Here is a 121,896-nt window from a genome sequence, read left to right on the forward strand (position 1 = left end):
AAGCGCTCTGAAATGCAAACCTGCAGACATCTTTCTGAGGAAACGAGAAGGGAGTGATGGCCACTATAGAGGGCAAATGGGGTTGTGGTACGCAAAGAAGGTCTTGGGACACGCAGTGACTGGGAACAAAGCTGTCACAAAAGGCTCGTAGGAATAAGAGACATTGGAACACAGGCAAAATGCTACCAAAATTCCATGAAGCACAAGCAAGATCTAGAGAGGCATTCTAGATGACATACACAAGAAAAACAATGCTCCTCTTCAGGAATGGAGATATTAGGAGCAGTGCAACTGCGACAAAAAGAGTCCACAGGGGGCTTAGGGTGCTAACAGCATGCTGCGGTGAATACCCAAGACTGCGTGAGGCGTTGTGACATTATCAAAAGGATTCTGACAAGCAGCACGACCCAAATAATTCTCAAGGACGTGATCCGGTCATACAGAAGGGATCTAATCAAATTACAGATGTGCTCAGGGGACCAGGAACTAAACAGCGGGATCCTAGCTAGCATAGAGAACAAGATGACTGTTCTGGAGATTAAAGGTGACATAGGAAAGGTTATCTGAGAGTGAAAAGGGTTCAAAAATGCACAAGAGAGACAAAAGATGGCTGCAGAGCATGAGGATGGCCCTGGGAGGCATCATCACAACTAGACCAGGATGCTGGGAGTGAAACAGACACAGGAGGCAGCTCTAAGATGCAATTTACAACTCAAGAAGGGGTCCCAACAATGCACAGATCTCTACAGGGAACAAACAACTACATCTAGAGACTTGAGATGGCATTAAATACCGTGACTGTTCTGGGACACATACAAACCCTGAGAGTGAGGGTTCAGCCTGAGTACAAGGGATGGAAAGAGCGCTGCAAAGTGTGCTGTGGCACACAGACAGCCTCAGGGAGGGGGAGGGGGTGGGGTGAGGGGTAAAAGACGTCTCTGGGATTTATCAGAAATTTAGACATAGACACAAACAGAGGAATACTGACATAATGAGTAATGTGGAAGGAGATATGAACAGGATACATACACCCTCAGTTGACCAGGAAGTAAACAGAGGCACCGTACATGACAGAGGTAAAAATAAGACTGTTCTGACCACAGTGGAAGTCTAGGGAAGAGTTGACTCAAAACAAAGATAGAAACACTTCTAAAACAAGAGTCTAGAAAGGAAATACAGGCCAGAAAAACTTGTAATCCAAAAAGTGGTGGAAGGCAGAGAAGAGGTGGGAGGCCAGGGCCAGTAGAGGCCAGAAAAAATTGGAGGTCGAAAAAAGGGGGAGACTGAAATAGGGTGGGAGATGCCATAAAAAAAATGAGGCCAGAAAAAAGATGGGAGGCTGAGATAAGGTGGGAGACTGCAGGTCAGTAGAGGGTAGAAAAAATTGGATGCTGAAAGAAGGTTGGAGGCTGAAACTGGGCGGGAGTATGGAGAGCAGTAGAGGGCATAAAAAAATCAAGGTCGAAAAAAGGTGGGAGTCTGAAACAGGGTGGGAGGCTGCAGGGCAGTAGAGGTCAGAAAATATTGGAAGAACAAAAAAAGCACAAGGCTGAAATCGCATGGGAGGCTGCAGGACAGTAGAAGGTAGGAAATATTGGAGACCGAAAAAAGGTGGTAGGCTGAACCAGGGTGTGAAGCCAGGAAAGTAGAGGCAAGAAAAAAGCAGAGGCTGCAAGAGGGAGGAAGGCATGAATACCACAAGAAAGAGAGAGGTAGGGAGGCTGCAAGTTGGAGAGAGTTAGGGAGCCAAGCTGCAAAAGAGAGGGAGGCAGGCTGCAAGATGATGCAGGAGGGAGGGAGAGGAAAGCAGGAAAGGTGAAGGGGCTGCAAGAGGGAGGGAGAGAGGCAGTCAGGCTGCAAGAGGTTGCAAGTAGGAGGGAGGCAGGCAGGCAGGCTCCAAGAAAGAGGGACGGAGGCAGGCTGCAAGAGGCTGCAAGTGGGAGAGAGGGAGGCAGGCAGGCAAGCTGCAAGAGACTGCGAGACTGAGGGGGGGAGGCAGGCATGCAAGCAGCAAGAGGCTGCATGAGTGAGGGAAACAGTCTGCAAGAGGAAGAGAGTCAGGCAGGCTGCAAGAGGGTGCAAGTGAGAGGGAGTCACGCAAGCAGAATGTAAGAAGCTGCAAGAGGCAGGTAGGCAGGCAGACTTCAAGAGGCTACAAGACGGAGAGAGGCAGGCAGGTAAACTGCAAGTGGGAGGGAGGCAGGTAGGCTGCAAGAGGATGCAGAAGGACGGGAGGCAGGCAGGCAGGCTGCAAGAAGGAGGGAGGCTTGGCGTAAGCGAAGGTCGGGAAAAAGTGGAGACCCAAAAGGAGTGGCAGGAGCAAAATGACTGGCAGGCTGCAGGAAAGTGGAGGCCTAGACGCCACAGGGCAAATTTCTGCCAGGAAAGCGGAGATGCCGGAAGGAGGTGCACGCTCTGATGGGCATTAGTGTTTGAAAAGGGCTGGATAGCCAAAAAGGGATGAGAGGCCCTGGTGGAATTAGAGACGGTGAAATCACTTAGAAAAGGAAGGGGGGGGGGGATCTACAGGCATATGTTGGAAGCAAAACAGGATCACGGAGCAAGACAGAGTAAGAGAGGTAATGATGGGTCGAGACTAGAAAGACAGAGAGAAATCACCTGTGGGGGGAAAGGAAGGTGGGAAGGAGGGAGAGCAAGGGACGGTCAAGAAGACAGAGGGATTGAAGGCATGAGAGAGCAAGAGATTGAGAAAGGGAGAGGGATCGGGACGGGCTACAAGCTGAAAGGGAAAGGCCCACGGAGCGGAAGGGAAGGGCACGGGAGCTGGGCACGAGTTTGTACTAGGAAAGAACACCACCGAGAGGGGTATGGATCTCTACAGGCAAAATGCTTGGCAGAGGATGGAGGACCGAGAGAAGAAGGGAAAAGGGGAAAAGGAAGAGGCAGTGAGGAAGTGATGGAGAAAGAAACAGTAGCAACTGAGAGATGAGAAGAGGGACAGGTCCGAGGCAGAGAGGTGGAGAAAGAGCATCAAGCCAGGGATGGGAGCAGGCCAGATGGATCAGGAAAAAGAGGAGGCAGCACTGAGGCATCCAGAAGACAGGTGAGCAACAGGGAGACAGAGAGCAGGAGACGACTGCCGAAGAAATAGAGACGGGGAGTGGGATGCTGGCCTAGAACCAACAAGAGCAACAGAGAGAAAGACAGACGGGTGGAGAACGAGAAAAGACAGAAGAGAGAACAAGAGAGAGAGATGAAGCAATCAGTAGATTCAAATTCTTCCATCGATTCAATTCTTCAAAGAGCACGTCAAGGCAGGAACGCAGGCAGTGCAGAAAAGCTGCAAGAGACCTAAAAGAGAGGCTGGAAGGGAAATACAGGCCAGAAAAATGTTGTATCCCAAATGGGGTCTGAGGCTGGAGGGCTGTAGAGGCCAGAAAAAATTGGATGCCGACAAAAGGTGGGAGGCTGAAATGGGGTGGGTGGCCAGCGGGAGATAAAGGCCAAAAAAATGTGGGAGGCTGAAACATGGTGGGAGGCCGCCCGGGGGGGGGGGGGGGGGGGGGGGGGTGTAGAGACCAAAAAAAGTGGTGGCTGCAAGGGGGAGGGAGGCTTAGGGGAAGTTGAGGGCAGGAAAACATGGAGGCCAAACAGTGTGGAAGGACCAAAATGGGTGGGAGGCCCCGGGAAAGTAGGCCTTAGAATAAAGGGGAGTGTATTATGTGGAAACTATTTGGGGGCGGACAGTTTCAGTGGGACTGTTTTGGGGCCTAAATATTTCAGGGGGCATCGTTTCAGGGGAATTGATACGGAGGGTCTATTTCAGGGAGGCTATTTGGAGACTCCTTTGGGGGAGTATTTTGGTGGGTGTATTTAGGAGGGATATTTAACGGACGACTATTTGACGGGGGAGTATTTTAAGAGCAGAGCATTACAGGGGGATTATTTCCAGGGGGATGTCTTTCGAGGGATCTATTTCAGAGGGAGTGCTTCAGGGGAGAGCATTTGAGGGGAGACTATTCCAGGAGAAAGGATTTGGGGAGGACCGTTTCTGGGGAGAACATTTTGGGGGGGGAGTACTGGTGGAGGTAGATTTTCCAGGGAGAGTGTTTTGTGGCAGGAGAGTTATGGCAGGTACTGTTTCAGGGGGACTATTTATTGGGGAAAACTATTTCAGGGGTACTGTGGAGGACTCTTCCTGAGGAAGTGTTATGGGAGGGACGGTTTCAGGGAGACTATTTCAGGGGGACGTATTTTGGGGAGGACTCTTTGGTTGCAGTCCTATTTTGAGGCGGGAGTGTTACAGGACAGACTATTTCAGGAGTGCTACTTTGAGGGTGTTTTGCCAATTATCAGGCCTAGCATAAAGGACACAGCCAGCCTCAAGATGAACCAATAACCAAATTAAATTTGACACTAAAGGGTTGCTACACGGGTGATCACTGGGGGTACAAGTCAATCGGGTTACACATAATTGACATCAATCACAACGATCCCAACAACGACACCGCACGACCAGCAATGGCTGCAATAAACACTGAAATACAGTCTCCCATAGAAGGGATGGGAGACAACCAGGTCAACAAGCCAAATACATAAGACCAAGACAGCCAGATACTGAATCTCTACAAAGCCCACATTGACAAAAGCCAGACCTGAAGAGCCCAGTTCCAGGGAGTCGAGAGATCCTTCCCCAACAGAAAATTCTTCAGAATGCATCCACCACACAGACAGCCAGTCCACACTTCCTGCAAGTGGTCCCAGCTTTTATCCTCTCGATGGGACACCTGACCTGGCTTTACTTAATGCAGAACACCTGGGGCACATTTACCTAATGGCTCTCCCTGCAAAGCCAGAGGGAAGTTTAAAGGGAAACTCACCACCACTTTGTGAAGGACTGTGGAAATCGCCCCTATGTCAACCTTAATTTGGGGCTTGTGGTTGAAACCCCAGCATTTCAGAGGGGCACGAGTTTAAGGGGGAATATTTTGGGGGGATTATTTCAGAGAGTGAGTTATTGCGGGAGGGACTACTTCAGGGAGACTCTTTTGAAGGCACTATTGCAGGGGGGAATATTGCAGGGGGGACAATTTGGGGAGGAACTGTTTCAGGCGGGGCTATTTCAAGGCAGGGGAGTGTTACTGGACAGACTATTTCGGAAGACTCTTCAGGGGCAGTATTTTCAGGGGTCCCAAAATGTGATGGGAGGCCACAGGAAAGAAGAGTCCACAGGATAAACATAGGCCAGAAACAAGTAGGTGCCGGTAGGGGGTGCACGTTCTGATGGGCATTAGAGTCTGAAAAGGGCTGGGAAGACAAAAAAAGAGTGGGAGGCCATGTGGGAATTACAAATGGAGAAATCACGAGGAAAAAAAAAAAAAAAAAAAAGAGGAGAAGTCCTGCGGGCACATGTTGGAGGAAAAACAGGTTGAGGGAGCAAGACAGAGGAAGAGAGATAATGATGGGCCGAGACTAGAAAGGCAGAGAGAGGGAGAGAAATCAAATGTGGGGGGAAAGGAAGGTGGAAAGGAGGGAGAGCAAGAGAAGGTTAAAAAGGCAGAGAGCATAAGGGGAAGAGAGAGCAAGAGAGAGAGAAAGGGAGAGGGAGCGGGACGGGCTACAAATTGAAAGGGAAAAGGCCACGGAGCAGAAGAGAATGGAACAGGGATCTGGGCACAGGGTTATAGCAGGAAAGAGCACCACCGAGACGGGTATGGATCTCTACAGGCAAAATGCTTGGCAGAGGATGGAGGACCGAGAGAAGAAGGGAAAAGGGGAAAAGGAAGAGGCAGTGAGGAAGTGATGGAGAAAGAAACAGTAGCAACTGAGAGATGAGAAGAGGGACAGGTCCGAGGCAGAGAGGTGGAGAAAGAGCATCAAGCCAGGGATGGGAACAGGCCAGACGGATCAGGAGAGAGGAGGCAGCACTGAGGCATCCAGAAGACAGGTGAGCAACAGGGAGACAGAGAGCAGGAGACGACTGCGGAAGAAATAGAGACGGGGGGTGGGATGCTGGCCTAGAACCAACAAGAGCAACAGAGAGAAAGACAGACGGGTGGAGAACGAGAAAAGACAGAAGAGAGAACAAGAGAGAGAGATGAAGCAATCAACAGATTCAAAGTCTTCCATCGATTCAATTCTTCAAAGAGCACGTCAAGGCAGGAACGCAGGCAATGCAGAAAAGCTGCAAGAGACCTAAAAGAGAGGCTGGAAGAGAAATAAAGACCAGAAAAATGTGGTATCCAAAACGGGGTGGGAGGCTGAAACAGGGTGGGAGGCTGGAGGGCAGTAGAGGCCAGGAAAAAAATGGAGGCCGAAAATAGGTGGGAGGCTGAAACAGGGTGGGAGGCTGGAGGGCAGTAGAGGCCAGGAAAAAAAATGGAGGCCGAAAATAGGTGGGAGGCTGAAATGGGGTGGGAGGCTGGAGGGCAGTAGAGGCCAGGAAATAATGGAGGCCGAAAAGAGGTGGGAGACTGAAATGGGGTGGGAGGCTGGAGGGCAGTAGAGGCCAGAAAAAATGGAGGCCGAAAAGTGGTGGGAGGCTGGAGGGCAGTAGAGGCCAGAAAAAATTGGAGGCCGTGATAAAGTGGGAGGCTGGAGAGCAGTGGAGGCCAGGAAAAAAATGGAGACAAAAAAAAGAAAAAAGGTGGGAGACTGAAACAGAGTGAAAGCCTGCAGGGCAGTAGAGAGTAGAAAAAATTGGAGACCAATAAAAGGTGGGGTGTTGAAATGGAGTGTGAAGCCAGGGGCAGGTAGAGGCAAGAAAAATCACAGATGGCAAGAGGGAGGAATGGAGGGAGGCAGGGTGGGAACGAGGAAGGCAGGCTGCAAAAGGCTGCAAAATAAAGAGAGGAAGTTATATAGGGAGGGAGTCAGGCTTCAAGAGAGAGGGAGGGAGGCAGGCAGGCAGTCTACAAGAGGCTGCAAGACGGAGGGAGGGAGGGAGGGAGGGAGGGAGGGAGGGAGGGAGGGAAGCAGTCTGTGAGATGGAGGGAGGGAGGGAGGCAAGCTGGCAGGGTGCAAGAGGCTGCAAGAGAGAGGGAGGCAGGCAGGCAGACTGAAAGAGGCTGCAAGACGGAGGAAAGAAGGTATATATGGAGGGAGGGAAAAAGGTAGGCTGCAAGAAGGAGGGAGGCATGCAAGTTAAAGAGGCTGAAAGAGGGAGGCATGAAGACAGTCTGCAAGAGGCTGCAAGAGGGCGGGAGGCAGGGAGCCAGGTTGCAAGATCAAGGGAGGCATGCAGGCAGGCATTGTGCAAGAGGCTGGAAGAGGGAGGCAGGCAGGCAGTCTACAAGAGGCTGCAAGATGGAGGGAGGGAGGGAGGGAGGGAGGGAAGCAGTCTGTGAGATGTAGGGAGGGAGGGAGGGAGGCAAGCTGGCAGGGTGCAAGAGGCTGCAAGAGAGAGGGAGGCAGGCAGGCAGACTGAAAGAGGCTGCAAGACGGAGGAAAGAAGGTATATATGGAGGGAGGGAAAAAGGTAGGCTGCAAGAAGGAGGGAGGCATGCAAGTTAAAGAGGCTGAAAGAGGGAGGCATGAAGACAGTCTGCAAGAGGCTGCAAGAGGGCGGGAGGCAGGGAGCCAGGTTGCAAGATCAAGGGAGGCATGCAGGCAGGCATTGTGCAAGAGGATGCAAGAGGGAGGGAGGCAGACAGGCACGCTGAAAATGACTGCACGAGGGAGGGAAGGACGCAGCCAGGAAGCCTGCAAGAGGATGCCAGAGGCATGGAGGCAGGCAGGCCAGCAGGGTGCAAGAGGCTGCAAGAGGGAGGGAGCAGGCAAGAGTAAGGGAGAGAGACAGGCAGGCTGCAAGAGTTTGAAAGAGAGTACGAGGCAGTCAGGCAGGCTGCAAGAAGCTACAAGTCAGGGGGAGGCAGGCAGGCCGGCAGGGTGCAAGAGGCTGCAAGAGGGAAGGAGGCAGGCAGGCTGGCAGGGTGCAAGAGGATGCAAGAGGGAGGGATGCAGGCAGGCAGGCAAGCTGAAAGAGGCAGCAAGAGGAAGGCAGGAAGGAAAGAGTAAGGGAGGGAGGCAGACAGGCTGCAAGACGCTGAAAGCGGGTAGGAGGCAGTCAGGCAGGCTGCAAGAGGCTACAAGAGGGCGGGAGGCAGGGAGCCAGGTTGCAAGATCAAGGGAGGCACGCAGGCAGGCATTGTGCAAGAGGATGCAAGAGGGATGGAAGCAGGCAGGCTGGCAGGCTGCAAGAGTCTGCAAGAGGGGGGGAGGCAGGCAGGCAAGCGGCAAGAGGCTGCAAGAGGGAGGGAGCAGGCAAGAGTAAGGGAGGGAGGCAGACAGGCTGCAAGAGTTTGAAAGAGGGTAGGAGGCAGTCAGGCAGGCTGCAAGATGCTACAGGAGGGGGGGAGGCAGGCAGGCAGGCTGCAAGAGGGAGGGAGGCTTGGCGTAAGCGAAGGGCGGGAAAAAGTGGAGGCGCACATGGAGTGGCAGGAGCAAAATGACTGGCAGGCTGCAGGAAAGTGGAGGCCTAGACGCCACAGGGCAAATTTCTGCCAGGAAAGCGGAGATGCCGGAAGGAGGTGCACGCTCTGATGGGCATTAGTGTTTGAAAAGGGCTGGATAGCCAAAAAGGGATGAGAGGTCCTGGTGGAATTAGAGACGGTGAAATCACTTAGAAAAGGAAGGGGGGGGGGGGATCTACAGGCATATGTTGGAAGCAAAACAGGATCACGGAGCAAGACAGAGGAAGAGAGGTAATGATGGGTCGAGACTAGAAAGACAGAGAGAAATCACCTGTGGGGGGAAAGGAAGGTGGGAAGGAGGGAGAGCAAGGGACGGTCAAGAAGACAGAGGGATTGAAGGCATGAGAGAGCAAGAGATTGAGAAAGGGAGAGGGATCGGGACGGGCTACAAGCTGAAAGGGAAAGGCCCACGGAGCGGAAGGGAAGGGCACGGGAGCTGGGCACGAGTTTGTACTAGGAAAGAACACCACCGAGAGGGGTATGGATCTCTACAGGCAAAATGCTTGGCAGAGGATGGAGGACCGAGAGAAGAAGGGAAAAGGGGAAAAGGAAGAGGCAGTGAGGAAGTGATGGAGAAAGAAACAGTAGCAACTGAGAGATGAGAAGAGGGACAGGTCCGAGGCAGAGAGGTGGAGAAAGAGCATCAAGCCAGGGATGGGAGCAGGCCAGATGGATCAGGAAAAAGAGGAGGCAGCACTGAGGCATCCAGAAGACAGGTGAGCAACAGGGAGACAGAGAGCAGGAGACGACTGCCGAAGAAATAGAGACGGGGAGTGGGATGCTGGCCTAGAACCAACAAGAGCAACAGAGAGAAAGACAGACGGGTGGAGAACGAGAAAAGACAGAAGAGAGAACAAGAGAGAGAGATGAAGCAATCAGTAGATTCAAATTCTTCCATCGATTCAATTCTTCAAAGAGCACGTCAAGGCAGGAACGCAGGCAGTGCAGAAAAGCTGCAAGAGACCTAAAAGAGAGGCTGGAAGGGAAATACAGGCCAGAAAAATGTTGTATCCCAAATGGGGTCTGAGGCTGGAGGGCTGTAGAGGCCAGAAAAAATTGGATGCCGACAAAAGGTGGGAGGCTGAAATGGGGTGGGTGGCCAGCGGGAGATAAAGGCCAAAAAAATGTGGGAGGCTGAAACATGGTGGGAGGCCGCCCGGGGGGGGGGGGGGGGGGGGGTGTAGAGACCAAAAAAAGTGGTGGCTGCAAGGGGGAGGGAGGCTTAGGGGAAGTTGAGGGCAGGAAAACATGGAGGCCAAACAGTGTGGAAGGACCAAAATGGGTGGGAGGCCCCGGGAAAGTAGGCCTTAGAATAAAGGGGAGTGTATTATGTGGAAACTATTTGGGGGCGGACAGTTTCAGTGGGACTGTTTTGGGGCCTAAATATTTCAGGGGGCATCGTTTCAGGGGAATTGATACGGAGGGTCTATTTCAGGGAGGCTATTTGGAGACTCCTTTGGGGGAGTATTTTGGTGGGTGTATTTAGGAGGGATATTTAACGGACGACTATTTGACGGGGGAGTATTTTAAGAGCAGAGCATTACAGGGGGATTATTTCCAGGGGGATGTCTTTCGAGGGATCTATTTCAGAGGGAGTGCTTCAGGGGAGAGCATTTGAGGGGAGACTATTCCAGGAGAAAGGATTTGGGGAGGACCGTTTCTGGGGAGAACATTTTGGGGGGGGAGTACTGGTGGAGGTAGATTTTCCAGGGAGAGTGTTTTGTGGCAGGAGAGTTATGGCAGGTACTGTTTCAGGGGGACTATTTATTGGGGAAAACTATTTCAGGGGTACTGTGGAGGACTCTTCCTGAGGAAGTGTTATGGGAGGGACGGTTTCAGGGAGACTATTTCAGGGGGACGTATTTTGGGGAGGACTCTTTGGTTGCAGTCCTATTTTGAGGCGGGAGTGTTACAGGACAGACTATTTCAGGAGTGCTACTTTGAGGGTGTTTTGCCAATTATCAGGCCTAGCATAAAGGACACAGCCAGCCTCAAGATGAACCAATAACCAAATTAAATTTGACACTAAAGGGTTGCTACACGGGTGATCACTGGGGGTACAAGTCAATCGGGTTACACATAATTGACATCAATCACAACGATCCCAACAACGACACCGCACGACCAGCAATGGCTGCAATAAACACTGAAATACAGTCTCCCATAGAAGGGATGGGAGACAACCAGGTCAACAAGCCAAATACATAAGACCAAGACAGCCAGATACTGAATCTCTACAAAGCCCACATTGACAAAAGCCAGACCTGAAGAGCCCAGTTCCAGGGAGTCGAGAGATCCTTCCCCAACAGAAAATTCTTCAGAATGCATCCACCACACAGACAGCCAGTCCACACTTCCTGCAAGTGGTCCCAGCTTTTATCCTCTCGATGGGACACCTGACCTGGCTTTACTTAATGCAGAACACCTGGGGCACATTTACCTAATGGCTCTCCCTGCAAAGCCAGAGGGAAGTTTAAAGGGAAACTCACCACCACTTTGTGAAGGACTGTGGAAATCGCCCCTATGTCAACCTTAATTTGGGGCTTGTGGTTGAAACCCCAGCATTTCAGAGGGGCACGAGTTTAAGGGGGAATATTTTGGGGGGATTATTTCAGAGAGTGAGTTATTGCGGGAGGGACTACTTCAGGGAGACTCTTTTGAAGGCACTATTGCAGGGGGGAATATTGCAGGGGGGACAATTTGGGGAGGAACTGTTTCAGGCGGGGCTATTTCAAGGCAGGGGAGTGTTACTGGACAGACTATTTCGGAAGACTCTTCAGGGGCAGTATTTTCAGGGGTCCCAAAATGTGATGGGAGGCCACAGGAAAGAAGAGTCCACAGGATAAACATAGGCCAGAAACAAGTAGGTGCCGGTAGGGGGTGCACGTTCTGATGGGCATTAGAGTCTGAAAAGGGCTGGGAAGACAAAAAAAGAGTGGGAGGCCATGTGGGAATTACAAATGGAGAAATCACGAGGGAAAAAAAAAAAAAAAAAAAGAGGAGAAGTCCTGCGGGCACATGTTGGAGGAAAAACAGGTTGAGGGAGCAAGACAGAGGAAGAGAGATAATGATGGGCCGAGACTAGAAAGGCAGAGAGAGGGAGAGAAATCAAATGTGGGGGGAAAGGAAGGTGGAAAGGAGGGAGAGCAAGAGAAGGTTAAAAAGGCAGAGAGCATAAGGGGAAGAGAGAGCAAGAGAGAGAGAAAGGGAGAGGGAGCGGGACGGGCTACAAATTGAAAGGGAAAAGGCCACGGAGCAGAAGAGAATGGAACAGGGATCTGGGCACAGGGTTATAGCAGGAAAGAGCACCACCGAGACGGGTATGGATCTCTACAGGCAAAATGCTTGGCAGAGGATGGAGGACCGAGAGAAGAAGGGAAAAGGGGAAAAGGAAGAGGCAGTGAGGAAGTGATGGAGAAAGAAACAGTAGCAACTGAGAGATGAGAAGAGGGACAGGTCCGAGGCAGAGAGGTGGAGAAAGAGCATCAAGCCAGGGATGGGAACAGGCCAGACGGATCAGGAGAGAGGAGGCAGCACTGAGGCATCCAGAAGACAGGTGAGCAACAGGGAGACAGAGAGCAGGAGACGACTGCGGAAGAAATAGAGACGGGGGGTGGGATGCTGGCCTAGAACCAACAAGAGCAACAGAGAGAAAGACAGACGGGTGGAGAACGAGAAAAGACAGAAGAGAGAACAAGAGAGAGAGATGAAGCAACCAACAGATTCAAAGTCTTCCATCGATTCAATTCTTCAAAGAGCACGTCAAGGCAGGAACGCAGGCAATGCAGAAAAGCTGCAAGAGACCTAAAAGAGAGGCTGGAAGAGAAATAAAGACCAGAAAAATGTGGTATCCAAAACGGGGTGGGAGGCTGAAACAGGGTGGGAGGCTGGAGGGCAGTAGAGGCCAGGAAAAAAATGGAGGCCGAAAATAGGTGGGAGGCTGAAACAGGGTGGGAGGCTGGAGGGCAGTAGAGGCCAGGAAAAAAATGGAGGCCGAAAATAGGTGGGAGGCTGAAATGGGGTGGGAGGCTGGAGGGCAGTAGAGGCCAGGAAATAATGGAGGCCGAAAAGAGGTGGGAGACTGAAATGGGGTGGGAGGCTGGAGGGCAGTAGAGGCCAGAAAAAATGGAGGCCGAAAAGAGGTGGGAGGCTGAAATGGGGTGGGAGGCTGGAGGGCAGTAGAGGCCAGAAAAAATTGGAGGCCGTGATAAAGTGGGAGGCTGGAGAGCAGTGGAGGCCAGGAAAAAAATGGAGACAAAAAAAAGAAAAAAGGTGGGAGACTGAAACAGAGTGAAAGCCTGCAGGGCAGTAGAGAGTAGAAAAAATTGGAGACCAATAAAAGGTGGGGTGTTGAAATGGAGTGTGAAGCCAGGGGCAGGTAGAGGCAAGAAAAATCACAGATGGCAAGAGGGAGGAATGGAGGGAGGCAGGGTGGGAACGAGGAAGGCAGGCTGCAAAAGGCTGCAAAATAAAGAGAGGAAGTTATATAGGGAGGGAGTCAGGCTTCAAGAGAGAGGGAGGGAGGCAGGCCTCAAGAGGCTGGAAGAGGGAGGCAGGCAGGCAGTCTACAAGAGGCTGCAAGACGGAGGGAGGGAGGGAGGGAGGGAGGGAGGGAGGGAGGGAGGGAAGCAGTCTGTGAGATGTAGGGAGGGAGGGAGGGAGGCAAGCTGGCAGGGTGCAAGAGGCTGCAAGAGAGAGGGAGGCAGGCAGGCAGACTGAAAGAGGCTGCAAGACGGAGGAAAGAAGGTATATATGGAGGGAGGGAAAAAGGTAGGCTGCAAGAAGGAGGGAGGCATGCAAGTTAAAGAGGCTGAAAGAGGGAGGCATGAAGACAGTCTGCAAGAGGCTGCAAGAGGGCGGGAGGCAGGGAGCCAGGTTGCAAGATCAAGGGAGGCATGCAGGCAGGCATTGTGCAAGAGGATGCAAGAGGGAGGCAGGCAGGCAGTCTACAAGAGGCTGCAAGACGGAGGGAGGGAGGGAGGGAGGGACGGAGCGAGGGAGGGAGGGAGGGAGGGAGGGAGGGAGGGAAGCAGTCTGTGAGATGTAGGGAGGGAGGCAAGCTGGCAGGGTGCAAGAGGCTGCAAGAGAGAGGGAGGCAGGCAGTCAGACTGAAAGAGGCTGCAAGACGGAGGAAAGAAGGTATATATGGAGGGAGGGAAAAAGGTAGGCTGCAAGAAGGAAGGAGGCATGCAAGTTAAAGAGGCTGAAAGAGGGAGGCATGAAGACAGTCTGCAAGAGGCTGCAAGAGGGCGGGAGGCAGGGAGCCAGGTTGCAAGATCAAGGGAGGCACGCAGGCAGGCATTGTGCAAGAGGATGCAAGAGGGATGGAAGCAGGCAGGCTGGCAGGCTGCAAGAGTCTGCAAGAGGGGGGGAGGCAGGCAGGCAAGCGGCAAGAGGCTGCAAGAGGGAGGGAGCAGGCAAGAGTAAGGGAGGGAGGCAGACAGGCTGCAAGAGTTTGAAAGAGGGTAGGAGGCAGTCAGGCAGGCTGCAAGATGCTACAGGAGGGGGGGAGGCAGGCAGGCAGGCTGCAAGAGGGAGGGAGGCTTGGCGTAAGCGAAGGGCGGGAAAAAGTGGAGGCGCACATGGAGTGGCAGGAGCAAAATGACTGGCAGGCTGCAGGAAAGTGGAGGCCTAGACGCCACAGGGCAAATTTCTGCCAGGAAAGCGGAGATGCCGGAAGGAGGTGCACGCTCTGATGGGCATTAGTGTTTGAAAAGGGCTGGATAGCCAAAAAGGGATGAGAGGCCCTGGTGGAATTAGCGACGGTGAAATCACTTAGAAAAGGAAGGGGGGGGGGGATCTACAGGCATATGTTGGAAGCAAAACAGGATCACGGAGCAAGACAGAGGAAGAGAGGTAATGATGGGTCGAGACTAGAAAGACAGAGAGAAATCACCTGTGGGGGGAAAGGAAGGTGGGAAGGAGGGAGAGCAAGGGACGGTCAAGAAGACAGAGGGATTGAAGGCATGAGAGAGCAAGAGATTGAGAAAGGGAGAGGGATCGGGACGGGCTACAAGCTGAAAGGGAAAGGCCCACGGAGCGGAAGGGAAGGGCACGGGAGCTGGGCACGAGTTTGTACTAGGAAAGAACACCACCGAGAGGGGTATGGATCTCTACAGGCAAAATGCTTGGCAGAGGATGGAGGACCGAGAGAAGAAGGGAAAAGGGGAAAAGGAAGAGGCAGTGAGGAAGTGATGGAGAAAGAAACAGTAGCAACTGAGAGATGAGAAGAGGGACAGGTCCGAGGCAGAGAGGTGGAGAAAGAGCATCAAGCCAGGGATGGGAGCAGGCCAGATGGATCAGGAAAAAGAGGAGGCAGCACTGAGGCATCCAGAAGACAGGTGAGCAACAGGGAGACAGAGAGCAGGAGATGACTGCCGAAGAAATAGAGACGGGGAGTGGGATGCTGGCCTAGAACCAACAAGAGCAACAGAGAGAAAGACAGACGGGTGGAGAACGAGAAAAGACAGAAGAGAGAACAAGAGAGAGAGATGAAGCAATCAGTAGATTCAAATTCTTCCATCGATTCAATTCTTCAAAGAGCACGTCAAGGCAGGAACGCAGGCAGTGCAGAAAAGCTGCAAGAGACCTAAAAGAGAGGCTGGAAGGGAAATACAGGCCAGAAAAATGTTGTATCCCAAATGGGGTCTGAGGCTGGAGGGCTGTAGAGGCCAGAAAAAATTGGATGCCGACAAAAGGTGGGAGGCTGAAACATGGTGGGAGGCCGCCCGGGGGGGGGGGGGGGGTGTAGAGACCAAAAAAAGTGGTGGCTGCAAGGGGGAGGGAGGCTTAGGGGAAGTTGAGGGCAGGAAAACATGGAGGCCAAACAGTGTGGAAGGACCAAAATGGGTGGGAGGCCCCGGGAAAGTAGGCCTTAGAATAAAGGGGAGTGTATTATGTGGAAACTATTTGGGGGCGGACAGTTTCAGTGGGACTGTTTTGGGGCCTAAATATTTCAGGGGGCATCGTTTCAGGGGAATTGATACGGAGGGTCTATTTCAGGGAGGCTATTTGGAGACTCCTTTGGGGGAGTATTTTGGTGGGTGTATTTAGGAGGGATATTTAACGGACGACTATTTGACGGGGGAGTATTTTAAGAGCAGAGCATTACAGGGGGATTATTTCCAGGGGGATGTCTTTCGAGGGATCTATTTCAGAGGGAGTGCTTCAGGGGAGAGCATTTGAGGGGAGACTATTCCAGGAGAAAGGATTTGGGGAGGACCGTTTCTGGGGAGAACATTTTGGGGGGGGAGTACTGGTGGAGGTAGATTTTCCAGGGAGAGTGTTTTGTGGCAGGAGAGTTATGGCAGGTACTGTTTCAGGGGGACTATTTATTGGGGAAAACTATTTCAGGGGTACTGTGGAGGACTCTTCCTGAGGAAGTGTTATGGGAGGGACGGTTTCAGGGAGACTATTTCAGGGGGACGTATTTTGGGGAGGACTCTTTGGTTGCAGTCCTATTTTGAGGCGGGAGTGTTACAGGACAGACTATTTCAGGAGTGCTACTTTGAGGGTGTTTTGCCAATTATCAGGCCTAGCATAAAGGACACAGCCAGCCTCAAGATGAACCAATAACCAAATTAAATTTGACACTAAAGGGTTGCTACACGGGTGATCACTGGGGGTACAAGTCAATCGGGTTACACATAATTGACATCAATCACAACGATCCCAACAACGACACCGCACGACCAGCAATGGCTGCAATAAACACTGAAATACAGTCTCCCATAGAAGGGATGGGAGACAACCAGGTCAACAAGCCAAATACATAAGACCAAGACAGCCAGATACTGAATCTCTACAAAGCCCACATTGACAAAAGCCAGACCTGAAGAGCCCAGTTCCAGGGAGTCGAGAGATCCTTCCCCAACAGAAAATTCTTCAGAATGCATCCACCACACAGACAGCCAGTCCACACTTCCTGCAAGTGGTCCCAGCTTTTATCCTCTCGATGGGACACCTGACCTGGCTTTACTTAATGCAGAACACCTGGGGCACATTTACCTAATGGCTCTCCCTGCAAAGCCAGAGGGAAGTTTAAAGGGAAACTCACCACCACTTTGTGAAGGACTGTGGAAATCGCCCCTATGTCAACCTTAATTTGGGGCTTGTGGTTGAAACCCCAGCATTTCAGAGGGGCACGAGTTTAAGGGGGAATATTTTGGGGGGATTATTTCAGAGAGTGAGTTATTGCGGGAGGGACTACTTCAGGGAGACTCTTTTGAAGGCACTATTGCAGGGGGGAATATTGCAGGGGGGACAATTTGGGGAGGAACTGTTTCAGGCGGGGCTATTTCAAGGCAGGGGAGTGTTACTGGACAGACTATTTCGGAAGACTCTTCAGGGGCAGTATTTTCAGGGGTCCCAAAATGTGATGGGAGGCCACAGGAAAGAAGAGTCCACAGGATAAACATAGGCCAGAAACAAGTAGGTGCCGGTAGGGGGTGCACGTTCTGATGGGCATTAGAGTCTGAAAAGGGCTGGGAAGACAAAAAAAGAGTGGGAGGCCATGTGGGAATTACAAATGGAGAAATCACGAGGGAAAAAAAAAAAAAAAAAAAGAGGAGAAGTCCTGCGGGCACATGTTGGAGGAAAAACAGGTTGAGGGAGCAAGACAGAGGAAGAGAGATAATGATGGGCCGAGACTAGAAAGGCAGAGAGAGGGAGAGAAATCAAATGTGGGGGGAAAGGAAGGTGGAAAGGAGGGAGAGCAAGAGAAGGTTAAAAAGGCAGAGAGCATAAGGGGAAGAGAGAGCAAGAGAGAGAGAAAGGGAGAGGGAGCGGGACGGGCTACAAATTGAAAGGGAAAAGGCCACGGAGCAGAAGAGAATGGAACAGGGATCTGGGCACAGGGTTATAGCAGGAAAGAGCACCACCGAGACGGGTATGGATCTCTACAGGCAAAATGCTTGGCAGAGGATGGAGGACCGAGAGAAGAAGGGAAAAGGGGAAAAGGAAGAGGCAGTGAGGAAGTGATGGAGAAAGAAACAGTAGCAACTGAGAGATGAGAAGAGGGACAGGTCCGAGGCAGAGAGGTGGAGAAAGAGCAACAAGCCAGGGATGGGAACAGGCCAGACGGATCAGGAGAGAGGAGGCAGCACTGAGGCATCCAGAAGACAGGTGAGCAACAGGGAGACAGAGAGCAGGAGACGACTGCGGAAGAAATAGAGACGGGGGGTGGGATGCTGGCCTAGAACCAACAAGAGCAACAGAGAGAAAGACAGACGGGTGGAGAACGAGAAAAGACAGAAGAGAGAACAAGAGAGAGAGATGAAGCAACCAACAGATTCAAAGTCTTCCATCGATTCAATTCTTCAAAGAGCACGTCAAGGCAGGAACGCAGGCAGTGCAGAAAAGCTGAAAGAGACCTAAAAGAGAGGCTGGAAGAGAAATAAAGACCAGAAAAATGTGGTATCCAAAACGGGGTGGGAGGCTGAAACAGGGTGGGAGGCTGGAGGGCAGTAGAGGCCAGGAAAAAAATGGAGGCCGAAAATAGGTGGGAGGCTGAAACAGGGTGGGAGGCTGGAGGGCAGTAGAGGCCAGGAAAAAAATGGAGGCCGAAAATAGGTGGGAGGCTGAAATGGGGTGGGAGGCTGGAGGGCAGTAGAGGCCAGGAAATAATGGAGGCCGAAAAGAGGTGGGAGACTGAAATGGGGTGGGAGGCTGGAGGGCAGTAGAGGCCAGAAAAAATGGAGGCCGAAAAGAGGTGGGAGGCTGAAATGGGGTGGGAGGCTGGAGGGCAGTAGAGGCCAGAAAAAATTGGAGGCCGTGATAAAGTGGGAGGCTGGAGAGCAGTGGAGGCCAGGAAAAAAATGGAGACAAAAAAAAGAAAAAAGGTGGGAGACTGAAACAGAGTGAAAGCCTGCAGGGCAGTAGAGAGTAGAAAAAATTGGAGACCAATAAAAGGTGGGGTGTTGAAATGGAGTGTGAAGCCAGGGGCAGGTAGAGGCAAGAAAAATCACAGATGGCAAGAGGGAGGAATGGAGGGAGGCAGGGTGGGAACGAGGAAGGCAGGCTGCAAAAGGCTGCAAAATAAAGAGAGGAAGTTATATAGGGAGGGAGTCAGGCTTCAAGAGAGAGGGAGGGAGGCAGGCCTCAAGAGGCTGGAAGAGGGAGGCAGGCAGGGAGGGAGGGAGGGAGGGAGGGAGGGAGGGAGGGAGGGAGGGAGGGAGGCAAGCTGGCAGGGTGCAAGAGGCTGCAAGAGAGAGGGAGGCAGGCAGGCAGACTGAAAGAGGCTGCAAGACGGAGGAAAGAAGGTATATATGGAGGGAGGGAAAAAGGTAGGCTGCAAGAAGGAGGGAGGCATGCAAGTTAAAGAGGCTGAAAGAGGGAGGCATGAAGACAGTCTGCAAGAGGCTGCAAGAGGGCGGGAGGCAGGGAGCCAGGTTGCAAGATCAAGGGAGGCATGCAGGCAGGCATTGTGCAAGAGGCTGGAAGAGGGAGGCAGGCAGGCAGTCTACAAGAGGCTGCAAGACGGAGGGAGGGAGGGAGGGAGGGAGGGAGGGAGGGAGGGAGGGAGGGAGGGAGGGAGGGAGGGAGGGAAGCAGTCTGTGAGATGTAGGGAGGGAGGGAGGGAGGCAAGCTGGCAGGGTGCAAGAGGCTGCAAGAGAGAGGGAGGCAGGCAGTCAGACTGAAAGAGGCTGCAAGACGGAGGAAAGAAGGTATATATGGAGGGAGGGAAAAAGGTAGGCTGCAAGAAGGAAGGAGGCATGCAAGTTAAAGAGGCTGAAAGAGGGAGGCATTAAGACAGTCTGCAAGAGGCTGCAAGAGGGCAGGAGGCAGGGAGCCAGGTTGCAAGATCAAGGGAGGCACGCAGGCAGGCATTGTGCAAGAGGATGCAAGAGGGATGGAAGCAGGCAGGCTGGCAGGCTGCAAGAGTCTGCAAGAGGGGGGGAGGCAGGCAGGCAAGCGGCAAGAGGCTGCAAGAGGGAGGGAGCAGGCAAGAGTAAGGGAGGGAGGCAGACAGGCTGCAAGAGTTTGAAAGAGGGTAGGAGGCAGTCAGGCAGGCTGCAAGATGCTACAGGAGGGGGGGAGGCAGGCAGGCAGGCTGCAAGAGGGAGGGAGGCTTGGCGTAAGCGAAGGGCGGGAAAAAGTGGAGGCGCACATGGAGTGGCAGGAGCAAAATGACTGGCAGGCTGCAGGAAAGTGGAGGCCTAGACGCCACAGGGCAAATTTCTGCCAGGAAAGCGGAGATGCCGGAAGGAGGTGCACGCTCTGATGGGCATTAGTGTTTGAAAAGGGCTGGATAGCCAAAAAGGGATGAGAGGCCCTGGTGGAATTAGAGACGGTGAAATCACTTAGAAAAGGAAGGGGGGGGGGGGATCTACAGGCATATGTTGGAAGCAAAACAGGATCACGGAGCAAGACAGAGGAAGAGAGGTAATGATGGGTCGAGACTAGAAAGACAGAGAGAAATCACCTGTGGGGGGAAAGGAAGGTGGGAAGGAGGGAGAGCAAGGGACGGTCAAGAAGACAGAGGGATTGAAGGCATGAGAGAGCAAGAGATTGAGAAAGGGAGAGGGATCGGGACGGGCTACAAGCTGAAAGGGAAAGGCCCACGGAGCGGAAGGGAAGGGCACGGGAGCTGGGCACGAGTTTGTACTAGGAAAGAACACCACCGAGAGGGGTATGGATCTCTACAGGCAAAATGCTTGGCAGAGGATGGAGGACCGAGAGAAGAAGGGAAAAGGGGAAAAGGAAGAGGCAGTGAGGAAGTGATGGAGAAAGAAACAGTAGCAACTGAGAGATGAGAAGAGGGACAGGTCCGAGGCAGAGAGGTGGAGAAAGAGCATCAAGCCAGGGATGGGAGCAGGCCAGATGGATCAGGAAAAAGAGGAGGCAGCACTGAGGCATCCAGAAGACAGGTGAGCAACAGGGAGACAGAGAGCAGGAGACGACTGCCGAAGAAATAGAGACGGGGAGTGGGATGCTGGCCTAGAACCAACAAGAGCAACAGAGAGAAAGACAGACGGGTGGAGAACGAGAAAAGACAGAAGAGAGAACAAGAGAGAGAGATGAAGCAATCAGTAGATTCAAATTCTTCCATCGATTCAATTCTTCAAAGAGCACGTCAAGGCAGGAACGCAGGCAGTGCAGAAAAGCTGCAAGAGACCTAAAAGAGAGGCTGGAAGGGAAATACAGGCCAGAAAAATGTTGTATCCCAAATGGGGTCTGAGGCTGGAGGGCTGTAGAGGCCAGAAAAAATTGGATGCCGACAAAAGGTGGGAGGCTGAAATGGGGTGGGTGGCCAGCGGGAGATAAAGGCCAAAAAAATGTGGGAGGCTGAAACATGGTGGGAGGCCGCCCGGGGGGGGGGGGGGGGGGGGGGTGTAGAGACCAAAAAAAGTGGTGGCTGCAAGGGGGAGGGAGGCTTAGGGGAAGTTGAGGGCAGGAAAACATGGAGGCCAAACAGTGTGGAAGGACCAAAATGGGTGGGAGGCCCCGGGAAAGTAGGCCTTAGAATAAAGGGGAGTGTATTATGTGGAAACTATTTGGGGGCGGACAGTTTCAGTGGGACTGTTTTGGGGCCTAAATATTTCAGGGGGCATCGTTTCAGGGGAATTGATACGGAGGGTCTATTTCAGGGAGGCTATTTGGAGACTCCTTTGGGGGAGTATTTTGGTGGGTGTATTTAGGAGGGATATTTAACGGACGACTATTTGACGGGGGAGTATTTTAAGAGCAGAGCATTACAGGGGGATTATTTCCAGGGGGATGTCTTTCGAGGGATCTATTTCAGAGGGAGTGCTTCAGGGGAGAGCATTTGAGGGGAGACTATTCCAGGAGAAAGGATTTGGGGAGGACCGTTTCTGGGGAGAACATTTTGGGGGGGGAGTACTGGTGGAGGTAGATTTTCCAGGGAGAGTGTTTTGTGGCAGGAGAGTTATGGCAGGTACTGTTTCAGGGGGACTATTTATTGGGGAAAACTATTTCAGGGGTACTGTGGAGGACTCTTCCTGAGGAAGTGTTATGGGAGGGACGGTTTCAGGGAGACTATTTCAGGGGGACGTATTTTGGGGAGGACTCTTTGGTTGCAGTCCTATTTTGAGGCGGGAGTGTTACAGGACAGACTATTTCAGGAGTGCTACTTTGAGGGTGTTTTGCCAATTATCAGGCCTAGCATAAAGGACACAGCCAGCCTCAAGATGAACCAATAACCAAATTAAATTTGACACTAAAGGGTTGCTACACGGGTGATCACTGGGGGTACAAGTCAATCGGGTTACACATAATTGACATCAATCACAACGATCCCAACAACGACACCGCACGACCAGCAATGGCTGCAATAAACACTGAAATACAGTCTCCCATAGAAGGGATGGGAGACAACCAGGTCAACAAGCCAAATACATAAGACCAAGACAGCCAGATACTGAATCTCTACAAAGCCCACATTGACAAAAGCCAGACCTGAAGAGCCCAGTTCCAGGGAGTCGAGAGATCCTTCCCCAACAGAAAATTCTTCAGAATGCATCCACCACACAGACAGCCAGTCCACACTTCCTGCAAGTGGTCCCAGCTTTTATCCTCTCGATGGGACACCTGACCTGGCTTTACTTAATGCAGAACACCTGGGGCACATTTACCTAATGGCTCTCCCTGCAAAGCCAGAGGGAAGTTTAAAGGGAAACTCACCACCACTTTGTGAAGGACTGTGGAAATCGCCCCTATGTCAACCTTAATTTGGGGCTTGTGGTTGAAACCCCAGCATTTCAGAGGGGCACGAGTTTAAGGGGGAATATTTTGGGGGGATTATTTCAGAGAGTGAGTTATTGCGGGAGGGACTACTTCAGGGAGACTCTTTTGAAGGCACTATTGCAGGGGGGAATATTGCAGGGGGGACAATTTGGGGAGGAACTGTTTCAGGCGGGGCTATTTCAAGGCAGGGGAGTGTTACTGGACAGACTATTTCGGAAGACTCTTCAGGGGCAGTATTTTCAGGGGTCCCAAAATGTGATGGGAGGCCACAGGAAAGAAGAGTCCACAGGATAAACATAGGCCAGAAACAAGTAGGTGCCGGTAGGGGGTGCACGTTCTGATGGGCATTAGAGTCTGAAAAGGGCTGGGAAGACAAAAAAAGAGTGGGAGGCCATGTGGGAATTACAAATGGAGAAATCACGAGGAAAAAAAAAAAAAAAAAAGAGGAGAAGTCCTGCGGGCACATGTTGGAGGAAAAACAGGTTGAGGGAGCAAGACAGAGGAAGAGAGATAATGATGGGCCGAGACTAGAAAGGCAGAGAGAGGGAGAGAAATCAAATGTGGGGGGAAAGGAAGGTGGAAAGGAGGGAGAGCAAGAGAAGGTTAAAAAGGCAGAGAGCATAAGGGGAAGAGAGAGCAAGAGAGAGAGAAAGGGAGAGGGAGCGGGATGGGCTACAAATTGAAAGGGAAAAGGCCACGGAGCAGAAGAGAATGGAACAGGGATCTGGGCACAGGGTTATAGCAGGAAAGAGCACCACCGAGACGGGTATGGATCTCTACAGGCAAAATGCTTGGCAGAGGATGGAGGACCGAGAGAAGAAGGGAAAAGGGGAAAAGGAAGAGGCAGTGAGGAAGTGATGGAGAAAGAAACAGTAGCAACTGAGAGATGAGAAGAGGGACAGGTCCGAGGCAGAGAGGTGGAGAAAGAGCATCAAGCCAGGGATGGGAACAGGCCAGACGGATCAGGAGAGAGGAGGCAGCACTGAGGCATCCAGAAGACAGGTGAGCAACAGGGAGACAGAGAGCAGGAGACGACTGCGGAAGAAATAGAGACGGGGGGTGGGATGCTGGCCTAGAACCAACAAGAGCAACAGAGAGAAAGACAGACGGGTGGAGAACGAGAAAAGACAGAAGAGAGAACAAGAGAGAGAGATGAAGCAACCAACAGATTCAAAGTCTTCCATCGATTCAATTCTTCAAAGAGCACGTCAAGGCAGGAACGCAGGCAGTGCAGAAAAGCTGCAAGAGACCTAAAAGAGAGGCTGGAAGAGAAATAAAGACCAGAAAAATGTGGTATCCAAAACGGGGTGGGAGGCTGAAACGGGGTGGGAGGCTGGAGGGCAGTAGAGGCCAGGAAGAAATGGAGGCCGAAAATAGGTAGGAGGCTGAAACAGGGTGGGAGGCTGGAGGGCAGTAGAGGCCAGGAAAAAAATGGAGGCCGAAAATAGGTGGGAGGCTGAAACAGGGTGGGAGGCTGGAGGGCAGTAGAGGCCAGGAAATAATGGAGGCCGAAAAGAGGTGGGAGGCTGAAATGGGGTGGGAGGCTGGAGGGCAGTAGAGGCCAGAAAAAATTGGAGGCCGTGATAAAGTGGGAGGCTGGAGAGCAGTGGAGGCCAGGAAAAAAATGGAGACAAAAAAAAGAAAAAAGGTGGGAGACTGAAACAGAGTGAAAGCCTGCAGGGCAGTAGAGAGTAGAAAAAATTGGAGACCAATAAAAGGTGGGGTGTTGAAATGGAGTGTGAAGCCAGGGGCAGGTAGAGGCAAGAAAAATCACAGATGGCAAGAGGGAGGAATGGAGGGAGGCAGGGTGGGAACGAGGAAGGCAGGCTGCAAAAGGCTGCAAAATAAAGAGAGGAAGTTATATAGGGAGGGAGTCAGGCTTCAAGAGAGAGGGAGGGAGGCAGGCCTCAAGAGGCTGGAAGAGGGAGGCAGGCAGGCAGTCTACAAGAGGCTGCAAGACGGAGGGAGGGAGGGAGGGAGGGAGGGAGGGAGGGAGGGAAGCAGTCTGTGAGATGTAGGGAGGGAGGGAGGGAGGCAAGCTGGCAGGGTGCAAGAGGCTGCAAGAGAGAGGGAGGCAGGCAGGCAGACTGAAAGAGGCTGCAAGACGGAGGAAAGAAGGTATATATGGAGGGAGGGAAAAAGGTAGGCTGCAAGAAGGAGGGAGGCATGCAAGTTAAAGAGGCTGAAAGAGGGAGGCATGAAGACAGTCTGCAAGAGGCTGCAAGAGGGCGGGAGGCAGGGAGCCAGGTTGCAAGATCAAGGGAGGCATGCAGGCAGGCATTGTGCAAGAGGATGCAAGAGGGAGGCAGGCAGGCAGTCTACAAGAGGCTGCAAGACGGAGGGAGGGAGGGAGGGAGGGACGGAGCGAGGGAGGGAGGGAGGGAGGGAGGGAGGGAGGGAGGGAAGCAGTCTGTGAGATGTAGGGAGGGAGGCAAGCTGGCAGGGTGCAAGAGGCTGCAAGAGAGAGGGAGGCAGGCAGTCAGACTGAAAGAGGCTGCAAGACGGAGGAAAGAAGGTATATATGGAGGGAGGGAAAAAGGTAGGCTGCAAGAAGGAAGGAGGCATGCAAGTTAAAGAGGCTGAAAGAGGGAGGCATGAAGACAGTCTGCAAGAGGCTGCAAGAGGGCGGGAGGCAGGGAGCCAGGTTGCAAGATCAAGGGAGGCACGCAGGCAGGCATTGTGCAAGAGGATGCAAGAGGGATGGAAGCAGGCAGGCTGGCAGGCTGCAAGAGTCTGCAAGAGGGGGGGAGGCAGGCAGGCAAGCGGCAAGAGGCTGCAAGAGGGAGGGAGCAGGCAAGAGTAAGGGAGGGAGGCAGACAGGCTGCAAGAGTTTGAAAGAGGGTAGGAGGCAGTCAGGCAGGCTGCAAGATGCTACAGGAGGGGGGGAGGCAGGCAGGCAGGCTGCAAGAGGGAGGGAGGCTTGGCGTAAGCGAAGGGCGGGAAAAAGTGGAGGCGCACATGGAGTGGCAGGAGCAAAATGACTGGCAGGCTGCAGGAAAGTGGAGGCCTAGACGCCACAGGGCAAATTTCTGCCAGGAAAGCGGAGATGCCGGAAGGAGGTGCACGCTCTGATGGGCATTAGTGTTTGAAAAGGGCTGGATAGCCAAAAAGGGATGAGAGGCCCTGGTGGAATTAGCGACGGTGAAATCACTTAGAAAAGGAAGGGGGGGGGGGATCTACAGGCATATGTTGGAAGCAAAACAGGATCACGGAGCAAGACAGAGGAAGAGAGGTAATGATGGGTCGAGACTAGAAAGACAGAGAGAAATCACCTGTGGGGGGAAAGGAAGGTGGGAAGGAGGGAGAGCAAGGGACGGTCAAGAAGACAGAGGGATTGAAGGCATGAGAGAGCAAGAGATTGAGAAAGGGAGAGGGATCGGGACGGGCTACAAGCTGAAAGGGAAAGGCCCACGGAGCGGAAGGGAAGGGCACGGGAGCTGGGCACGAGTTTGTACTAGGAAAGAACACCACCGAGAGGGGTATGGATCTCTACAGGCAAAATGCTTGGCAGAGGATGGAGGACCGAGAGAAGAAGGGAAAAGGGGAAAAGGAAGAGGCAGTGAGGAAGTGATGGAGAAAGAAACAGTAGCAACTGAGAGATGAGAAGAGGGACAGGTCCGAGGCAGAGAGGTGGAGAAAGAGCATCAAGCCAGGGATGGGAGCAGGCCAGATGGATCAGGAAAAAGAGGAGGCAGCACTGAGGCATCCAGAAGACAGGTGAGCAACAGGGAGACAGAGAGCAGGAGATGACTGCCGAAGAAATAGAGACGGGGAGTGGGATGCTGGCCTAGAACCAACAAGAGCAACAGAGAGAAAGACAGACGGGTGGAGAACGAGAAAAGACAGAAGAGAGAACAAGAGAGAGAGATGAAGCAATCAGTAGATTCAAATTCTTCCATCGATTCAATTCTTCAAAGAGCACGTCAAGGCAGGAACGCAGGCAGTGCAGAAAAGCTGCAAGAGACCTAAAAGAGAGGCTGGAAGGGAAATACAGGCCAGAAAAATGTTGTATCCCAAATGGGGTCTGAGGCTGGAGGGCTGTAGAGGCCAGAAAAAATTGGATGCCGACAAAAGGTGGGAGGCTGAAACATGGTGGGAGGCCGCCCGGGGGGGGGGGGGGGGGGTGTAGAGACCAAAAAAAGTGGTGGCTGCAAGGGGGAGGGAGGCTTAGGGGAAGTTGAGGGCAGGAAAACATGGAGGCCAAACAGTGTGGAAGGACCAAAATGGGTGGGAGGCCCCGGGAAAGTAGGCCTTAGAATAAAGGGGAGTGTATTATGTGGAAACTATTTGGGGGCGGACAGTTTCAGTGGGACTGTTTTGGGGCCTAAATATTTCAGGGGGCATCGTTTCAGGGGAATTGATACGGAGGGTCTATTTCAGGGAGGCTATTTGGAGACTCCTTTGGGGGAGTATTTTGGTGGGTGTATTTAGGAGGGATATTTAACGGACGACTATTTGACGGGGGAGTATTTTAAGAGCAGAGCATTACAGGGGGATTATTTCCAGGGGGATGTCTTTCGAGGGATCTATTTCAGAGGGAGTGCTTCAGGGGAGAGCATTTGAGGGGAGACTATTCCAGGAGAAAGGATTTGGGGAGGACCGTTTCTGGGGAGAACATTTTGGGGGGGGAGTACTGGTGGAGGTAGATTTTCCAGGGAGAGTGTTTTGTGGCAGGAGAGTTATGGCAGGTACTGTTTCAGGGGGACTATTTATTGGGGAAAACTATTTCAGGGGTACTGTGGAGGACTCTTCCTGAGGAAGTGTTATGGGAGGGACGGTTTCAGGGAGACTATTTCAGGGGGACGTATTTTGGGGAGGACTCTTTGGTTGCAGTCCTATTTTGAGGCGGGAGTGTTACAGGACAGACTATTTCAGGAGTGCTACTTTGAGGGTGTTTTGCCAATTATCAGGCCTAGCATAAAGGACACAGCCAGCCTCAAGATGAACCAATAACCAAATTAAATTTGACACTAAAGGGTTGCTACACGGGTGATCACTGGGGGTACAAGTCAATCGGGTTACACATAATTGACATCAATCACAACGATCCCAACAACGACACCGCACGACCAGCAATGGCTGCAATAAACACTGAAATACAGTCTCCCATAGAAGGGATGGGAGACAACCAGGTCAACAAGCCAAATACATAAGACCAAGACAGCCAGATACTGAATCTCTACAAAGCCCACATTGACAAAAGCCAGACCTGAAGAGCCCAGTTCCAGGGAGTCGAGAGATCCTTCCCCAACAGAAAATTCTTCAGAATGCATCCACCACACAGACAGCCAGTCCACACTTCCTGCAAGTGGTCCCAGCTTTTATCCTCTCGATGGGACACCTGACCTGGCTTTACTTAATGCAGAACACCTGGGGCACATTTACCTAATGGCTCTCCCTGCAAAGCCAGAGGGAAGTTTAAAGGGAAACTCACCACCACTTTGTGAAGGACTGTGGAAATCGCCCCTATGTCAACCTTAATTTGGGGCTTGTGGTTGAAACCCCAGCATTTCAGAGGGGCACGAGTTTAAGGGGGAATATTTTGGGGGGATTATTTCAGAGAGTGAGTTATTGCGGGAGGGACTACTTCAGGGAGACTCTTTTGAAGGCACTATTGCAGGGGGGAATATTGCAGGGGGGACAATTTGGGGAGGAACTGTTTCAGGCGGGGCTATTTCAAGGCAGGGGAGTGTTACTGGACAGACTATTTCGGAAGACTCTTCAGGGGCAGTATTTTCAGGGGTCCCAAAATGTGATGGGAGGCCACAGGAAAGAAGAGTCCACAGGATAAACATAGGCCAGAAACAAGTAGGTGCCGGTAGGGGGTGCACGTTCTGATGGGCATTAGAGTCTGAAAAGGGCTGGGAAGACAAAAAAAGAGTGGGAGGCCATGTGGGAATTACAAATGGAGAAATCACGAGGGAAAAAAAAAAAAAAAAAAAGAGGAGAAGTCCTGCGGGCACATGTTGGAGGAAAAACAGGTTGAGGGAGCAAGACAGAGGAAGAGAGATAATGATGGGCCGAGACTAGAAAGGCAGAGAGAGGGAGAGAAATCAAATGTGGGGGGAAAGGAAGGTGGAAAGGAGGGAGAGCAAGAGAAGGTTAAAAAGGCAGAGAGCATAAGGGGAAGAGAGAGCAAGAGAGAGAGAAAGGGAGAGGGAGCGGGACGGGCTACAAATTGAAAGGGAAAAGGCCACGGAGCAGAAGAGAATGGAACAGGGATCTGGGCACAGGGTTATAGCAGGAAAGAGCACCACCGAGACGGGTATGGATCTCTACAGGCAAAATGCTTGGCAGAGGATGGAGGACCGAGAGAAGAAGGGAAAAGGGGAAAAGGAAGAGGCAGTGAGGAAGTGATGGAGAAAGAAACAGTAGCAACTGAGAGATGAGAAGAGGGACAGGTCCGAGGCAGAGAGGTGGAGAAAGAGCAACAAGCCAGGGATGGGAACAGGCCAGACGGATCAGGAGAGAGGAGGCAGCACTGAGGCATCCAGAAGACAGGTGAGCAACAGGGAGACAGAGAGCAGGAGACGACTGCGGAAGAAATAGAGACGGGGGGTGGGATGCTGGCCTAGAACCAACAAGAGCAACAGAGAGAAAGACAGACGGGTGGAGAACGAGAAAAGACAGAAGAGAGAACAAGAGAGAGAGATGAAGCAACCAACAGATTCAAAGTCTTCCATCGATTCAATTCTTCAAAGAGCACGTCAAGGCAGGAACGCAGGCAGTGCAGAAAAGCTGAAAGAGACCTAAAAGAGAGGCTGGAAGAGAAATAAAGACCAGAAAAATGTGGTATCCAAAACGGGGTGGGAGGCTGAAACAGGGTGGGAGGCTGGAGGGCAGTAGAGGCCAGGAAAAAAATGGAGGCCGAAAATAGGTGGGAGGCTGAAACAGGGTGGGAGGCTGGAGGGCAGTAGAGGCCAGGAAAAAAATGGAGGCCGAAAATAGGTGGGAGGCTGAAATGGGGTGGGAGGCTGGAGGGCAGTAGAGGCCAGGAAATAATGGAGGCCGAAAAGAGGTGGGAGACTGAAATGGGGTGGGAGGCTGGAGGGCAGTAGAGGCCAGAAAAAATGGAGGCCGAAAAGAGGTGGGAGGCTGAAATGGGGTGGGAGGCTGGAGGGCAGTAGAGGCCAGAAAAAATTGGAGGCCGTGATAAAGTGGGAGGCTGGAGAGCAGTGGAGGCCAGGAAAAAAATGGAGACAAAAAAAAGAAAAAAGGTGGGAGACTGAAACAGAGTGAAAGCCTGCAGGGCAGTAGAGAGTAGAAAAAATTGGAGACCAATAAAAGGTGGGGTGTTGAAATGGAGTGTGAAGCCAGGGGCAGGTAGAGGCAAGAAAAATCACAGATGGCAAGAGGGAGGAATGGAGGGAGGCAGGGTGGGAACGAGGAAGGCAGGCTGCAAAAGGCTGCAAAATAAAGAGAGGAAGTTATATAGGGAGGGAGTCAGGCTTCAAGAGAGAGGGAGGGAGGCAGGCCTCAAGAGGCTGGAAGAGGGAGGCAGGCAGGGAGGGAGGGAGGGAGGGAGGGAGGGAGGGAGGGAGGGAGGGAGGCAAGCTGGCAGGGTGCAAGAGGCTGCAAGAGAGAGGGAGGCAGGCAGGCAGACTGAAAGAGGCTGCAAGACGGAGGAAAGAAGGTATATATGGAGGGAGGGAAAAAGGTAGGCTGCAAGAAGGAGGGAGGCATGCAAGTTAAAGAGGCTGAAAGAGGGAGGCATGAAGACAGTCTGCAAGAGGCTGCAAGAGGGCGGGAGGCAGGGAGCCAGGTTGCAAGATCAAGGGAGGCATGCAGGCAGGCATTGTGCAAGAGGCTGGAAGAGGGAGGCAGGCAGGCAGTCTACAAGAGGCTGCAAGACGGAGGGAGGGAGGGAGGGAGGGAGGGAGGGAGGGAGGGAGGGAGGGAGGGAGGGAGGGAGGGAGGGAGGGAGGGAGGGAGGGAGGGAGGGAAGCAGTCTGTGAGATGTAGGGAGGGAGGGAGGGAGGCAAGCTGGCAGGGTGCAAGAGGCTGCAAGAGAGAGGGAGGCAGGCAGTCAGACTGAAAGAGGCTGCAAGACGGAGGAAAGAAGGTATATATGGAGGGAGGGAAAAAGGTAGGCTGCAAGAAGGAAGGAGGCATGCAAGTTAAAGAGGCTGAAAGAGGGAGGCATTAAGACAGTCTGCAAGAGGCTGCAAGAGGGCAGGAGGCAGGGAGCCAGGTTGCAAGATCAAGGGAGGCACGCAGGCAGGCATTGTGCAAGAGGATGCAAGAGGGATGGAAGCAGGCAGGCTGGCAGGCTGCAAGAGTCTGCAAGAGGGGGGGAGGCAGGCAGGCAAGCGGCAAGAGGCTGCAAGAGGGAGGGAGCAGGCAAGAGTAAGGGAGGGAGGCAGACAGGCTGCAAGAGTTTGAAAGAGGGTAGGAGGCAGTCAGGCAGGCTGCAAGATGCTACAGGAGGGGGGGAGGCAGGCAGGCAGGCTGCAAGAGGGAGGGAGGCTTGGCGTAAGCGAAGGGCGGGAAAAAGTGGAGGCGCACATGGAGTGGCAGGAGCAAAATGACTGGCAGGCTGCAGGAAAGTGGAGGCCTAGACGCCACAGGGCAAATTTCTGCCAGGAAAGCGGAGATGCCGGAAGGAGGTGCACGCTCTGATGGGCATTAGTGTTTGAAAAGGGCTGGATAGCCAAAAAGGGATGAGAGGCCCTGGTGGAATTAGAGACGGTGAAATCACTTAGAAAAGGAAGGGGGGGGGGGGATCTACAGGCATATGTTGGAAGCAAAACAGGATCACGGAGCAAGACAGAGGAAGAGAGGTAATGATGGGTCGAGACTAGAAAGACAGAGAGAAATCACCTGTGGGGGGAAAGGAAGGTGGGAAGGAGGGAGAGCAAGGGACGGTCAAGAAGACAGAGGGATTGAAGGCATGAGAGAGCAAGAGATTGAGAAAGGGAGAGGGATCGGGACGGGCTACAAGCTGAAAGGGAAAGGCCCACGGAGCGGAAGGGAAGGGCACGGGAGCTGGGCACGAGTTTGTACTAGGAAAGAACACCACCGAGAGGGGTATGGATCTCTACAGGCAAAATGCTTGGCAGAGGATGGAGGACCGAGAGAAGAAGGGAAAAGGGGAAAAGGAAGAGGCAGTGAGGAAGTGATGGAGAAAGAAACAGTAGCAACTGAGAGATGAGAAGAGGGACAGGTCCGAGGCAGAGAGGTGGAGAAAGAGCATCAAGCCAGGGATGGGAGCAGGCCAGATGGATCAGGAAAAAGAGGAGGCAGCACTGAGGCATCCAGAAGACAGGTGAGCAACAGGGAGACAGAGAGCAGGAGACGACTGCCGAAGAAATAGAGACGGGGAGTGGGATGCTGGCCTAGAACCAACAAGAGCAACAGAGAGAAAGACAGACGGGTGGAGAACGAGAAAAGACAGAAGAGAGAACAAGAGAGAGAGATGAAGCAATCAGTAGATTCAAATTCTTCCATCGATTCAATTCTTCAAAGAGCACGTCAAGGCAGGAACGCAGGCAGTGCAGAAAAGCTGCAAGAGACCTAAAAGAGAGGCTGGAAGGGAAATACAGGCCAGAAAAATGTTGTATCCCAAATGGGGTCTGAGGCTGGAGGGCTGTAGAGGCCAGAAAAAATTGGATGCCGACAAAAGGTGGGAGGCTGAAATGGGGTGGGTGGCCAGCGGGAGATAAAGGCCAAAAAAATGTGGGAGGCTGAAACATGGTGGGAGGCCGCCCGGGGGGGGGGGGGGGGGGGGGGGTGTAGAGACCAAAAAAAGTGGTGGCTGCAAGGGGGAGGGAGGCTTAGGGGAAGTTGAGGGCAGGAAAACATGGAGGCCAAACAGTGTGGAAGGACCAAAATGGGTGGGAGGCCCCGGGAAAGTAGGCCTTAGAATAAAGGGGAGTGTATTATGTGGAAACTATTTGGGGGCGGACAGTTTCAGTGGGACTGTTTTGGGGCCTAAATATTTCAGGGGGCATCGTTTCAGGGGAATTGATACGGAGGGTCTATTTCAGGGAGGCTATTTGGAGACTCCTTTGGGGGAGTATTTTGGTGGGTGTATTTAGGAGGGATATTTAACGGACGACTATTTGACGGGGGAGTATTTTAAGAGCAGAGCATTACAGGGGGATTATTTCCAGGGGGATGTCTTTCGAGGGATCTATTTCAGAGGGAGTGCTTCAGGGGAGAGCATTTGAGGGGAGACTATTCCAGGAGAAAGGATTTGGGGAGGACCGTTTCTGGGGAGAACATTTTGGGGGGGGAGTACTGGTGGAGGTAGATTTTCCAGGGAGAGTGTTTTGTGGCAGGAGAGTTATGGCAGGTACTGTTTCAGGGGGACTATTTATTGGGGAAAACTATTTCAGGGGTACTGTGGAGGACTCTTCCTGAGGAAGTGTTATGGGAGGGACGGTTTCAGGGAGACTATTTCAGGGGGACGTATTTTGGGGAGGACTCTTTGGTTGCAGTCCTATTTTGAGGCGGGAGTGTTACAGGACAGACTATTTCAGGAGTGCTACTTTGAGGGTGTTTTGCCAATTATCAGGCCTAGCATAAAGGACACAGCCAGCCTCAAGATGAACCAATAACCAAATTAAATTTGACACTAAAGGGTTGCTACACGGGTGATCACTGGGGGTACAAGTCAATCGGGTTACACATAATTGACATCAATCACAACGATCCCAACAACGACACCGCACGACCAGCAATGGCTGCAATAAACACTGAAATACAGTCTCCCATAGAAGGGATGGGAGACAACCAGGTCAACAAGCCAAATACATAAGACCAAGACAGCCAGATACTGAATCTCTACAAAGCCCACATTGACAAAAGCCAGACCTGAAGAGCCCAGTTCCAGGGAGTCGAGAGATCCTTCCCCAACAGAAAATTCTTCAGAATGCATCCACCACACAGACAGCCAGTCCACACTTCCTGCAAGTGGTCCCAGCTTTTATCCTCTCGATGGGACACCTGACCTGGCTTTACTTAATGCAGAACACCTGGGGCACATTTACCTAATGGCTCTCCCTGCAAAGCCAGAGGGAAGTTTAAAGGGAAACTCACCACCACTTTGTGAAGGACTGTGGAAATCGCCCCTATGTCAACCTTAATTTGGGGCTTGTGGTTGAAACCCCAGCATTTCAGAGGGGCACGAGTTTAAGGGGGAATATTTTGGGGGGATTATTTCAGAGAGTGAGTTATTGCGGGAGGGACTACTTCAGGGAGACTCTTTTGAAGGCACTATTGCAGGGGGGAATATTGCAGGGGGGACAATTTGGGGAGGAACTGTTTCAGGCGGGGCTATTTCAAGGCAGGGGAGTGTTACTGGACAGACTATTTCGGAAGACTCTTCAGGGGCAGTATTTTCAGGGGTCCCAAAATGTGATGGGAGGCCACAGGAAAGAAGAGTCCACAGGATAAACATAGGCCAGAAACAAGTAGGTGCCGGTAGGGGGTGCACGTTCTGATGGGCATTAGAGTCTGAAAAGGGCTGGGAAGACAAAAAAAGAGTGGGAGGCCATGTGGGAATTACAAATGGAGAAATCACGAGGAAAAAAAAAAAAAAAAAAGAGGAGAAGTCCTGCGGGCACATGTTGGAGGAAAAACAGGTTGAGGGAGCAAGACAGAGGAAGAGAGATAATGATGGGCCGAGACTAGAAAGGCAGAGAGAGGGAGAGAAATCAAATGTGGGGGGAAAGGAAGGTGGAAAGGAGGGAGAGCAAGAGAAGGTTAAAAAGGCAGAGAGCATAAGGGGAAGAGAGAGCAAGAGAGAGAGAAAGGGAGAGGGAGCGGGATGGGCTACAAATTGAAAGGGAAAAGGCCACGGAGCAGAAGAGAATGGAACAGGGATCTGGGCACAGGGTTATAGCAGGAAAGAGCACCACCGAGACGGGTATGGATCTCTACAGGCAAAATGCTTGGCAGAGGATGGAGGACCGAGAGAAGAAGGGAAAAGGGGAAAAGGAAGAGGCAGTGAGGAAGTGATGGAGAAAGAAACAGTAGCAACTGAGAGATGAGAAGAGGGACAGGTCCGAGGCAGAGAGGTGGAGAAAGAGCATCAAGCCAGGGATGGGAACAGGCCAGACGGATCAGGAGAGAGGAGGCAGCACTGAGGCATCCAGAAGACAGGTGAGCAACAGGGAGACAGAGAGCAGGAGACGACTGCGGAAGAAATAGAGACGGGGGGTGGGATGCTGGCCTAGAACCAACAAGAGCAACAGAGAGAAAGACAGACGGGTGGAGAACGAGAAAAGACAGAAGAGAGAACAAGAGAGAGAGATGAAGCAACCAACAGATTCAAAGTCTTCCATCGATTCAATTCTTCAAAGAGCACGTCAAGGCAGGAACGCAGGCAGTGCAGAAAAGCTGCAAGAGACCTAAAAGAGAGGCTGGAAGAGAAATAAAGACCAGAAAAATGTGGTATCCAAAACGGGGTGGGAGGCTGAAACGGGGTGGGAGGCTGGAGGGCAGTAGAGGCCAGGAAGAAATGGAGGCCGAAAATAGGTAGGAGGCTGAAACAGGGTGGGAGGCTGGAGGGCAGTAGAGGCCAGGAAAAAAATGGAGGCCGAAAATAGGTGGGAGGCTGAAACAGGGTGGGAGGCTGGAGGGCAGTAGAGGCCAGGAAATAATGGAGGCCGAAAAGAGGTGGGAGACTGAAATGGGGTGGGAGGCTGGAGGGCAGTAGAGGCCAGAAAAAATTGAAGGCCGTGATAAAGTGGGAGGCTGGAGAGCAGTGGAGGCCAGGAAAAAAATGGAGACAAAAAAAAGAAAAAAGGTGGGAGACTGAAACAGAGTGAAAGCCTGCAGGGCAGTAGAGAGTAGAAAAAATTGGAGACCAATAAAAGGTGGGGTGTTGAAATGGAGTGTGAAGCCAGGGGCAGGTAGAGGCAAGAAAAATCACAGATGGCAAGAGGGAGGAATGGAGGGAGGCAGGGTGGGAACGAGGAAGGCAGGCTGCAAAAGGCTGCAAAATAAAGAGAGGAAGTTATATAGGGAGGGAGTCAGGCTTCAAGAGAGAGGGAGGGAGGCAGGCCTCAAGAGGCTGGAAGAGGGAGGCAGGCAGGCAGTCTACAAGAGGCTGCAAGACGGAGGGAGGGAGGGAGGGAGGGAGGGAGGGAGGGAGGGAAGCAGTCTGTGAGATGTAGGGAGGGAGGGAGGGAGGCAAGCTGGCAGGGTGCAAGAGGCTGCAAGAGAGAGGGAGGCAGGCAGGCAGACTGAAAGAGGCTGCAAGACGGAGGAAAGAAGGTATATATGGAGGGAGGGAAAAAGGTAGGCTGCAAGAAGGAGGGAGGCATGCAAGTTAAAGAGGCTGAAAGAGGGAGGCATGAAGACAGTCTGCAAGAGGCTGCAAGAGGGCGGGAGGCAGGGAGCCAGGTTGCAAGATCAAGGGAGGCATGCAGGCAGGCATTGTGCAAGAGGATGCAAGAGGGAGGGAGGCAGACAGGCACGCTGAAAATGACTGCACGAGGGAGGGAAGGACGCAGCCAGGAAGCCTGCAAGAGGATGCCAGAGGCATGGAGGCAGGCAGGCCAGCAGGGTGCAAGAGGCTGCAAGAGGGAGGGAGCAGGCAAGAGTAAGGGAGGGAGACAGGCAGGCTGCAAGAGTTTGAAAGAGAGTACGAGGCAGTCAGGCAGGCTGCAAGAGGCTACAAGTCAGGGGGAGGCAGGCAGGCCGGCAGGGTGCAAGAGGCTGCAAGAGGGAAGGAGGCAGGCAGGCTGGCAGGGTGCAAGAGGATGCAAGAGGGAGGGATGCAGGCAGGCAGGCAGGGTGCAAGAGGATGCAAGAGGGAGGGATGCAGGCAGGCAGGCAAGCTGAAAGAGGCTGCAAGAGGAAGGCAGGAAGGAAAGAGTAAGGGAGGGAGGCAGACAGGCTGCAAGACGCTGAAAGCGGGTAGGAGGCAGTCAGGCAGGCTGCAAGAGGCTACAAGAGGGCGGGAGGCACGGAGCCAGGTTGCAAGATCAAGGGAGGCACGCAGGCAGGCATTGTGCAAGAGGATGCAAGAGGGATGGAAGCAGGCAGGCTGGCAGGCTGCAAGAGTCTGCAAGAGGGGGGGAGGCAGGCAGGCAAGCGGCAAGAGGCTGCAAGAGGGAGGGAGCAGGCAAGAGTAAGGGAGGGAGGCAGACAGGCTGCAAGAGTTTGAAAGAGGGTAGGAGGCAGTCAGGCAGGCTGCAAGATGCTACAGGAGGGGGGGAGGCAGGCAGGCAGGCTGCAAGAGGGAGGGAGGCTTGGCGTAAGCGAAGGGCGGGAAAAAGTGGAGGCGCACATGGAGTGGCAGGAGCAAAATGACTGGCAGGCTGCAGGAAAGTGGAGGCCTAGACGCCACAGGGCAAATTTCTGCCAGGAAAGCGGAGATGCCGGAAGGAGGTGCACGCTCTGATGGGCATTAGTGTTTGAAAAGGGCTGGATAGCCAAAAAGGGATGAGAGGCCCTGGTGGAATTAGAGACGGTGAAATCACTTAGAAAAGGAAGGGGGGGGGGGATCTACAGGCATATGTTGGAAGCAAAACAGGATCACGGAGCAAGACAGAGGAAGAGAGGTAATGATGGGTCGAGACTAGAAAGACAGAGAGAAATCACCTGTGGGGGGAAAGGAAGGTGGGAAGGAGGGAGAGCAAGGGACGGTCAAGAAGACAGAGGGATTGAAGGCATGAGACAGCAAGAGATTGAGAAAGGGAGAGGGATCGGGACGGGCTACAAGCTGAAAGGGAAAGGCCCACGGAGCAGAAGGGAAGGGCACGGGAGCTGGGCACGAGTTTGTACTAGGAAAGAACACCACCGAGAGGGGTATGGATCTCTACAGGCAAAATGCTTGGCAGAGGATGGAGGACCAAGAGAAGAAGGGAAAAGGGGAAAAGGAAGAGGCAGTGAGGAAGTGATGGAGAAAGAAACAGTAGCAACTGAGAGATGAGAAGAGGGACAGGTCCGAGGCAGAGAGGTGGAGAAAGAGCATCAAGCCAGGGATGGGAGCAGGCCAGATGGATCAGGAAAAAGAGGAGGCAGCACTGAGGCATCCAGAAGACAGGTGAGCAACAGGGAGACAGAGAGCAGGAGACGACTGCGGAAGAAATAGAGACGGGGAGTGGGATGCTGGCCTAGAACCAACAAGAGCAACAGAGAGAAAGACAGACGGGTGGAGAACGAGAAAAGACAGAAGAGAGAACAAGAGAGAGAGATGAAGCAATCAGTAGATTCAAATTCTTCCATCGATTCAAATTCTTCAAAGAGCACATCTAGGCAGGAACGCAGGCAGTGCAGAAAAGCTGCAAGAGACCTAAAAGAGAGGCTGGAAGAGAAATAAAGACCAGAAAAATGTGGTATCCAAAATGGGGTGGAAGGCTGAAACGGGGTGGGAGGCTGGAGGGCAGTAGAGGCCAGAAAATATTGGAGGCCATAAAAAAGGTGGGAGCCTGAAAGGGGGTGGGAGGCTGGAGGGCAGTACAGGCCAGAAAAAATTGTAGGCTGAAGAAAGGTGGTCAGCTGAAACAGGGTGGGAGGCTAAAAACATAAGTAGAGGCCAGAAAATACTGGAGGCTGAAAGCAGGAGGGGATTGGAGAAAATAGAGTTCAAGTGTAATTGGAGGCCAAATAGAGGTGGAAGGACCAAAATGTGTGAGAGACTGCAAGGAAGCAGACATTAGAATTATCTTATTTCGTGAGGTGGGGGGAAGAAGTATTTAGCAGGCAGTGGTGGAGTGGTATTTCACAGGAGCGCAGCAGTATCTTGTTTGATATCAAAGGTAAGTTTTATATTGAGGGGGAGTGTTATATCTCCGGTGGGGCAGAGAGTTTTATAATGGGGGGTAGGGTGGAGTATGGGAGGAGTAATATTATTGGAGGTAGTATTATATCCGGGGTGGGGGGGTGGAGTGCTGAGTGAGTGTTCTTTCTCAGGGCCATAGCAACATTTCACACGGGGGGGGGGGGGGTCATCTCACATGGGGGGGCGAGCCTTACTTCAGCAGGGGTCAGGGAGAGCATTATTTGGGGGGGGGGGGGGGGTCGGGGAGGAGTGCATTATTTCACTGGGAGGCATAGTAGTATTCCAAGGGGAGTGGGTATAATATTTCCAGGGGTATTATTGGGCAAGTATTATTTGGAAGGGTGTATTATTCTACCGGCTGGGTGGGGGAAGGAAGGGCGGCGTGAGGGGCAGGGATTTTTTCCTAGCAGTATCATTTCGGTGGCGGAGCCATATTTCACGGGCAGAAGCATTGTTATTTTGGGGGCAGGGGGGGGGACTATTTTTGGGGACCATTACTTCGGGGGGTGGGGGGGAATTCTTATTTCAGGGGGGGACTATTATTTCACGGGGGGTCCAGGGGTGGCAGGAGTATTATTTCGCAGGGATATATTTTGAAGTTGGAGCATTTCCACGTGATTATTTGCTGGGGGACTTTTTAGAGGGGACTATTTTACAGGAAGTGTTTCAGGGTAGGGTATTTGAGGGGATCGTTTCTGTGGGGAGCCTGGGGGGGGGCAGTATTGGTGGGGTCGGCATTTACAGGGGGAGTATTTTAGGGCAGGAGTGGTGTGGTGAAAGAGCGCCAAGGCAGTGATGGGGAGCAGGGCGGGGGGATCAGCAAGGAGAGGAGGCAGCACGGAGGCATCTAGAAGAGAGGTGAGCCACAGGGAGCTGGACAGCAGGAGACGACTGCGGAAGAGAGAGACAGGCAGTAGGATGCTGGCCTGGAACCAACAAGAGTAACACAGAGAAGGACAGACTTGGAGCATGAGAGAAGGCAGGAAGAGAGAACAAAAGAGAGAGATGAAGCCATCAACAGTCGAGACAGGGAGCAGCACAGAAGGTCTGAGAGAGGGCGAGATGAACAGGGTGGAGGACGGGGACAGGGAGATACAGGAGCAGGGGAGGCATGAGCGAGGTCACAGCATAGAGGCAGGAAGACTAGGAAGGAGGGAAATGGGCAGGCAGGCACATGGAGCGGCAGACAGGCTCGCAGAGGATAACAATGCCCGGCAACAGGCCAGAGAAAGCTGTGGGCAAAAAGAGACCCCAAAGCCGATCTGAAACAAGAACTGAAAATGGAAAATAAAAGCGCGAGGTTACAGGAGAGAAAGGGAGGATGAAACAAAGGAAGGAGAGAGAGCAGGACCAAGCATCTATAAAAAAGGAAGAGCTAGACAAAAACCACAACAGGGAGCAGGATCAGGAAAGAAGGAGAGCACAGATATAGGGAAGCAAAAACAACAACAACAAAAAAAAAAATCACAGCAGCATGGGATAGAGAGGGGGCCAGGGGACAGCCCAAAACGTCCAAGAGGGGCAACAGGGCCCGAGGGTCCGCGACTCACCGCAGCTGTCGCTCTCAGCGCTGCCAGGAAAAATTTGCCAATTCAGACCCTTCTTTCTCCTTCTCTCCTCCCTTCCTTTTCTGGAGGTGCAGTCGCTCAGCTGCCCTCCACCTCAAAGAACACGCGGGTGTCTCTCGGCTCTTACAAAACGCAGCTTCCTGCACGTGTGGCCTCGCTCGCACGCTGCGCGGCCGTACCGCGCTCTGGGTGACGTGCACGGACCCTGATCGCACGCTGGCGGTCCGGCCAGCTGCGGACTGTACAGAGGGCTCCTGCCTCGCCCAGAGAGGCAGGCTCTCTCTTCCTGCAGTGGAAGGCAGCTGCTGCCCACATGCCCTTGATTTTCTTCTTTCCCTTTCTCAGGCCTCTCCAGCTTCAGCTGTGACAGCTCCTGTCCACAGCCAGAAAACGTCCCAGGGGCCTGTCCCTTCTCACCTCTCTGCTGCGAGGAGCACAAGGGCAGGCAGAGAACCCCACACAGTTCTGAAGTGGGTCGGGTCAACAGCATCCCCAGGGAAGGAACAGGCAAGCGAGGCCCTGCAGCAGGTGGAGGAAGCAAGCAGCCGATTCAACGTGAATGATAGAGCAAGCTTCAGCTTTATTGAAAAAAATCACCCCTTACATAAGCACTCTACAATAATCATGCATACTACTCACAAATCTATTGGATACATGTAAAAGGCTACATTATAATATCCCAGCCCCTTGTGGCATTTCAGATATGTCCCAACATCTTCCCTCTTCTGGCCTGCCTTTTTTCCCAAGGTTGTCCACCATCACACTCAAGGCCACGGTGTACCTCAGTTTCTCTCTTTGTTAACATAACAGTCCGTTGTAAGCATAACTGTACCCTGGGTTGTTTCCTTTGTTTACCTCAGATGGCTGCAATCAGCTCCTGCAGAGACCCACGGCCTTGCTCTCTGCAAGCTGTTCTCCAACAATTCCCCCTTTTTCTTTTTGTGCAGGCTGCACAAGCATAAATTTACTAATATTTCTCATTATACAACTATATGCTATTTTAATAATTACTACAATCAATAATACTATTCCTAATCACCACAATAAACTGTTAAAGGTACCCTATCAAGCACAAAGCATCCCATACTACCCACATGCAAGGGATATGACTAAATACTACAAAATAAACAGTAAGGAAAGTACGGTACTAACATTCAGATCCACAATTGCTAGGGAACCCTGGATACAGCGAGAATTTAGAGTGCCCTTCCTCACAAACTGGAAACCCTACGTGATGCGTCCATCCATAGGTGAGGCATCCAAAGTCACTGCAAGCAGGTCCAGCCTCTAAATCAACAGGCCAAAATAACCGGCAACTTCCTTTGAGCGGAAACATCTGATTTCATTCTCCTGTTGGGTTCCACCTGGAGCCTGGCCAGTACTCCAAGGGGAAACCCAAGGGAGTTTCTAAATAAGGTTCAACACTTGAGCTCTTAATTCTTAATATTACTAAACAAATAAAGTGGAATACATACATTCTTCCAGCATCTTATCCTTATTAATAACTATATTTTATCTAAAGTACATCTTGCACAAGTGACTAGTAAGCCTATATATTTCATTAAGGAGTTGCAGTTACTGTTAGCATTTTCTCTTAAAAGAATTGGCAACTGTAGTGTAGTTTGTCCTGTTGCAGTAGCAAACATTACTCAGACCTTCTGCTTAAAACATCAGTCGAAGAGACCGCGGACTGTCCGCACAGGGGCACTCACAGCACCCACAGCTGGATCCTGAGTGCTGGCTGCCTCTCACGCCTCAGATGTGGTTGCACACACCTTGTCGGTGACCATTGGAGACTGAGACCTGTGGAGACACAAGCATAACCTCTTCCCCAGGTTATTAAAAAAAAATTGTCTTTCCCAGTTACTACTTTCTAAGTCTTTGTTAACACTTGAGCTTTGCTGTGGACTTCTTGTCGATCTGGTATCTGTGATGAAAGACGACACAATACTGGTGACACCTGTAACACAGGGGAGATGTTTAAAAGGTTTGAAGAGATGGAGTCTTTCTGGTATTCAGGGCAAGTTGCAGTGATGTTTTTAGCTGGATGCCTTGATAAAGAAAACTGGTTTTGTGTTGTTCTGGCATTCTGGTGGAAAAAATGCATGCGTTTTACAGCAGAGCAAACGGTTGACCTGGAGCCAAGATCTCTCCCCCCTTTTGTTTTTGCAAACGCACTTTCAAGGTCAGGTGCGCTCTTTCTACCATGGTTTGCCCTGTGGGGGAATGAAGTATGCTTGCGATGGTTGTTAGCTATACGGGGAAGATCTTGTTTTGCTTTCTCTGTAAGTACTTTGGGTGATGTCAGTGAAGGATCTTTTCGTAAAATATCAAACAAGCTATGCAGATCAACATCAGTTAGGTCCACAACGGCTGTAAGCAATTCATGGTTCCTAACAGTTTCAGTAAATCTTTTAAAGTCTTAATAACAGTTTTAAGTTGTTGCAGGACAATACACACAGGTGATTCGGTTTACAAGGTGAGTGTCAGGGTGGGTTTCAGGGTGGGTTGTGCTACAGTGGTGATTAAGACAGATTTGATCCAATTTGAGTTCCTCACTGAGTCATACAGTTATGACCCCAAAATGCAATAGGGGTTTTCCAATATAAATGGATAAATATTTGCTACCCAATTTTCTGGGCCTCTTACATGAATGAGATCCTTGCTTTAAATTGTTACAGCATGACACCAACCCTGAAAAGCATTTGAGTTACCAGAGCTAACAGCCAATCTGCTCACAGATATTATGGTTACATCTGCACTAGTATCTAAAATGCCTGTTAGCCCAACAGATTTTTCAGTTTTAACGAGAGTACATTTTACCAGAAGTTAACCTTGTGTTACTGTTTTAGTCCAAAAATATTTAAGGGGTATCTGCTGATCTAAATCCTGAGTCATTGTGGCTTCTTGGTATACTGTTAGGGGGAGCCGCAGCAAAATAAGCAAGCTGAACAATTTTTGACCCTTTTGTTACAGAACACAGGGGTACAGACCATAATTTTTATTTTCTCTTCATAATCAGCATCTACAACCCCTGGTAAAACAAACAACCCCTGTAAGGTTGCAGATGATTTTTTAACAATATTTCCATTAGGCAGATGGTTCAGAGGTGCACTCTCCCCGCAGAGTATGCGCCTAAATTCAAAACAACAATCAACACAGAATGACTGCCTCCTGCTAGAGGAGGTATTTCACCTGTGACACTGAGAGCACTGAGCCCAAACCAACCGCAGCACCGATGCCCCAGCGGGCGGGCACTAGGACCCTGCAGTTCCTCGCCGGCCGCTTCCCTGGCCGGAGAACTCCGCGGCTGCAGCGGCCGCGGCACACTCACACACACACACACTCACACAACTACACAGAGGAGCTCCTGACACTTATTACTCACAACGTAAAATGACAAATATTACCAATACGAGGACTCCGTTAAGCACATCTAAAGCCTGCGCTGCATAACCCTGCCGGACGGGGGGGCGGTGTGCCGAGCGCGCAGTGCCGGCTCAGCTGCAGGTGGCCGCTCCGCGGCAGGGGGGCTCGGGGAGGCCCCGGGCCGCCGCCGCCAGCTCCAAATGTTAAGCTACACGCTCGGTTTTCCAGATAGAGTGCTGTGCCGGCGTGAATGACGGGTTTTTTTCTTAAAAGTGCTAGCCAATTTTTATGGGGCCAATCGATATCCCTGAGCCGTCGCCTCCAGTACAGCTGTTGTAATCTGAGGTTTTGCAGCCCGTTCTCATTAATGCTTTCCTCTAAATCTTTCAAAAACAGAAAAAAGCCGTTTTTCCCAACGTGGCTGATGAGCCAGCTCATAGCTTACAGGAGTAAGAATTTTTCTTGCCATGTCCATCGTCCTCAGTTAAGGGAGGACACAAGCCAGACAGTTTAGATTCTTTTTCAGGATTTACAGCATCAGGGTCTAAAAGATTATCACACCATTCTGATTCTTTAAGCAATAAATTTGGCTCTTTAAAGTGTCCCCTAGCCTTGCCCAGACCAATCAGCACAGCTAAGTCTTTTATTGGACTTACTCCCCGCTTTTCTAAAAAGCAAAAAGTTTTAGGACTACCTCTCGTTGAAAATATTCCTGCCTGGGCGAAAATTCCTTAAATTCCTTAAAATGCTGGATCGTGTACCTTGACGATCTTCTTCCACATCCGATCAAGTAGCCAGTGACCAGGTTCCTTAATTCCTTGGCCTTTCCTGGGTAAGTCCCCTATTGCAGCCTTTCCGGGGTAGCCCTTCTCGGAGTGAACACCTGCACCTGGCGCTGAGGAGGTGGCAGCGTTGCCTTCCTACTCCGAGTCCATCCTGCCGCTTCCTCGGTTCCGTTAGGTGGAAAAGCAGAGTTCGGGTAACCCTGTTCGGTGCGCCACTTGTGGCAGTTGGAGGAAGCAAGCGGCCGATTCAACGTGAATGATAGAGCAAGCTTCAGCTTTACTGAAAAAAATCACCCCTTACATTAAGCACTCTACAATAATCATGCATACTACTCACAAATCTATTGGATACATGTAAAAGGCTACATTATAATATCCCAGCCCCTTGTGACATTTCAGATATGTCCCAACATCTTCCCTCTTCTGGCCTGCCTTTTTTCCCAAGGTTGTTCACCATCATACTCAAGGCCATGGTGTACCTCAGTTTCTCTCTTTGTTAACATAACAGTCCATTGTAAGCATAACTGTACCCTGGGTTGTTTCCTTTGTTTACCTCAGATGGCTGCAATCAGCTCCTGCAGAGACCCACGGCCTTGCTCTCTGCAAGCCATTCTCCAACACGGCCCCGGTGAGGCCTCTGGGAGAAGGTGAAGCGACTGCCGTTATTACCGTAGATCGCCCCTGGCCGGAGCCCCCCTTCCACAGGGGCTCCTGCGGAGGCGCCAAGGGCCGGCTTGCCGCCATCCCCGCGGGGCTTGGGGGTGACCTGGGGCTACGGGACGGGCTTCAGGGTGAGGTGCGAGACCTGGGGCCAGGACACAGTGCGGGCGAGTCCAGTGCCAGCTCAAGGGGAGCTCTGGCAAGCTGGGGAGGCACCCGGCACCAACCCCCGGGGGACACCCATCTTCTTCCCCTCTGCCTTTGTCCCAGCTCTCGGGTAACTCCCTGGGGCTCCCCCGGCCCGGATCACCTCCAGCAGAGCGGAGGCCTGACACAGCAGGCGGTGTGAAGCTTCCTGCCCCACCGCTGCCATGTGGCCAGCGGGCAGGAGGGGCCCCCACACCTGCCAAAGGGGCGGGCTGGCCTCACCGGCGGCCTCGGCCCTCGCCCACCACCAGGAATCACGCCCAGCAAGCCTCACGCTGCGGCAGCAGGAAGGCGGCTCTGGCGGTGCCGCACACCTGTGCGGGGCCGGCGCTGCAGTCCTGCCCTTTGCGCACCGAGCGCCCGCCGGCAGCGTGACGTGGGGCGGCGGCAGCATTTCCTTACCAGGAGGGGGCAACGAGCGTGGCCGCACCCCCCCACAGGCATCGGAGCATCGCACTGACATTGCTGGCGGGTGGCAGCGTGGGGCACGGGGGCACCTCTGCGTCGCCCACCGACAGCACCGTGTGGCGTTTGCCAGGCAGCGGTTAGCGCAGGCGAGCGCCACCCCCCGCGCGAGCGGCGGCCGAGCGGCACGTCACTGCGCACACGCTCTCGAGGAACGGGCACAACGCTTGGTGGGGAGCAGCTGGAAGCCCCCAGGAATCCACGTGAAAGCGGCAACAAAACTATCCCTCGTGCTGCGCCACAGGGGCCGCGGCGGTAGCGAGGACTGCGCCGCGCTACGGGCGCCCATGAGCGGTGCGGCTGCCTGGCAGCCGAGTCTGCAGAACCTACAGCTCCTGGCACGCGCTGGCCAACGCGGCACGGCCGCCTGCACGCCAAGCGCTGTAAGACCCCGCATCCCAGCGTGACCCAGGGAACCAACGCGGCTGGCCAGAAACCCCACAGGCCAGGACTACAGCTCCCGCTGGGTTGCGAGAGGCAGTTTTCTCTGCTTTCTGACCCTGCAGCAACACTGTTGCTCACCCCTCCGAACCCCCACCAATGCACCCAGAAGCCTCACCACCGGCTCGGGGCAGCCCCTGCCACCACCTCCAACACTGCCACCCTGCAGGCACCGCCATCCTCCCCACGAGCTGCCAGCTGATTGCACGGCTCCACTCACCTTCTCCCTCGGTGCAGCCAGGGCCCAGCAATGCTCAGCGACTGCTCTGCTCCTCCCTTGGTTGACACCGACCCCTCCGACAGCTGCCTTGCTCTTAACAGCAGCAACCGCCCCTCCACCCGGAGCAAGCCCTTTACAGGGAGGGGCCGCTGCCATCAGCCTCACTGCCCACACCTGGGGCCCCTCCAGCCCCAGCCCACAGCTGGAGGCCATCACCCACCCCCACAGAGCATCATCACCCCTCCCAGCCCCTCACCTGAGGCAAAGGAAGCACAAAAGGCAGCCGGCAGCCAGCAAGTGTTTATTCAGTTCTGTGTGTGACAGAAGCAGGGAGCTAGACCAAGCAAGATGGAAGAAAGACAAAAAAGCTACAAAGAACAGGGCACAGAGGGAGGAAAAAGCAACAGCGATGGGGAGTCAGGACAGCAAACCATGGGAAGGAACACAAAACAAATCACATCACTACATGTGACAGGGCAGAGAAGGAAGAATTAGGAAACAGGGACAGAGACACAGAAAAAAAGAGACCTGGAGCCAAAAACTAATCCTGATGCATACAGAAAGAAGGGGGGTGGGGGTGGGGGGGTGTATTCTAAAACAGGGGAAACGGAGACAGAGAGATGGAGAAAAGACAAAAGCAACAGACTACAAGGCATCAAGAGAGGAATTACTGAATAGTAACAGAGCGCCAGCCAGAAACAGGCCACAAAGCAGCAAAGATCACAGGGGGTACGGGGCACAGAGGAAGGAATTCACAGACCTGGCACAAGGAGCCAGACAGAGAGAGAGCGAGGCAAAAATTAAATGGTGAAAAGAGACAGACCGCAGGGCAGAGGGAGGAACTGATAAACAGGGACAGGGCACCCGACAGAGCATGATGGAGAACAGGGAAAAAAAAAATAGCAGCAAGCTACAGGGAAGAGGGAGGAATTAAAGACCAGTGACTGGAAGACAGACAGCGACACATGGAGAGAGAGAAGACAAAAGAGCGATGGGCAACAAGATGGATAGGGAGGAAATGAAAAACAGCAGAAGGGAGTCAGCCAGAGAGAAAGACACTGAGGAAAAAGGCCAGACAGTCTATGAGGGACGGAGGTAGGAATGAAAAACGGGGGACAGGGAGCAGGAAAGAGAGAGATGGAGATCGCAGGGAATAGCAGCGGGTGCAGGAAGAAGAAAGGGGCATCAATAGGAACAGGGAGCTGGACAGAGAGGGATGGAGAAAGGCAACAAGAGCGGCTGGGTACAGAGCAGAGAAAGGGAAGACCTACAAGATGGGGACAGGGAGATGCTCCAAGCAAGACGGAAGATACAGGTGAGCAAAAAAAGTTGAGCAGCACCAGAAAGAGAGGAGTCTAGGAGAAAGACAGGGAGGGACCAGGACACACAAGAGGGATGAGAGGGGCCCAAGAGCTCGGGACTTACTGCAGTTCTCCGTGCTGCCAGGAGAATTTGACAGGTCAGACTCTTCCTTCTGTTTGCCTTCTCCCTTCCTCTTCTACAGCTCCAGGTGCCTGGCTGTCCTCCACTTATGAGAAGATGTAGGTGTCTCACAGCTCTTACGAGATGAGGCCTGCTAGACACAGAACCTCATTCAATCACACACTACGTGCAGGAGTAAGACAGAGGAAAGAGAGAGAAACTGAGAAGTGAGGAGCAGAACAGAAGGATCGAGAGAGAAATGGACTGAGGAGTGATGCAAAAGGTACAGAACAAGCAGTCAGAAGTGCAGACAGAAAAAGAAAAGGAAGCAGCAAGACAAGAGAAAGTGAGAGAGGAAGGGGGAGCAAGGCAGAAGAATAGAAAGAAAACGTATAGAGAAGAAAAAAAAAATCACAGCATGGGAAAGAGAGGGGCAGGAAGGGACTGGGACATACAAGGGGAGTGACAGGGCCCCGAGGGCCCGGGACTCACCGCGGCTCTCGCTCCCGGCACTGCCGGGAGAACTGGACAGGTCTGATGCTTCTTTCTCCTTCCTTCCTCCTGCCCCTCCTCTTCTTCTGAAACTCCACTCGCCTGGCTGACCTCCCCCTAAAAGAATACGCGGGTGTCTCTCGGCTCTTACAAGACGTGGCTTCCGACACACGCAGCCTCGCTCGCTCGCTCCGCGGCCGTTCCGCGCCTGGGTCCGGCCCGCTGCGGACTGTGCAGAGGGCTCCTCGCTCACCCGGAGAGGCAGGCGCTCTCCTCCTGCAGGGCGAGGCGGCTGCTGCCCACATGCCCTTGACGTTCTCCTTCCTTCCCTTTCTCCGGCCCCTCCAGCTCCAGCCGCGGCGGCTCCCGCCCCGCTGCCCACGGCCGGGAAGGCTCGGCTCCGCCCGTCCCTTCTGGTCCCCGAGCCGTGAGAAGCGCCAGGCCGGGCAGAGACACCCCACGCCAGCCCGAGCTGGGCGCAGCCGGCGGCATCCCCGGGGCAGGAACGGACACGCGCGGCCCCAGAGCGGCCTCGGGAGGGGGCACGGAGGCGGCAGGGACCCTTATTGCCGCGGACCGGCCCGGCCGGAGCCCCAACACTCACCTCCGCCGCGCATGCGCACCCACGGGCCGGGGGGCACACCGCGTCTCGGGGAGCCGCGGGCAGCCCGCGGGAAACCGCCACAAAACCGCCCCTCGGGCCGCGCCGGTATCGAGGGCTGTGCCGTGCCGCGCGCGCCCGCCAGCGCCGCAGCTGCGGGGAACCGAGAGCGCAGAAACTGCAGCTCCCGGCGTGCCCCGGGGAGCCAACATGGCCGACCGGAAGCCCCCTGCACGTGACTACGGCTCCCGCCGCGCTGCCCGCGCACCCGGAAGCCCGGCGGAGCGCAGCCCCGCGCGGCTCCGGGCAGCGCCGCCGCCGCCCGGCCCCGACGCGGAGCGGCCTCCGCCCCCGGTCCCGCCGTACCTTTCCCCGCAGCCGCCCGGCCGCGCGGCCCCGCTCCTGCCTCGGCTCGCATCGGCTCCTCCTCCAGCACCGGCCCCGGACAGGGAGGGGTCGCTGCCTGCAGCCTCCCTGCCCGCCCCTGCGGCTCTTCCGGCCCGGCCCACGCTCCCCCCCCCCGGTAACTATAGCGACCCGCACCGTTAATAAACGCCGGAGATGCCCGTCACTCCTCCGAGCTCACGCTCTATGGGCCGCCGGTCCTCCGGTCGCGGGGCAGCCGCACGCCGCAGGTCGCCTCTCCCCGCCGGGGGAACCTTCCCCGGCCAGCGGGAGCAGCCGCTGGACGAGACCGCTCCGGTGCGCGGGCCGACGGGACCAACGCTGCCAAATCTTATAACCCCCCGGAGAGGGAGGAGCTCCGGCACGGCCGCAGCGCAGGGCAGCGCAGTCTCGCCTTGTGACCCAGAACTCAGCGGGGTGACCGAAGTGTCGGTCAGAGCAGCCTCAGGGCTCTTTGGACGGGTGGAAGGGGGAGGAAAGCCTGTGACAACGCGACACGGGAGCGCAGAGTTGTTTTAAGGACGAAACAGCGTAACTTCGGTCCCTGGGAGACCAGTACAGTAACTATTAAAAGCACACGTATTGTTAGATATTTTTCCTAAACTCACATTTATCCAATTTAGTTTTTCAAATCCTGGTGATAGCAGAAATAGTTTTTTTTTTTTAAAAAAAAACCAGATAAATCCAGGAACATTTCTGCCCGCGTTCAGCCGCTCTTCTGGAGCGTACGCTAGGAGCTGGAGAACCCGAGCAAGCTGTCTGATTATATTTACGGCAGCTCTGGCCCCGACAGCTCCCACGTCCGTCCCCTTGCCAGGAACTAGCACCGCGGCGGCTACAGCTCAGCCCAAAGCCAAACCAACACCGACCTCGGCTCTGGAAAGCGCCACCTCATCTCCCCCTGTTCTGCTGATTAGGGATATCAATTCAACTCAGACACCAGAGTGAAAGGAGCAGGCGTATTTTATTAGAAATAGCTAAATAATAACAGAAGAATACAGAAAACACACAGTAAGAAAAGACGGAATAGTGCACTCACACAGACAGGAAAATACAGGGTAATGCATCAAATCCTGACTGCCTGAGAGAGAGGGAACAGCGATTAAAAAAGATCCCTCAGCACCTGCACCCGTTGCCATCACCCAGACCCGCAGGCAGCCCCGGTTACAGCGAGGGTTTGCAGAGCCTTTCCCGGCAAGTGGGAAACCCTACGCGGTGCGTCCACCCGTAGCTGAGGCCTCCAAAGTCGCTGTGAGCGGGTCCACCCTTCTATACCCCAAAATCGGCAAGCCAGAAGAGCTGGCACCTTGGTTTGGAGCGGAAATATCTGGTTTCAATCTCACATTAGATTCCCCCGGAGCCTGGCCAGGGCTCAGGGGAGAAGCTAAGGGAGCTCCTCTGCTTACCCAGGCACACTAGGTGCAAGGGCTCACGTCAGGCCACAGGGCCAGACTACGGTCTCCACGACCCGGTTATTTTATCCCCACACAAAGAAAGATAAATATACATTCAAGAGAGCTACGTCTTCCACACCTGTTTCACTAACGATGACATACTGAGTGAGCAGCTTCGGCTCAGGGCCTGTTGTTCAGGCTTCGATACTTCCACTTTTTACATCGGAATAGGTGGTTGGTTATCACTTAGTAAAATACCTGTTAGCACAATGGTTAACAGTTATAAAATACACAGGACTCGTCTACAAGTCAACTCTGGCTTGGCCCTATTGTCCAAGCCTTAGCGCTTCACCCCGAGAGTCCCCTTGCAAGCAGCCAGGACCAACACACGCCGCAAACATTCCAGCGGCTGCCAAAGGTTCAAATCCCATGCGCAGCGCCATGTGGCTGGCAGCGGTTAAAGCCGAGTTGGGCAGAAAAGGAGCTAAATGGGGAACACCCAGTTGGAGAAAGCATCTGACTGAGCACCCCCGGCACTGAACAGATGGGGAAAGGGTGGGCACAAACGCCCTTTTGGGGCAGGGAAGAGGAACGTGCTCCTCCAGAGGCTGAGATCCAGCCGCTTCCTTCCCCGTACAGGTGCGGAAAGAGAAGCACTCAGAGCAGGGGAATCCACCTCCAAAACCCTGCTCCCGACTGCTCTTCCCCCGGCATCCCACGCAGCCTCAAAGGGCGCTGCGGGTGGCTGCAGAGCCCTCCCGCTCCCCACGGCTGGTGCAGCCACATCCAAGTACAGGAAGGAGTTTTGAGAAAACTTCAGGAAGTTGGGTCATCGTCAGGTGGAATGGGAGCAGGTTCTAAAACTGGAGAACTACCAAGAGCCGAGTACTTGCTCACGAGGCAAAGAAAACATCCCCAAAGGGGCAGGGACGCTGGAGGCGACCACAGCCCAGGTGACAGGGAGATCCCCTGCCCAGGAGGGCTTTCTCTCGCCTCTTTGCCGGACCGCTGCCGCTACTCCTCCCGCTCGCACTTGCCTCGCAGGTCCTTCTGCACGCGGTGGATGTCTCTCCCTTCTTCTCCACGACCAACTGCTGCAAGAGCAGGAGAATGCCATCAGGTCTGAGAGCGACGACGGTCCTGGGTGAGAGCTGGCCACAGCACCACCTGAACACCGGCCGCCCTCACACATCCCTATACCCCCGCCCCCCCCCCCGAAAAAACCTCACAGATCGGCTTTTCTTACCCAATCGGTGCTCCGGTGCTGCCACACGTGGAGTCGTGGCCGGCGCTGGAGCTGGGCTCGAAGTCGGGCACTCTGGGCAAATGGAGCTGGGCATGCAGAGCGGCGGCCACAGAGGCTGCGCCCCTGCTTACAGGGGGCTCGAGCCGCTGCCGGGACTGCAAAGTGCCCTGGACTGCAGGGCACGGGCCAGGCCCTGACTTACAGGGCAGCCCCGGTCCCAAAGGCCCACGAGGCCCCTCCTCTCCGCTACAGGGGCGCCCTGACCCGCACCCCGCTAACAGGGCCGCCACCCCACACAAGGCGCCAGCCAAGCACTATCGAGAGTGCTGGGCGCTGTCTGCCCTGAAGGCAGGTGAATCGGCAGCAGCGGCCCTTTCCCAAGAGGTTCTGGGGGCTGGGGAAGCAGAACTTCCCGACGGGGGTTCCTCATCGCTTGGGAGAAGCTGCCGCGTCACTGCGGAGCAGCTGGTTGCAAGGGGCTGGCGGCTGAGGCCCACCAAGTGCTGCCTGTCCCCCTAAATCTCCCCCTGCCCTGCCGTACCCCTGTCCCCTCTATGCTTTAAGCCCCCAAGCCGCCGGGCACCACCAGGTGAGAAAATGGGGTCTGAGGTGGCTCAGGCCGGGGCAGGGGGCAGGAGGGAGGAAGGAGGGCCGGGGGCCAGAGCACGCTGAGGGAAGGTCCCTCAGGCGGCCGGCTTCCCCGTCGTCCAGGCAGAGGAGCTGGCGCCCGACCGCGCCTTCCTTCCAGGCACCAGCTCCCGGAGAAGACAGAAGGGAGAGGCATCCGTGGCCTGCGGAAGAAACTACGAGGCGAGGGCAAGCGAGAGGAGGAGCGGCACGCTGAAACCGGGGAAAGAGAAAGGGGCTGCGGGCAAAGGGCCCTCCCTGTCACCACGGCTGCTGTGGGACAAGAGCGTCCTGGGCAACTCTGGGAGGGTCTCGAGGACTCTGGGGCAGGTACTTGGCTCAGGGCCGTTCCCTGCATTTCTAGAGGCTACCGCGGTTCTCGGTGAAGGGGACACAACTGCCGAGCGTTTGCCCTCGAAGGCCGGGGGCCGCAGACGCCCGCTCACTACCCGCTCCTCCTGCCGAGGGCGGGGGACGGGCACAACCCTGCTTACAGGGCCGTCGGGTCAGAGGGCTCCACGGCTCGTGGCACTCGCCCCGAGTACGGGGCCGGCACGCTGGCAGGTCGCCAGCAGGACAGGCAGCCACCCAGGCCCAGACTGCGGGCGGGTCGCGCGTTGGCCGTGCTACGACCGCGCGGCTTGGCTCCGTCCCTGGAAAGGAGGGGACAGCCGGGACTCGCCCTCCGCTCGCGGGCTCAGCGGGGACCGACCCCCTGTTGCTGCACAGAGCCCCTCTTTCCCTCCCGGGAAGTTTAAGCTAAGTACTCTGTAGCGATTTCAACAGGGGCCTAAACAAGAAGCTCCTTCACTCGGTCACTCGCACCGACGCGGACACAGGCAGGCACACGGACACGGACGGGGGGAAAGAAAACTTCCCAGAAGAGAGAGTGAGCTCTGTGCAGCCAATGTCTGGGGAGCCGTCCCCTCCCGCGAGCAAGAGAGCAGAGCCTCGGACCTGCCCCCCCGGACGCACGGAGCCCAGAGGGACTCAACGTGCCACGGGGCTTCACGGGGGATCAAGGGACAAGTGCCGCGACGCGCCTCGACTCCAGGGGGTCACGCTGGCCAGGCCGCCAGCAGGCGGAAAGCCGCCAGGGCCGGGGAAACAGCCCTCCCCTGCCTACAGGGCGGGCTTGGGGGCCAGAGAGCCCCATTTGCCCCTCGGTGCGGGGACGGCGCCGCTCTCTCCTTACAGGGTCGCCCCTCTCTCCGGGCAGCCAAACCGTCGGGGCAAGGGGGCAAAAGGCCAGAGACCCGAGCCCTGCTTACAGGGAGGTCACCAGGCGCAGCGCCGGCCAGGACACCAAAGGTGCCGGCAACGGTGCCGTGGGGAGGCCCCTTTGCCCTGAGCTCCCTCCTCTCCCCCCAGCCCTCTCTTCAGCCCGCCGCTCCTCCTCTCCCTCGCTCTGGCCTCGCAGCTCCTTCACAATGCCTTGTCTTGCTTCTCGAGGAGCTGGTGCTCGGAAGGAAGGCGCAGCCAGGCGCCAGCTCCCCCACCCGGAGGACAGAGCAGAGGCCCCGGCCCTGCTGCCAGGCCCCCCCCCGCGCCCAATTTACAGGCTGGCCGGCCTGGCTGCGGCTCCCCACCACGGCGCGCTTTAGGAGCTCCGCTTCCCGCCCCGGCCGCAGAGACGGCGCCGCTCACCCCCCTTAGAGGGTTGCCACCTGCCCGGCAGCCTGACCACTGGGTGACGTGGCAAAAGGCCGGCAAAAACCCAAAGACCCGAGCCCTGCTTACAGGGGGGTCACCCGGCACAAAGCCGGCCAGGGCACCAAAGGTCCTGGCGACACGCTGGTGCGACCACAGCCCCGGTGACAGGGAGGTCCCTTTGCCCAGAGCGCCCTTCTCCTGCCTCCTCTTGCTGCCCAGACTTCCTCCGCACCTCGTCCCGCTCCCTCTTGGCCTGCAGCGGTACAGGACGGAGACCTCCACGCCGCTCCGCCGCCTGCTGCAAGGGCAGGAGGATGCCGTCAGGTCCGAGAGCGATGCTGGTCCCCGGCGAGAGCTGGCCACAGCACCACCCGAACCCCGGCCGCCCTCCCACCACCACCACCATCCCCCCTCCCCGCAAAAAAACCTCACAGATTGGCTTCTCACCCAGTCCGTGCTCCAGCACTTCCTGCAGGGATGTCTACGACGGGCGCTTTTCTCCTCCGGGCTCCTGGCCGCGTTCAGCGAGGCTTGGACCCTCCTCCGCCCCTGAGGCGATGGCCGTCCCTCCTCAGGCAGCTCCAGTCCCCTCTCACCGGCCCTGAGGAAGCTCCGCTCCCCACCCCCCGCCGTTGACGACACTCCCCCCCCAGGTGGTGACACCACCCCACTCCCCCCCACCAGGCGACGACACTGCTCCCCCCCCCCCCCCGCCGAGGCGACGACACTGCTCCCCCCGCCCCCCGCCGAGGCGACGACACTGCTTCCCCCCCCCCCCCCCCCGCCGAGGCGACGACACTGCTCCCCCCCCATGCCGATGCGACGACACTGCCCCCCCCCTCCCCCGCCGAGGCGACGACACTGCTCCCCCCCCCTCCCCCGCCGAGGCGACGACACCGACCCCCTCCCCAAGGCGGCTCCCGTCCCGTGCCCCCCCCCTGTTCCCAAGTCGATCCGGTACTTCCCCAGGCAGGTTCGACTTCTGCTCGCCCCTTCCCCGGGCAGGTCCCCCTCAGGCGACCGCTCCACCCCTCACAGCGGCGCTTTGTTCAGAGCGCCCTTCTCTTTCCTCTTGCTGCCCAGACTTCCTCCGCTGCTCCTCCCGCTCGCTCTTGCCTCGCAGGTCCTTCCACACGCAGTGGACATCTCTCCCTTCTCCGCCACCAGCTGCTGCAAGGGCAGTAGTGTGCCGTCAGGTCTGAGAAGGACGCCTGTCCCCAGCGAGAAGTGCCCACAGCACCACCCGAACCCCGGCCGCCCTCCAACCCCCCCTTCCCCCCCGAAAAAAACCTCACAGATCGGCTTTTCTCACCAGAGTCGCTGCTCCAGCACTTCCTGCAGGGACGACTGCGCCGGGCACTCGTCTGCTCCAGGCACCTTGCCGCGCCTGGCGGGTCCAGGACTCTCCTGAGCCCCTCAGACAATGGCGCTCGCCCCCCCACAGGCGACTCGGGTCCACCCCCGCCCGCCCCGAGCCGAGCCGAGCCGATGAGGTCCCCGCCGAGGCGGCGCCGATCGCCGAGCAGCCTTTTCCGGGGGCGCCGCTCCCGCTCCTCTCAGGCGGCCGCGCGGCGCCTCACCGCTGCGCGCGCCGTTCCCGCCCTTCGCCTCAGGCGGCCGCGCGGCGCCTCACTGCTGCGCGCGCCGTTCCCGCCCTTCGCCTCAGGCAAAAGCTCCGCCCCTCACGTCGGCGCGCGGCGTTCCCGCCCTGGTCCCGCCCCCTCGTCCTCCCCGGCGCGGCGGCCGCCCGCCCGCACCCTTCAGTTCCTCTCTCCGCGGGGCGCGGACCCGCAGGCACCGAGGGCGAACGGGAGAAACCGGTCCCTCCCGTAAAGCAAAACGGTGAAGGGACTCGGCTCCTCACCCTAAGAAAAGCTGCCAAGCTCGGGGTCGGTCCCCATCCATCAACTCGAGTGTCCTCATTGTCCTCTCCGCGTGGGGGGTGTGCCGAAAGCGGAGGGAGGCAGGCAGGGAGGAGGGAGGCAGGCAGGGAGGAGGGAGGCAGGCAGGGAGGAGGGAGGCAGGCAGGGAGGAGGGAGGCAGGCAGGGAGGAGGGAGGCAGGCAGGGAGGAGGGAGGCAGGCAGGGAGGAGGGAGGCAGGCAGGGAGGAGGGAGGCAGGCAGGGAGGAGGGAGGCAGGCAGGGAGGAGGGAGGCAGGCAGGGAGGAGGGAGGCAGGCAGGGAGGAGGGAGGCAGGCAGGGAGGAGGGAGGCAGGCAGGGAGGAGGGAGGCAGGCAGGGAGGAGGGAGGCAGGCAGGGAGGAGGGAGGCAGGCAGGGAGGAGGGAGGCAGGCAGGGAGGAGGGAGGCAGGCAGGGAGGAGGGAGGCAGGCAGGGAGGAGGGAGGCAGGCAGGGAGGAGGGAGGCAGGCAGGGAGGAGGGAGGCAGGCAGGGAGGAGGGAGGCAGGCAGGGAGGAGGGAGGCAGGCAGGGAGGAGGGAGGCAGGCAGGGAGGAGGGAGGCAGGCAGGGAGGAGGGAGGCAGGCAGGGAGGAGGGAGGCAGGCAGGGAGGAGGGAGGCAGGCAGGGAGGAGGGAGGCAGGCAGGGAGGAGGGAGGCAGGCAGGGAGGAGGGAGGCAGGCAGGGAGGAGGGAGGCAGGCAGGGAGGAGGGAGGCAGGCAGGGAGGAGGGAGGCAGGCAGGGAGGAGGGAGGCAGGCAGGGAGGAGGGAGGCAGGCAGGGAGGAGGGAGGCAGGCAGGGAAGGAGGGAGGCAGGCAGGGAAGGAGGCAGGCAGGGAAGGAGGCAGGCAGGGAAGGAGGCAGGCAGGGAGGGAGGCAGGCAGGGAGGGAGGCAGGCAGGGAGGGAGGGAGGGAGGCAGGCGGCAGGCAGGGAGGGAGGGAGAGTTGGGGTAAGTGAAAGGCAGGAATAAGTAGAGGCCAAAATGTGGTGGAATGAACAAAATGACTGGCAGGCTGCAGGAAAGTGGAGGCCTAGACGCCACAGGGCAAATTTCTGCCAGGAAAGCGGAGATGCCGGAAGGAGGTGCACGCTCTGATGGGCATTAGTGTTTGAAAAGGGCTGGATAGCCAAAAAGGGATGAGAGGCCCTGGTGGAATTAGCGACGGTGAAATCACTTAGAAAAGGAAGCGGGGGGGTATCTACAGGCATATGTTGGAAGCAAAACAGGATCACGGAGCAAGACAGAGGAAGAGAGGTAATGATGGGTCGAGACTAGAAAGACAGAGAGAAATCACCTGTGGGGGGAAAGGAAGGTGGGAAGGAGGGAGAGCAAGGGACGGTCAAGAAGACAGAGGGATTGAAGGCATGAGAGAGCAAGAGATTGAGAAAGGGAGAGGGATCGGGACGGGCTACAAGCTGAAAGGGAAAGGCCCACGGAGCAGAAGGGAAGGGCATGGGAGCTGGGCACGAGTTTGTACTAGGAAAGTGAGATGGGGAGTCTAAATAATCTTAAGGTTGATGGTGCAAGACTTGTGCAAAAACAAAAGGAGGCGTATGGGGCTGTTTGCAAAGACATACCAGGTGCTGATCACATCGCTAGGCTGCAATCTCCTAGCCTGAAGAGGAGTTTCTTCTGGTCCATGAAGTTGTACGTTCCAGCAACAAATCACCCGAGATTCCAGCACAAACTGGCCTGGCGGTCTGGGCAGGGCCCAGGGAACAACTGAGGCTGCGCAGAGGAACAGGGTGAAAAGTTCATCCGCGAGGAAGAAGAGGTGCTTCATCTATAGAACCCTTGCCCAGAAATTTGCAACCCCTGCCCGGAACTTGAAGAGCTCATGGCACAGGCACAAGGGGAGGAGACCTGATTGCCGTGAGGAGCGAGGGGAGGCGGGGGTAGGCTATGTGTATGTACGGGCGTTCTGTGAACGTGCACTATTCTGCAACAGATCAGCCGGGCGGGAGCTGCAAACCACGCGCATGCTTGTGGTGGAGCGATCCCCCATGCGCCCGGCGCTGGATGAACATACCCGCCTTGTGACTCCACAGTTACAGAGCGATTCCTCCGCAAAACAGAGAGACTGAGCCTTCAGCAGGTTCAAAACCGTCATTCCGTGTGATTGTGCAAAGAGCACATCAAGGCAGGAACAAAGCGGAGGCCAGAAAAAAAAGCGGAGGCCAGAAAAAAAAGCGGAAATTAAAAGTAATTGGAGGCCAAATCAGGGCAGAAGCACCAAAATGTTTGAAAGACTGCAGGGAAGCAGACCTTAGAAGTATCTTATTTTGTGAGGTGTGGGGGGAAGATGTATTTAGCAGGCCGTGGTGGAGTGGTATTTCGCAGGAGCGCAGCATTATCTTGCTTCATCTCAAAGGTAAGTTTTATATTGGGGGGGGAGTGTTATATCAGGGGGGAGGCATTTTGTGCAGACAGGGGTAAACCGTATTTCTGGGGGGCAGAGAGTTTTATAATGGGGGGGAGGGTGGAGTACGGGTGGGGGAATATTATTGGGGGTAGCATTACATCAGTCTGTGTGTGTGGGAGTACTGGGTATTATTTTGCAGGGCGATAGCAACATTTCACATGATGGGAGAAGAGTAATTTTGCTTGGGGGGGCGAGCCTTACTTCAGCAGGGGGCAGAGAGAGCATTATGGGGGGGGAAAGGAGTACATTATTTCACTGGGAGAGGTAGTAGTATTCCACGGGGGGGTGGGTGTAATATTTCTGGGGGTATTATTGGGCGAGTATTATTTGGAAGGGTGTATTATTCTACCGGGTGGGCGGGGGAAGGAAGGGCGGCGTGAGGGGTGGGGATTTTTCACAGCAGTATCATTTCAGTGGCGGAGCTGTATTTCACAGGCGGAAGTATTGTTATTTTGCAGGGGTGGGGGAGTATTATTGGGGGACAATTATTTCGGGGGGGGAATTCTTATTTCTAGGGGGGGATTATTATTTCGCTGGGGGTGCAGGGGCAGCAGGAGTATTATTTTGCAGGGGTATATTTTGAGGTCAGAGCATTTCCACGTGATTATTTGCTGGGGGACTTTTTAGAGGGGACTATTTTACAGGAAGTGTTTCAGGGTAGGGTATTTGAGGGGATCATTTCTGTGGGGAGCCTGGGGGGGGCAGTATTGGTGGGGTCGGCATTTACAGGGGGAGTATTTTAGGGCAGGAGTGGTGTGGTGAAAGAGCGCCAAGGCAGCGATGGGGAGCAGGGCGGGGGGATCAGCAAGGAGAGGAGTCAGCACGGAGGCATCTAGAAGAGAGGTGAGCGACAGGGAGCTGGACAGCAGGAGACGACTGCGGAAGAGAGAGACAGGCAGTAGGATGCTGGCCTGGAACCAACAAGAGTAACACAGAGAAGGACAGACTTGGAGCACGAGAGAAGGCAGGAAGAGAGAACAAGAGAGAGAGATGAAGCCATCAGCAGTCGAGACAGGGAGCAGCACAGAAGGTCTGAGAGAGGGCAAGGTGAACAGGGTGGAGGACGGGGACAGGGAGATACAGGAGCAGGGGTGGCATGAGCGAGGTCACAGCATAGAGGCAGGAAGACTAGGAGGGAGGGAAATAGGGAGGCAGGGATATGGAGCGGCAGACAGGCACGGCGAGGATAAGAATGCCAGGGAACAGGCCAGAGAAAGCTGTGGGCAAAAAGAGACCCCAAAGCTGACCTGGACCAAGAATTGCAAAGGAAAAAAATAGCACTAGGCTATAGGAGAGAAACAGAGGATGACAAAAAGGAAGGAGAGGGAGCAGGACCAAGGCATATAGAAAAAAGAAAAAGGGAAAGCCTGAAGAAGACACAAGAGGGAGTGGGAGCAGGGAAGAAGGAGAGCAGAGGTAAAGGGAAAAAAAAAAAAAAAAAAATATCACAGCACCATGGGATAGAGAGGGGGCCAGGGGAGAGCCCAAAACATACAAGACGGACAACAAGGCCCCGAGGGTCTGCGACTCACCGCAGCTGTCGCTCTCAGCGCTGCCAGGAAAAATTTGCCAATTCAGACCCTTCTTTCTCCTTCTCTCCTCCCTTCCTTTTCTGGAGGTGCAGTCGCTCAGCTGCCCTCCACCTCAAAGAACACGCGGGTGTCTCTCAGCTCTTACAAGACACAGCTTCCTGCACACGAAGCCTCGCTCCCTCCCTGCATGGCCGTACCACACTCTGGGTGATGCGCACAGACCCTGGGCCCATGCTGGTGGTCCAGCCCTGCGGACTGTGCAGAGGGCTCCTTCCTCACCAGAGAGGCAGGCTCTCTCTTCCTGCAGTGGAAGGCAGCTGCTGCCCACATGCCCTTGATTTTCTTCTTTCCCTTTCTCAGGCCTCTGCAGCTTCAGCTGTGACAGCTCCTGTCCACAGCCAGAAAACATCCCAGGGGCCTGTCCCTTCTCACCTCTCTGCTGCGAGGAGCACAAGGGCAGGCAGAGAACCCCACACAGTTCTGAAGTGGGTCCGGTCAACAGCATCCCCAGGGAAGGAACAGGCAAGCGCGGCCCTGGTGAGGCCTCTGGGAGAAGGTGAAGCGACTGCCGTTATTACCGTAGATCGCCCCTGGCCGGAGCCCCCCTTCCACAGGGGCTCCTGCGGAGGTGCCAAGGGCCGGCTTGCCGCCATCCCCGCGGGGCTCAGGGGTGACCTGGGGCTACGGGACGGGCTTCAGGGTGAGGTGCGAGACCTGGGGCCAGGACACGGTGCGGGCAAGGCCAGTGCCAGCTCAAGGGGAGCTCTGGCAAGCTGGGGAGGCACCCGGCACCAACCCCCGGGGGACACCCATCTTCTTCCCCTCTGCCTTTGTCCCAGCTCTCGGGTAACTCCCTGGGGCTCCCCCGGCCCGGATCACCTCCAGCAGAGCGGAGGCCTGACACAGCAGGCGGTGTGAAGCTTCCTGCCCCACCGCTGCCATGTGGCCAGCAGGCAGGAGGGGCCCCCACACCTGCCAAAGGGGCGGGCTGGCCTCACCGGCGGCCTCGGCCCTTGCCCACCACCAGGAATCACGCCCAGCAAGCCTCACGCTGCGGCAGCAGGAAGGCGGCTCTGGCGGTGCCGCACACCTGTGCGGGGCCGGCGCTGCAGTCCTGCCCTTTGCGCACCGAGCGCCCGCCGGCAGCGTGACGTGGGGCGGCGGCAGCATTTCCTTACCAGGAGGGGGCACCGAGCGTGGCCGCACCCCCCCACGGGCATCGGAGCATCGCACTGACGTTGCTGGCGGGCGGCAGCGTGGGGCACGGGGCCACCTCTGTGTCGCCCACCGACAGCACCGTGTGGCGTTTGCCAGGCAGCAGCGGTTAGCGCGGGCGAGCGCCACCCCCCGCGCGAGCGGCGGCCAAGCGGCACGTCACTGCGCACACGCTCTCGAGGAACGGGCACGACGCTTGGTGGGGAGCAGCTGGAAGCCCCCGGGAATCCACGCGAAAGCGGCAACAAAACTATCCCTCGTGCTGCACCACAGGGGCCACGGCGGTAGCGAGGACTGCGCCGCGCTACGGGCGCCCATGAGCGGTGCAGCTGCCTGGTAGCCGAGTCTGCAGAACCTACAGCTCCTGGCACGCGCTGGCCAACGCGGCACGGCCGCCTGCACGCCAAGCGCTGTAAGACCCCGCATCCCAGCGTGACCCAGGGAACCAACGCGGCTGACCAGAAACCCCACAGGCCAGGACTACAGCTCCCGCTGGGTTGCGAGAGGCAGTTTTCTCTGCTTTCTGACCCTGCAGCAACACCGTTGCTCACCCCTCCCAACACACCCAGCAGCCCCACCAGGAACAGCCCTGGACAGCCTGACCCACAGTGTCCCCACTATCAGCTCTGGGCAGCCCCTGCCACTAGCTCCAACACCAAGCAGTGCCACCCTGCAGGCACCGCCATCCTCCCCACAAGCACCTTCCCCAGGAGTTCTGCTCACCTTCTCCCTCGATACAGCCACAGCCCAGCAACCGCTCCTCCTTTGGTTAACACCAACCCCTGTACTGGCTGCCCTGTTTTTAACAGCAGCACCCGCCCCTCCACCCGGAGCAAGCCCTTTACAGGGAGGGGCCGCTGCCATCAGCCTCACTGCCCACACCTGGGGCCCCTCCAGCCCCAGCCCACAGCTGGAGGCCATCACCCACCCCCACAGAGCATCATCACCCCTCCCAGCCCCTCACCTGGGGCAAAGGAAGAACAAAAGGCAGCCGGCAGCCAGCAAGTGTTTATTCAGTCACACACAGAACAAGTCCCAGAAGGGAGTGAGTCTGCTCCGGGGTTCAGGGCCCCTAATGCTCCCCCTGCCCCTGGCACACCTTGGCGCTTGTTCCCGGAGCCACGCTCCTCAGTCCAGCCGGGAACAGTCAGTCGGTTCCTGGAGCAACAAGCTGCTGGGCAGAGCTGGAAACTGCCAAACATGAGGAGTAAGATGCAGGACACAAGAAGACAGAAGAAAGGCGGCAGCTAGCTGACTAGTACAGGGGTAGAGAGAAAACAAGAGATGAGCAATGGGGCGGTGAGAGGATGGGGACAGGGAACCCAACGTGGATATGCAGAAAAAAAAGCAGCAGGGAGAGAAGAAAACAGGCAGCAGAAAGAAGAAGGAGGAGCAGGACAGAAACCAACAAAGAAGGACGAGGAGCAGCATAGAGATGCAGAAAAAAAAAAAGCTGGGATGGGTGGCACAACAGACATGGAGGGGAAAAAAAAAAGGGGGGGGAGCAGGGAGCTAGACCAAGCAAGATGGAAGAAAGACAAAAAAGCTACAAAGAACAGGGCACAGAGGGAGGAAAAAGCAACAGCGATGGGGAGTCAGGACAGCAAACCATGGGAAGGAACACAAAACAAATCACATCGCTACATGTGACAGGGCAGAGAAGGAAGAATTAGGAAACAGGGACAGAGACACAGAAAAAAAGAGACCTGGAGCCAAAAACTAATCCTGATGCATACAGAAAGAAGGGGGGTGGGGGTGGGGGGGTGTATTCTAAAACAGGGGAAACGGAGACAGAGAGATGGAGAAAAGACAGAAGCAACAGACTACAAGGCATCGAGAGAGGAATTACTGAATAGTAACAGAGCGCCAGCCAGAAACAGGCCACAAAGCAGCAAAGATCACAGGGGGTACGGGGCACAGAGGAAGGAATTCGCAAACCCGGCACAAGGAGCCAGACAGAGAGAGAGCGAGGCAAAAATTAAATGGTGAAAAGAGACAGACCGCAGGGCAGAGGGAGGAACTGATAAACAGGGACAGGGCACCCGACAGAGCATGATGGAGAACAGGGAAAAAAAAAATAGCAGCAAGCTACAGGGAAGAGGGAGGAATTAAAGAACAGTGACTGGAAGACAGACAGCGACACATGGAGAGAGAGAAGACAAAAGAGCGATGGGCAACAAGATGGATAGGGAGGAAATGAAAAACAGCAGAAGGGAGTCAGCCAGAGAGAAAGACACTGAGGAAAAAGGCCAGACAGTCTATGAGGGACGGAGGTAGGAATGAAAAACGGGGGACAGGGAGCAGGAAAGAGAGAGATGGAGATCGCAGGGAATAGCAGCGGGTGCAGGAAGAAGAAAGGGGCATCAATAGGAACAGGGAGCTGGACAGAGAGGGATGGAGAAAGGCAACAAGAGCGGCTGGGTACAGGGCAGAGAAAGGGAAGACCTACAAGATGGGGACAGGGAGATGCTCCAAGCAAGACGGAAGATACAGGTGAGCAAAAAAGGTTGAGCAGCACCAGAAAGAGAGGAGTCTAGGAGAAAGACAGGGAGGGACCAGGCCACACAAGAGGGATGAGAGGGGCCCAAGAGCTCGGGACTTACCGTGTTCTCAGCGCTACCAGGAGAATTTGCCAGGTCAGGCTCTTCCTTTTCTTTGCCTTCTCCCTTCCTCTTCTACAGCTCCAGGTATCTGGCTGTCCTCCACTTATGAGAAGATGTAGGTGTCTCACAGCTCTTACGAGATGAGGCCTGCTAGACACAGAACCTCACTCGATCACTGAAATGCTGGGGTTTCAGCCCCCAGCCCCACATTAAGGTTGGCATAGGGGTGATTCCCCCAGCCCTTCCCAAAGGGGGTGAGTTTCCCTTTAAGCTTCTCCTGGCAGCCAGAGCCATGGGGTAAAGGAGCCCCAGGGGTCCCGCAGTGAGTAACCCAAGGTCAGGTGTCCCACGCAGGGATCACAGCTGGGACCATTGCAGGAGGGGCAGTGTCTGTGTGTGAGGGGGATGCCCTGTGCAGAGTTCCCTGCTGGGGAAGGACCTCCTGCCCCCCTGGGACTGGGCTCCAGGCAGGTCTGGCTCTTGTAAACGCGGGCTGTGCAGAGATTCAGTCTGTGGCTGCCTTGCTCTGTGTGCTTGGCTTGTTGACTCGGTTGTCTCCTGTCCGTTCTATGGGAGACTGCATGTCACCAGTTATCCCACCCATTGCTGGTCGTGCGGTGTCATTGCTGGGGTCAGTGGGATTGATGTCAATTATGTATAATCTGACTTGTTTGTACCCCCAGTGCTCACCCATGGACTGACCCTTTTGTATCAAATACAATTTGGTTATTGGTTCATTTTTATGCTGGCTGTGTCCTTTATGCTGGGCCTAATAATTGGCAAAACAATCACACACAGCGTGCAGGAGTAGGACAGAGGAAAGAGAAACTGATAAGCGAGGAGCAGAACAGAAGGACAGAGAAATGAGGAGTGAGTGTGATACAAAAGGTACAGAACAAGCTGGAGTGGCTGAGGAAATGAGAGAGAAAAACACACAGAGATCAGGACAACTAGAGAGAGAAATTAAAACCATGGCTGGGCTGCAGAATTTGAAAAAAGCCAGGGAGCACAACACAAGAAATAATGGGACACTGAACTGGGCAGGGGGATATAGCAAGAAACAATGGGATGGGCAGTGGTATGGAGCTCTACAGACAAAATGTTCGGGAGAGGATGGAGGACAGAGGGAAGAAGGGAAAAGGGACAGGCAGTGAGGAAGTGATGGAGAAAGAAACAGTAGCAACCGAGAGATGAGAAGAGGGACAGGACCCAGGCAGAGACGTGGAGAAAGAGCATCAAGCCAGGGATGGGGAGCAGGCCAGAGGGATCAGGTAAAAGAGGAGGCTGCACAGAGGCATCTAGAAGAGAGGTGAGCGACAGGGAGACAGAGAGCAGGAGACGACTGCGGAAGAGAGAGAAACAGGGAGTAGGATGCTGGCCTGGAACCAACAAGAGCAACGGAGAGAAGGACAGAGGTGGAGCATGAGAAAAGACAGGAACAGAAAACAAGAGAGAGATGAAGCCATCAACAGTTGAGACAGGGAGCAGCACAAAGGGTCTGAGAGAGGGTGACCTGCGGAAACACGACTCTACAACTGTGAAGTTGTAAAGTAGGTATGTTTATTCAGTGCTGGACACATGGGGGATCGCTCCTCCACAAGCATGCGTGCCCTTTGCAGCTCTCGTCCTGTTTATATATTACAAAATAATGTTATCCCCGCCTCCCTTCGCTTCTCGTGGTAATCAGGTCTCCTCCTCTTGTGTGTGCGTGTTGAGCTCCTTTGGTGGTTGCAAATTCCTGGGCAGGGGTCGTATAGATGAAGTATCTCCTCTTCCTTGCCGATGAACTTTTCACCGTGTCCTTCTGTGCAGTCTCAGTTGTTCCCTGGCCCCTGGCCAACCCACCAGGCCAGTTTGTGCTGGAATTTAGGGTAATTTATTGCTGGTACATATACTTTAAATGACCAGAGGAGGCCTCTGTTCAGGCCAGGAGATAGTAGTCTCGCAACACTATCGGTATCCAGCATGTCTATGCACACAGCCCCCAGCCTTGCACAGGCCTAAAGTTTGATCTCGCTGCATCCCCTAAACTTAAGGGTGAGGTGAACAGGGTGGAGGATGGGGATGGGGACACAATGAGGGGGGGTGGGCATCAGTGAGACAAAGAGAGAGAGGTGGAGAAGGGGGGAGGGCAATAGGCAGTCGGGGACACATAGTGGCACATGCAGGCACAGAGAGGAAAAGAACATGTGGGAGCAGGCAAGAGAAGTTATGGGAGAAAAGGGACCAATGCCAATCAGGACAAAGAACTGTAAAAGGAAAAAACCAGTGCTAGCCTGCAGGAGAGAGACAGAAAATGACAAAAAAAGGAAAGAGAGCAGGACAATAGCATAGAGAGAAAAAGAAAAAGGTAGAGCTAGAAGAAGAGAGAGAAAGAGGGAGAGGGAGCAGGACAGAAGAGAGAGGAGAGCAAAGGCAAAGAGAAGAAAAAAAAAAAATCACATCAGTGTGGAATAGAGGGCAACAGGGCAGGGCCCACATGCACAGAAGGGGCAACAGGACCCCGTGGTCCCAGGACTCACCACAGCTCTCACTCTCAGCGCTGCCTGGGAAATTTACCACTTCAGACCCTTCTTTCTCCATCTCTCCTCCCTTCCTCTTCCGTAGCTCCAGTCCTCCCCCTAAAAGAATACGTGGGTGTCTCTTACCTCTTTATGTAAGCATTGCTTGCCCACTCTGGTCGGGGAGAGCACTCACGGCATCCCCGATCAAAAGGTCGCTGCCGGGCAAGGCATTACAGCCGTCCCATCTGGGTCGCTAAAACACTGTTATCTGCAAAGAGGATTCGTGCCCAGCGGGCAATAAACCCATCTTAACACGCTCAGGAGAGGGAGTGTATTTATTCAGGCCTGGCTGCTTGGTGGACTTTTCCACAAACCTAGTACACCAATGGCAGGTTTTCATGCTGCTTTTACACACCGAAATCAGAGGTTAGTGCTTTTCCAAACATGCCTATTAGGTATTGATTGCTAATGATTAACGTACATTTATAATAGGGCTTATGTAATGCTTCTACGACTACACCTGCTCAGGGAAAGGCTCTTAACCTGTTCAGGGTTTTCAGTCTTATAACGAAGGTAGTTCATTGTCAGGACACTCAAAAGTTAGTTTCATTGTCAAGTGAATTGATTAGTCAACCTTCTGCCAGGTTGTTAAATAACTCATCCTCAGAAGTGCAGACAGAAAAAGAAAAGGGAGCAGCAGGACAAGAGACAGAAAGTGAGAGAGGAAGGGGGAGCAAGACAGAAGAATAGAAAGAAGAGGTATAGAGAAGCAAAAGGAAAAAAAAAAAAAATCACAGCATGGGAAAGAGAGGGGCAGGAAGGGACTGGGGCATACAAGGGGGGCGACAGGGCCCCGAGGGCCCGGGACTCACCGCGGCTCTCGCTCCCGGCACTGCCGGGAGAACTGGACAGCTCAGATGCTTCTTTCTCCTTCCTTCCTCCTGCCCCTCCTCTTCTTGGGAAACCCCCACCCCCGGCTGCCCCCCCGGACAGAACCGCGCACCCAGACGGCGGCGCCAGCCGCACCCCGGGCTGCAGTACCCGCTGTCGGCCACCGGGTGGCAGCAACGAGCACGAAGGCGGCAGCGCCGGCGCGGATTTGGGCTGCGGTACCGACCTCCACCGCGCGGTGGCAGCACGGAGCACGCCCGCGCCGCGCCGCCAGCCCGGCCCGAGCTGCAGTACCGACCTTCGGCCGCCGGGTGGCACCGTCGCCCCGTTTCGCCCCTCCGAGCATCTCCCGGGAGCAGAAGCGACGCCCCGAGCAGCCGCCTCCGACCGTCCCAAGGCGGCAGCTGCGCCCCGGGCGGACAGGGCTCGCCTTCCTCTGCCCCGGCAGCGGCGGCAGCACGGACGGAAAGCTGCTTCGTGCCCGAGGGGCGGCCGCGGGCAGCAGGAACCAGCGGCGGAGCTGCACCTCAGCGACGACCCGCTGGTGACCCGCGCGCTCCGCCGTGCTGCTCGCACCTTCCCTCCCCTCTGTGCTGCCAGCGCTCCGCTCCCCTCACCCTGCACCGGCACGAGGCTCCCGGGCAGGGCCCGACCCGGGAGAGCAAGGCGGCCCCTTGGGCTCGGAGACGTCCTCGGCCGGTGACCGCAGCGCCCGGGAGGTTCCGTCTCTGCTCGGGGCAGCCGCGGAGCCCCGCGCTCCTGCCAGCGAGCGCTCTGCTGCCTGCAACACGCGATTCTTGGGGGGCTGGAGGAGCGGTTCCGCCACTGGCTCAGGCGAGCAGCTCAGTGCCTTCGGCTGCCTCCTTCACCTCCTTAAAACCCACGCTCCAACCCTCACTTTCTTCATTTGGGACCCCTCTACCTATCTCCTGCCCTGCCAGCCCTTCTCAGCTACCAACACAGCTGACACACAGTGCTGGTAGAAATCCAGCTCTCATCTTGCTGTGGTGGCAAAAGGCTTCTGTCACTCCACCCTCTGACCTACCAGGAGGACTGCAAGGCAAGAAATACGCCTTTTCTCCAACAAGCAAGACACTGGCCGAATAGCTGTGCACAGCGACACGCGGCTGCCTGGGACCGACACCTTTCCCTGCTGAAACCAGAGCACAGTTCCCTCGGGAAGAGCCGTCGGCAGCGCAGAACGTCCCTCCCTTGCCCTGCACCGGGGGCCCGGAGAACCACCTCTTCCTCCGGCTGGAGCACACAGCGGCCTGTGGCCGTCCCGGCGCCTCGCCCCGAGACAGCGGCTGCCTGTAGCAGCGCCAGAACCGCTGCTGCCCACAGGGGAAAGGAAGGACTCGGGCTAAAGCTCTCCAGGCTGCCTGTGTCCCACGCACAGTCGATGGCCTCGGCAGCCCAGACACAGGGCAAAGCCGACAGCCTAAGAAGGAACCCCAGTGTGTGTAGCAGCTTCTGCAACAGCCGTACTTGCCCAGCCCAGCTGGGCAGAGGAAGGGGCAGGAGGAAGGGGCCTGCAGGTCCCTGCAGAGGCAGAACGGCTGCAAGTTGTGCCGGAGCCGTTTCGCTCTTTCTCTCTGGCCGTTACGTCCCAGCAGCCAGCAGACGGGTCCGCAGGCACCGCGTGAGCCCTGCTGCTTGTGGAGCAACAGGCACTAGAAAGCAGCGGTGAAGGACAAGGACGGCCCATCAGGATGGTGGCAAGAACAAGGAGAGCCTGAAGCATCAGCTGGGCAGGGCTGGCAACTAACCCTGTGTCGTTGTTCGGGCCCAGCTGGACTCTGAGCACCACACAACCACTCACTCACAGCCCCCACCAGCGGGACAGGAGAGAACGGGAAGGGGAAGGGAGAAAACTCGTGGGTTGAGATAGAAACTCAATAATTTAAATTAAAAGACAAAACCAGCACGGAGGACGAGAACCGCTTTTGCCCTGCGTAGCGTTCCGGGCAGCAGGTAGAACCAGGCAGAGAATTCCCGGCTAGCAGCTTCCCTGTGGCGGGGAAGTGCAAACGTACACGTTTTCGGCCGAAAACGCGTTTTCCGGCGAAAACGCACACCACGGCTCTTTCTCGTCCTCCGTGCTTGCTTTTTCTCACTCACCTTGTGTGGGGGAGCAAAACCTCATGGGGGGGGGGGGGGGGGGGGGGCAGGGGGGGTCTGCGGGGGGGGGGGGGGGGGGGGGCAGGGGGGGTCTGCATGTGGGGGCACATGGTGGGGGTGACCCGCACCAGGGGGTCCCCCCGGGATAACCCGCAGCAGATCACTCACCTGGGACAACCCCAACAGATGATCCACTCCGGAGAACTGACCTGCCCCGGATAATCCACACCAGAGAACCCCCAGCACTGCCCCTCAAACAGCCGGCCTCTCACCCCAAACTGGGTCTGGGGGGGTTTTTGGCTTTTCTCTAATACAAAAATTTGGGGGTTTTGCTTTTCCAAAATACCCCATTTTGGGTTTTTTTCAGCACTTCTCCATAACATCAAAATTGGTGATTTTTGGATTTGTGCATGAAAATGGTGGGGTTTCTGCTCTCCAGCTGCACAAATCCAGACAGGTTTAGCTTTCCCAGAAGCCCCAAACTGAAGGTTTTTTTCCAAAAACACCTGGGTTTTTTTTCTTCCCATTGCAGACCCACAATCAGGGTGCTTGGGGTATTTTGGTGCCGTGGCAGCGACACAGGGCGGGCCCCGCTGTCAGGGGGTTAACAGCCGGCAGGCAAACCTGGCCCAGGGGAACCTGTCAAGCCTCAGGAGATGCCTACAACAACACATCTGAAAAACAAAACCCCAAATCCTGTTCCAACATATTGAAAAAATAACAGAGAAGAAAGTTCCATTGGAATAAGGGTCAGGATGGCAGTGGAGCTCGGGGAGGAAGGACTCTGTGTGAACAGGTCAGCTCCACAGACAACACACCCTGGCAAGGCCGGAGCGATCTCAACTCCCCAAGTCACCCACGAGGCCAAGCAATACGACCCTGAGCACACCCTGCCCATAAAAGCAAACGCTCTTGCTGCTGTCGGAATGTCTCGTCCTGTCCTTACAGCAGGGCTGCAGGGAGGGAGCCCTGTGAGGTGCAGGACGAGGCCGCACCGCCACCAGAAGCTACGGCTAACGGATCCGCCGCAACAGCCACGGCCCTTGTGCTGCTGCTGCACATCCTGCTGCTGGGTCAGTGACATCAGGAGTGAAGTGTAAAACTTTAAAGAGTAAAACAAAAAGTAAAGAACAAAGCTCAGTCCTTTGCTCTTTAGTATAAAGGTGGACATACGCTTATAGCAGTGTTTTTATTAGGTGTGTAAGTATTTGATTTTCCTTTTGCATTCCCTGAACTCGCACAGCTGTGAGCTGATGCCATTAGACTGTCTGTCTCCAAAATACACTTACCACCTGACGAGGGGTTTGGCGTGTTCCGGAATTAGGAGGGACATCTGGTCAGCTGCACCGCCCAAGAGAGACGCTGCTGAGCTGCCAACAGACCCCCCTGCCACCCTGCGCATGGCACCACCCATGGGCTGGGGGGGGGCCAGCAGCAGCTACACCTGGTGGTGCCACCGGGAATGTCTCCTCTGGTCTCTGCATCCTGTCTACACCCTGTGAGCACTCTGCCACAGAAAGGCTTTTGTTCTACGTTACCTACAGCTCCTTGCAGGCAGCACACTGCCATGCACACTGCAGTTCTCAGCCTAATCAAGCCAGATTCTTTTTGACACTTTCCCTTCCAGGAACCTTCTTTACACCCAAGATGTTCACAGGAGGCAGCTGCACTGTGTCTGTGGAATGTAATTAAGATGCACTTGCTGTGCATCTGTGGAGGTGGGCTGTAAGCACAGAAAAAAAAAAGTCTCACATTAGAAAGGTGAAATGACATTTCCTGCTACTAAGCATCACACATTTGTTAGTACATAAAATACATTTAATTAAAACCAAACCATCAAACACTAGATTGGTGAAGTTTCACACGCAGCGGAGATTTCATTTGTGTCCTGGCTGCAGCAGACACCTCTCTGCACAAGGTGAACAGAAGCCAATTTTGGAGACCAGTAAGTACTCTAGATGCTAACGCTCTCAGAGCTCAAAATTCAAGCTCCCAACAGGCACACCTAAAGAATCTGGAGCAAAACAAAGTGCCATCTGGTCCCTTCAGCTTCAGGAAGTCACCGTGGCAGATGGCCAAATGCGCAGTCAGTTGGGTACAACACCTTCAACTCGCATGACCAACAGTTACTGAAGGAAGGAAGATTTTATATCACAGGAAGCTGTTCACAGACTTCACGCACGGTTCCATGCAAGATTCTTTATGCTGTTCCTTTACTTTTAACTCCATTACAAGGGACTCCAAATCCTCTACTTCTGAAGGACTCATTCATTTGGGTTGCTTCTTCTCTGGTATTTCACCCGTGTCTCTTGCATAAAGTTTCTGAAGGCTGGTTCTTCATGACTCTCCTCAGTAACTGGGGAAACAAACCCACAGTTCAGCACTATTTCAGCACTTGTTCTACTGGTGTTAGTAAAGAAAGTGTTGTGGTTTGAACTCGGCCAGTAGCCAGTCAGCACATCGCCAGTCATTTACTCCCCACCTTGCCCCATGAAGTAGGGAAGGGATAAAAAAAGAGAAATTTGTAGGTTGAAATTAAAAAAAAAAAAAAAAAATTAGATTAGTAATAGTAGCAAAACAACAGTAACAAAAGTAAGTCCAAACAGGTAATATACAATGCAGTTACTCAGCAGGTACACAGCGTACCCCAGCAGCGACCCTGACCACAACAAACATCCGACCAGGCTGACAGGGAAAATGGAAACGAGAGAGCACATCTCCTTCAGATACTGAGCATCACGACATCATGTGATGTGGAATACTCCAGTGACCAGCCCTCCAGCTGTGCTCCCTCTCAGCCCAAGGAAAAGTTAACTATCCTGGCCAAAACCAGGACAGAAAGCTAGAGTCAGGCTAGTCAGAGCAACACATAAAGTCTGTTTGATCTCCAACTTCATTACAAGGCAAAAGAAATAAATGATCCTAAAAATCAATGGAACAGGGAAATACTGAAGATTAAGTCTGTGAGCTATATAAAAGAAAAAAAAATTAAAATCATACACTGTGAGAAGTTAGAAGATTGCTCCAAGACACAGGAAAAGAAAAGAGTCAGGGACAGAAACTGTAAGGCCAAAAAGATGATGAAACACACTGCTGTCACTTCCCACTCAGAGGAGGGAGACAAGTGACTCAGATTCATAAATCCCCAACGGAGTGGACAGCAGTGAGACAAGTCCCAAAGTCCAGACATCTGTTAACTTCCCACGATGTACTAATTGGGCACACGATAACTGGCTGAGTATATAACGAGTTGTGGCAAGCAACCCAGTGTGCCTTGTGTTGCTTAATGCAGTGAAGGGAAAGGGGGAAAGGGAAGGGGGGCGATGGAGGGAACAGAGGGACAGAGATCACTGCTCTGGGTTCCTGCCTCGACCCCTCCAGCGAGGGTTCCAGGAGGCATCTGCCTTCTTCACTTCACCCTCTGAGCCCCTCTCCTCGCCCCCCCTCAGGTTATACCCCCTCTCCTTGGGTCCATCCCCATGGTCGACCCACACACCTACTGTCCCATGGGTGGGGAGGGGGTCAGGTGTTCCCTGGGCTGATGTAATTAGCATGAGCTCGTTAGTCTCCGTTAGCACATTCGGGTGTTCACTTTACCACCCCTCCCTGGATGAGGAAGCCAAGGTCACTGCCCGGACAGACGCCCCTTGAGACCTGAGCAGGTGCCCCGGAGCAGAACCGTCCTGTCCCCACAGGGCTCCCTGCCCCTCCAGCTGCCTCCGGTGTTACTGGGGCAGCTGATCAGCCCCGGCCTCCCCCCGCCCCAGGACTGGAGTTTCATTCCTTGGGAGTGTTTGAGACGGTCTCAGCTCGGAGGCCTCCACCCCCCGCTGTCCTTCAGCTCTCGCTCAGGCTGTTTCTCAGGCCGTGTTTCTCACAGGAATGTTTCCATCAGGACCTGTTTTTACAAGTCTCTCACAGCTGTGTTAATCAGATCCTGAGGTCACTGCATGCTCCCAGCACAGTAAGTTGTCTGGTTTATGCATGTTACACATCTATTAAAGATAATTACTGGAATAGAAAATTTACAGTTGAACTTTCACAAAGGTTAGAGAGTGGTATCACTGGACTAAGCATTGCAGCTGGGCTTCTGCTACAGATTCAGACACGAGTATTTAGGTGACTGGATGTTTGCTTGTCTCCTAGGCTCTCATTAGAGTCCATCCTGTTAATAAGATACGTAAGGTTCTCCCCAACTAGACAGGCAGCTTTTAGACCAGATCAGATCCCTCATTCCCTTACCTTCATGGTCAATGTCATCGGTATCACTCTCCCTCTCTTCTTCCTCATCAAGAGTTCCTCGTGTTAGGATCAGCTCAGAGGGACTCATTACAGAAGCATCATCAGGCCCTTGAAGGGAAGAGGAATGGCTATACACAAAATCACAGGCTAACGAGCGAGCGCGTTAGCTCCTGCCTGGACAATTTCTATTTGCACATAAACACAATAGTTAATTCCTGCCCTAAAGGGACAGAAAGCTGTTCCTGGATTCCAAAGAGAGAGGACAGACTGCATCAGCACCATACTCAACCTCATATAAGGCAACAGTTAAACCACCAGCAGAGCCCTCTCATATTCTAATTTGACTGTTTTACCTTTTCTAGTCCTTCATTTCTAGTACATCCACTGCTTTTTCTACGCAGCAGGGTTCCTTCTGCTCATGTCTGACTGACACACAGAAGAGCCAAGTCTGAACCATCCCACAGGAACTAAAGCCCCACTCCTCTTTATTAACATGAAGCTGCTTTCATGTTTTTGCTGGGAAGACAGAAAAGCACTGTATGACTTCTCAAGGCAGACCCTTCAGACAACTTCTGCTGTAAACACAATCTTCCTAGTGAGATACCTGCAAGCGTGTTGCCCTGCATACACACGCTGCCCATGTCCTTCCACAAGTGTTCCAGCTGCTCTCTCTTTTCTTTGTTTTGAGCTTTCTCCTGTAGGTACAAAGTTACACGTGGATTCTGAGTACGTTTAAAACATCAATAGAAGAACAATCTCACTCAATACCAGCAGTCTGACCCCCAGCCAGAAAGCAGAAGTCTGTAAACTGGTCTTACATTACAACTAAGGTTACACAGAACTTTTGGACCATCATGGAAAACAACCTCCAGCACAACGGACTTCAATAACATTTTCAGTAGCATCAGGAAGCCAAACTCAGTGAAGTTGTGCCAGCAAAGAACTGTCCTGTGGACAGCCAGAACTCAAGGTGGGCAGAACTACTGATTCTGGTACTGCAGTTCAGTCTTTGCTATGGCCCAAGTCAAAACAGTATGCTTGACTGGTGCAGAAAGATACAGTGACATTCTCAACAAATCACTTTGGGAAGTTATTTTTTAAAAAGTCTCTATCTTTCTGAATGGAAGATAGAAAATATTTCTCAATTACTTTCTCACAATTTGCCCAAATAATTAGCACTAAAAAAGTGAGCAACATCTGTTTTACAAAACATTTTTATTTTTGTGAAGATATGCTCCACCAAATCTATGGAAGAAAACACATGGTGAGCCTCAGGATAGGAGTTTTTCCACAATGAGCATGAGTAGTAAATGAAATGTCAGATTCTCACAACACAGAGGCAATTGTGTGCATAAAAGTGACCCCAAGATACACTGTTCAGGTATACAATAGTTAAAAATACTTACCAGTGTTTTTCTCAGACGCTCGTATTCTGGACGATATTCTCTGGAAAGATAAATAAAGTGCATTCAGTCTAAACACATGAATTATATTAAGTACAGATCATCGTGGAGCCTTGTTTCTAACCAAAAAAGTTTTCATAGAATCACAGCATGGTTTGGGCTGCAAGGGACCTTAAAGCCTCTCCAGTGCCAGCCCCTGCCCCGGGCAGGGCCACCTTCCACCAGCCCAGGTTGCCCAAAGCCCTGTCCAACCTGGCCTTGAGCCCTTCCAGGGAGGGGGCAGCCACAGCTCCTCTGGGCAGCCTGTGCCAGGGCCTCACCACCATTTCTTCCTTACATCCAACCTGAATCTCCCCTCTGTCAGTTTAAAACCATTGCCCTTTGTCCCATCACTGCAGCTCCTGATGACGAGTCCCTCCCCCCTTTCCTGCAGGCCCTTTAAGTGCTGGAAGGTGGCTCTAAGGTCTCCCTGGAGCCTTCTCTAGGCTTTTATGTGTGTGGGACACCTCAGAAAGACTAATGGTACTTTTTACCCAGATTTGAATTCTGAAACCAATGGATGCAAAATAAGTGAATATACTTCATTAAAACAGCAAACTTTTCTCACACCATCTTCTTGGATAAGAAATTAAACCAGCTCGACTGAGACAGTCATTTCACTGCTGTACCTAATCAGCACATCTATCACTTTCCTCTAGTCACCAACATGACTTTCTCCGTCAGTACCTGTGCCTCAATGGGATCTTGTACAGAAACTGTTCATAGACTTACAGACTAATGTACCACTATGGGACCTTCGAAATGTTTCTTTAATGAAGTAAGGATAAAGCGGATATGGATACCCAAAGAATCATGGAATGGTTTCAGTTGTAAGAGAACTTCGAAGATCATCTGGTCTAATGTCCCCTTCCACAGGCAGGGACATCTTTCACCAGATCAGGTTGCTCGAAGCCCCGTCCAGCCTGACCTTGAACACTCCCAATGATGGAGCATCCACAGCTGCTCTGGGCAACCTGCTCCAGTGTCTCACCATCCTCATCATAAAAATTTCTCCCTTTTGTCCAATCTAACCCTACCCTCTTTCAGTTTAAAGCCACTGTCCCTTATCCTGTCACTACAGGCCTTGGTAGAAAGTCTCTCTCTGTCTTATAAACCCCCTTTGAATACAGAAAGGTGCAGTAAGGTCTCCCTGAAGCCTTCTCTTCTCCAGGCTGAACAGCCCCAACTCTCTCAGCCTGTCTTCACAGCAGAGGTGTTCCAACCCTCTGATTGTTTCTGTGGCCTCCTGTGACCCCGCTCTAACAGGTCCGTGTCTTTCCTGTACCGTGGGCCAGAGCTAGACCCAGTGCTCCAGGCAGGGTACCACGAGAGCAGAGCAGAGTGTCAGAATCCCCCTCCTTGACCTGCTGGCCAGGCTGCTTCTGATGCAGCCCAGCATACATCACCCTTCTGGGCTGCAAACACAAGAAACCTTTTAACTAGAGTTTCATTATGTAGGCAGTGTATCCCACAATAATTGTTGGGTTATGTGGTAAAACTCCTCAGCACCTCCAAAGAGCACAGAGACACATTTGGAAGGGGGAAGCACAAATAATACCCTGCCCAGACACTCCCAGGCCCACCACAGGAGCACTGTCAAACCATCAAAGCCATTCTCGAGAAGCCCAGAGGAACACAGGGGCACGTGGCAGGCAGGGAATCCAAACCAAGGGCTCGGAGCAAGGGACACCTACTCCAGCTGGCCCAGGAGAACTACAAGCCCCGTGGTCTGGGCATTAAACCCATCACCAGGGCTCGCCAGGAGCCCTCCGGGTCACCTCGCGGGCACAGAGGGGTGGCTGCCCAGGGCTGCGGGACACATTATGGGATGCAGGGAAAGAGCACTCACGGAAAGCGCAGGATTTATTAGAGGATGCTTAGGGGAGCAACCAAAGGTGAAAAAAGGGAGGGATTTAGAAGATTTGGGGAGTAACAACTGTGGGAAACAGAGAGATAAAAGAATAAATGAGTCTATTTATGCACATCTGCACGTAAGCAGAGTCTAGGCAGTATGCAGACCTGCAGGCATAGCCAGGCCAGACTAATCAGACCTGGGATCATGAAGCTGTAGCAGCTTCTCTCCAGCTATCCAATCCAGCATCATATATTCTCCTCTAACAATAATCTATGTTCTGGTTTATGTATTTCCAAGTGATCCAAGTTACTGGATTTGCTTTCTAATGTTATAGAGCAGCCTGGCAGTATTGCACAGGGAGGAATCCAGTAAGGAGCATATTCTCAGAGAATTAATTTAATTTCAACTTCCTCATCTATTCAGTCTGTCAAGCTGATCTGCTAACTTCCTGAGGACAATTCAAATCCTGATCATTGTACTGAATCAGAGAAAAAAAATACTTCAAAGATGTGCTGGCACAGACAACTTTTACTTTTTCGCTGAACAGTTAGCACAAAAATTCACCACTGAACAGTTCCCTTTGACTGCTGCTTTTTATACTGACTCTTGTACTTACATTTATTAGAAACCCTAGACTACCTTGGCTGTGAGAACTGAATAGTCCTTCAAATCAAAGGAGCGAGCTCATGAATCAGTAATTTCAGCAAATATTCACTGAGTCAGGGACCAACAGTTATCACCTTACCTCTCATACTCATCTACAGCTTTAGAAAGCTGGACAAAAAAGTCATCCAGTCCTGTGCCAAGCACAGCAGAAACACCAACCACCTGGAAAAGAGAAACATATACCAGAACTGAAGAGTAACCAAACCAAGTTTTCAGGTAACTGATGGATGATCAGAGCTGAAAAGACTAAGCAGTATCTTAAAACCCAACAAAAAACAAGCCACCAAACAAACACACACCTAAACAAAAAAAAAAAAAAAAAGGGGGGACTCTAATGATCCCCATTTAATCGTTACAGTGGCATAAGAAACAGATTTTACCATGGGGCAGGTAGCAACAGTTAAAGAAAACCTGACTCCACCCATCTTTGTACCTTCAATCTCAATACACCACAAAAAACATAGTTAAGAAAATACAATGCCTAACCATAATGAACAAGATAGGGCAATTCAAAAGGAAGACCAAGCCTTTCTTCTGTCTACTTGGTTATTGTTAATAATCCAGGTTCTCATTCTGAACCTAGGACTATAAGTGATTGGTGTGACTGCTGCACTATCAGTGTACTAGAACCACAGAGCAAAGCAGCCCACAGGAACTGACCTTCCACCTCTGAAGTTTTAACACTTTGCATTTAGCTGCAGCACATTTCAAAAGGCACCCAATCCAACCACAGAACAGCAAGAGATGGAGAACTGAATCAGTTACTATGGCAATACATTCAAAATGCACATCTGCTTTCCAATTGCAACTTGTCTGTCATTACAGTTCTGGCTATTTGTTCTGCTTTTATTAAATCAATTATCTAAAAATATCTTTAATTAAGACTATTACTAGCCAGTACTTGTTGACCCTTAGGAATCTTACATCCTCTAATGAAAATTCTCCCTCTTTTTCATCAGCAAGACAGTCTTAACTACTCACTTTCAAATGTAAGACTTTTTCCAACACAGCCTTGCATTTTATCAATATACAGTAAATACACAGACAATCAAGCATTCCAAAGGATTTTAAGCATTACCCTGGGCACTGTGCCAATATACACTAATATTTATACTCTCATTGTACTTAAGTACCCTCTCCACATGTCGTGCTTCCCAGCCTACTATTCTAAGAGGTTTGACATGCATACAAACAGTTCATTAGCAAATAAGGACCAGGAAATACTTTAATCCTGTAGATGGCACCACTACAATATGTTTTGAAATACTGTGTATTGTTCCACATAGGGCACTTACTGTGTTTTTGCTAAATTATCACTGTATTAATAGAATCACTTATTTTCATGCCCCTCTTGTAATATCCAAAAAGCAAATAGTTTGTGGGTTCTTAAGTAAAAGCTGATGAAAAAACACATTTAGCTGAACTCTTTCAGCACACACCATGGGATCATTAACATCCTCCAGTGTATAGTGCTTTCAGAGAAAGCAAATGGAGTTATCCTCTCAAAACCTGGTAAGTGGAAAAAACCCACTTTTTCTTGTGTCAGCAAACATACAGGATTTTTGAGATTCTTTCCCTTCTTCCTACATAGTAAATTGCCCAAGTGTACTTGACATTTTCAGACAAGAAGAATTCTCTCAGACAGGAGACACTGCAACACAGAACACCGCCTCTTACCAGCCTATCTTCTCTTTCTTCTGGTGATTAATCACAACTTAGCATTAATGATTCGGGCTGCCAATCACTATGACAAGCAACTGGTTACTTTATCTTCAAACCAGCAAATCCTCAACCCCAATGCAAGGCTGGTCAACAGACTGCAGTTCAAAAGGGTAGTGCAAAGCCCTTTTACAGAAGGACAGAGTAGATGAGGTTGGGAGATACCTCTGAAGATCATCTAGTCCAACCCCTCCTGCTCAAAAAGCAGGATTAACTAGTGCGATGGTTTTAAGCCCTGCCAGGACCGGAGACCACGTTGCTGTTGTCCCTCCCCCACCCTCAGCCAGTCAGGCTGGAAGTGAGGCACAAACCCCAGGTTAAAATAAGAAGAAATTTAATACAACAGTGTAATAAGCAATCTGAACAACAACAGTAGCAATGATAACAACAATAAACAGCAATAACAGTGAACAAGACAATATACAGAGAAATACCACAATGGATACAGACAGCCCTGTGCTTCCCGCGACCAAAGCCACAAAGGAAAAAGTTCCCCCGCTCCTGCGCCCGGACCTGACGTCAGCATGGTATGAATAACTGTCTGGAGATCCCTTCCCCCTCTCTGCTGGGGAAACTTAACCCTATCCTAGCTGAACCAGGACAACTAGACCAGGTTCTTCAAGATCTCGTCTAAGCATATTTTGAGTATCTCCAAAGACGGAGACTCCAGAAACTGTGGACTATCTGTTCCAGTCTTCAATCAGTAAAATTACAGTAATTTTTTTGCCCTCTTCTGTTTAAACCCAGTTCCCTGTATTTCACTTTGTGTCTACTGCCTCTTGTCCTTTCACTGGGCACCACCGCAAAGAGCTGCCTCCCTCTTCCTTACATCCTCCCAGCAGGTATTTACATACATCAGTAATATTCTCCTTGAGCTTTCTCTTCTCAAGGCTTTTATGAGAGGTAGTAAAAAAAGGAAGATTCTTACCTTCAGTGAACTGTAAAATTCATCCAACACTAGACTCATAGAACGAGTCAGGTTACTGACATAGGATGTCTCCTGATTCAGGGCATCCTGGAAAGTCTCAAAGTCCTGCATCCATTCTACTGCAAAGCTGTGGTCAATTATGTCAGTCTGGAAGGAAAAGAGAAAATTTTCAGACGTAATAATGATGAATTCTTAGCCTTAGGCTGTTAAGTGGACAAATAAAAAAAAAAAACTGTTTTAAACATACTTTCAAAATATTCAGCCCTGGTCTGAAGTCTTCCAAGCTCTGTTTTTATCAAACCAACTACCTGAATAGAGGAAGAGAAGACAAACAACCCCTATCCCAGTTTTAAGAAAGCATGTTTAAGGAAACAATTGCAAGTCTAAAGGCTTCTATGGTTTACCAGAAAGGGGCACCTAAAAATTGCATACTGTATAAGAAAGTTTAAGTTGTAAATATTGGATCGTGTGACTGAGGCCAGACAAGAACAGTGCTCACTGAAGGTCCCATCCTTCCTTGATTGGCTGGGGGTCAGGGGGGCAAGGGCACCATTTCCATTCGGGCAACAGCCTACAGAACCTTTATGAAAAGTGACCTGAAGTTATAATCTAACTCAGTGCAAGATGCTGAACACAAACAGGTGAGATGGTTCCATAATTTTACATGGATTAGCACACAGACTATTAAAGAGTTTTATAAACATCTCTTACCACACTTATTATCACAATATACAGGTGTTTAAAAATCTGATACATTTAATCTCCCAGCACCAACGGGAAGGAGGAAAATAGGTAAAGAAAGTGCTGCCTAGCATTACTCAAGAGATTTAAGACCCTGAATCCACCAAGGGTCAAACCTGACTAGAGTTAGCTTGATTAAATTCTATAAATATAATCAAATCAATTCCATGATTTTTTTTCCTCTGAAAATCTTAACATTCCTTAAATGTATGTGTTTGTTACAGTACACATATCAGTTCCTTGGCATTTGTCCATTCTTATAAAGAGTCAACTTTAAAATGCTTGTCAAAAATCCTCGACTTTACTTTTTAACAAAGGCTAAACATCTGATCAAAACAAAGTTTAAAGTTATGAATCCCATGCCTTGGGCCTACCTTTCCTTACATATACTGATGAAGTCCCATTTATTTAAGTCTTAAAAAAAATATTTTTTCTTAAGAGGGAATGATTTCTCTACCTCGTACCTTTTTTCTACTGAAAAAGCTTAACAGCTTGTTTTAAAATTACTCTCTAGAGTTAGAAAGAAAACAGTGTACAAAAACTTGCTAAGTAAGGAAGCAGATACCAGAGACACACATGGTTTGGGTCCCTGGGAAGACACAGGCAGCTGGAATACATCAGGCACTAGTCCTGTCTGGCTGGTGGGAGGTAACACTCCCTAAGCATAGGTTTCTAGAGGGAGTGTAGGGGACAGACGTGTGTACACACACAAAGCTTGTCATGCTGGGGAGCAACTCCTTGAATGCAAAGGATGTCTGTGGGGAAAGGGAAGAGTACTCACACCAAAAATCTAATGGGATTCTTTTAATATGTGAAATTGTTATGTTTAAATAGGTGGCTAGCTGTTAAGTTCAAAAGCATTGCTTTAAGGCTACAAGTACCTTACACAGCAGTGGAAGTGTACCCTTAGGCTGGGAAGTATCTGCTTTCTGGCAAATAGTGGCATATATTTAGTGTCACTGATTGGAACCAAGCACCTTTTGTTAAATTCTGCCTGCTACAACATATGGGAAACCTTCCTCAAAACAGGCAGGTGATATACAACTCCCACTGTGAGTCACTGGCCTGCTGCTGAGTAGAAATAGTTAATGATTAACACAATTGTTGTGAGGAAGCAGGGGACATTCCGTAATGAACTTACCCTTACGTTACAAAGTTAAGTTTCCCTACAGCCTAGGGTTAAGGTGAAAAACATTCTTGAAATTGTCAGTACCATCTCTAACTTGAATGTTTGGGTGTGACTGCCCATCCCTGATTCTTGTTGTGCACGTGTATACCAGATTAAACACCCCTCAGCCTGGAGCTCCCTCCCAGTCTCTCTCTTCTAGAAAATCTATTACTGTAGTAAGACAAAGACACTACAGCAAAGCAAGCTAAACAGAATAATGTTCCACTAGGACATAGAAACCATAGCTTTAACTTACTTTGTTCATGACAACAATGAAAGGTAGCTTTGTCTTGTACAGGATACTGGCGGGGGTGGAAAACAAAACAAAAAACACAAACAAATTAAAAATTAATTTAAATCTCACTAGAATGGAAAGCAAATCAAGCTTAAGGCAGACAAGACTTGTGCAAAACTGAATACATTTGACTTCAAAAGACAATAATTTTCCTCTGCATCAACTAGAAGGTAATTTCCACCCACATTCTGCTTAGCATAGTTGAACAAAATGTCCCCCCAACGTGTAAGCACATACCTGTAAGATATAAAATGTCCTTCCACACACCCAGTTGGTTTTGATTACTATTTTCTATGACTCTCAGAACCCAGTTTTTAACTCTCTCTCTGCATTTTCTAATTATTTTGATTCAAACCTTAGGTTCTGAGGTATTATTTGTGAATTGAAGAAGGAATTCAAATAACATATATAAAGCAAAACTACCTTGAAACACGAGCTTAGATACTCGTTTCACTGTATATATTCTAGCATCTTTTTCTCAACACTAATGTCAGAAAATGCAGCATGTAATAAGACGTTTTGCATACTCCTATCACAGTGATGTAGCTTTTGACCTTGGTACAAGGATTGATATGTTTTCTGAACTTTTTACCACATTTACCATGAATTATGACAGCTCTAGACAAGCTGATCTTTATTTAGTCTGTGGTTTAACATGAAAGAAAACAGATAAATCCACATACAAGGAGGAATACAATAAACCAAGAACTCCATACTATGCCAAGCTCCAAACAGATCTGAAGAATCACCGGAGGTATCAGTAATATTAAAAAATTCTCTGTTTACAAGAAGAAGCTTAAACTAGGCTATCTGGATACATCTTAGACAAATAATTTTATAAGCAACAGGCAGTGCGTTAGATCTGATGTAACTTGCATTCATCACACTAAGGTACCATTTAATTCTTTCAGCGTGAGTTTCGGTCCAGTGACCTCCAGATGTCCATTGGCACCTAAATTATTTTGCTTATCCAATGGGAAAACCATCAAGACAGAGAATAACCGAAATAGCAGATTAAATGGTTATGAGCCATCAAAGTGGACTTGCAGCCCAGACAGCCAACTGTATGCTGGGCTGCATCAGAAGCAGCCTGGCCAGCAGGTCGAGGGGGGGGATTCTGACCCTCTGCTCTTGTGCAGGTTTAAGCCCCGCCGGGACCGGAGAGCACGTTGCCGTTGCCCCTTCCCCACCCGCAGCCGGTCGGGCTGGAAGTTAAGCACAGACCCCGGGCTGAAATACGAAGAAATTTAATACAACAGTGATAGAACAATCTGAACAACAACAGTATCAATGGTAACAACAATAAACAGCAATAACAATGAACAAGACAAACAATATACAGAGAAATACCGCTAGCTGGTCACGGAGAAAAAAAAGTTCTCGCCACCAAGCCCGCCAAAGAGCAAGGTAAAAAAAAAAGTTCCACCCCTGGACCTGACGCCAGCATGGTATGGATAACCCAGCTGGAGATCCCTTCCCCCTCTCTCTCTCTGCTGGGGAAACCTAACCCTATCCTAGCTGAACCAGGACATAATCCACCCCTTTATTCTATACCATCTGCATCATGCCCAGTTGCCATTTAGCAGTTAACAATAACAAAGTAATAATTTACACAGGCACAGCATATTTTACGGCATGTTCTCACCCAGAATCAAGTCCCCCTGTGGTACGCATCGGACCTCCCCACTGTCCTGCATCACCCACCAGGTGCACCCAGGTCCTTGGGCAAAAGCAATCCCGTGGATGGGTTTGCCTTTACCTTTGCCTGGCGCAGGACTAAACCAGACCATTTTTCCCAATATATTCCTCATGCGCACCACAGGGACTTTATCCCCATCTACAGCACGTGGAGGTCTCGACTGAGCCGGGCCAGATCGACTGGCAGACCCTCTTGTGTTGACCAGCCAGGTGGCCTTTGCTAGATGCATGTCCCAGTCTTTGAAGGTCCCACCTCCCAGTGCTTTCAGTGTGGTTTTTAACAGTCCATTGTAGCACTCGATCTTCCCAGAGGCTGGTGTGTGGTAGGGGATATGGTAGACCCACTTGATGCCGTGTTCTTCTGCCCAGGCATTTATGAGGTTGTTTCGGAAGTGGGTCACGTTGTCTGACTCAATTCTCTCTGGGGTGCCGTGTTGCCACAGGACTTGGGTCTCAAGGCCCAGGATGGTGTTCTGGGCGGTGGCGTGGGGTGCTGGGTAAGCTTCCAGCCATCCAGTGGTTACTTCCACCATTGTGAGCACGTGGCGCTTCCTGTGGCAGGTCTGTGGCAGTGTGATGTAGTCGATCTGCCAGGCCTCTCCATATCTATATTTCAGCCATTGCTCTCCATTTCAGTGGGGCTTCACCCGCTTGGCATGTTTGATTGTAGCACACGTCTCACATCCGTGGATGATCTCTGCAATGGTGTCAGTAGTAAGGTCCACCCCTCGATCTCGAGCCCACCTGTATGTTGCATCCCTACCTTGGTGGCCCGAGGTCTCATGGGCCCACCGAGCTATGAACGGTTCACCTTTGCGCTGCCAGTCCAAGTCTACCTGAGCCACTCTGATCTTAGCAGCTTGGTCTGCCTGCTGATTGTGTCGATGTTCATCAGTGGCCCGACTCTTGGGTACATGGGCATCCACATGGCACACCTTCACAATGAGGTTTTCCACACGGGCTGCAATGTCCTGCCATACTTCAGCAGCCCAGACGGTTTTACCCTTACATTGCCAGTTGTTCTGCCTCCATTGCTGCAGCCATTTCCACAGGGTATTCGCCACTGCCCACGAGTCGGTGTAGAGGTAGAGCCTTGGCCACTTTTCCTGCTCAGCAATATCCAAAGCAAGCTGAAGGGCTTTCACCTCTGCGAACTGGCTCGATTCACCCTGTCCCTCAGCAGCTTCAGTGACCCGTCGTGTGGGACTCCATACAGCAGCCTTCCACCGTTGATGTTTTCCCCCAATACAACAAGACCCATCAGTGAACAGGGCATATCGCTTCTCCTCATCCGGCAGCTTGTTATATGGTGGGGCCTCCTTAGCACGTGTCACCTCCTGTTCTGGTGACATCCCGGAATCTTTGCTCTCTGGCCAGTTCATGATCACCTCTAGTATCCCTGGGCAGCTGGGGTTCCCTATTCGAGCCCGTTGTGTTATCAACGCAACCCATTTACTCCACGTGGCATCGGTTGCATGATGCGTGGAGGACTTTCCTTTGAACATCCACCCCAGCACCAGCAGTCGGGGTGCCAGGAGGAGCTGTGTTTTAGTGCCAACCACTTCTGAGGCAGCCCGAACTCCTTTGTACGCTGCCAGTATCTCCTTCTCAGTTGGTGTATAATTAGCTTCAGAGCCTTTGTATCCCCGGCTCCAAAAGCCCAGAGGTCGGCCTCGGGTCTCCCCAGATGCTCTCTGCCAGAGGCTCCAGGTAGGGCCATTCTCCCCGGCTGCGGTGTAGAGCATGTTCTTAACCTCCTGCCCTTCCCGGACTGGCCCGAAGGCTACTGCTTGGGCAATCTCCCGTTTAATCTGTTCAAAGGATTGTTGTTGCTCAGGGCCCCATTCAAAATCGTTCTTCTTCCAGGTTACGTGGTAGAGAGGGCTCACAATCAGGCTGTAGTTCGGGATGTGCATCCTCCAGAACCCCGCAGCACCCAGGAAAGACTGAGTCTCCTTCTTAGAGGTTGGTGGGGCCATGGCTGTTATCTTATTTATCACCTCCATTGGGATGTGGCGACGCCCATCTTGCCATTTTATCCCTAGGAATTGAATTTCCCTTGCAGGCCCCTTAACTTTCTTTTGCTTAATGGCAAAGCCGGCCTTCAGGAGGATTTCAATTATCTTCTTCCCTTTCACAAAGACTTCCTCGGCTGTGTCCCCCCATACAATGATGTCATCAATATACTGCAGGTGTTCTGGAGCCCCACGTTTCTCCAGTGCAGTATGGACCAGTCCGTGGCAAATGGTGGAGCTGTGGTTCCACCCCTGGGGCAATTGATTCCAGGTGTACTGGATGCCTCTCCAAGTGAACGCAAACTGTGGCCTGCACTCTGGCGCTATGGGAATGGAGAAGAACGCGTTAGCAATGTCAATCGTGGTGTACCACTTGGCTGCCTTCGACTCCAGTTCATACTGGAGCTCTAGCATGTCCAGCACTGCAGCACTCATTGCTGGCGTAACTTCATTCAGGCCATGGTAGTCCACAGTTAGCCTCCATTCACCATTAGGCTTTCTCACTGGCCATATAGGGCTGTTGAAGGGTGAGTGAGTTTTGCTGATCACCTTCTGGCTTTCTAGTTGGCAGATCAGCTGATGGATGGGGACCAGGGAATCTCGGTTGGTGCGGTACTGCCGCCAGTGCACCGTCCTGGTAGCAATCGGCACTCGCTGCTCCTCAATCTTAAGCCGCCCCACCACTGAGGGATCCTCTGAGAGGCCGGGTAAGGTGGACAACTGTTCAACCTCCTCCAGGGCAGCTACACCAAAAGCCCACCGGTACCCTTTTGGGTCTCTGAAGTGCCCTCTCCTGAGATAGTCTGTGCCCAGGATGCACGGGGCATCTGGGCCAGTCACAACGGGGTGCTTATGCCAGTCCTTCCCAGTCAGGCTCACTGCAGCTTCCAGTAGGGTCAGCTGTTGGGATCCCCCTGTCACTCCGGAGATGCAGATGGATTCAACCCCACTGTAGCTCGATGGCATCAGGGTGCACTGTGTGCCAGTGTCCACCAAAGCCTTATACTCTTGTGGGTCTGACGTGCCAGGCCATCAGATTCACACTGTCCAGTAAATCCGATTATCCCTTTCCTCCACCTGGCTGGAGGCAGGGCCCCTCTAATCCTGCTCATCATCACTCACTTCTTGCAGGAACTATTTACTGGTCCCCTCAAGAGGGTCAGACATAACGTTCACCATTCTGTTCCGCCTGGGGGATTTCTGACTGGACACTGGAGCTGCACTCTTCTTGGAGGACTCCCCTTTTGTGATGGTCTTCCCTTTCAGCTGCTCTACTCATGCAGCTAGGGCGGCAGTGGGCTGTCCATCCCACCTCCTCATGTTTTCTCCATGGTTGCGGAGGAAAAACCACAGGGTGCCTCGTGGTGTGTACCTTCTGCTGCCTTTCTCTTGGGTGGGGAAACGTTTACTTCTAATGGCTGAGACATCAGCCTGTGCAGGTGAAACGTAGGACATGTCCTCTCCCATTTTCTGGACCCTCTGAGACAGTTCCTCCACAGCTGAGTCCCAGGAATGTTGAGATGAGGGGAGATTTCCCTCATATTGTCAGAGCTTGCCAGCCACTCCATCCACTGTTAGAGTGTGGGTGTCTGTCCACCAGGACACTATTGCCAATGCTTTCGAGTGTGCTTCTGGTGCACTCTTCAGGAACTTTCGCCACATCAGGTGTGTGCAAGGGGCCTGATCTGGGTCCATGGGTGACCGTTCATTATTCAGATCACCATAGATCATCTCAAACACAGCCAGTTCCCTGAGGTTCTGGATGCCTTTCTCAATGCTGGTCCATTTGCCTAGCTGACGTAAGATATCACCCTTGTAGGGGTGCCTCTCCCTTACACTGAGCAGGAGTCACTTCCAAAGGCTGAGGGTTTGAGTCTGTTTCCCTATTTCCCTATCAATGCCAGCATCCTTGGCCAAAGATCCCAGCTGCCTAGCCTCTCTCCCCTCCATCTCAAAAGCACTGGCTCCATTGTCCCAGCATCGGAGCAGCCAGGTGCAAATCTGCTCGCCTCCCAGGCGGCCGAAATCTCTCCGCACATCTCGCAGCTCAGTCGGGGACAGAGATCAGACCTCTGGTCCTTCCTCCCCCTGATGGGCCTGGCTCATCCTCATCCCTCACTCTGCGAACTGACTTTCTGGTATATTTTGTTTTCTGTATCGGGGCAACTGACACTGGCACTGGCTGGTTCTCTGGCTCAGTCTGTGTGCTGGTGGAGGCGACTGAGACTGGCTCTGCCTGTGCCCCCGGTTCAGATATTGTTTGTGTGGGCTTTTCTTCCCCTTGAGGGCAGTGGTTGGTATTAAAGAGGACACGGTATGCATGGGCAAGTCCCCAACACACTGCAGTGATTTGTGTCTCCTGGGTTTTGGCAGCTTGGTAACACACCCTTTCTAGGCACTCCATCAGCTTATCGGGGCTCTGCATTTGCTCAGGAGTGAAGTTCCAAAGCATTGGGGGTGCCCACCGACTCAGGCCTTTGCCCATCTTTTCCCACATCCCTTGCCACTCACTATTATCTGACCTCGGGGCAGGTTTCCGGGCACGGCTATTGTCAGAGAAATACCATATGGCCAAAACCGAAATCAGGCAGACATTCAGAAGGCACTGTGCCACAATCACAGTGGCCTGCAGGCTCCAAGAATAATTGAACCTCCCCAAAGCCGAGAGGATCTCTTCCCCTGGCTCACCCACAGAGGGGGTGAGACCCCTAACAAAAGCCCAAACGGCAAACAGGTACCGGCCCGCCCCCACGCACAGCGATACAAAGGCAGCATAAGCATTCAATAGCCAGTATAACAACATAAGACCTTTTATACATTTTCCACCGATAACAAACGCCACCAGAGGGATCATAAGCTGGATATAAGGAGTAATCCAGCCCCACCACACAAACAAGTGGGCCAGCATCACAAACATTTTCTTATCAAACAAATACAAACAAAAAAATTACACCCAACAGATTTGCTCTATCACACTCTGGTCAGGGTCTGTCCCTTTTTATTCTTATTCCGTGCCCCACGTTGGGCGCCAATTACGAAATGTGCAGGTTTAAGCCCCGCCGGGACCGGAGAGCACGTTGCCGTTGCCCCTCCCCCACCCGCAGCCGGTCGGGCTGGAAGTTAAGCACAGACCCCGGGCTGAAATAAGAAGAAATTTAATACAACAGAGTGATAGAACAATCTGAACAACAACAGTATCAATGGTAACAACAATAAACAGCAATAACAATGAACAAGACAAACAATATACAGAGAAATACCGCTAGCTGGTCACGGAGAAAAAAAAAGTTCTCGCCACCGAGCCTGCCAAAGAGCAAGGTAAAAAAAAAAGGTTCCGCCCCTGGACCTGACGCCAGCATGGTATGGATAACCCGGCTGGAGATCCCTTCCCCCTCTCTCTCTGCTGGGGAAACCTAACCCTATCCTAGCTGAACCAGGACAGCTCTGCTCTCGTGGTACCCTGCCTGGAGCACTGGGTCCAGCTCTGGCCCACGGTACAGGAAAGACACGGACCTGTTAGAGCGGGGTCACAGGAGGCCACAGAAACAATCAGAGGGCTGGAACACCTCTGCTGTGAAGACAGGCTGAGAGAGTTGGGGCTGTTCAGCCTGGAGAAGAAAAGGCTTCAGGGAGACCTTTGTGAGAGACGACTTGTAAAAACAGGCCTGTGAGAAACACGGCCTGAGAAACAGCCTGAGCGAGAGCTGAAGGACAGCGGGGGGTGGAGGCCTCCGAGCTGAGACCGTCTCAAACACTCCCAAGGAATGAAACTCCAGTCCCGGGGCGGGGGGAGGCCGGGGCTGATCAGCTGCCCCAGTAACACCGGAGGCAGCTGGAGGGGCAGGGAGCCCTGTGGGGACAGGACGGTTCTGCTCCGGGGCACCTGCTCAGGTCTCAAGGGGCGTCTGTCCGGGCAGTGACCTTGGCTTCCTCATCCAGGGAGGGGTGGTAAAGTGAACACCCGAATGTGCTAACGGAGACTAACGAGCTCATGCTAATTACATCAGCCCAGGGAACATCTGACCCCTCCCCACCCATGGGACAGTAGGTGTGTGGGTCGACCATGGGGATGGACCCAAGGAGAGGGGGTATAACCTGAGGGGGGGCGAGGAGAGGGGCTCAGAGGGTGAAGTGAAGAAGGCAGATGCCTCCTGGAACCCTCGCTGGAGGGGTCGAGGCAGGAACCCAGAGCAGTGATCTCTGTCCCTCTGTTCCCTCCATCGCCCCCCTTCCCTTTCCCCCTTTCCCTTCACTGCATTAAGCAACACAAGGCACACTGGGTTGCTTGCCACAACTCGTTATATACTCAGTCAATTGTTATGTATCCAGTTATTATATTGTGGGAAGTTAACAGATGTCTGGACTTTGGGACTTGTCTCACTGCTGTCCACTCCGTTGGGGATTTATGAATCTGAGTCACTTGTCTCCCTCCTCTGAGTGGGATGTGACAATCTTATTGTGGCCTTTCTGTATTCAAAGGGGGCTTATAAGACAGAGACTTTCTACCAAGGCCTGTAGTGATAGTATAAGGGACAATGGCTTTAAACTGAAAGAGGGTAGGGTTAGATTGGACAAAAGGGAGAAATTTTTATGATGAGGATGGTGAGACACTGGAGCAGGTTGCCCAGAGCAGCTGTGGATGCTCCATCATTGGGAGTGTTCAAGGTCAGGCTGGACGGGGCTTCGAGCAACCTGATCTGGTGAAAGATGTCCCTGCCTGTGGAAGGGGAGGTGGACTAGGTAATCTTGAAAGGTCCGTTTCAAGCCAAACCATTCCATGATTTCCCTCCAAAGTAAGCATCAAAGAGTCACAACAGTCAAAGCAGATGGACTGCATTTTCAGCTTTTCTTACCTGCAGGCATACAACATGTTGGACATAAAGGTGATAGGGTTAGTACTGCGAGAGGTGTCCATCACATAAACAACCACCGAAGGGAAAGAGGAAGCCTGGAAACACAAAGTGAAAGATATTTTTTTATGTTAGAAGTACGTGCTCTTCAACAGCCATTTCATTCACACAGCCTCACACAGAAAACACTTACCAAGGCCTCAGTTATGATGGTTCCTGACGCTGACCAGGTGAACACCTCAATTTGCCCTGGTGTGTCAATAATAACATACCTGGTAAGAGGTCACCCCAGACAGACAATAAGGGAAAATCAGTTATACACAAGGTCCTGTTCTGACTAGATTACTGCAAGCACATAACGGCAAATCACGTGATTATTCTGTCACAGATCAGAAAAGCTTCTCTCAAACAGTGACAAGATTTGTGGGCGTGCCTGAAAATTTCTTGTGCGAATTTTGTAACTAAGAAGCGCATATCGTGTTCAGATTCTATTAAAGCTGAAGGCACCAATTTGACAGACCGTTCTGCAAACTCTTCAGAAGAATTAACTGTTGCCTAATTGAACAGTGCATGATTAAAAAATGACAGTCTAATGGAAGACAAGAAAAGCAGAACTGGAATCAGCAGACATTTCTTCGATGTATCCAAAGAAAGTCTAGTTTATCTAATTCTACACCGTTTTCCATACAAAATTTATACCAAGGCTGAAAAACAACTAGAAAACATGCAGAGAACCTTTTTGGGATTTCAAATGATTTTCCAACACTGATCCCAGAAAAGTAGAACTTGGTAGAATTTACTCACTTGGATGCATTTTGTCTTTTTTCAATAAACTTCATCACCTGATTGAACGAGAAGGAATATACTTTGTATTTAGGCTCACAACAGGAAACTTTCATAATCATTTCATAACAGAAACTACATTATCTTGCACAGCTGCACGTATGCATCAACTGAAGATTAAAGCCTCTAAGCTTTTCAACGTGTGAAGATGCCCTACCAAGGAAGGGTGGAAAATGCTCAGACACTGCATAGGTCAAGGACAATCTTGATTCTGTCTGCGTTCAAGTACCTGGCTAAAGAAATGGCATAACAAATGCAGCTGTTCCCCCCCTTTTCACGAAGAGGTTGTGCATGGTCTCTCGCTTAAGTTCCACCTCAGCACTGATTCAGCATTATGACTTAAGAGCAGTCCATCACCAAATAACCCTAGGAAAACTGAACTTGCTTCCAGAAGTGAGCTTCCCAACTTCAAAATCACAGCATTCACGTGAAAGACCTCACAGCTAATGTGGTCCCACAGAACAGGTATGTACAGAGACTAAAGAACATTCTGTACACATGGCTTTTAAATTTTACTTTTAAAAAAGCTGAAAAACTGGAATCTCTCAAATGAAAGCTAATGCATTTTGGCTGCTTTGTAAAGCACATGGCTCTGTACAAAAGAACACTAACTCCAAAGACGTATTAGGGGGCTCACCAAATGCAGTGCGCTCTGAGACTCCAAACACACAAAAACCCCACAGCCCCCCAGCACAGCGTCACGTAGGAACAACCTCGTACCTGATCAAACCTTGTAGCAAAGAGATTGAGAGAGGTCACGATCCCACCATTTGGGCCCAGTCCGTATCTACAAGCTTCATTTAGGAAAGCAGATGCTTATGCATGTTAAATATCCTGCAGCAAGAGACAGCACCCCTAATGTACAATTAAGTAATTAAGTGATGCAGTAGCACAACAAACACGAAGTGGTCTCTCTCTTGCCCAAACACATCTGACCGACAAAAGGAAAAGGGGCTGTAGCTTCCCCTTGCCATTATTCAAGCATTATCATTATGCTTGGACTAGATGATCTTCAAGGTCTTTTCCAACCTAGGTGATTCTGTGATTCTGGACAAAGAGAAAATATACGTACGTGTATACATCAAAGCTATCGTTGTTTTTTCAAAAACATTTACAACACAGCCCATAACTTGGAATTTAACAATGTCCTGAATGCACCTAATTTTAAGCATTTATACTTCAAAAGGTAATTAATTAAAAGATTTCTTGCACAAATGCATTTCAGCAGAATTTAAATGATAATGGGAATCAATACTGTAAAGATACTTGAAGCATCAGCTTGAAGATGAAGATTTCTAAATCCATTTTTATGCATAAAGATCTGTATGCAAATTATGTTCAAAGAAACAAAGATTTTTAGTTTTTTTAAAACTGTCTAAGAACCAGCACTGATTCATCCGTACATACTGCCTTACAGGGCCACTACACGCAATATCCAAACGTGAGGCCAGGGACCCTCCTCAAGCACTATTTAATGAGATGATTAAGCTCCAATAATGGCTAACAGACACAGTAAAGTAAATAATGCACCTACATACCAAATGGAAACCTATACATGGATGTTTTGTTGGTAACTCCAAACCAAACAAAAGACAAAATCAAGAATTCTATCCCCCACCATCTTTATTCCTGTCTAAAATACTAAATTTGTGAGTCACGCTAGCAAGTCAAACCCAAACACTGTCTATTATCTCCATTTGCATAAGCTATTACTTAGGAGACAACCTCCATACCCCTCTGGAAATGCAGTGCAATGTTACTGAACTACAGCCATCAAAATACTGTGCAGCAAGAGCCAACAGTCCAATGTCTTTGAGATTCAGAAAGACAACAATGGTTTATGGTCAAATGACCTGGAAATCATTCTTTTCTCCACCTACTACAGGCAAATAGTAAGTTGCACATTTGTGTATAACAAATAAAATTTGTTATCTAATTTTTATTACAGATAAATTATTTACATATATTTTTTAATATATATAATTTTTAAAACATAGGGAAAAGGCTGCTGGCTTCCACAAAAAAATACAGAAGCTCTTCAAAAGAACAACAATTAAAAAAAATGTGGCAGAGTGCCTATCATTTGTAAAAACATACTCTTAGGCAGAATCACTTTTATCACGGGAAAAAATGACCTAGAGAGTATCAAATCTTGTAGAACATACGCTTCTAACCTCACATGCAAGAAACATGTCAAAAACTTCTGATCTTCAGGTAACATTCCGCATTACTGTGGCCCCCAACAACCCCTGCCCCCTTCACCGCATTGTGTGGAGGTGACAGACTATTTTCACAAAATCTGAGATTCAAAATATCATTACTTAGACAAAAAAAGGATACTGTTTCATGACTTCTTTGTACTTCACAGTGTCTCTGATATCTAGAGGAGGAAGACATATAAATAGTTTTAGGACATCCCTTTTAAAATATCCTGCTTCAATTTGCTGATAGGTGAAAACCCTTCTTTTTCTAGCTAGTCCCATTTTGTCTCAAATCTAGCATTGACACGAAAAATCTCTCAAGTAGATTAAACAAAATCTATTATTAGCTACGCTCTCAACATACATATGAAACCCTATGTGAAACGCCACCAACTGAGGGATTTAACAGTAACTGCTTCAGTTAATTTTTATTTTCAGCTGGCTAACACAGCACATGTACCTAGCTGTACTATTAGAGACCCAGCACTGGAACAGACACCCTGATTATTCATCTGACTTCAATAAAATAACTTTGGTACCCACGCTACCTTTCTTACCTTCTGAAGAGGCAGGCTGACAAACTTCTTAAAGTTTAAGAAACGAGACCCTAATGACTGCTGAGGCCTTTGGAACGACTAAACATAACGTCTTGTCTTATTGTTAAGGTATTTTCTCTAAAATTAACGTCTTTTAAAGTGCTTTAAAGAAGTTGTTCGGTAGTATACGTGACTACTACCACTGTTCTGGATGTAGGAAACCTGGTTGAATCTACTACTGTGTTCATCGCTGACAAAGAAAACAAACCCACGAGAACCCAAACACATCAAATCACACAGATGATGCAAAAAATGTACGAATACAACGGAAGCATGCCTTCGGTCCTAAATATTCAGCTGTTAAGGACTGTTAGAAGAAAGGAGTCAAATTTAAATTTTAAAAAATAAAAAAATCCTTCTTGTGTTTGGACTTGGACAAGCAGCCTAGCCGAATACCTGCCGTAACCCCCTCCTCCCTCCGCGAGGCATACGAAAAGCGGTACACCACAGCCGCCTTCACTTATTTACGGCAAAACACAGTCGCTTTCGGCCGGCGGAGCCCCCAGCGCGCCGCCCGCCGGCCCGGGGCCGCCCCTCGCCGCCCGCCCGGGCCAGGGCCCGGGCCCGGCGGCACTCACCGATGTTGGCGGGGAAGGGCAGGCCGCGCACGGCGGGGTCCAGGTTGATCACGTAGGGCGGGCAGCTCTGCCCGTGCAGGTGGGCCGCGAGGCGCTGAGGAGACACGAGGAGGCGTCAGGCCCCGCTGGACGCGGAGGAAGCGCCGGGGGAGACCGGCGCCTCTCCGCAACGCTCCCCGCCGCCCCTCACCTGCACGAAGGTAGTTTTCCCGGAGCCGGCCATACCCAGCACCAGCACGCACACCGGGGCGGCCGCCGCCAGCCCCTCGCTCGCCGCCGCCATCTTCCCAGCTCCCCCTTGCCCTTCCGGGGCGCGGGGGGCGGCCCTCAGCGCCCCGCCATGACGGGCGCAGGGCCCGGCCGTCGCCCTGCGGCCGCCGGCCCAGCACGCACCGCGGCTCCCCGCGCCGGACGGCCCGCGCGGGGCCCGGGGGCACCCGCCGCCGCCGCGGGGGCCCGGGCCCGGCTGCCTCCCCCCGCCGGGCCCGGGGCCGCGGCGCGGAGGCGGCCGGAAGCGGGGGGGCGGGGCCGCGGGGCGCGCGGGCGGCGGGGCGCGCGCTGACGTGGCGGCGGCGGCACCATGCGGGGCGGCGGCGGGTCGGTGAGTGTCCGCGGGGCGCGGGGGGGCGGCTCGGCCGGCGGCACGGCGGGAGCGGGGCGGCGCCGCCGCCGGAGCAGCCGTGGCGGGACTTTTGCTTCTCCCCGGGGGCCTCGCTGGGCTCGGGGCTGGCCGGAGCGGCTCTGGGCCGCCCGCTCTGTCGGGAAGGCTGGGCCCTGTCCCCGGGCGGGGGCGGAAACGGCCGCTTTCCGCTTGACGCCCTGGCGCCCAGCGGCGCTGAGCCCGCGGAGCGGCGGGCCAGGCTCTGCTCGGTGACGGGCCCGGGGGGATCGGGCGCGGCCCGGCTCCGGGCGCTGGCCGGGCGCTTTGTCCGGAAAGTTTCCATTGCGGGACATGGCGGGCGGTGGGGAGGCACCGGGAGAGGCCGCCTGGAGAGGCTGCGGCTGCCCCCTCCCTGGCAGGGTTCAAGGCCAGGTTGGACGGGGAGTTGGGCGACCTGGGCTAGTGGAAGGTGGCCCTGCCCGGGGCAGGGGGTGGCCCTGGAGGAGCTGTAAGGTCCCTTCCAGCCCAACCCGCTCTGTGATTCTCTGGTAAGTGTGCGGGTCGAAATGGAAAAGGGGGACGGACGGGGAGTTCCCCAAGAGGGGCTGGGCCGTGACGCCCGCCCCAGCCCTGGGGGTTCCCCCGGGGCAGAGACAGCCCCGGCAGCGCCGACCCTTGGTGCTTGCTGCCCCTGAGGCGTCTCCGGGCGCTGCCGCGCTGACTCGGCGGCAGTTACTGCATCAGCCCTCCCGTTTGGTGTCTGTGCTGGGTTACACATCGCCTTCCCCGGGGGGTTGTGGGCAGCCTGTCTCCAGCAGCAGCCCGTCCCGGGGCATGGAAACGTCCCACACAAAATCCGTAGGGAGGCAGAAATGGCCCACTCGCAAATTTAGTTCCTTCATGTTTTCAGGCTTTAGGCTGCTGCTTCTCTTTTTCTAACACATGCAAGAAAGTTGACTTTTTTGGTCTGCATATACCCAGCGTTCGGGTGTTCCTGCATATGTTGGGTCTCTTGTTTTCTGACTGAGAAGTACACTTTATAAATAAAAAACACTCAAAATTTAAACGCCAGTTTCTCTAGATGTTTCCTTCATAACTGCTGCTATCAACTTCTCAGAAAGGAACGTTAGGCAGATCATAAGTACTCTCTTTTTTTTTATTGCAGATCCTTAACTGTGACCTAAATTCTTCATACTAATCTTCACTTTTATGCAAAATTTTTTTAGTTCTAAAAAAAAAAAAACCCAACACTTTAAGCATGTGCCATATTTGTCAGTCATCTGGGTTCTTCTAATGGTTGATTAGGCCAGTTGATTGCAGCAGACTGTGCCTGCCTCTTCATTTTTGTCGTTATGACTTCACAAGCCTGATTTTTTTCTAGCTGCTCCTGGTGAGGTTTTTCCAGTCTCTGTTGTGGGGGTTTTCCAAATACAGCTGTTGGCACTACTAGATGGTGTAAATCATATCAAAGTGATACAAACCAACATTCGGTTGACTTTTCCAGAGGAGACAAGATATGATTGTGAAGTCACTGATGGAGCACTTGTGAATGTCTGTCCTGCTGCTGCCCTGACCTTCCCACCAGAGGAGCCAGGGCTGGAGGCCCTGACCCAAGGCGGGTCTGACAGCCCACAGCCACCGTTTGAGAATTCATCTCGTTGATCTCGGTGCCGGCTGCTTGGTGAACTACTGCTTGTTCCTATGCATAAATTAGAAGGCAAGAGCATAAAAGACAGATTGAAGTTAATTTTTTTTTCCCTGCTTTTTTTTTTTTTGTCGTGAATTTCATTTGCCTTGAAGCTTCCAATTCCCTAGTTTTGATACAGCACCTAAAGCTTCTCAGCATCTCCTCACAAGTCATCACATTTTTATGACTTCTTCAAATTCTGTCATGTTCCTGTTTGCTGTTTTTCAGATAACGGTAGCATTTATTTTTAATAACTGAAACACTTCATAGCGTGGTCCAGTTGATAATGTGCATTATATTTTTCTATAAAGAAGATAGGTAATTTATCCATATTCTTTCTTCTTTTTTTTTTCCAGTTTCTTAGCCAGTTCTTCTACATGGCAAAATACTCTCTCTCTTCCTAGGTTATAGTTTTGGTATTGCATATACTTCTACTGAGCAATGATTTTTGTTTTCTAGTCTGTATAATCAAGACTTTTGTCCTGAGTTTCCTTATGAAGAACAACACAGAGTCTTTATTATTATTTGGAAGAAGGTGATATGTGATTGTCTACATGCCACCAACAACGCATAGCAAATGGGTTGTTTATACTGACTGGGGAATGTCAATGGTATCTGGTAAATTACATGTCTTAATAGGAGCATAAGAAGCAACAGGTGACAAAAAATCTTTGTTAAATGATAAGACTTCTGTGATGTAGATAAAGCGAACAATCTAGGCTGCTGATGGGAGTATGATGAAGTAATGGAGATAAGAAATGAAAAGAGCATGTAAAAGACTAGAGAATGTTATTGGCATGGTAAATGCAAGAACTGTTTCATTAAGAAAAAATAAGTACAGTGTAAAAACTAGTAAGTTAGGATCTAAAATATTTGTAACGGTGTGGTAAAGTCTAGGCAGAAAGCACCAAAGGAATCGGAGACAAAGAACACTCCATCATGCCCCAGTGCAAGGGCAATGACTGGCTTTCGCATGGGGAGGGTAGGGGGACTCATCCCTGTTTTGGTTCCAGTTCTAGTTCAGCTGGACTTGAAAAGGTTAAACACCTCCTTGTTGCAGAAACCAGTGGTTTCCTTTTCAGAGGATGGTATGCACATCTTCACGGTGCCGGTGACTGCGTAACTGAAAAGTGAAACATGCAAAAAGAATTATGCTGCTAATGTGACTTGTTCTGCTTTGTTAGGACACCAGGACTGGACATCACAGACAACAGAAGGTCAAGAGGTCTCTGGGAAACAAAAAGTATGTGAATGTTTCTTGTCTAGTTGGAGTGAGGGCAAGGAAAAAGGGGAGAGATTCCTATTGGAAAACCATGTCTGGTCTTTACATAATACTCTGAATTTTAAGAGCTGCAACGATTTTGGTTTGTGTGATGAGAGTCTCAACTGCCTTTGCTTATTGGTTTGAAGGAAAAGTGCTTTTCTGATACTTAAAGCAGTATTAGCTTTCATTTATTTTTAAAAGGATTTTAACACTGGGAAGGTAAGTAGTCGATGTTCAAGACCAAATGGTGTTCTAAAACCTGTGTGGTTTTGAGTGTGATCGCAACTGAAAGGCTTTCATTTGAGAATTCCTCTCCCCACCCTTCTGCAGTACCTTCTTAAACAGAGTATATACTGATCTGACCTGGTACCATCCGTGTCCCCCACTGATTAATTTCTGGATGATGTGTTGAAACACGTGAGCTCCACAGCTCTGGGGGTGGGGGAGTGTAGCTGGGATGGCCACCACAGTCGTCATTCCAGCCATCTACTTCTTTCAGTTTGTGAATTGTACTAGCTATGGGCTATGTTGAAAAGTGTTTCTGTTTTCTGTTCTTTCCTCTTAATGTTGTTTGCCCAGAGAGTAGATACCTCTGTGTTTCTCTGACACCTAATCGTTTTGCTGTCATGTGCAGTAGTTCAAATGTCCACGCACTTCAGGGCTGTGAGAAGTATTTGAGAATAGTGAAGCAAAGTTCCCTCTGAACTCTAGGAAGAAAAATCAGTGCTGCTGGCTAGTCTAAATCAGCCTTACTGTAGTGTGATTTGTAGGATACACTGTAAGGCTGTCTTCATTGCTGAAAGTCTCACTGGTTAAAATTCTTAGTAGCGTTAAGTCTTTTACAGCTCTCGGAATAAGTACTGAAGAAGATCTTGCCCTTTGAGGCATGCAAAATACCTCTTTTGTAATGATGAGCTGCAGAAGAATTCTTATATTCCACATAGGTTGTTTAAGGATTACTGTATATTTTTAAATTGAGATCAAGTTGTGCCTGCTTCTTAAGTTGAAGGTTTGAGGTAAGTTGAATATTTTTTTCTTTTCTTCTGGAGTAACTTTCTAATATCATTCTCTAAAAGACGTACTAAAAAATAACATTCGGGAAGTTTTTCTGGCACTTCCCAGTTCACAAAGTCAGGAGATTCAGTGAACTGAGAGATGAATTTTTAGTCTACTTGGGAAGACAAAAGGGATGTTGTCCGTCAAGTTGTTGTTGTGTGTGTCTGTATGCGTACATATACATAAGGCTTTCAACTTGATGTTTTCCAGGTCTAAGCAATTTGAGGAGGTGGAAACTACTGTCCTAGAACTGAACAGTAACTATGATGAGACAGACCGCAACATTTCTTCTGCCTCACCAAAAGGCCGAGTGAACGGAAGTGCAGAGTCCAGAAGCAAACGGAGCATTCGCCGGCCTGCTTACTGGTTGGAAATGAGAGAGATGAAAAACAGTATTAACAAATCTTCAGAAAAAAAAGGTACTCATCACTTTTGGCTGGATGAAAAACTATATTTCTCTCTGGTTCTTTTATGAGAGATTAAATGACTTCTGAAAGACATGCTGCGGTTCAGCCACAAATTACAAGCTTGGTAATGGTGTGCATGTATGAGGAGAAATAAACTTCCTCCACTGCAGAAACATAGGTGAAATTCTGTGGTGTTACATGGTTCCTTCTGAGAGGCTTGTCTATTAAAATTAATGGTTCTGTGACTGAACTCAGTTGTATCCGTAGAAGGGATATGTGTAAGGATTCTGCCAGTCATATCAGGAATATGCTTTGAGATATTATATAAATAGAACAAAGAACAGTAAAGATGTAGAACAAGGGACCATTCAACAGTATTCTGGATTAGACGCAGCTTTTGTGGTTGGTAGATTTTATTTTTTCAGGATGTTTTTATTTCTTTTATTTTCTCGCTTCTGTCACTTATGATTTTCTGATTTGGAGTGGTTTGGGTCTTGTGTTGTTGTAGGAACGTTCAGATTTCCTGGCCTAGAAGCTGTTTCCCAAACTTGTCACGTGGTAGAGAGCCAAAACTTCACTCTTCTTTAATGCACTTTCTTCTTATCTCTTAAGTCGGAGTCTGTACTCCATCCTGTAGTGGGGAGAGCCGAATCTGGTATCTTGGCAGAAGCAAGGTTGCTGCAGCTCCATGCCCGAACCAGTAGCAAGACTAAACTGTATTCCTGTAGGTACAAACACACACATACAAGGTGTGTACACAGATCAACACGAAGGTTCCTCAGCACTCACACACACAGAACCAACAGCCTTCATCCTGTTTCCCTCTCTGGCTGATAAGGATGCAGATGTGTGAGTGAGAGAAAAGCAGCATATATAAAAAGTACCTGTAAAAGCAGTACATATATGTGTATGTTTGTGTGCACACGTGTGCAGTGTGTCTCTCCTGTATCTGCACTCACACACTGCGCCTGCTCGGCATCTGGCCCTCGGATCCCAGTCTCCTCGGTGGCTGGTACGTGGACGTGCTGGCCTGAGGCCTGCAGGGCCATGCCGGCTGCTGATGTAGACCTTGCAGACCGGCTCACACTCACAGACTCTGCTCTCCCCTGGTCCCTCTGATTTGGTGTCAGGCGTGACCAGACTTGTGCACTGACCACCCACCTTGTTTACAGGCAAGTGGCCCTTTTTATCCTCTTACACCTCTCTTTCCCTACACTTGATCCTCCCCAAATCAGCTAATTCTCTCCCTTTCCCTTCCTTTGATATAACTCCTAAGCATCCCAGTCTTGTGTCATCCTGACACATCCCACATGTCACATAACCCTGGGCATTAACACCACACACCCCCTTCTCACCACTGTCCCCCTTCCTCCTTCCAAAGGGTGCTCCAGAGAGCGGTTCACATTGACTCATCCTGGTGAGTCTCCTGGGACAGACCTGGGAGGAAGGTGTCTGTTTCTTTGAGTCTGTAATTGTGTTCCCCTGCCTGCTGTTGTGCTTCTGTACTTCCCTGTGTTGATGGAGATAAGCCATTGATAGGCCTGGAAATAGTGAGGGGAGGCAGGATATTATTTAGGTTTCCGCACCTACCGTTGTTTCTCTGTGCTTCTTTTTGTGTGTGTGCAGATGAGCTTTTGATGACATAACTTAGGACCTTCTGGCTCTCTTCCTGAGTAGTATTATTTTCCCAGACCGTGCTGTGGCACAGTTTCTTCCCTATCTTCTGTGTCAGAGGATTGCAGGCTGTGGAGTGCCCAAACGTTACTGAGTCAGAAGGCTGTGTCTAGCTCACTGGTGTCCAGCTGCCTTACAAAAACTACTTTAAGTATTGAATACGAGGATAAGCTGAGGCAGCAGCAGACTCAAAGCTGTTATCCAGACTGAATAATGTGACTGAAGCATTTCTGTTCTTACTCATTATCAGGGGAAGTGCTGTTGAAAGGCAAGAGGAAATCTAAGCAAGGGGAAGGTGAGGATCTAAAAGACTCTCCCAAAAAGAAGCAGAAGATTTCAGGTAATACGAATAACTTGTACTTCCTAATTACGAGTCTCCAGGTACTTCAGAATTCTCTCTGCCCAGATGCTATCCTCTGCTGTCTTCCAACTGTATTTCTGATTCTGGGTATTTTGTTACAGGGGATTGTTGACTAGTTTCTGCTTTACGGTGGAGATGATTGTTCTAATTTCAGTCTTTTGAAAGTCCAACAAAGGGATGAAGGAAAAGAAGTAGAGGAAGTATAGGTTAGTCTGCTTCATTTCAGTTCCCAAAAAGATTCTGGACTAAATGATTAGACAAACTACTTTTAAACATCTGGAGATTAATGAGTAGATGGTAACAGCAATATGGGTTTGTTAAGGAGAAATCAAACCCAACCACTTTAATTTTCTTTTACCACAGAGACAGAGGGGGGAAACGCTTGACATCGTAGGTCTTTCGTGCCTTCAGAGGGCTGTTAATCAGTGGTTAAGTGCAAACGTGGTGTAAGTAGGAGCAGGTGACACAGGAAAAGTATACATTTGCTGTCCAGTCTTGCAAGGATGAGGTTAGGAAAGCCAAGGCCAACCTGGAGTTGAATCTGGGAAGGGATTTGAAAGGCAACAGGAAATGATTCTACAAATGCATGAAAAGCAGAGAGAAGACATGGGAAAGCATTGAGTACGCTACTGAGCAGGGGAACTGGTGACAAATGACATGGAAAAGGCTGAGGTACTCAGTGCTTCCTATGCCTCAGTCTTTATCAGTTAAAGGGTTCCTGCAGGAATCCCAGATGCCTGAGACCAGAGGGAAAGTGGAGCAGGGAAGCCTTACACTCAGTGAAGGAGGATGAGGTTAGGGCACTTAAACTGGACATACCTAAGCATTTACCAGCAGTTCTGGCTACCTGGAGGTTGGTAAATGTGTTGCCCATCTACAAGAAGGGCTGGAAGGAGGATCTGTGGAACTACGGGCCTCTCAGTCTGACCTTGGTGCCAGGGAAGGTTGTGGATCGTCCTGAGTGCCATCACCTGGCCTGGACAACCAGGGGATCAGGCCCAGTCAGCATGGGTTTATGAAAGACAGGCCCTGCTTCACTAACCTGATCTCTTTCTGTGACAAGGTGACCTGCTTAGTGGATGAGGGAAAGGCTGGGGATGTTGACGACCTAGATGTTAGTAAGGCCTTTGACACCCACAGCATTCCCCTGGGGAAACTGGCTGCTCCTGGCTTAGACAGATGTACTCTTTGCTGGGTGAAAAAACTGGCTGGGTGGCCAGGCCCAAAGAGTTCTGGGGAATGGAGTTAAGTCCAGTTAGCAACTGGTCCCAAGTGGTGTTCCCCAGTGCTCAGTACTGGGGCCTGTTTATTAACTTTGTCACTTATCTGGACAAGGGGATCGAGTGCACCCTCAGTCAGTTTGCAGACAATGCCAAGCTGGGCAGGAGTGTTGATGTGCTTGAGGGTAGGAAGGCTCTGCAGAGGGGTCTGGGCAGGCTGGTCGATGGGCTGAGGCCAACTGCATGAGGTTCAGCAAGGCTCAGTGCCGGGTCCTGCAGTTGGGGCACAACCACCCCACACAACACCACAGGCTTGGGGCAGAGTGGCTGGAAAGCTGCCTGGTGGAAAAGGACTCGGGGGGGGTTGGTCAACAGCGGGTGAATATGAGCTGGCAGCATGCCCAGGTGGCCAGGAAGGCCACTGGCATCTTGGCTTGTATCAGAAACAGCAGGGACAGGGAAGGGATCTGACCCCTGTACTCGGCACTGGTGAGGCTGCACCTCAAACACTGGGTTCCGTTTTGGGCCCCTCACTACAAGAAAGATGTTGAAGTGCTGGAGCGTGTCTGAAGAAAGGCAGCGAGTCTGGTGAAGGGTCTGGAGCACAAATCCTGTGAGGAGCAGCTGAGGGAACTGGGATTGTTTAGCCTGGAGAAAAGGAAGCTCAGGGGAGACCTTGCCACTCTACAGTTACCTGAAAGAAGGTTGTAGCAAGGTGAGGGTCAGTCACTTCTCCCAAGTAACAATAGGAAGTGGCCTTGAGTTGCACCAGGGGTGGTTTAGATTGGATTTTAGGAGAAATTTCCTCACTGAAAGGGTTGTCAAGCACTGGAACAGGCTGCCCAGGGAAGTGTTTGAGTCACCATCCTTGGAGGTATTTAAAAGACATATAGATGTGGCACTTTGGGACGTGGTTTAGTGGTGGACTTGGCAGTGCTGGGTTAACAGTTGGACTCGATGATCTTAAAGGTCTTTTCGGACCTGAAGGATTCTATGAATCTGAGTCCCAAGGGGCCTGACAGGTTGCAGGAGTGCTGAGAGAGCTGGCTGATGTCATTGTGAGGTCACTCCTGATTGTCTTTGAAAGGTCATGGTGACTGAGAAAGGTTTCTGAAGACTGAAAGAGAGCAAATATCAATCCTATCTTCAGGGACAGAAAGAAGGAAGATCCAGGGAACTACAGGCTGATTAGCCTCACGTCAGTCCCTGGGAAGGTGATGGAGAGAGTCCTCCTGGAAAGCATTTCCAAATGTGAAGGAGAAGATGGTGATTGGGAGTAGTCAGCATGGATTCATGAAGGGCAAATCATGCTTAATCAATCTGATAGCCTTCTATAATGAGGTCACTAGCTTGGTGGATGAGGGGAGAGCAGTGGATGTTGTTCACCTCAACTTTGATAAGGCTTGTGGTGCTCTTTTCCACAACATCCTTGTAGATGAGCTGACAAAGTACAGGTTAGATAAATGAACACCACAGTGGATTGAAAAACAGCTGAACATCCAAGCTCGAAGGGTTGTATTCCACGTCTAGTTGGAGGCACATGATTAGTGGTATTTACCCCAGGGATAAATACTGGGGCCAGTACTGCTCAACATTTCCATTAATGACCTGTAAATGAGACAGTGTGCACCCTCAGCAAGTACCCAGATGGCACAAAGCTGGGGGGAGTGGTGGTACAGCAGAGGTGTGCTGCCATCCACAGGGCCAGGATGGGCTGGAGAATTAATCAGAGAGGAACCTCTCGAGGCTCATCAAGGAGAACTGTAAAGTCCTGTGGCTGGGCAGGAATAACCCCACATACTGGCATATGCTGGGGGCTCACTGTCTGGAAACCAGCTCTGCAGGCAGGGACCTTGGGGTCCTGGAGGGACAGCAAGCTGACCACGAGCCAGCGACACGCTCCTGTGACAAAGGCAGCCAACAGCCTTCTGGGCCACATTAGGAAGAGTATTGCCAGCAGGTCGAGGGGGTGATCCTTCCCCTCTGCTCAGCACTGGTGAGGCCACACCTGGAGTACTGTGTCCAGTTCTGGGCTCCCCAGTACAAGAGAGACACGGACATACTGAGAGAGTCTAGTGCCGGGCTGCAAAGATGACTGAGGGACTGGAATATCTTTCCTATGAGGCCAGGCTGAGAGAGCTGTGACTCCTCAGTGTGGAAAAGAAAAGGCTCAGGAGGAATCGGTGTGTGTAAAGACTTGATGGGAGGGAATGAGGAATGGGGAGCCAGACTCTTCTCTGTAGTGCTCACTGACAGGACAAGAGGCAGTGGGCACAAAACATACAAAATTCTATCTAAAGGTGAGAATACACTTTTTTACTGTGAGAGTGATCAAACTGTGTCACAGGTTGCCCAAAGAGGTGGTGGAGTCCCCATCAGTGGAGATAAATACTCAAAACTTGACTGGACACATTCTTTGGCAACCTACTGTAGCTGACCCTGCTTGAACACTGGCATTGGTTTAGGTTGGGGTTGGTTTAGGCACCTGGTTCAGCTGGTCCCTTCCAACCTTAATGTTTCTGTGATTTCTGTGAAATAGAAAAAAAGCGTAGAATGGTGGTCCACAATCTGTCCTAGATTCAATTTTAACTACTGTTTTTGTCACCAAGGACTTGAAAGTACATAGACAACACAAAGCTGAAAGACATGCAAGTGTGTTGGAGAAAAGGCTAAAAATGAAAGTGGAAAAACAGTTTAAATAGAATGGAATATAGTCTGTAAAATGAAAAGATACTGTAGTTAGGAAGAAATATTAGTACAGCTGAAAGACAACAGCCTAGGTGTCAGTTCTTCAGAAGATGATTGGAGATTTCTAACAGATCAAAAGCTGAGTAGGGACTAACAGTGTCATACTTGTTTTGAAAAAAGGCAGATGTTATACTGAGGTATTTGAGCAGGAACGTAGGCTTTCAGACATGTGAAGTCATTATTTTGCTCTAATGCAGGGTCACACTTGGGGCGCTGCTCCCAGCAGTGGGCACTGCAGTTCAGGAAATGTGTAGACCAGCTGAAGGGAGTAAAAAGCATAACCCTTGAGAAAATACTGAAACAATAAGAGTTGTTTAGTCTAAACAGGAATGAGTAGAGGAATGGTACTGTCCGTCTGGTTGTCAACAAGTCCTTAGATCGGCTCAGCTGTGCTGTGAACAGGATATTTCAGTGTGAAGAGTTCCCACCTCTGAGCTTTGTGTATGAACAACCGTACAGATTACAGATATCTGGATGGGACTAATGCCTGCAGCTGTGAATGCCTGTGGATTTTGAAAGGGTGTAGGGAACATGATCTTGACGTTCCTTTTAAAACAAAAGCATTGGACACTTCTGAATTGAGTAACTTTGAGACTGCAAAGTAAATAGCAGCCTCCTTGCAAAAAAATCTCTGCTATTTTGTAACAAGGCTTGCAGAATGAAGTCTTCTGGTCTTTCTTGTTTGTGTTATAACAGGAAAAAGACAGCAAGCTGGAACACAACAAAACTCCAAAACGAAAGGCCACTGTGTTCAGAAAGAACCAGAAACCTATGGCGCAGGTAAGAAGAAGAAGCAGTTGCTCAGAATTCTTTATAAAGCAGCTAAAAGAAAAATGTGATTCTAGGATTTGAATCTGAGCAACAGCTGTGTTTCTGGTGTTTCCATTTTCTTGCTCGCTTTATGGTGACAAGGAAGAACTGGCTGCTGTCCTTCTGGCACTGTGTCAGTACTGCAGAGCAAGGCTGGAGGGACTGCACGCTGCCTAATAGTGCAGTGCCACATGGTTTTACCACTGCGTAATGGAACAGTGAAGGGGTAGTTGCTTCTTGAACTGAGGAGAAGCCCGTTAAAATAGTTTCACTATAAAACTCATTAAAATATTTATACTTTCTTACTCAGCAGTGTCTGTTTGTGGGAAAAACTCTGTAGCTGCTGCTGCCAAATCACCTCTTCTGGTGACCTGGCAGCCAGAGACCCAAGCCGTCCATCCTAGGAAAATACCATTAGCCTTGACTCAGCAAGTGGAATGACTTGGTACGTGTAGCTCACAGCACTTGTTAAATAACCCAGCGTTCTGCCAAGTGCTCTTTGATTCAGACTTTCCCCAAGCCACCTAGGGAGGGACAGCCCCTGCCTGTTATTACTGGGCAAGGAGGAAAGCCTTTAGATGTTTAATGATAATAATTCAGTCAGGTGGCTGCTAAACTACTTTCTTTCCAGAACCCATTTCAGTAATGTAGAATCCTTCTGTGTTATGCCAAGCTTCTGCTTGGCATTTCAGAAGGAGGCTGGGAATGGAAACCGTGCCACACAGAGTACTTTTCCTTGGCTGTGGAATAACTTGGCCTGGTGGTACAGCTCTGTTTTCTTCCAGTGCCCAAGCTGCTGGCTAGTGTAAGTGGAGTTCTAAAGATCTGGTTAGCAGAACTGAACCGTGAACTTTGTCTGAAACTGTTCAGTCACGTCTGTGACTGTTTTTACTGTGAAAACCCTTTTGTCAAAAGAAAAGTTTACTCTGCATGCTAAAGCAATTGTGTAATAATAATGAACGAAGGAAAAATCTCTACTGAAGAAGTGGAAGAACACTCCTCACAAGGGGATGGTGAGATTAAAGAGTTCATAAAATTATCTCCCAAAAGGAGTGATGTGTGCCTTCTCACATGACACATTCAAAGCTGCAAATGAGCTAAACCTATTGAAGTGTTGCTGGACATGAGTTTGGTAGCATGTGACCCGTTTCCTTCTAGGATTCACAGTGCACATTGACGGGGAAAAAAAAAAAGATACTGTGTTTGCAGTTCTATTCCAAACCTTTTGTTCTGACAGGTAGCATGGAAGAGCAATGGTCTTTGGAAATTCAGGACAAAGGCCGAGTTACCTGTCCAACATGCCGAGCTGTGGTGAGAAAGACTGTAGAAGGACTGAAGAAGCATATGGTAAATTGCAGGCAGGTGAGAACATGAGAAGTGAGCAATGTTTTCTTTATTCATCTTCATCTTACTGGTAGAAATGCCGGCACGTTTAAAACCAGTTCCATCATCACGTTGTTTATACATATGTATAAAGAGCCCTTTATACTCTGTAAGAGGCTGCACTTGGTCCTTCTTGCTTAGTCTTTTGCTGGAGGTTTGGGGTAGTGAACAAAGATGTAGCTGTTTCATGGTTCCCCTGAATTTTAAGCTCCATAAAATCTCTTCTGTTCTTAGTGAGCAGTTACCAGGCCCAAATAAGATGTTCTGCTTTCTGACTCGTTTCCCACTGCTCTGGTTAATTTAGTTACACACACCATGTCCTCGTTTATTTCTAGGAAATGTTCACATGCCATCACTGTGGGAAGCAGCTGAAGTCTTTAGGAGGGATGAAATACCATGTCATGGCAGAACATAACAATCAGGTAACACAACTGCTGTGCATCTAAAAATCCTACAGGCAAGACAGTCTTTTGTTCCTTCTCTGATGCACACAGAAGCAGAACACGGTGTGTGTTTTTTCAAATGTTTTAGTTGTTCAAATCTTATCTACCTATTATTTTTCCTCTGAGATTTGATGTCTGAAAAAACAGTAGAATGTTACCAGAGATGATAGGCATGCTACATCTTAGAAAGAGGGGATGAACTTCTGTTAAAGCTGATTATATGTCACCACAAAAAGCATTCTCAACCAGAAAAAAAAAAAAAAAAAAAAAAAAAAGATTGCTCATTAGGCTGCAATTTTCAGTCCTTGCTAGAAAGTAGGATTTTTTTCTATGCCCAGGGCAGACTAGATTTCAGTTCTTTACAAGTTCAAAGGTAAAAAAAGCAGAAGCAACAGTTTAGTTCTTGTCTCTATTTACTGTAAAGTTATTAATGCTACAATCTGCTTTTCCTCTTTGCTATTACTTTCAAGAAGGCAATGTCTCCTGTTGTAGTTGTGAAGAACTAGAACTTTTGAAAAGGTCATTCAGAAGTTTGGGTAAGGTTTAGATAGTTCATTACTGTTATTTTTCACATAGTTCCCAGTACTGTGGTTTTTGAACCTACAGCTGTACTGGTAAATGAAATAGGCCAGGGATCATGTTCTGGCCCTGAGGAATAGGTCTGTCTCTCAGTTCTAACTTCTTATTCAGTCTAGGTGTAGTATTACTCTATGGTAGCATAGGAAGTAACATACAATAACCATGACAGCGAATAGAGAAGAACTTGTGCTGTAGCTTAGCATAGGTGAATAACCGTTACAGGCAGTTAGTCTGCTTAGCCTTAGTTGGACTAAGTGAAAATCCAGTAAATGTTAAAGGTGTGTGACAGAGATGAGTAAGTACATCCCACAGGCAGAAGGGGAGAAAAGTAATTTTGGAAATACATGCCCTTGTCCTTCCCAGCAGCTGCAGTGTGGGACCATTTCTTATCAAGGTTTTGTTCATAGCTAGCTAGCTAAATGTTAAAACTCTTTTCTGCAAAGTTGGGTTTTAGGCAGTTTACTCCTTTTAAAGGTAATACAGTTGTTCTGGGATGTAGGCAGTGATCGCTGTATTAGATATAATTCTATAACATCACAGAGTTGCAGAGATTTAACTATTTTAGAAGCTTTCCTTCAGCAGCGCATTGAGTGATGAATTCCCTATGAGAAGAACTGTAAATGCTGAGCATCCTGTGTTTTTCTTTCATCTTTCTGCTGTGCTCTAGCCAGTAGTGAAGGAGGGAGGCGAACTGGATGAACAGCTCGAGCGAGACCGCCTTCGGAAGGTTCTGAAGCGTATGGGAAAACTGAAGTGTACGAGGGAGGTAAGCTGCATTGTCCTAAGGACCTGAATTAAACAGCAGTGGATGCATGAACGTAGAGTATTATGAGAGTTCTGCTGGCTCTGCTTTGGTGCTGGCCAAAGTTGGATTTATTTCAAGATCCTAGCTATGCTTTTAATCATAGAATGGTTTGGGTTGGAAGGGGCCTGTGAAGGTGATGTAGTCCAGCCCCCTGCCCTGAGCAGGGACATCGTCAGCTAGATCAGGCTGCTCAGAGCTCCATCCAGCCTGACCCTGAATGTGTCCAGGGACAGGGTGTTTGCAGCCTCTCTGGGAAACCTGTGCCAGTGTTTCACCACCCTCACTGTAAAAAATTTCTTTCTTATATCTAGTCTGAATCTACCCTCTTTTAGTTTAAAACCATTAGCCCTTGTCCTATTGCAGCAGGCCATTTTAAAAAATCTATCCCCATCTTTCTTGTAAGCACCCTTTAAGTGTTGAAAGGCTGCAATAAGGTCTCCCCAGAGCCTTCTCTTCTCCGCTGAACCCCCCCAACCCTCTCAGCCTGTCACAGCAGAGGTGTTCCAGCCCTCTGATCATTTTTGTGGCCATTTCTGGACCCACTCCATGTCTTTCCTGTCCTGAGGACTCCAGAGCTGAGCGCAGTGCTCTGGGTGGGCTGTCACCAGATTCTGCGACCCCTCGCCATGCAGCCCAGCACATGGGTGGCTTACTGGGCTGCAAGTGTTCATTGCTGGCTCGTGTCCAGCTTTTTTCATCCACCAGTTCTCCCTGGGGCTGCTCCCCATCCCTTCACCCCCAGCCTGGGTTGATACCAGGGATTGCCCCGACCCGTGGGCAGGACCTTGCCCTTGGCCTTGTTGAACCTCATGAGGTTCACACTGTCCCAATTCTGGAGCTTGTCCAGGTCCCTCTGAACGGCATCCCACCCCCCAGGTGTGCCAGCTGCCCCTGCTCCCTTATCCCCAAGGGCAGTTTCCCAGGGGGTCCTGTTGACTACCTCCTTGAACAGCTGCAAGTTTGCTTTCCTAAAATTCAGGGTCCTGGCTGTTCTCTTTGCCTGCCCCATACCCCTCAGGACCGCAGACTCCACCAGTGCATGGTGAGTGCAGCCCCGGCTCCCTGCAGCTGTGGTGTCTCTGATGAGCTCTCTTGCCTTGGTGACCAACAAGTGTCACATCCCCTCTGGGAGGGCTCTCTGTTACCTGGCCTCAGAAGTTTTCCTCAGCGCGCTCTGGGAGTCTCCTGGATTGCTCACAGCTCTCCCTGCTACTTCTGCAGCAGATGCTGGGGTGTTGGAGTACCTGGCAGGATAGGGGGGTGTGAGGGCGGTGCCTCCTGCTGGGGGAGCCCCAAGCCTCCGTCAGCAGGTGCCCCTTGGTGGGGCAGCCTGTGCCAAACGCCGGCCACGAGGTTCCCTTTGTTGTCTCACCATCTAATTCTTACCAATAAGCTTTCAACCTGCTCGTGGTTATTCTTCAGACAGCTCTTCATATTCTCTCCCTTTCTTGATGCAGGGGACCCTTCCTTGCCCATCCCGTCTGAGCCCCTCTGGCCCTGGACTCCAGCCATGGGATTCATCCCACCACGTTTCAGCAATGTCAGCAGGGTCGTGGCTTTCTAGCATCATGGTGGCTTCCAGCTCTTGCTGGTCATTACCCTGCAGCCTGCACTGGTGCAGAGGCACATCAGCTGGGCTGTTGGCCATGTCAGCTTTTTAGGGGAACACACCTTAATTTCTTTGAGATATTTCACTGGTGTCTCCTGTTGGCTCCTATTACCTCAGGAGCCCCTGATTTATCTCTGCAAGACTGGAGTGTGCTCCAGGGCACCCAGCACGTCTCAAAGCAACAGGCTGAGGGCCCTTGCTGGCACCCTGACCCTCAAACTTTGGCGTGTGATCCCATGGTTTGTCACAGGCCAGCCTGACGTTATCCCCTTTCCCCTTCAATTCTAGTAATCCCTTGAGGGACTTTGGTGGGATGCTGTGGTACCTGGGAGGCAGCAGGATGCCTGGAGAATTCCCTCTAAACACCTGTGAAGCTCTGAGCATAGAGAATGAATTTTGGAGTGACTGATGCTTGGTTAGAACCTCATAACTAAACAAAGTAGGAGTCTGGTGAACACTGGCTAACTCAACCAGAAGTTTCAGGGCTTCACACACGACTTGTTAGGTGACATTCTCTGGCTTACACTAGAAGGGAATCCACCTTCCGTTGCTCTCTGATCCCCATTTGAACTCTCAGAGAGGATAACTAGGGTGATTAAAATGGAGTATTTATTTTTGATTAATTTTTTTTTAAGGACTTCTCTAAACTAGATGTGTAAATGTAGATGCAGCAAAGATATGACTATAAATCCATTCAGTGGAAGATGTCAAGGAGGAAGAAGTTAAAGGATGACCATTTTCCCTTGCAACAGTATTATAAACTGTTCACAGAATTACGCAGCTGTTAAGGCTGGAAGGGAACTTCTGAGGCCATCTCGTCCAACCCCCGTGCTCAGGCAGGGTCAGCTAGAGCTCTCTGAGTATTTGATGTGTTGGTGTCTTCAAGGGGAATTGAGGGGACACTGGATTGTTTCTTGTATGCACCAAAAATATTTTTTTAATGTGCACTTCTGCTCTCTGTTTGTCATAGCTGTGAAGATGTTTTTGTGCAAACTGTGTGAGCTTGTCTGTGGTTTTTCAAAATAGAGATTGGCCACAGCTAGAGAAGGGGGTGGAGGACAGATGGGTACACTAAAAACTTGCTGATGCATGTTTGATTTGTCCTGTTTCCAAGCTCGTTGTCAAGTTGATCACCGGATTCAGGATTAGGAGATACTCTAGTAAGTGCCAGCCACAGGAACCACTGGAGTTTTTGTTGTCCTCCACTGCAGCATGAGACTGCTGTATCCTAGGCATAGCTGAAAGTTTTGTTTACTGTCACCCTAATATTGCTGCATTCTAGACAGCTTGACCAGCCAACCAAGTGTAAAACCTTCCTCTTTTTCTGCCCAACTCCTCCATTTGTATCTGAGTGTCTTTCCATTTTGTGCATCCCCATTTAACATCTTGCTTCTTCATTCCATATATTAAAATTTTCTGTTGTTCACTAGCTGCAAATAAGTTCTAAGAAACAGTTTCTCCCAGTTGCAGCCAATTCTTTGTGCCAGATTTTGTCTATCTGAATAGACTAATGTTAAAGTTTACTACCTGATTGTCTCTGGTCTGGCAGGAAAAGTGATAACACTTTGGTCAGCAATCTGTGGATTCTGTACACGGTGGTGCTGTGATCACTTGGAGAGCATTTTTCTTTCACACATTTTCCTTCTGCGTTGACAGGGCTGCACAGGCAGCTTCACTAGCATAATGGGATACCTATATCATATTAAAAAATGTGGGAAGGCTGCCTCTGAGCTGGAGAAAATGGCTATGAAGTGCCATCACTGTGGGAAAGCATACAAATCGAAGGCAGGACTTGTCTACCACCTTCGATCTAAACACGGGCCGGTAAGTGCAAGTTGCCACAGTTACCAGGTAGTGCAGTGGTACTCGAGCCATTCACACTTGAGACACGTGTAGGCTTTTGCTTGCTGCTTGGGTGGGTAACTGGGGTAGCAAATCTGCATTTTTCTGTCTCTGGAGTATTGTGTCCTTGATGCTTTCCTTCTAGCAGCAGCTGTTGCTGTTCTGTGACTAGGATGAAGTTTTTAATAGTAAATCACCATGGCAGCAGTAAACTCTCCCCAGCCTGACTTTTGCTCCATGAAAGAATGTTGCTTTTCTTTGCTCTTAAAACACCCAACTCTGGAACAGAGCAGGCAGTAAGTACCATGCTTGTCCATGAGGGTTTTACAGTAAATGATGTGATGCCCTTTCAAGAGGTAGCTGCGTGAAACTCTCTGCCTGAGCCTTTCTGCCGTGACCCCCCAGATCAGATGTGGGGGTCTGTCTCACCAGCAGGATGCACTTCTGTCCCGTGTCTGCTAGAAAGAACCACAGCTGCAGCAGCATTCTCGTGAGGGATTTGGCAGCATATTTGTTCACAGTATTTAGTGTAACTGAAACAGGAACCAGTGAAGGAGGCTCACCTTTTCTGACCTCCATTGCAGGTCACTTTCCTCCATGAGGAGAGAAGAACAGAGAGCCTGAAGGAAATAAAACGGGAGTCCAACAGCACAGGAAGAGTTCAGAGGAGATCTGCAAAGGTGGCAATCTACTATCTCCATGAGCTGGCTGGAGAAGAGCTGGCCAAAGAGTGGCCCAAGAGAAAAGTCCTGCAGGACTTGATCCCAGATGACCGAAAGGTACATGGCCTTGGTGCTGTGTAGGGTTTGAGTCTTTCTTCACATCAGAGCAGTCTTGCACTGGGATCTACCCAGTGTTTAGTGGCCATGGAAAGTGATACTGAAGAAGTAATGTCTTGTGGGAAGGTTTTGCTCTCTCTGGTCTTAGATGATGATATTGCTACAGTAGCATTTGCTGTGGCGGAAGTATTTTATCCAGGCAGGCTACAATGATTTTTCAGGTCCTATTGCTGTAATTTTCAGTGTGCACAAGTAACAAAGACAGTTACAGGCAGCATGTTGCTCAGAAGTCATAGATCACTGCTGCCATGCAGGGATGTTTCAGTTTTTCAGGCTTCAGAGTTTCCAAGAGCATCTTTTAGGCTGAGGAGAAACCCAAGGGGAAAGGATGATTTATGATTTTAATGGGGTAAGTACATTTAGAAGAATTGTAGTCCAAGTTATGGGAAGTTTTGGATTCTGGTGTGGGGGTTTTCCAGATTTGGTTCTGTTTGTAGAGAGTCACTGAGACAGGAAAAGATTGGTTATTGAGAGTTTGGCTGTTAGAGCAGGAGAAGAAATAGCACTTCTGTCTGACATCCTGGGAGAGAAAAGGACATACTTGGCACTATGTGCAGCCAACATTGCTTCCAGCTTTTAATTCTGTCTCTTTATCTCAGCTAAAATATACTCGTCCTGGACTGCCCACATTTAGTCAAGATGTGCTGTGCAAATGGAAAACAGAGATAAAGATGTACCGAAGAGTCCACTGTCCAAATCAGGTAATCCTGCAGTGTTTCTGAAGCCTCAGAGGGGACGGATCTCAGGTCTCTGTGAGCCAGCAGCTTTCCACAACCTGGAAACTTCAGTTTGTCTCTCTGTCGGAGACAAGTTCTGTTCCATCTCAGTGTGGTTGGTCAGTGTAACCAAGACCGTGTTGGACTGTTGACCCAGGATGACCCTCTGGGGATGCGTTTGTCCCTTCCAGAGCCAGTCAGTGGCTGTCGGGCTGGCACAGCTCTCGCAGGCAGCCAGGAGCTGGTCCAGCGGGGCTCTGAGTGTGGGAGAGTGACAGGCCTCTGCCTGCCTAGCAGGTGTATTAAATCTAATTATAAAAGAAAGGAGGAGTAGAGATGGAAGTGTAAAAGTAGAGGGACTTTGTCTGGCACAGCGCTTAAGTTTTCTTTTGAAAGCTGGAAATGGGCTACAGAAGACTTGGGCGTGGTGCCGCCATGCGGGTCTAGGGCTGCCTGTGCATGTGCACATCAGGTCCTTACAGCCCCACGCAGCCATCCCCAGCCAGATCCAGCAAGGAGAAATGGCCCCACTGGTGGAGGTGATGGTAGATGTGACACCCACTGCCCAGGTTTGCTATAGAGACAAGGCCTTCCCCCTGCCTGCCCCACGCCTCATCTCCAAGTGTAAGAATTGCAACGTAACGTTGTATTTGGAGCTGTCCCCAGAAGGCAGCTGTCTTGTTTCAGCAGCCAGTAACCCAAAAGCATGTCTTGGGGCTGTGGGCTGAGCGTGGTCTAGTGACCCCAGGCTGATGCCTAAAGCATCACATGGGGTGGGCCTGTAGAGCTGCCCCGTAACAGAGCATCGATGTCAGGGGCAGCTCTTCTGCTCTGTGCCACGAGAGCCCAGCAGGGTAGGAGAGGTTGAAGTGTCATGTCCTTGTCCCTGTGCTTTGTTTGAAATTAATCTCTGCTGCGCTTCAGGCAAAATGCAAGCCCTTATCATTTTACTCAGGGTTTTGATAGACGGTGAATGTAACTGTGACAAGAGTCTCTGTTATGTCTGAATGTGCTCAGAAGCTGGATATATTTAACTTACTGAAAGCTTAAGTCTCTTAATGGTCTGTTTATCAGCAGCTTTCTGGCTCTGGAGGGCTCACTATTTCCCTCCCTCTACCTCTCTTATCCCTTTTGGAATTGTCTTCCGGAGGATAAGACTCTCTTGTGCAGGAAGAAGTGATTTCTTACTAGAGTTTTGCTGACATGCTCTTTTTTTACTGTTTCAGGGTTGTGAATCTGTATATGGCAGCGTCTCAGGACTCAAGTCTCACCTCGGCACGTGTACCTTGGTTGGTAGCCTTCCTCTACTCACTGTCTTTTACACTAGTAGCCCGACTGTCCCTGTCCCTCAGCTCCCTCCTCGTTTCAAGCTGTTGTCCTGTCATCTGCTACTCTGAGTTCCTCACAGCTGAGTGCTTCCCTGTGTGCTCACGGGGCTGCCACTGCCAACACTGCTTGAGGCAAGGAGGAGGCATCCTAATGGCATGCATTTTAGTGGAACTGCCGTCCTACCTGTAGATTCACAGCTACAAGAGCATTTTTTCCAGGTACAGTGCTGGAGTCCCTGTAATGTCTTGCAGAGCAGTCTTATGCTTTGTGGGCATAACTGGTCAGCAATGTCAGTGCTCCTGTAGCTGAAGCATTGTCTGGTACGAATAAGAGTTTCTACTGCTGGGTTATATCCAAGCAAGACTCAAGTAGAATACAGAGGTGTATCAGCCTTCTAGGCAGCAGTTGATGAAGGATTTTTTTGTTTTGGTGCCAGGGAGACTTTGTGGCTGGTAAATACAAGTGTCTCCTGTGTGAGAAGGAGTTCGTTTCAGAGAGTGGGGTCAAGTATCACATCAACTCTGTACATGCTGAGGTAAGGCGGGCAGAATGGATGTCCTCAAACCCCAGGCTGTTGGAGGTGGGGAGGGTGTCTTGGGAAGGAAATGCTGGTTTTTTTGTGACTTGCTCACTGTTGGGAACAGGATCCTAGGCTCGAGTGGCCTTTGAGTTGTTCAAACTTAGCTGGTCTCATGCGTTGGTCTGGGGAATGAGTGTTGTGTCATGTCTTGTCCCAAGCTGCTGCTGCTCAGGTTAGCTCTTCAGCATTTCCCATGCCTTTAGCCAGGCAACTGCCTAATCAAATCTGCATCCTTGAGACAGAGTGACACCTGAGGAGGAACACTGAAGAACACAGCTTTGTTAGGCAGCTGCCTTTCCAGATCTCACATTTCAGGAAACCATTGTTTCACAAAGCAGCTTTATTACAAGCCCTCATAGACTTTATATGGTATTTCCACCATCAGTGCCAACCTGTTGTCTTCTAAACCCTCCAGGACTGGTTTGATGTGAACACAACTACCACCAAAAGCTTTGAGAAGCTGATGAAAATCCGCCAAAGAGAAGAGCAGAGGAAGCAACGGAAGAAACGACCTTTGACCCGAGGCAAAAAGAAGAGAACTGGGACCTTGGCTGCCAAGAAGCTCCCCACTGCTGGAGCTGAAAAAATGAGGAGAAGTAAGAGAGGTCGTCCACGGCGGGTGGACAATGAGAGTGTGAGTAGTGAGGAGGGGGAGCCTCAAGTTGCACAGAGAGCCGAATTCCCAAAAACCAGCCACAAGCGAGGCCGGAAGTAAACCCCTAGAAGAAGAGGAGTAATCCTAAAGCTTTTCAGTTACAAGCCCCATTTCTGTCAGGCTCATAACCCACAGCACTAATATAAGCAACTGAATGTCTTTAGGACTGTGACTTCACGCTACTCAGTGACCTTGATTTTTGAAACTGTTGCCTCTGGTCAGTTGTGAGAGACTTCAAACCAAAGCTGTGGCACAGAGCCTGCCTCTCCTGGTGTAGATCCCTTGGACAGTGTCACTAGCAGTGTAGTTCCTGCTCTGGTTACAGTCTGTTTCAGTCATGTTAGTTGCTTGTTGAGTGGTTTCCTGTACAGCAGCTGTCTGTTTTGTCACCTCCTCTGATGGATGAGATCAGGGTTCTTTTTTAGCAGCTCTCTCTCCCTGTAAGGGACTGACTAGCACAGTGTTTAGGTCTCTTAAGGGGGGGGATCCTTTCTTGCACAGGGTGCTCACGAACCAAGCAGTGCTGTGCAGAACACAAAGGCTTTATCTTGCCCTGTAACCGTCCTGCCTGTTGTCAGCAGTGCTGCCACAGAAGAGCAGGTACCTTCTGGCCTGTGCTGCAGTCTGTTGCACAAGGCACCGTCTCCATACGCTGATGTTTAGGCTCAGCACCAGACAGTAGCACGTCTGCTTGGACACGACAGGGCATCGTCATTACCCTCTTCAGAGCCCGGTGTTCCCCGGCATCTTCTGTGACACTGGGCATTGAATGTAGAGGGGCTTCCAGTCCAGTGAGGAGTAAATACCCTCCAGCCTTTTGGAGATCCATTGGCCTTTCATAGACCCCCAGTAAGGGATGTAATAAGGTGGCCTTTGTGGGCCCCCGAAGACGCTTGTTTCAGGCTCCCCTGGGGAGCAGAACTGCGGGGCGGCGCGGCGCTGCAGTGTCAGTCTTTCTGATGCTGAGACCTGGGCTCGGCTGAGCTGCCTCGCCAGCATGGTGTTCTTTGTTGTGCCCATGCTCCCCTAGTGTCCTTTTTTTCTGCACTGTAGATGCCACCTTTGTTGTCTTATATCACTTTTCAATACTGCTTCCTTTGTGTGAATGAGGTATATTAGCAGTGGCTTCCCTGCATGGAAAAGGTTAAAAGAAGAGGGTTCATTATTTTAAATCACATGTTGTTGGCATGAACTCTGGATCACAGGGAATATCTTCCCGTGCTCCTAGAATGCGGCAGATGTCATAGAGGCTGGTAGGAAGCAGCAGCACAGACAGTCCTCTGTCTTTCAGAGAATGGGTTCGCCAGAATTTGTTATCCAAAGACCCACTGTACCAGGAAGTTGTGAAATTTGACCTTTTCCTTGCAGTTTTGCAGGCAAAAAGAGAGGCAGCCTGCTCTGTGTTACCTCCCCGTGAATTTTCACTGCCTACTGACGTTGCTGGTGCTGAAATGCGCAGGGCAGCCATTGCAGTGCCTGGCCAACAGCCGGGACTAGACGTTGTGTGTTATTGCCAGAATAATCCTGCTGGCCCTGACGCTGGGAAGTGCGGCGTGGCCTCCAGAACTGCCTCTCCCATAGGACGTGTGAAGCAGACGCCAGCTGAGCATGGTCTGTCCCGTGGGGGTTAACACCCGTATGGCAACTCCGTTGGGAGTTACGTGCAGGAGTTAGGCTGCCTTTTGGAACCAGCTCTCCCTGGGGCTGCAGCGCTGCGCTGGAAGTAGGAATATGTGGACTTCTGTGCAGGGTGTGTCAGGTTTACAGTAAGAGGGGCAAAATCTGAAGACGACAAAATAAAATGTCGCCAGTGCGAGAATGTGGTTTCTTGTCTGTTTGGTGTGTAGTGTTCTCGGTACCATCCCTACTTGCACAGCACACCCCGGCCTGCCCACTTGCTTGTCCTGCATGCACTGGTGCTGTTGTCTGCACCATTTCTCCTCAGTACTCCACTCTACACAGCTGTACTTGGACCACACCTGTTTACTACTTTCCCACCCAATAGATGGACAGCACAATAAACCTATGAATTAAAGAAGGTTTTTCTTAGTGGATTTCAGTCTGGAGTCCTATTTACTGTCATTTGTGAGTTACTAACCAGACCTGTTTCTAACATGGATGCTTCATGACCACCTGGATTTTGTAGAATTACATCAACAACATATTCCCCCACATAACATCGTTATCCAGCAGTGCATTCATACTCCATCAGTGTCACAGCAGATGCTCTGTGGGGCTGGCTCAAGCTGGTAAGAGGCGGTGGCAGTGCTGTGGCAGCACAGTCCTCATGGTCTGCTCAGGAGCACCTGGGGATGGATGGAGCAGACTGCCCAGTGTGACTGCAGCTGTGTTCTGCTGCTCTGAGCACGTGGAAAAATTTTGCCTCAGAGAAGGTATTTGGGGAGCTCACAACGTCATGTATATCGAGGGCTATAACTTACATAAAACCGGGTAATTGTACTACAGCCTGCTGAGCTAAGGTTTACTGTTCAGGCACCCATCAGTCTACTGTTCATTGCAATGTTCTGCTCTACATTGTTAAGAATTCAGTTAGCCTAACATTTTGCAAATCCATGTCAAAATTCTACCCTGTAGAATCATAGAATGGTTTGGGTTGGAAGAGACCCTTAAAGATGATTTAGTCCATACCCCTTGCCACAGGCAGGGACATCTTTCACCAGACCAGGTTGCTCAGAGCCCCATCCAACTCAGCCTTGAATGCTTCCAATGATGGAGCATCCACAGCTGCTCTGGCAACCTGCTCCCGAGTCACCACCCTCACTGTAAAAGCCCAGGCTTCCTGGGCTGCAGGCGCATGTTGCTGTCTCAGGTCCCACTTTTCAGTATCTCCAAACTTCTTAAAATTTCAGCCTCTGCATCTCATGTTGCTCAGTCCAGGTAACTTAAATAGCTTTATGGTATCAGAAATTTCTTCCTGCATATTTGCAGTCATAATTAACTCCATACATAACTTGCTACATGAGCTAAAGAGACTTGATAGTCAAAACATTTTTTTCCTGTTGTTGTTCTTTGCTAACATTTTATATACTGAGCAGTGTATTTTTGGCTAAGTCCAGAGACATGAACCAAACTGATTGCAGTACCCTGTAACAGCCTGTTTTAGGGAGGATACAATGATAAAGTTGCTCTGCTCTTAGCTACCTCTTTTTTTTTCTTCATCAACTGATTCATTACACTTTACATTCACTTTGTGATTTAAGCACATTTTTCAATTGTTCTGAAAATGTGTCTGAGAACCCATTTCCTTTGTTTCTAGAAATTCAAGTTAATAGGGTTTAAGGCCAGACAGCACATGATGAACTCATCTGTCCTTTCTAAAGCATTGTGATATATTTCAAGGAATTACTCTAGCAGAGACCTTAATAACTACTTTTTATTGAGCAACTTTTCCAGAAAACTTGGTTGTATAATCAGTCTTTTCATTGCTTTTATTTGTCATCAGCTTTTTTAATCTGCAGATTTCCTTTGCAGTTGTTTTATAATTTCATTAACATTCTTGATAAAAATGCCAAATAGCTGCAGACTCTGGGATTCTCTAGGACAAACTCTTATTTGCAATTTTTTACTAACTAGCATTTAATGGGCTCCACCAATATTTGTATAACTTGGGGCCAAGAACAATGCCTTTCAGAAATTTATTATGTCAATAGCTACTTTTACCAACCTGGACTTGCAATTAATTAAAAAAATAATGTTTACAGAAAACTGCTCTCTGAAACCATGTTGGTTGGTTTTACTTATGATCTCCTTTAATGTCAACTGTTCTGTTGGTTTGCCTGGGAGATTTCAGACTGATAAACTGAACTTACACTGACCACACAGCTTGTGATTTTTTAAATACTGGCACAGCACTAGAGGTTTGTTTCTTTTTTTTTTTTCCTTGGGAGAAAGAATATCTTGGTTTGGGGGTTGTTTTTTTTCTTTTTTCTTAATCATCAAGGATTTCCCCTTTGTTCTAAAACTTGTTAAAAGCCATTAATAATAATCCAGAGAACTTTTGGGGAGCTTACTTACCATCCTTGCCTGCAAGTTATCCAGTGCTGTAGCTTTAGAGATGTTTAAGCTGTTAGTGATGCCAGAATATCCAAAAGAGGTGGAGCCGTTCTGTTGAGCTTTGCAGGAACTGTGTAACAGGGGATGTGTCTTACGCAGAGACAACAGCAGCGATTTGTCATTCCAGCCTGGCGGCTGCGTGTGATACATGGGAGTGAGGTCACTGCAGCAGACATCCAGCACAGAGCTGTGCAGCTCTGTCGCTCTGCCCTACATCTGACTTGGTTTTTAAAATCTCCGTTGGTGAGGCCAGGCAAGCTCTTCACTGCTTTGTTTTCCTTGCGGTAGAATCATCTGCAGCTTGGGTGTTTCACTGTGCAGCTGCAGTGTGTCTGGGAGCAGAGCCAGGGCCGGGGACCGGCTCCTGGAGCAGTTTGGTGCTCGGTGCCTGCTCAGATCCACACCGCGAGAGCAGGGCTGGAGGGTGACATCACCCTAGGACGCTGCTTGACTCGGATGCTACTAATGAAGCCAACTCTGAGCATGAAATTATTTCTCTAAGTGTTGCCTGACTCCGAAGGCCAGCTGTCTTCAAAATTAAGTGGGTCGATTTCATAATTAAAATACAGCAGGACTGAGACTGGGGGGTGGTTATATTGGGCAGCTCCGCTGAGACATTAATTAGTGCAGTGTCCCTTTCTATGCATGTTGTATCGGGTCCAAAACCTCCATCTGAATGATGCTTAAAGGTCTTCTAAATCAGAGGCATTTGTTTTTAAAAAGTGCAGCTGTGCCTCAGAAGCAACCTCTTTGCCTTTCTTCAGAAG

General features: G+C 51.4%; 2 protein-coding genes and 3 long non-coding RNA genes across 10 annotated transcripts; 1 reads left to right on the top strand and 4 right to left on the bottom strand.

Annotated features, from left to right (window-relative positions):
• Positions 1-43,378: 43,378 nt before the first annotated feature.
• LOC141955022 (uncharacterized) lies at positions 43,379-48,206 on the bottom strand. Its single transcript, XR_012632319.1, has 4 exons — positions 48,106-48,206; positions 47,502-47,618; positions 47,013-47,160; positions 43,379-43,874 (listed from the first exon to the last, which is right to left on the bottom strand). It is a non-coding gene; the product is annotated as an uncharacterized LOC141955022 (long non-coding RNA).
• Positions 48,207-50,632: 2,426 nt separating this feature from the next.
• LOC141967037 (uncharacterized) lies at positions 50,633-51,273 on the bottom strand. The gene is made up of 2 exons (XR_012634648.1): positions 51,148-51,273; positions 50,633-50,995 (listed from the first exon to the last, which is right to left on the bottom strand). It is a non-coding gene; the product is annotated as an uncharacterized LOC141967037 (long non-coding RNA).
• A 10,293-nt stretch (positions 51,274-61,566) lies between these two features.
• On the bottom strand, positions 61,567-66,891 carry LOC141955005 (uncharacterized). Of its 4 annotated transcripts, none has more exons than XR_012632318.1 (4): positions 66,788-66,891; positions 65,617-65,715; positions 63,095-63,241; positions 61,567-61,682 (listed from the first exon to the last, which is right to left on the bottom strand). It is a non-coding gene; the product is annotated as an uncharacterized LOC141955005 (long non-coding RNA). The 4 variants fall into 4 exon arrangements; XR_012632316.1 differs by lacking the exon at positions 66,788-66,891 and adding an exon at positions 66,471-66,546; XR_012632317.1 differs by lacking the exon at positions 66,788-66,891 and adding an exon at positions 65,792-66,279.
• A 3,515-nt stretch (positions 66,892-70,406) lies between these two features.
• Positions 70,407-94,826, bottom strand: GPN1 (GPN-loop GTPase 1). 2 transcript variants are annotated; one of them, XM_074895096.1, is made up of 14 exons: positions 94,638-94,826; positions 94,448-94,541; positions 93,413-93,452; positions 91,793-91,859; positions 91,034-91,071; positions 90,423-90,501; positions 90,233-90,327; positions 81,628-81,673; positions 79,463-79,609; positions 76,895-76,977; positions 74,259-74,298; positions 73,465-73,547; positions 72,853-72,980; positions 70,407-70,966 (listed from the first exon to the last, which is right to left on the bottom strand). In XM_074895096.1, exons 1-14 carry the CDS (start codon positions 94,728-94,730, stop codon positions 70,875-70,877), a joined length of 1,125 nt encoding a protein of 374 aa, XP_074751197.1. In that variant the 5' UTR covers positions 94,731-94,826; the 3' UTR covers positions 70,407-70,874. The 2 variants fall into 2 exon arrangements, with proteins under 2 accessions (XP_074751197.1, XP_074751191.1); XM_074895090.1 differs by having other exon boundaries at positions 72,853-72,960; positions 73,457-73,547; positions 94,638-94,820.
• Positions 94,827-94,981: 155 nt separating this feature from the next.
• Positions 94,982-119,109, top strand: ZNF512 (zinc finger protein 512). 2 transcript variants are annotated; one of them, XM_074895104.1, is made up of 15 exons: positions 94,982-95,048; positions 97,920-97,978; positions 99,266-99,474; positions 100,844-100,879; positions 101,387-101,476; positions 106,162-106,245; positions 107,513-107,637; positions 107,994-108,080; positions 109,348-109,446; positions 112,751-112,918; positions 113,521-113,715; positions 114,375-114,476; positions 115,718-115,780; positions 116,257-116,355; positions 116,816-119,109. In XM_074895104.1, the coding sequence occupies exons 1-15, from the start codon at positions 95,028-95,030 to the stop codon at positions 117,113-117,115; spliced, it is 1,737 nt and encodes a 578-aa protein (XP_074751205.1). In that variant the 5' UTR covers positions 94,982-95,027; the 3' UTR covers positions 117,116-119,109. The 2 variants fall into 2 exon arrangements, with proteins under 2 accessions (XP_074751205.1, XP_074751209.1); XM_074895108.1 differs by lacking the exon at positions 100,844-100,879.
• The last annotated feature ends 2,787 nt before the right edge of the window (positions 119,110-121,896 follow it).

The sequence above is a fragment of the Athene noctua genome, chromosome 1 (genome assembly GCF_965140245.1).
Source record: "Athene noctua chromosome 1, bAthNoc1.hap1.1, whole genome shotgun sequence".
In the NCBI taxonomy this organism is placed as follows: domain Eukaryota; kingdom Metazoa; phylum Chordata; class Aves; order Strigiformes; family Strigidae; genus Athene; species Athene noctua.

Bases quoted from the DNA above. Each gene is read 5' to 3' on its own strand.
- GPN1 (XM_074895096.1), bottom strand. From the start codon at position 94,730: ATGGCGGCGGCGAGCGAGGGGCTGGCGGCGGCCGCCCCGGTGTGCGTG. The intron at 94,542-94,637 runs GTGAGGGGCGGC...GTGTCTCCTCAG, and splicing joins GGAAAACTACCTTCGTGCAG to CGCCTCGCGGCCCACCTGCA. The intron at 90,328-90,422 runs GTAAGTGTTTTC...TTGTGTTTCCAG, and splicing joins CCATCATAACTGAGGCCTTG to GCTTCCTCTTTCCCTTCGGT.
- ZNF512 (XM_074895104.1), top strand. From the start codon at position 95,028: ATGCGGGGCGGCGGCGGGTCG. The intron at 97,979-99,265 runs GTATGTGAATGT...GATGTTTTCCAG, and splicing joins AGGTCTCTGGGAAACAAAAA to GTCTAAGCAATTTGAGGAGG. The intron at 114,477-115,717 runs GTAATCCTGCAG...TTACTGTTTCAG, and splicing joins GAGTCCACTGTCCAAATCAG to GGTTGTGAATCTGTATATGG.